The sequence below is a fragment of the Corvus kubaryi genome, unplaced genomic scaffold (assembly GCF_017639235.1).
Source record: "Corvus kubaryi isolate FWS band 111438036 unplaced genomic scaffold, C.kubaryi_AGA036_p1.0 37354, whole genome shotgun sequence".
NCBI classification, from domain to species: domain Eukaryota; kingdom Metazoa; phylum Chordata; class Aves; order Passeriformes; family Corvidae; genus Corvus; species Corvus kubaryi.
In genome coordinates, this window is record NW_024581116.1 from 2,749,248 (window position 1) to 2,889,958 (window position 140,711).

At 42.0% G+C, this 140,711-nt stretch overlaps 8 protein-coding genes across 12 annotated transcripts in view; 6 read left to right on the forward strand and 2 right to left on the reverse strand.

Annotated features, from left to right (window-relative positions):
• Window positions 1–5,956: 5,956 nt before the first annotated feature.
• On the forward strand, window positions 5,957–13,564 carry LOC121666948 (cysteine-rich venom protein-like). Its single transcript, XM_042032970.1, has 8 exons — window positions 5,957–6,018; window positions 8,332–8,393; window positions 9,237–9,368; window positions 10,592–10,682; window positions 11,110–11,255; window positions 11,829–11,923; window positions 12,715–12,803; window positions 12,997–13,564. The coding sequence occupies exons 2-8, from the start codon at window positions 8,334–8,336 to the stop codon at window positions 13,122–13,124; spliced, it is 741 nt and encodes a 246-aa protein (XP_041888904.1). The 5' UTR covers window positions 5,957–6,018; window positions 8,332–8,333; the 3' UTR covers window positions 13,125–13,564.
• An 11,515-nt stretch (window positions 13,565–25,079) lies between these two features.
• On the forward strand, window positions 25,080–40,114 carry RHAG (Rh associated glycoprotein). Its single transcript, XM_042032789.1, has 10 exons — window positions 25,080–25,291; window positions 29,804–29,987; window positions 31,712–31,862; window positions 32,058–32,205; window positions 32,938–33,104; window positions 33,969–34,106; window positions 34,324–34,445; window positions 35,150–35,235; window positions 36,103–36,176; window positions 36,856–40,114. Exons 1-10 carry the CDS (start codon window positions 25,162–25,164, stop codon window positions 36,931–36,933), a joined length of 1,278 nt encoding a protein of 425 aa, XP_041888723.1. The 5' UTR covers window positions 25,080–25,161; the 3' UTR covers window positions 36,934–40,114.
• Window positions 40,115–41,774: 1,660 nt separating this feature from the next.
• LOC121666824 (cytochrome P450 2K1-like) lies at window positions 41,775–50,143 on the forward strand. The gene is made up of 9 exons (XM_042032788.1): window positions 41,775–42,215; window positions 43,729–43,891; window positions 45,012–45,161; window positions 45,628–45,788; window positions 46,449–46,622; window positions 47,206–47,344; window positions 48,033–48,217; window positions 48,302–48,443; window positions 49,836–50,143. Exons 1-9 carry the CDS (start codon window positions 41,961–41,963, stop codon window positions 50,021–50,023), a joined length of 1,557 nt encoding a protein of 518 aa, XP_041888722.1. The 5' UTR covers window positions 41,775–41,960; the 3' UTR covers window positions 50,024–50,143.
• Window positions 50,144–51,765: 1,622 nt separating this feature from the next.
• Window positions 51,766–56,497, reverse strand: CENPQ (centromere protein Q). 5 transcript variants are annotated; one of them, XM_042032792.1, is made up of 10 exons: window positions 56,302–56,497; window positions 55,890–55,945; window positions 55,150–55,305; window positions 54,805–54,859; window positions 54,558–54,672; window positions 54,340–54,408; window positions 53,683–53,812; window positions 53,350–53,469; window positions 53,003–53,080; window positions 51,766–52,380 (listed from the first exon to the last, which is right to left on the reverse strand). In XM_042032792.1, exons 1-10 carry the CDS (start codon window positions 56,480–56,482, stop codon window positions 52,252–52,254), a joined length of 1,089 nt encoding a protein of 362 aa, XP_041888726.1. In that variant the 5' UTR covers window positions 56,483–56,497; the 3' UTR covers window positions 51,766–52,251. The 5 variants fall into 5 exon arrangements, with proteins under 5 accessions (XP_041888726.1, XP_041888725.1, XP_041888729.1 ...); XM_042032791.1 differs by having other exon boundaries at window positions 54,805–54,862; XM_042032795.1 differs by having other exon boundaries at window positions 54,805–54,862; window positions 55,842–55,945; window positions 56,302–56,344.
• MMUT (methylmalonyl-CoA mutase) lies at window positions 56,391–73,733 on the forward strand. The gene is made up of 13 exons (XM_042032787.1): window positions 56,391–56,463; window positions 58,660–59,039; window positions 59,952–60,319; window positions 61,062–61,219; window positions 61,440–61,611; window positions 63,009–63,257; window positions 63,523–63,634; window positions 64,909–65,024; window positions 65,552–65,667; window positions 69,946–70,077; window positions 71,639–71,786; window positions 71,897–72,064; window positions 73,324–73,733. Exons 2-13 carry the CDS (start codon window positions 58,685–58,687, stop codon window positions 73,450–73,452), a joined length of 2,223 nt encoding a protein of 740 aa, XP_041888721.1. The 5' UTR covers window positions 56,391–56,463; window positions 58,660–58,684; the 3' UTR covers window positions 73,453–73,733.
• Window positions 73,734–77,361: 3,628 nt separating this feature from the next.
• On the reverse strand, window positions 77,362–84,142 carry LOC121666826 (opsin-5-like). Its single transcript, XM_042032790.1, has 4 exons — window positions 83,837–84,142; window positions 80,182–80,475; window positions 79,251–79,582; window positions 77,362–77,969 (listed from the first exon to the last, which is right to left on the reverse strand). The coding sequence occupies exons 1-4, from the start codon at window positions 83,907–83,909 to the stop codon at window positions 77,559–77,561; spliced, it is 1,110 nt and encodes a 369-aa protein (XP_041888724.1). The 5' UTR covers window positions 83,910–84,142; the 3' UTR covers window positions 77,362–77,558.
• An 18,347-nt stretch (window positions 84,143–102,489) lies between these two features.
• LOC121666860 (zinc finger protein 493-like) lies at window positions 102,490–108,914 on the forward strand. The gene is made up of 4 exons (XM_042032851.1): window positions 102,490–102,615; window positions 102,831–103,013; window positions 103,101–103,535; window positions 104,188–108,914. The coding sequence occupies exons 1-4, from the start codon at window positions 102,549–102,551 to the stop codon at window positions 106,839–106,841; spliced, it is 3,339 nt and encodes a 1,112-aa protein (XP_041888785.1). The 5' UTR covers window positions 102,490–102,548; the 3' UTR covers window positions 106,842–108,914.
• A 1,498-nt stretch (window positions 108,915–110,412) lies between these two features.
• The window catches only part of CDC5L (cell division cycle 5 like), a 31,799-nt gene continuing 1,500 nt past the window's right edge, over window positions 110,413–140,711 (forward strand). The window contains exons 1-15 of the mRNA XM_042032796.1: window positions 110,413–110,733; window positions 113,657–113,760; window positions 114,585–114,746; window positions 116,238–116,365; window positions 117,200–117,299; window positions 117,383–117,601; window positions 118,749–118,893; window positions 119,017–119,205; window positions 120,570–120,718; window positions 122,366–122,528; window positions 123,586–123,750; window positions 125,324–125,404; window positions 125,737–125,982; window positions 128,724–128,921; window positions 140,428–140,640. Coding sequence (XP_041888730.1) covers window positions 110,689–110,733; window positions 113,657–113,760; window positions 114,585–114,746; window positions 116,238–116,365; window positions 117,200–117,299; window positions 117,383–117,601; window positions 118,749–118,893; window positions 119,017–119,205; window positions 120,570–120,718; window positions 122,366–122,528; window positions 123,586–123,750; window positions 125,324–125,404; window positions 125,737–125,982; window positions 128,724–128,921; window positions 140,428–140,640 — 2,307 coding nt within the window. The 5' untranslated portion in view covers window positions 110,413–110,688. The remainder of the gene's footprint in view (window positions 110,734–113,656; window positions 113,761–114,584; window positions 114,747–116,237; window positions 116,366–117,199; window positions 117,300–117,382; window positions 117,602–118,748; window positions 118,894–119,016; window positions 119,206–120,569; window positions 120,719–122,365; window positions 122,529–123,585; window positions 123,751–125,323; window positions 125,405–125,736; window positions 125,983–128,723; window positions 128,922–140,427; window positions 140,641–140,711) is intronic.

Consider the following 140,711-nt stretch of genomic DNA (forward strand, 5'->3'; position numbering starts at 1 on the left):
TGCCTGCATAGCAGTCAATTAATATTCATAGAATCATAGAATTGCTGAATCACAGAATGGTTTGGGTTGGAAAGGACCTGAAAGATCATCTTGTTCCAGCCCCTGCCATGGGCAGGGACACCTTCCACTATCCCAGGTTGCTCCAAGCCCTGTCCAGCCTGGGCTTGGACACTTCCAGGGATGGGACAACCACAGCTTCTCTGGGCAACCTGTGCCAACTCACAACCCTCTGAGTAAAGAATTTCTTCCCAACATCTAATCTAACCCTGCCCTCAGTCTGTTTGAAGTCATGACCTCTTGTCCTGTCACTCCATGCCTTTGCCAAAAGTCCCTCTCCAGCTCTCTGGGAGCCCCTTTAGGTGCTGAAAGGTGCTCTAAGGTCTCCCTGGAGCCTTCTCTTCTCCAGACTGAACAATCCCAATTCTCTCAGCCTTTCATATTCCCCTAAGTATTTAGCTCAGTTGTGAGTCCACAACTCTCTGACATTCCCCAGTGTATCCTGCCAGGGCTCCAGCTAAAACCTGGAAAGGCTCAAGTTTTCCATATGCACTTTGCAACATCCTTAGCACTGCGAGGGTGTCTTGGAGATCTTGTTTTATATGAGATAGTGCCAAGTGCCTCCTTACAGGCTGCTGCATTTAGACTTAGGTCTCCACTAACCTAGAAGATCTCCCTCCTTCTGATGGGATAACTAACTTAGAAGTAGAAACCTACATTTCAGATACCCTCTTTTAATTAGACAACTGTATAATTCAAGTGTATTTTATGACTTATCTCAAAAGAGTTTATTCATTGATTTATGAAGAACTGCACATATTTGCTTTTCCCTGACTTGACCATAGAAAAGCACTAACGCAAGCATGTGTACTGAGATATCGATAGTCGTGTGGACAACTGGATATTTTCCAGCAGCAGAAAGCTGTAAAAGTTATGTATTGGTTTCAATCATGAAATATTTTTTCCTTAGCAATCATTTTTCCGTGGTTCATTACAGAACAGTGTGTTCTAGGCTCATCTTTCTGGACTGTGTGTGCATTTTCTATCACATCACATGTCTCTAAAAGGAAAAATATTGCAGGATGCAGAAACCGGGAATCTATGTCTGCCTTTGCAGCACTTTTCCTCAGGGCCTTTTCCAGCAAGTAAGTGCTCCCTCTTGCCTTTTTCCCCATCCAGCCATATAGTTCCTTCACGTCAGGCTGTGGAAAGGCTCAGCTTCAGTGAGGTGTGTAGAAAGCCACCTCAGTCAAGATATGCTTTGAACGTGTATTTAAAATACCCTGTAGTTATGCATCTTTTATCAACTTGTTTCCAGCTTCAGACTGTTATCAAATCTATTCCACTACAAAAAAAGGTGAGAAGCCACTCCACAAAGAGGCTTGTCTGTGGTCAAATCAAATTGGTTCAGGAATTATTATGAGTCAAACTGCATTTAATCAGCAATGTCATTTCCAAATGACGCTTCAAGCTGGGATTCTGTGATTTTAAGTGGCCAGTCTATGAATACTTATTTTCACAGCTCCCAATATTTCTCATTTGCTTACTGCAACCAGTCCAATAGAATTCTCCATGTGAGACTCACTGACTTGGAAATCAGATTTTCCTGTTTTCTAATACATTTTAACATAAGTTTCACTCACACAAAGTTCAAGATATTTTTACCAACTGGACACCATCAAAAGAAGACCAACCTTCTGCTTTACTTTTATGTCAAATGCATGAAAAGGCTGAAATGCTCATATATAAGCACTTAAGGAATATAAATATTTTAAGGAATTAATTTTATGCCCATAATTTTGAAAAGGTTTCACAGTAGAAGGCCCCACATTGTCACTACCGCTAAATTACAGAAAATCTTTTTCCAGCAAATACATGTAGGAAACCAAGAGGTATTAATGAAAAACTTCAAATTGTGTAGCCTGTTTTTCTCAAACAAGAATGTCTGAAGTCGTTAACCATGTAAACTGAAGCCAACCCCATAAAACCTGTTTTGTCTATGAGTAAAAAACAAATGCCTCCAGATGATCATTACATTCGAGTTATCTATGATAGCTTGAGTCTGCATTGCTTTGTGTCTTTCACTATTACTTAGAGAGAAAAGGGTGTATTTCTCACTTCCTTTAAAAAACAGTAAAATTAATAAATTGCCTATATCAAAAGTCAGTTTGGATTCTAAGAAAAGTCATTGTGGTTTGTTTGCTCTGTTTCCTGTTGGCCAGGCTTATTTTAAACAAGGGATTTGTTATAAAGGATCAGCTGGGCTTCTGTTTGGTTACACCTGACTCTCACAGAGGAAGACATATCTGAAAAAAATACTGTTGTTCTAATGGTGAAGCTGAAGTGACAATCTCTGTATGCTTAAAAAAGAACAATTATGCATTTTTACACTACTCAGATTTGCCACATTTCAGCAAAGATTGAAAAGAGCATGAGCATGGGCATGTATTGAACTTTGATACGAGAAGTGTATGGTTGTAGTGATTGGATCATTTACTAATCCATTTTGGGCTTCATGAAAATGACTTTCACACACATATGCAAAATTCCTTCTGCAATTTTGTATGTTAGACTTTAAAAGCCTTCTAGAATAGTAGTACTATGAAATAATTATGTTTATCACCCAAGGAAACCATGAAATCTCCTTGCTGTAAACTTTCTAGAAACATATAGAAAAACATCTCTAAGGAACAGCCTATTTTTTTTTACAGATCACTTTCTGGGAGCACAAGAGAAGGACTAGGCCTCTAAAAGTTTCTGGATAACAATATTTTTTTTTCATTATTCCAATATACAGTGCTTATGTGCAGTTACTGTTGGTTCATTTAGGTTTTTTTGTTTATTTTCCTTGGTGATAAATACACAGGCAAAGGTTTCAAGTTTCAAAGTATCACAGAAGGAGACTTACTGCAGTCATAGAATCATAGAATGGTTTGGATTGGAAGGGACCTTAAATAACCTCCATTCCCAACCCCGCTGCCATGGGCAGGGACACCTTCCACTATCCCAGGTTGCTCCAAGCCCTGTCCAACCTGGCCTTGGACACTTCCAGGGATGGGGCAGCCACAGCTTCTCCTCACACTGCCAGCCTCCAGGTCTGCTGTTAGAGGTCACCTGTAGGCAAAGGTCCCTGAAATGTCTCCTTTGAAAGCCAATTTCAACCCTTAAAGACTGTACCTGTGCCACAGAGGGCAGAGACCTGACCAGCACATCCCCTTGGACCGAGAGGTGATGGAGAGAAGCCATGGTGAGGAGCTTGGCTCGCTGAAGACCAAAGGCACACATGGAATGCTGCGTTTTCCTGAGAAGCATGCACTTTCTCTACCTGCTTTTCACCCTGGCTGGGCACACGCCTCCTCCAATTCAAAACCAATGATGTGGGGTTACAAGAGTGCTGCCATCACAATTTCCTATTTGCAAGCCCAACATCTCAACCCTGGTGGTCCAACAGCCTTTGAAGAGACTCCTAACTTCTGCATTTCCATGCCTGGCCTTTGCTTGGGCTGGCTCTTTTGGAGGGGCATCTGCCCGCCTCTGACAGCATCTGTTGGATTGATTGACTCTGTTGCTTCTCTCCCTAATGATAACAATCTGGAGTGGAAGGTGAGTTGGGTTGTGTGGAAGAAATAATGTTCCTTTTTGCCAAATAAAGTCGGGTCTGCAAGGTGTTCTGTACAGCCAAGGAAAAGATCTATGCAAAGTTCTGAACCACACAGAACTGTATGGAATCTAAAGCCCTACTTTAGCTGTCATTAACTTCAGTGGAAACAAAGAATTGAAGAAACTGGATTTTTGTCTTCACAAGGGCAGCAGGAGAACTTCCACAGTCAAATCCTTCGAGCTGATTTTTTTTAAAGAACTTTCCATAGATTTATCTTTAAAAATATTCATACATTTGCAGAAGGCCATGGAATGAATTCTTAATTTATTTTTTTAATTAAATTACCTCACCCCTTCAGATAATCCACATGAGGAAGTAGCAATTGCTACGCTAAATTGTTCTTTGTACCATGGTTCCGGATGTCAGTTTTATTAATCTTTTATTTCTTCCCAATTATTTCACCCACAGACCATGAATTGCAGCATATCTGACAGTCATCCTTTAGAGAACAAATTGTTTTCACTATTCAAACAGGTGGGGCATGCTTTAAAGAAATACTTGCACTAGCATAATTTTGCTTTAACAGCACAAATAAAACTCAGGTGACTGTAATGAATTAATGAAAAATGCTGAGTATGGTAGATGGGGTAAAAGAATGGAAGTATCTCCCAGGACATTGGGAATCTGGAGCTGCTAGACTGCCTCCCCTCACAGTCAATAGAAATGCAGTCTTAATAACTGTGGTAGGTGTCTTATGAGGCTTTCTGATGGTGATAACCCTGGTTTCATCAAAATTGTTACAAGCACTTCAGATAAAAAAGTACCTTTGCCCTTATCTCAGAACATGGAAAGATATGGGAGACCTTATCAGAGGCAACTTCCCCTAAGTGCTGCCCGCTATACAAACAAAGAACAAAGGCAGCTATGTTTTCCAACACAGGGATTATAATACAGTATTAAAATGCTGGCAACAGCAGACAGCTGCAGGAATTCTGCAGAAATCTGGAAACGGTGAGACAATATTTACTTGCACTGTGGGCAGCAACCTTGAGCCAGCATGGTGAAAAGGGTGCTCAGTGTGCAACATACCCCAGCAAAGGCAAGGATGAGGAAGGGAACCAAGAAGGGAATAAGGAGATGTGCAGATGCTTTATGCCTTCTGATAGCCACTAGACTGCATGGAAGGAAGCAAGAAAGGTTGTGTTTCGGCAATGAGGGCCTGTCAAAGCTGCCGTTGTGATATTACCTTTTAAGCAAATGAAAGCAAAGATTCTGCAAAAAGGAAATGTGAACTGAGTGATGCCAGGTTGGACAGGGCTTGGAGCAACCTGGGATAGTGGAAGGTGTCCCTGCCCATGGCAGGGGGTTGGAACTCGAAGGTCTTTAAGGTCCTTTCAACCTGACCATTCTATGCTGCACTAGAGCAGAGCACATGCCACACATCTCTCAACTGAAGAGGGAAAATGTGCAACATCTGCAGCCATTCTGCAGTAAGTTAACCTTGACCAACATGTGGAGTGAGTTATGTGTACAATAATCACAGAATCAGATAATCACAGAATGGTTTAGGTTGGAAGGGACCTTAAAGATCATCTTGTTCCACCCCCTGCCATGGGCAGGGACACCCTCCTCTAGACCAGATTACTCAGAGCTCCATCCAGCCTTGTCTTGAACATTTTCAGGGATGGGGCAGCCACAGCTTCTCTGGGCAACCTCTTCTAGTGTCTCACCACACTCATAGTCATGAATTCTTCCCTAATATCCAATCTAAACCTTCCCCCTTTCAGTTTAGAGCCATTCCCCTTTGTCCTATCAATACATGCCCTGGTAAGAAGTTATGTCCAGTGCCACAGCTGCAGTGAGCTAATAGAATATATTTTATTCAGCAAATGGAAGTTCAGGAACCACTTGAAAGAAAATATCACAGTGTTGCCCACAGTGCAGGTCATTCTGTGCACAGCTAAGAAGTTGCTCACTTATGTATGTGCCTCAAAATATTTTATCCTACTCTTTTGCCAGAGACAGGAAAGACAACTTTGAAACAACAGCCCTGAACTCAAGCTTTTATTTAGTGAACACATTAGCACTGTAGCTTGCTGATCAGACTAGAAGTTGAAGTTCTGCAAAAGGACAGGTCTTCTGTCTTCTCTTTTTCCTTGCCCTGGAGATAAGAAAAAAAAAAAAAAAATCCAGAACAATGCAGCTCTATTGGTTCATTTTCAGTCACCTGTTCCTTAAGAAAAGTTCTTTCTTCCACAACGGGCAGGCCCAAAGCTGATGTCATTTATCAGCAATAAATATTGACAAGGAAAAAAAAAGGGAAAATGTATATATATATATATACATATACAACCCTGCACTGGGGAGAGCCTCACACCCCTGCCACTTCCTCAGATACAGGAGGATTCTGGTGGATGAAGGTAATGTATGCAGAATTGAATTTCAGCCTTAGGGATTTTACCCGTAGAGTCTCTTGGTCAGTATTGATTGGGCATTGTGCTACAAAGGTTAATGCAACTAATAGCTAAGTTGTACCAAATGTGATAATTAAAAGAAAATGTCTGTTTATAGTATCTCAGAGGAAGAACATAAAATAATTTATATCTTCTGCTCTGAAACCACACCTTGCACCTGTAGGGGTGAAAAATGGCTTCACTGGAGTCTAATTCCCATATTTCCTTGGATCAAAATGTAACTCTTGGACCCACTTGCTTCATTCTTGAAATGTGAATATAAATCAATCCATTTTTCAGAGGGTGGTCAGTCATGGGAAATGCTTTTCTAATGTCTTTTGAATTATTTTGATAGGTTGAATTTATTTCACTTGAGTATTGGGATATACAAGTATAGCTCAACTCATAACTTGGTCATCTCTAAATGTTAACTATCTGTCCAAACTTTCATGTATATATGCTGCTAAAATGTCTGATCTATATTACAGTATGTAATAAGCTGATTGCCTTTTCTTAATGCAGAGTGAATTTTTTTTTTTTATGAAATTTAAAGATGTAAATTAAAGAAGGTAGAGGAAAAAGATATTAAAGTAACTGAAAATATTCCCACTCTTCCAAACTTTCAAACCTGCTATGCCCTGAAAGCTGTATCAAATGCCAGGAGAAAGGTTCTGCTGAGGAGTGAAACACCAGGATTAAACATAAGACTGTATTTTTCAAATAGAACTTCTTTTTTTCTAGTTTTGAAGCTATCAGTGTTTATTTTATCTCTTTTTATACCCAATCAAATTTTCATGAAACCTCAGGTTTTCAAGAAGAGCTGCCTGAAAGTGCATTGCTGGCATTTGTTTGTCAGAAGCATAGAAGTGACTTAGTGGATTGAGCACTATTGACAGGGAAGGATAATTGTATCTGGGAACTATCATCTTTTGATTTTGAAAGTAAAGCCCCACACATTTAGTCCAAGAGGCAGATTGGACAGTAGGTCTGGCAGTCGAAGATGTGCGGTAGTATTTAATCAACTTTAACTCTGGATCTAGAAATTGTTTCCAGTGGCAGCACTTAATCCAGGAGGTCCCAAAAAGATTTTGTTTCTGCATGTAAGGGCAAGAAAACTCTTCTGTCTAAAAATATCCTTTCAGTTTAAGAATTTATTCTTCATTAATATCAGTGAGATCCCTGCCTCTACCTCATGCAAATGATTTCCTTATGAAATCACAGGAAGAAGAAAATAAAGACTGAATATCTGAATTACGGGATAGGACAACAGATACTGGTTTTAAACAAAAGGAGGGACAATTTAATTTTTTTTTTTACAATGATAGTTTCCCTATCAAGCAGGATTTCCTAGATTTCTATTGACCTGTACTGCTCACACCGTGGGTTTTTCTGTGAGGCCGCCTCTAAGGCTTTTTATATTTTTTGGGTTTTATTATCTCTATTTCTCTCTTGCCTGTCTGGTTTTAGGTAACCTGCTGAGCTCAAAGCTAGTCTTCTTTGGGATTTTCCACATCTTTACTCTTTAACAACCAAAAAGACATTTTCCCTCATATATTCTCATCAATACAAAGTTATATAACTTTTGCATTTCCTGACATGCAGAAAAATTGTCCTGTGTATATGAGTGGTTTCAGAGTGTCTGTGTACAACTGTATGAGGTGCCTTAGGACTCAGAGTGCAGTAGCCAACATTATTTGTTAATAACATCGTATTTGAAGGTTTTCTTTGTGTCTAGGTGTCAGATGAAACATGAGGGTGATCACCACCGTTTGCCTCAGCCATTATGATGCTGATTTAATGAGGAAATGGGGAGCAGGGAAAGAAATGGAGAAAACAGCCCATGTGTTCAGTGCTCCACTCCAGAACACCAGATCTCACTGTAGATGATGCTTGAGAAGGATTCTGATGTGACAGTACTGAACACATTAATGGGCTTTTTTTTCCACACAAGGAGCCAAACATGAAGGAAATGCTGCAAATTCAAGATGTCTTGAATAAAGGAATCAAAAGGGGACTGAACCATCTGTTTCAAGTAACACACAACTTTATGATATTTAGAGTCCCTGCTTCCATGCAAGGTGGAGTCTTCTCTCTGTAGGAGACCGTGCCCGTGCACAGTTTCAGCACATCCATATTCAGGATCAACTAAAATAAACTTCTTTGTTCAGGCTTGACGTTGCAGCAGTTTTGTATCTTGCTCACATACCACATTGTGCCATAACATTTATGCAACAGAGACTAATTGTTTCTGGGGTTTTGATTTTTTTTTTCCCCCTATAGAAATGGATCTACTAACTGCAATTTTTCTCCTGGCTGCTCTGCTACACCAATTTGATGGACAGGTAAGAACATTCATCTGTACAAAACACCCATATCTAACTCCTTTGTATAGATATCTGGCCTAATGTAGTCTGATCTTTTGATCTCTAGACATTTAGAATTTAGGGGTGCAAGTATTGTTAGTATGTTAATGTAACACATTGAAGACGAACTCTCATTGCGTACAGACTTTGTATAACTATTATTATTATTACTGTTATTATTATTATTATTATTGTTGTTATTATTATTATTATTATTATTATTATTTGTGTGTTGGTTGAGCAACATCCTGGTCTAGTGGAAAGTGTCCATGTATATGACAGGTGGTTTGGAGCTACTGGCTCTTTAAGCTTGCAACCCAAATCATTTGGTGATTCTGCCTACCAAAATATTCTTCCCTTCACAGGACTAATTTTTAAAAGACATTTTTCATAAATAAATAAATAATTTAAGTTTCAGAAATCTGATTCATAAACTTCTTAGAGAGGATTAATCTTGTAAGATGTAGATATCTACTAAGTGGGCACTTGAATGTGAGCTATTTATCTCATTATTTTATTCTTACAAATGAATGGAAAGAAACAAGTACTTTAGGAAAGAAAATTAAAATTTTCTTCAGTAAATATCAGGTGCACCATGTTGTAAGTTGATACTCTCCTTTACCTGAGTATAGATGCAGCCTAAAACAACTGGCTGAGATGTTACTTCTACCACCATAAATGTCTTAAGTTAAACAAAATTTATGACATTAATTCTTGGGGTAGATTCAGTTGACAAACAAAAGTGACAAGAAGCTCATAATTTATCTTGTCTATTAAACTTCTGTTAACTGGGACCTTCACTGTTTTGTTTTTTTTTTCCAGGGTTTTCCATATAAAAAAGTGAACGCTTTCTCCTTTCCTCATTTTAAGCCTCAAGAAGAAAAACAGATCCTTGAGCTACACAATGAAATACGGAGATCTGTAACTCCCACAGCCAGGAACATGCTGAAGATGGTGAGCCATGAATTACAGCTAGTCTGCTTTTCCCTTAAAGGAAATGATAGGACAAGCCCAGCATCAAAAGAGGCTGTGGAACGAAGGGATTAAGAGCAGCCTGATGAGAAGGACTTGGAGGTGTTCATGGATGAGAAGCTCAACATGAGCGAGCAAGATGCTCCAAGGGCTGGAGTACCTCTGCACTGGAGACAGACTGGGAGAGCTGGGGGTGTTCAGCCTGGAGAAGGATCCAGGGAGACCTTAGAGCCCCTTCCAGTACCTACAGGGGGTCTATAAGAATGAGGAAAAACACTTTATCAGGGCCTCTTTCAATAATACAAGGGGTAATGGTTTTCAATTAAAAGCAGGTAGATTAAGATTAAATAAAGAAAGAAGATTTTTATGATTAGGGTGGTGAGGCCCTGGCACAGGTTGCCCAGAGAAGCTGTGGCTGCCCCATCCCTGGAAGTGTCCAAGGCCAGGTTGGACGGGGCTTGGACCCACCTGGTCCAGTTGAAGATGTTCCTGCTCATTGCACAGGGGTTGGACTAGATGATCCTTCACTGCCCATTCCAACCCAAACTATCCATGATTCTCTGATTCTAAAAAGAGAAACACAAGCCCTGAATGAAGGAAAGAGCACGCAAAGTAAAGGGGGAACGGGAGCCCGAGCAGCAGCTTCTGAATCTCACACTGTCAGGAGGGCAAAAGGGATCTAGATCTGCAAAACTTCTCCCATCCCTGTCACCCCTGATATTCCTTGTTATCCCTGTCCCATGAGCAGATGAGCTGGTCAGTGCTTTGTGGCTAAGCCTGCCTAGCAAGGCCTGCAAACATTCCTCAGGTTCAAAGCCCAGCTGATATCAATCGCCACAACTCAGCTGCACCTGGACTGAAAATCAGTTTTATACTTTTTAGTCCAGTGCACCCAGCAGTGTTCACTTGGACACAAAGCTGAAAGAGCTCAGCAGTAAGTTATAAAAACCCCTTTAATCTGCACCATCTGGAGATTGGGACTGTGTGACAGAACTGTGCAGAATAACCTGTTCTGACACCTTTAAGAGTTGAAGAAATGTGGTTCCCGTGCCCCAGGAGAGTAAAACAGCACAACTCCTCCTCTTTCTGTGGAGGGCCACGGGAGCATCTAGTGCTCAACACCCATTCCTGTGTTTTTCTTCCTCTTCTCATGGGCTGCACCAACCTATTTATGACCTGGATACTTCTTCCTTTGTGTCTTTCAGGTGTGGAGTGAGAAAGCTGCCAAAAATGCTCAGAAATGGGCAAGTCAGTGTGGGATGAAAATCAGTCCAAGAGACAAGAGAGTTATTAATGGTACTGACAAAGGTGGAGCCTGAGCTGATGGGTTAATGGCAGTTTGCAGATGACCCCTGTGAATGTGAAAGAGAAATAAGGATGACTTTTAATCTGTTGTAGAATAGCTTTTTAAGATTATTAGAATACCACTTTAGGACCTGGTCTAGTGGAAGATGTCCCTACCCATGGCAACGGGCTTGGAACAAGATGATCTTTAGGTCCCTTCCAACACAAACCACTCTGTGAGTCTGTGATTATGAAACACAAAAACATCATTTTTGTCAGATGAATACTCTGAAAGACAACTTGGAACTCCTTAAAATCACAGGGCAAAGTGGTTGGCATCATAGGCATTTTTTAAAGAATATAGCTACAGCCCCTCTGTCCCACCTCCCGCCCTACAGTTTGCTTCTTTCCTAATGAAATAGATTTACTTCTTCTCCAGGTGTCACCTGTGGTGAGAATGTGTTGCTGTCATCCTACCCAAGAACATGGGCTGATGCAATTCAAGTGTGGTACAGTCAGTCCTCCAACTTCAAGTATGGATATGGAGCAATCTCGAAAAATGTCAATGTTGAGAGCTACACTCAGGTATGGAGACTTGAAACAAACTGCAGGGGTACACCAGAATTATAGGAGTACGCTTAAGGCAGCTGGGAGTTATTTGTAATCAGAAAAAAACTATCAGTGTCATCAAACTATTATCTATCATTCACACTCTCATCCAAAGATGAATTATAAGCTAAAATTCTTTTCCATCTAATTAGGAGGCAATGGAACCAGTATTTTGGAAGAGCTGTTCAAAAGAGAAATATTATTCTGTAGAAAAACCTTTTTTTAGAAATATCTTCAATTCAGAAATAAATATTTTCTGTGCAGGGATTGAAATACATTATTAAGAAGTGTCAAAGCAAAATAGCTGTGATGAAAATATTTGAATTTCAACTTTAGTGTCCTGCCAGACACTGTGTTCAAACACATTTGGTAACTGGAGGAAACTCATTTTTCTATGTATTCTTTCTGACAGCTAAACTTTAAACGTAAAAGCTGACTAGAAAAAATGAAAGAAAAAGTTATTTTCTGGTTCTGTTATTTTCTGAGGTTCTCTAATGAGAATTCAAGAGGGATGACTCTGAAATAATGTGTTTGGTTTTTATCCTACAGCTAATCTGGTACAACAGTTACAAGGTGGGATGTGGAGTTTCCTACTGTCCCACAGGCCCGTACAAGTACTTTTACGTTTGCCAATACTGCCCCGCGTACGTACTGCCTTCTCACTCAGTTGTGATGATTATGGATATGTTTCCAAAACATCCTTGGCTATAGGATAAAACAATTGCAATCTACTTTAACCATTTATACTTTTGAAAATACCAATGTGAATTGCGGGTTTTTAACAGCATGTGGAATATATCAGTATTTATTTTATTGCATGTAGGGAGATTTCAGCAGACAAACAAGGGCTTATCTCTGTCAGAATCAGGGATCAGGCACAAATCATGCTGTAATTTTGACCATAAAGAAGAAAATCAGGTGCAAAGTGAAATCCAAGAGCAAATGAATATTCACAGAGGTAAAGGACTGCATTTCAGAATGGTTTTGCTGAGGTTTGGCGAAACCAGGGATAGTGGAAGGTGTTGAAATGAAGTGATCTCCCAACCCCCCCATGGCAGGGGGTTGGAACTAAGTGATCTCTAAGGTCCCGTCCTACCCAAACCAGTCTGTGATTTGTGATTGTATGGTTACCTCAATCAGTTGAAATCTATTAGAGAAGCAGAGCTAGGAAGCATATAATTTTTTTTTTAACAGATAATGCTATAAAATGCAAATAATCAATTAATCTTGTTTCTCTAAACCTTATTGTCTCTCTTATTTAAAATCAAATTTTTTGTATTGGATGAATATCTGAAACTAAAACATGACAGCCTATGAAAATACTTTTATCCAAAAACTTCTGGATGCCTTTCACTGCAATAAAAAACAAACTCCTGTTAATGGCTCAGAGCTTCATGTTGATCTTGTTTTGTCTCGTAACTCTTTCAAATTTCAGAGGAAATAACCCCATGCAAATAGCTATGCCTTACAGAAGTGGACCAAAGTGTGCTGACTGTCCTGGCCACTGTGACAAAGGACTTTGCAGTAAGTCACTCCATTCTCCTTAAAAAAGGCATTCTGTAATGTTCAAGCCATTTTAACAGCAGAGCAAAAGTACAAAGTTTATACAGACATGAACAACTGGAATTTCTGGAAAATGCAGAAGTATCAAATCAGGGCTTCCAAATAATATTTCATGTGTTTTTTCATGTGTTTGCTCCTCTCTCTTTTATTTTAGCCAACCCTTGTAAGTATCAAGACTTCCTTGGAAACTGCAAAAATCTGAAAATGTTGTTTGGCTGTAGCCACCCACTGGTGAAGAAGGAGTGTCCTGCAAGCTGCAAATGCACCACTCAAATCATCTAAAGTCCTGCTGGATGTCATTACAGCTGCTGTGAGATTATAAGGAAAGAGTAGAACTCCCTGTAAAGTTTATTCACTAAAGAGCATCTGCTCATATTGACCAATAGGTAACAATTTTATCTGAAATCTGACCATTACTTCAGTCCTAAATTAGACTAGTAGCTCAAAATAACCTCTGATGTTATTTTAGGTTTTGTAGAAATCATGCTTAATGTTACTTTGTGGGTTTCCTTGCAGTGGATCTGGCACTGATTTATTTCTTTTTAATGGGAAACCCACTTTTAAAACACTTCAGGTTTTTTTGCATAATTCGTTAAATGCCACTAAACTTTCTTCTGCTAACTTTTTGTTGATTGCCAATGGAATGTCTTCCTGCTCAATAAACACATGATTTACCACCAGTTCACAAACAGAGATTTTAATTAAAGTTATTTATAAATCAAGGGGTGTGGTTTTTCTTTAATTTGGAAAATTCCTTATGGGTATTTTGAGGCTCTTTTATACTTCATGGGAGTGTGGATGAGAAAGGAAAAGAAATACAAATCAAAAAGGGATGTAATTTTTGTAGAGGCAAAATAAGAGGCACATGTTGTATGTTTGACTTTGACCTAATCACAGAGATTCTGCTACATCTGTGCATGCAGGTGATAAATGATAACTTCATTCATGTGGCTCTTTCCCACTAACCTTGCACCCTACTGCGGTGTCCCACCAGACCTCCAGCTGCTCCTCAAAGGGTCCTGGTTTTCCATAGCCCTTGAATCACATAAACCGGCCTTGAGCAGGGCAGAACCCACTTAGCACCTTCCCTTTCTATTTTAGGCCTGTAAAAATAATTTTCTCCACAAGACTGCAATTCTAGATAAAGACACAAGAGGGTGAGCAATACCCAGCCAAGAACCTGCATTTCTATTTCATTTTTCTACCTGTTTAAAGGATATCTCCTTTTATTAGATGTTAAAGTTCTGGGGCTAGTCTGGCCTGATTTTAACACTTGCTTGCACAGAGTTTCTTAGCTAATATTGGCCCAACAAATAATCACTACCTATAGAAACAGTTTGGCAGTGGTTTCCTCCCCTCTATTGTTTCATCCTGTTTCTATTGATCAAATCACCATTATAATAAAGAAATCAAGAGTGTCAAATTAGGGAAATTTATGGTTTCCAGGATATCAATTACTAATTCTGGTAGCCTTGATTTTCTACCTGCCTGAAGCTCAGTTTCACCTTCATGACCACTGCCACTGTGCAAGGTTCCAAGAAAGCTGGAGAGGGACTTTTTACAATGGCATGGAATAACAGGACAAGGGGGAATGCCTTCAAACTGAGAGAGGGCAGGGTTAGATTGGATATTAGGAAGAAATTCTTCCCTGTGAGGGTGCTGAGGCCCTGGTACAGGTTGCTCAGAGAAGCTGTGACTGCCCCATCCCTGGAAGTGTCCAAGGCCAGGTTGGATGTGTCTCTGAGCAGCCTGGTCTAGTGGAAGGGATCCCTGCCCATGGCAGGGGTAGAACAAGATGATCTTTCAGCTCCCTTCCAACTCAAAATGTGATTCTATGATTTGTAGAGAGTGTAGTTCAAACTGAAGCTGGTGAAAATTTCCTAATAAACCTGTGTTTTCCTCAGAAAACACTATTCTATAAAACTCCAACTCAATTATGGGAGGATGCATAATTTTGGCAAAACTCTCAGGTGTTTTCTGGGTTATTTTCTGAGTTTTTTCTCTTTCCTCCCCCTTTATCTGGGCCAATGAACATTCAACAAGGAATTATTTTATTATCAGAGATTTCTGAGGGAGCCTCTTCCCCAGAGAGCCAACTTTCATGCTCTGGATATCCAGCTATGGTGTTTGAGCATGGCAGCAGCAGGAGCTGGAAGGGATCTCCTACAACTTGAGGTGCCACCCTGGAGTGCCAGGCACCCTGCTGGGTTACTGCAGGGTATCCAGGCACAACCTTTGTGCTTTTTCTGGAAATTTCAAGAGATTCTGCTTCCCTACTCATGTGGAATAGAACAAACAGGAGGTGAGATGAAATGCTGCCTGGGTGTTCCTGTTTCTCGGAGCTGACATCAAGGAGTGCTTGGGATAATCCACTTTGTTGTTCATGTCCCTGGGGAAGCTGAGATGCTGCTGAATATGGGTTTATCACACACAGATGAGGTAAAACCAACATGACATTTGCTGAGATCCAGCATGTCAAATGATATTTCTCTCCATTCTTTGCCTGTATTTTCACAAAGTTATTTTTCATACTGATGTCTTGACAGTGGTTTCCTTTTTGATACTAGGAAATGCTGTTTGGTTTGTGCTGAACTGTGCTACCTTTTAGGTGTTAGTCCAGGCAAGAAGCAAATAATACCAGGAATTTCTTACAATTTCTATTCTGGTTCATAGGAAGCACATATGCTGAGAGATGATAAGAGCAACTACTACAGTACAAGCCTAAGCCTTATCTGTGGAGAGGGGTGTAAGAGCTCTTCAGTTGTTAACTCACCTGAAAAGAGCCTTAAACACAGTTTTAAACAAAGGTTATGAAGTAACTTAACAGTCTGAAGTAACTGAGCAGCTTCTGAAGAAAGAATATTTTTGATATTCAAAATCCACCAATGGCAGCACTTTCATTACCAAATTTAACCCCTGGGCTAAACCAAAGGGAAGGTCATCACTTTCAGTATCTCAATGTCTTGCAGAGAGTCATGGGCCTATATCTCCCCTGTTTTTCTCCATCTATGGCTATGTTAGAACAAATCTTCCACAAAACTTGCCTCGCTCTTGTTCTTGACACATCTCATCTACAATAACAAGTTAATGTGAAATTACAGAATCATTAAGGTCAGAAAAGATCTTCACCACTAAACCATGACCTCAAGTGCCACTTCCACATGCCTTTTACACACCTTCTGGGTTGGTGACTTCACCACTTCCCAGAGCAGCCCTTTCCAATGTTTGACAACCCTTTCCATGAAGAACTTTCCCCTAATACCTAATCTAAATCTTCCCTGGTGCAACTTGATGCTACTTCCTCAAGTCCTCATACTAAATAGAAAGCAAGGGTTGGAAACCTTCACATGCCATTAGAAATATGTATTGTCTTAATATCCAATTTATTCTCATAAAATAAAATCATGGCAAGATGTCTGAGCAAGCCCAAGCAGAAAAGGGCCATCAGAGCAGGGACAGGATGAGGATGTTCCCCGTCCCTGGGCTGCTCCCAGCTTTCTAGGCCAGGCTGCCAAAAATGGGATTCCTCTAAAGGTAAAGGCCATGGTTAAACTGTGAATCACAGGAGATGGACTCTCTGATTAAGAACTTTCTTGACAGCTCCTGTCTCTGCTCTGCGCTGTGAGCAAGACATTTAACCCCTGAGCAAGACATTTGACCTGCGAGCTTCAGCCTCACTGACTGCAAGGCAGAGATAAACCCACACAGCCAGGGCAAGGAAGATTGATTAGTGAACGCTGAGAAGGAGCCCACAAAGCACTAGGTCCTGTAAATTATAATATCACATTTGATAGCCACGCTTCCAGCATAATTATATCTCAGTTTAACCACAAGTCAAAGGGGACAGGGGGCCGCAGGAGATACAAGTGAGGATGAGACACTCCCTCCCGACCCACCAGTGATGTCTGAGGGTTCAGGGGCTGGTCACTGGGCTCAGCCCCCTGCTCTGGGGTCTGTGAAACACCACCCTCAGACTGGTCCCCAGGACTAACAGATACTCTGACACCAGCATCAATAACAACTCTGAGAAAAAGCAATTTTTAGGAAAAGTTGAGGTAGCAAACTGGCATGGAAAAGGCCCATGTTAACTATTCATTTAGCCACTGATGGACAGCCCAGGGCTCAACACATGTATAACTGGAAGCTACACTTTAAAATCATTATCAGCAGATTCTTGGGGTTTTTCTCCACAGAAATCACCATTTCAAGTCAAATGATATTTTTTGCTTGTTGTTTTGTATCATTAACACTCCTCTGCTTTTTTCTCTTCCCCCACTGCTCCATGACGTGGTGGAAGTAAAGGAAGAAAGCCCTGGATGCCACACAAAAATCAAATAATGGCTTTTATTTATTTTGTTGAATGAACCACAAGATATTTTATTTCATTCTTTGACTTTAAACCGCCAGGGGTTTTTCAGGGTGTGCAAAACCGTTCACCTATCTTCTTTAAAAAGTCTTTTCCCAATGTAAACAAATTCCAGAAAACTACACTAGAGATAACAAATGAAGCAAATATTAAACATGTTATTTTATTTAGTGATGTACAGCATTCTTTGTGCAGGCACATATGAAAATTTTCCCACAAAGTGATTGCTAAGGGTCAAAATAAGTTTATTTCAGCAAAAATTGTACTGTAGTCCTTGTGATTTTTGCACAGGGCTGAAACACTGAGGAGTCAGGGATAGTTTCTGAGTACTACTGCTTCTGACGCACAGAAATTACGCCATTTCTGTAAAATCAAAGCAAGAATGGATTCACCTCTTATGCAAATGCAGCTGTGCAACTCTGGTCAGATAATGGAGGTGATTTTCCACCCTCATCCAACAACGTATCAGAAAACGTCTCCTGATTTTTTGAAAGAAACTCTTAAGTTGATGCTTGTTTTTAGGACAGGGTCCTGTGCAGGTGTCACTATTTCTTATGGCAGGAGATTTTTCTCAACATCTTGGGTTTTATTCTTTATTTTCAGCACAAAAGAGAGAGATATTTATACACTCCATTAATAAATTACTGGGAAAAAATCAGTTTCTAAGCATTAAAACTGGAAGGGTCAGCAGCAGCCTTCCAACTGAATGAAGAAGGACATAAAAATTTACAAACAGAGGGCAAAATATTTATTGAAGGTATTTTGTGATAACCTACCTACAATTGAAGGAAACATCCACAATGACGTAAAAATTCCATGTACCTAAAGAGACAAATGCTGGGTGATTGAAGAGGTAAAAAATGTCAGTCCCAATAAATTAGGTGTTGGGAGCAGTGATCATGCTTCTTCCACAGATTGCAGTGGCTCAGTGTGCATGAGGAAATCGGGTTATAGATGGGAAAAGAGAAAAATGACAAGGGAAAAGAAATGTGTAAAGAACCTGGAGGGGAAAGGTGAAACAAAAATTGTAGAATGTGAAGGCAGGGAGACAAACCTCGTGATAAGGGAGAAGCCATTCAAAGATGTGGAAATCTGCTGGGCAAGCAAAAATAACCAGAAATATCAACAACCATCTGAGCCTAGTATTTAATAAAGAGCATCGAGGAGATTTTAGCTTCCCTTGAATCTCCCACCACCTGCCCATGGCCCAGGAGCCCTGTTTTGGCTCAGTCTGTCTCTAGTCTTGTTTTCTGCCCTGCCTCCTGGATGAGCCTCGGATCATCCTTTCTGTAATCAATAAACATAAGGATGGAAACATTGTGCATTGGAAACACAAAAACAATCCAGACCATTTTGACATAATATTGACTATAACATGTCATAAGCCAAGCTTAAGTCTTTGGATCTTAGGTTATTCCAGTAGCCTTGCACTAAGAGTGATTGCAGATCTAGACAGCTCAGTTGAACAAACCAATATAAAGATTTTTATCCAGCCCTACATGAGTTATTTAACACTGTGCATGTTTTAGAGGTAAATAGGAAGTATCTAAGGAGAACGCAGCATCTGATGAACACTGGCACAAAAACTTGTACCTTTCACAGCTTGGTATGGACATTTCAGAGACTGGATTTTTCCACTGAGGTAATTTTTCCTTCCATACTCATATTTATTTGCTCCCAATTCATTGTAGTACCTCCAGTGTTGGCTTGTTCCGGAAGGGGTGTTGTATTTTAGATAGTAAGTTGAGTTGTAGTTGTTCATTGAACTTGTCCTTGGCCCATTGTGAAGAAATAATAAATTCATCTTGTCAGTTCAATACCACAGGACTACTTCAGGATATTCAGTGATTTAGCACCTACTTCCTGTCAACTTAAAACAGTAATGTAAATTAATTATGAAGGTCAAAAATCATGTGTTCCATCAGGTCAGCATTCAAGCTGCAAACAAAGAAGTCCCCACTTGCCTAATATTCAGCCAGCTGGAGGAGATGTTAGTTGTACACAGGAAAAACAAATAATATGGGAGTTTCTTATAGGAATTTGTTATGTACTAATTGTTCTACCCATATTTACAGCTTGTGCCAAGGTCAAAATGATTAGAACTTGTGGGTCAGTGTGAATACAGGTATGAAATGCGGAGTTTATACTGGGGTTTAACTTGTGGTGTGGCTCAGAGTTTACAGCACTCAGTGACTCATAGAAATTTGATATTTACTGTCTCTCTCTGGCTTGACAAATCCTCATGTGGATTAGACCAAAAATTTCATGCTACCACCTAACTGCACCCTGATGGTGTACCACTGAGAAGATCACAGCTCAGCCTCCAGAGACTGATGTTTACATAAACAGTGGAAGAGCCACACTTAGCAGGAGGTTTTCTGGGATTGCTCAGATTGACCTGTGCTTGTGTCTGCTGAATCAAGTAAGGAATGCATCATGAAAGGTTAGTGAGCAACAAAAGATTTCTGGAATCATAGAACTACAGAATGGTGTGGATTGGGAGGGACCTTAAATAACACCCATTTCCAACACCCTGCCATGGGCAGGGACATCTTCTACTAGACCAGGTTGCTCCAAGCCCTGTCCAGCCTTGGACACTTCCAGGGATGGGGCAGCCACAGCTTCTCTGGGCACCCTGTGCCAGGGCCTCACCACCCTCACAGAGAAGAATCTCTTCCTAATATCCAAAACTCAATGCAATTCTCTTCAACTTCCTTTACAAGTGTCCTTTGCCAGTGCTTTTCTGGCATGATGCAAAGAGTGAACACAAATCCAGGTGTTCTCACAGCTACAGAGTGGATTTTGAAACCTAGAGGCAGCCAGTCCTCTGTAAGGAAAGACAACCGAGATGATTCACTGCCATGTCTGAAGTCATCTCCTTGTGCTTTTTCAGAAGCTTAAGACCAGCTTGCCTTTAGAAGCAGACTCTGTAAGCGATTTCACACAGGCAGGAACAGCCACATCAAGTGCCCCTTTACAAGTAAGACAGGGAACTGATGGGGAGCAAGAGAAACACATTAACATAAGAAAAGTCAATAAACATACATGATTCATCACTCACACCATCTGAGACTTAAACATAGACATCTAATTGTTACTATTTCTTTTAGGTGCAGGCAATGCATCCAACTTAGCTGAGGTAGGTCCTTTTTATCACAAGAGCAGTTCAGACAGGCCCACTAGCTCTTGTGGAAGGGGGAAGGACCCTGTTATCTCTAGCGAACAGCTTTCCTGTGACTTTGGGATACACCTCAACCAAATGTTTCAGTTTTAACCCCTGCATTTAACCCCTGTTTTGCAACACTCATGCAATAAAAGCAGAAATAGAAGAGTGAAGTTTTTAAGTGAAACATGTTCCTGTTCAAGAAGTCACACTTTAGCTGATCACAGCCTAAATGGATGTAATTATTTGGCCTATTCTATCTAGAGGAAAGAAAAAAAGCTAATTCATTCTAGTGTTGCCTTCTTTGTGTACTGGAAAGATTAAAAATGCTGTCTAGTAATCAAGCAAGGTCTTAGAGAACAAAGTCTGTGAGATTTCAAATGGAAAAATAAAACACATTTATTTTAGCAAGAGACACTGCAATATCAACCCACATTTACAAGAAAACAGCTAAGAGGACGGTGGGGATGATTTGGATCCAGTCAAGACAAAGAGGAAACAGGCAGAAACTGATGCCCAGGAAATTCCACCTGAACATGAGGAAGAACTTCTTTCCAGTGCAGTGACCGAGCACTGAACAGAGACCAGAGAGGGTGTGGAGTCTCCCTCACTGGAGATATTCCAGAACTGTCTGGACACAATCCTGTGCCATGTGCTCTGGGATGACCCTGCTTGAGGAAGGAGGTGGGACCAGATGATCAACTGTGGTTTCTTCCAGCCTGACCCATTCTGTGATCTTACTGTTGTTGCCTAAGGACTCGGAAAATACACTTACTTCCCTCTTTAGGGTGAAGGAGGCTATTTAAGGACTGCATGGACAAACTGCATTTACTTGTCTGAGCTTTCAACTTGAAGAGACTTAGGGGTCTGCTGACTCAAAGAACTGAAGTTAATGTTTAATGAAAAAAATGCTTCTACTGTGACACCACAGAAATAGGATAAATGTTAATGTTCTCAAAAAAACTTAGCTCAAAATCCAGAAGATCTAAGAAATGTTTCTGTCCTGCTATGGAGGCAAGATGCACCTTATCCCACTTCTCTGGTCTCCATAGCTATATCCACAAGAACAGCACACATCAAGAAGTAAATTGAAGATTGGTGTGCACCCAAGTTATGCTCTGTAAGTCCACATCACTGACTGAGGGATTCTCGTAGCTCAGACTTCAGTGAACTTATCTCAGAGTCTTAAATCACATCAGGCTCTTCTAGGAGACATCCTGAACCTGACTTGAACCTGTGTCAGCCAAGAAACACAATCAAAAAGGGCACTTCCATTCATGTGGCCTATTTATCCAGGTATTTTAGGTAACTTTGTTTACCTAAAACTTCCTTTACCATGAAGACAATTGCTCTGGGAAGTTTCTATTTCTTCTGGAAAATAAATAGAAAAAACATGTAGATGTGGTGCTGAGGGACATAGTTTAGTGGCGAACCTGACAGTGCTGGGTTAGTGGTTGGACTTCATGATCTCAGAGGTCTTTTCCAACCTTAACAATTCCATGAGTCCATGATTTAATAGGGAAACACTGCAGGTTAGATCAGGTACAGAAATGCACAGAGAGTATCTGGTCAGTTGAATGCCACTTGTAATGATACTTGAGGGCATTCTATAAGAAGATTATTAAATGCACATTCTTTCTCATTCTTTAGGTAAGATACTGTTCAATCAACTCCTTTATTTCTTACTTTTATCCTTCTGGAAGCTTGAAACCCTGCCATAACTGTTCACATTTATTTACATAAAGTTTGTGATATGTCACCCATGTCCTGTTTAGATGGAAAGCTGGATTAAAAAAAATCCAACAGCTACTTAAATGACAAATACCTAAAGTTACTTCATAGATCCAGGTGTGCAAAAATATTTATCAAAGAACACCTTCACTCCTTCCCTTGCATTTATAGCCACCAGGACTGGGATGAAGATAATAAGGAGACCTGAGGGAATTCCCTAAAGAGAAGCAGTTCAAGATGTGTCCATTTTGATTGCCCTATGCAGCAGCTGGATGGACACATAAAGGCTGCTGGCCTTTGAAATGAGGTGTTGGAAGTGGCTGTTTCCCATCACCTGAACAGCCTGTGTCAGGAACAAGGCAGTCAGGAAAAAAATGGGAATGACAGACAGCCATTGAGATGGCAGTTGCTTCCATTGGGAAATACATCAGCCCAAAATGCAGGAGCTACTGATTTTCTCCAAAGTTTGCACTGCGTTGTAGGGCTGAAAGATCCAGACCTTGTTTTCATGATTGAACACGGTAAACATTCCGTGCTCTCCACAGATGGTATGGCTGGGTATGTGTGTACCCAGGGTATAGCTATTCACCCTTCTTCCCTTGGAGAGGCTTGATGAGAGTACCCAAAGCACCTGCCATTTCCTGAAGCAGTGCCCAGACCCAAACATGACATGAGTCAAAGACCATCTCCACAAGCAAAAACTGAGGCAGTGAGTCAGGCCAAACTGTGTTTTCCCAAAAAGTCCAGTGACCAAAATAGTCCAGCTCCACCCCTGGGATAAAGCATCTTCTTCCTGGCAGATTGTGATGTCAGTCCTTTTAGCTTAAAGTTGGCAATATCTGAAGTTAATTTGTGACAGATTCAGCCTTGTTAGTGGTGAGAGAGAAATGCTTCATTTATTTAGGAGAATGAATATTAGGGTGCATAAATATTGGAATATAATTTCTTCAGCATCCCTATTTGTATGTAAATTGCCTGTACAAGTCTAGGGGGCATTCTGTGGCTGCTGGGCATTAGTTCACCTCACTGGGAAGATAGCTAAATTATTCTTCCTGGCCTAGAAAAAAGAAAAAAGACAAGGATGAATATTCTTCCAAGACAGACTTTGTGTCTCTGTGTGTGTATGTACCTGCATAAGATTTAAGAAAAGAAATAATAACCTCAGAGGAAGTCCTGATTGAATGGACTTGACCCATTTCAAATTTTAAACACTATTAAATGGCACTTTACCTGATAAGATTTCATCAAGGATCCTTTTCTGCAGCCCTGAAAGATCTTAACATAAGGATTGCACATACGCCATGTGAGACCTTCACTAGGAAAAACTTTATGCAATGAATACACAAGATATTCAAGGCTGAGCTATGGGTAAGAAAACCTTTGCTCATGAGTTTGTTCTTTTTTAATGACCTCCTGAGCAAATGTAGGAGCTCACAGGTCCTCACAATCAAACCTGGCTGTGTGTCCTATCCTGTGGTGCAGTAAGAATGAGTGATAGCTTTTTAACAAAGCTCTGTTTCCTCTCTTTGACCTGTTCAAATGAAATACAGTTGCTATGAAAGAAAAAAATACATATGTGCTTATTTTAGCTTTGCCACTTGCAGGCTTGATTATGTGATAGATGAGTGTTTTCTTGCTAAATACTTTGGTTCCCCTTCCAAATGCACAAACTCATTTTCAAGGAGAAAAAGCTGGGATTAATTTAAACGTAGTTTGGATAATGGTTTAATACGTTATAAATACATTATAAAGGTCTAATACCTTTATATTAGAGAACTGTAAATTTGCCTTAGGAACAGAGAAAAAGTCATGTCACTGCCCTGTACATCAAAATAGAGGTATCTTAAAAAATAACTGGGTTTTTAAATCTCATAGCATGGGAGCAGTTTTCCAGCAGTATCTCACCAGGACAGCAGCCCAACTCAGCATCATCTCCCAACATCTCTATATTAAGGTGATTTTTATATCCAAGAATTGACACAGCATTTTATGCTGTCAATTTAGTCAATTACTAAAATATCATCTCTCTTTTTAAAGATACAATTTTTCATGAAATAAAAACTCCTGCCATACAATTTTGCTCTGTTTTCTGACTACTGGACTGAGAGAGGTGAATTTACTCTATCAATACAATATTTTATCCACAAAATTTTAAGGACCCAAGAAAAATTTTGACAAGCAATGTGACTCTCAAGAGCCAGAGATCATCCAACAGTAAACTAAGTGAAATTTAATTTTATCCTCCATATGTGAGAAAGTTTACAAACTAAGCTTTTTAAACCATGTAGAAGATTTGGTCTCCGACCTGTTTTCATTGTCGGAGCTAAGGGGAATATGAAAGAAAAGCAATAATTCAAAATGAAAAATGGAGCTGTTTACTTCAAATTCCTCTTTTTAGTAATTACAGCTTTCTTTTTTAACAACTATTAATAACCTTCTTACATATAAAGAAGTACAATCATTTCCTTTTTAAATAACAGTTTTCAGTGAGGACTTGTGCTCTGAGAATGAGAACTTCACTGTGAAATAAAAAAAAGTATGTCTTCAGACTGTTGAAAGAGATTCTCTTTGCTTATCACAGCCTATATGAAGAAAGGTGATTTTCCATGTTTTATTAACAATGCAAAATTATTTACTTTTTGGATGAAGAGCTACAACTTGAAAATATTATTGACTACAGGAAGCAAATCGAGAGTCACTGTTCCTTAATGCATGCAGCAAACCAGGCTGTGTGAGATTTTCTTGAAGGCTATTTCCTTTTTAAAATACATATAAGGCAGTGAAAAGTACAACTGTGGCTGAATGAGCTGGTTTGTATTACAAACTGGAAAAAAAAAAAAAGCACATGCAAGCCAGCATTTCACACACAGAAGTGCCCTGGGGAATCGAAATCATTATATTGACCTGTACTTTTTCCCTCCCATGGTGGGTGTGACGGTGTATTCACGTCTATGTTTCTTTTTTTTTTTTTCCTATATCACCCAGACCCACGGAATTAGTCAGCTCCTCTGAAGGCAAACACCCATTATCAAGCTCTCACAGCCACCTGCTCTCCAGCAATGCCTCCAGACACCAACATGAGGTTCAAGTTCTCGATCCTGGCACTTCTTCTTGAAGTGATCATCATTGTTTTGTTTGGGATATTTGTGGATTATGACACAGCTCCTCTTCATGAACATTTATATCCATGTAAGTATTTCTGTTTAAGATTTATAGTAGCTGGAATTTCTTTAAACTGATCCTAAGTAAGATTTCTGAATCACTTATGAGACCTACCTATTGATAAATTTGGAAAAGAAAATTGTGTTTTGGGGCAAACAAATTTTTCTGAGGTATGAAAGCAGCGGACTTCAAAGACAAATCCAAGCTGAGGACATATAAAATTCTGCAAGTACCTCACGGCTGAAAAGTTTACTGTTCTGTGAGAGAAGAGCCTGGGAAATAGTTCTAGTGTTTGCACAGCAAGTTAAAACTTGGAGAACTATGTATTGCTTTGAAAGATTCCAGCATTTTCCAGAGACAGATAGGGGTGTTTCTTGCCAGACCTTCTATCCTGATTACTGTATTAAATAATTAAAATTAATAGAATGTTTCGTTACTAGCATCCAGGTTTTGAAAGGCTGTCCTATGAGAACACGGAAATTGGGCTACATATGCATCACTGTTATAAAATGTTTGTAGAAGCTGGACTCCAGAAAGCGCCATAGTTTTTTTGACGAGGTGGATAACCTCCTGCTATCTTCCAAAGCAGTGTCTCTGTTAAGCAGTAATGGTTTAGCCTGAAAATGTTTCTGTTGAATTGTTGCTCTGAAATACTTGTTGAAGGTTGGAAAAAGCTTTTGGCCTGAGAAGTAGTTACTCACTTCTCTCACCCCCTCTTCCTCATGCAAAGAATAGACTATTGTGAATAAATAGAAAACCAAGTTTGCAGAGATGCAAACTGTGTTTTCCTGGCAGTACTGAAGGTTTGTTTTTCGTTTTCTTGGCTCTGAGGCCTCAAAGACTTGTAGCCGTGACTGCAGTGCGCTTATGAGGATGACAGGATACAGAATTCCCTGCCTGTAGGTAGCACCTGTGTAATTTTGAATGTATCCCTCTTTTTCTGTCATTCTAACTGTCCTTTCAGTGGCTGTTACAGGAGAATGTGATCTCAGGGTCGAGTAGTCTTGTGTATTCTCACAGAGAGCATTGTCTGGGTCAGAGAACAGCAAAGGCAGGGCATTGTTCAGCTCCAGATGGAAGCCAGCTGATTAACCTCAGGGGCTAATTACTCACATTTAGGTTAGCTTCACTGAGGTGTGGCAGTATCCCTGAGATATGGTAACTTAGGCTGTGCCAGAGCCCACTCTCTTTGTGACACAGCTTAGCCATGTCAATGATGTTCATAGAGCCGAAGGAAAGTTTGGGTTGGAAGGGACCTTAAAGGTCACCTCTTTCCAAACCCCTGCCTTGGGCAGGAATGCCTTCCAATAGACCAGGATGCTCCAAGCCATGTCCAAACTGGCCTTAAAAACTTTCAGGGGTGGGGCAGCCACAGCTTCTCTGGGCAGCCTCAGCAGATTACCAGAACCTCAGCCCTCTCACAGCAAAGAATTTATTCTTAATATTCAATCTAAATCTCTCATTTTTTAAATTTAAAACTGCTCCCTCTTGTCCTATCATTATCTGCCCATTCAATAAGTCACTCTTCCACTTTTTTATAAGCCCCCTTTAAGTGCTAGAAGGCGCTTTAAGGTCTCCCCAGGCTGAACAAATGCAGCTCTCTTAGCTGGTATCATATTAAACCATCCCAATTGTATTGAACTATCCAAGTTCCTAAATTAGGTCCCCTTATCTAGACAGTGTATTGGGAATTACTCTTGGTTCACTATCACCCAGGATGTGATAGTTTGGTCTAGACAAAAGCTGTGCAAAAAAACCCACACTAATAACTTGGCAGCACAGAAAATTGTACTAACACTACAATATAGATCTTTAAATGTAACTTACCCAGTTAGAGATCACCTATGCTTATTTCTTCACTATTATCAGTGTCTAAAAAGTGTTGGAGGAGTTTCCTGTTGTCTCCCATGCCTCCTGCACAGGCAGTGTATGACTCTGTTATTCCTGCACACTTGTCCCTCAACTGCCCACACTATTGACCTCTGAGCAACCTTCTAGAATGCTTTGGGCTCATGCAAACTAGCCCCTTGACCTCCTCCTAGGCAGGGCTCCAGGCATAGCATGGATAAGGGACTGCTCTTAAGGTGGGAACAGTGTTTTAAGAGAGAAGAACTTGTACTTCTTTAGGCCAGGCTGCTCAGATTACCAGTAGAGACATGAATTAAGTCAACACCGATATCATGCTGAACTTTTAGATGCTGATCTGACAGAGGTCATTCCCAATAAAGAATGGGAATAAAAGCAGATTTTCACAATACCTGTATTTTCCCTTTTAGGACCCCTTACTCTCAAATTTACCTGTACGAAGTGCAACAAAAGCACAGTTTGCCTAAGGACTTGGCAGAAATTTAATGCTGTGGTTGTATAGGTGTATTAGTAAATATCTTGAGCCAGGACTCCCCGAGTCCCCAAAATTATGGGTTCAAACTGCTTCCCACGCTATGCTTTAGGATGTTAACCCATCTCTACCTCAGAGATTTAGTTGTTTCATCTAAGAGCTAATTTATATTCTCAGGACTGCAGTGCAGGGCCTGATTTTGTATGCCTTAGACACCTCAGCACCATGACTGCAAGCTGCTTCAGTGGTTTTGAACAGAAGAGAAATTAAAATAATAGTGGAGGATCAGCATAGCTTTGCACTCAGGTAAGGAAGGCTAAGCTGACATCATTCCCAAAGCATAGCTTTGCATTACATCTCTTTCTGGTGATGCCAGTACAGGCACGGCAAATTGGATGGACAATTTCAGGTGTGTTGTGCCACTGTAATGGGAGAACAAGGGGGTGTGATGGTTCCTAGAGCACTACAAGAGGATTTCTTTAGTATTGCCATCCTGTGTGCATTGTCCTGTGAGCATCCACGACTCATGGCTTAGGAAAACTTATGCATCCCTCTCAGGGTTCTGTGGTCTACAACTTTAGACCATGCAAAATCAGTCTTAGTGTGTGCCACAAGCATCTTTGTGTCAGACTAACCACCTTGCAGTGGGCCAGCCTTGCAGAATTCTGGGCAGTGGCTTTGTTCAGGATCCACTGGCACGTTTTTCCCAGTCCTTCTTTTCCTGTCTCACAGAATAGAAATGCTATGCTTTGTCAAAAACAGCTGGTTATTGAACCAGTTCCGTTCAAATCATGCTGTTTTCTTCCTCATTTAGAGCCATTCCAGACCTAGTCTTCTTTAAAGTAATGCATGAGAGGTAGTTGGAGGTCAAGGTACAGGCTAAACTAGAAGGAATTTGTCCTCAACACCCACGAATTAACATAGTTTTAACCAGGACATTTAATCATTTGTGTAAATAAGTCCAGAGAGCTTTAAAAAGTCCAGCCTGAAGAGGAAGCAAAAAGGTTGGAGATGTTTGTGAACCACCTGCATTTCTGTAGAATCGTAGAACGGTCTGGGTTGGAAGGGACCTTAAAGTTTTTCATCTCATTCCAAGCCAACCAACGATGCTGTTTCTTAAATGCAAAGTAAAGGCTTTTACTGCATATTTCAGTGCTAGGTCAGGGCTGGAAGATGACACTGCAAGTATAAAACAGTTTATTAGGAATCCCCAGTAACTTCTTAGACTTCTGGGCCCTCTTTTGGCTAAGCCTGGTAATGCAAAACTGAGGAATGCTTCAAGTAATGGGAACTGTAACTTCAAGTCAAATATTATACTAACCAGCTCAAGTTTTTCCAACTTATTGGCATGAAATATTTTTTTAATGGTGTCATTGTACTGGAGGTTCTTAATAACAGTAGAATTGGACAAAAAGTTGCAACTACAGGACTGAAACCTGTCTGGTTTAGAGTCAATTAAATCACATAAGGCTTAAAAGTAAAAAATATATTTTAAAATATCAAGTATCCATGTTATGGTGACAGATTCAGTTTGGATTAAAAGAATTAAAAAGAAAATTAAAAGTAATAACTTAAAAAAGTAGAAAAAGAACTCGCCATATTTTAACAAAATTCATATTTCGAAAAACAATCAAATATTTGAATGAAGACTAATTGTATGCTGATTATTTATATTAATTTTTTAGTTTAAACTTTGTCTTAAAATTAATTTTTCTTTTATCCATGTACAAAGATCAATGTCTTGTACAGTAATTTTTAGGGATGACAAGCATTCCTTTGCACTGGGACACCTAACACTCACCCAAACAAATCCCATGTACAATTTCTGAGTTAGCCAGAACACACTGGCTCCAACCACCTTTATTGAAAAGGAAACATAACTTTTCTGTAAGGATGTGAAGCTGTGGGCATGTTCCAGGCAGCTTCACAAAGAGAGTTCAGTGCCAGACACATTAAATTTATGAGTATAGAGATCCAGTGGTTTTCCATAATGATATAGGCATCAATATAATCAATAATTAGTGTGGCATTTTCCAGACACTCAAGTCTTCAACTGGTAGACTGGTCATGAAGTGGGAAGAATGGATCACATCCATGACTGGAGTTTGGAACTCTTTTCTATTCACTCCTCCTTTGTCCCTGGCTTTTTACCCTTCACAGTCTCTCTTCATAGTCACTACATAGATGTGTTTTCCCTTCAGACTTTCAGGATGTCCATGTGATGATATTTGTTGGATTTGGTTTCCTGATGACCTTTCTGAAGAAATATGGATTCAGTAGTGTTGGTTTCAACATGCTCATTGCTGCCTTTGGTCTCCAGTGGGGAATTTTGATGCAAGGATTTTGGCACATGAATGAAGGGAAGATTATTGTTGACATCAAAAGGTATATGTGAATTTACAAAACTTGATATTTCTATGCCTAAAGATATCAGGAGAAGCCATAAGCCACAACATCTATGGGGTCAGACTTTACCTAAGTTTTATTAAGCCTTATTGTCCACCTCTCCACATCCTTCTGCCCTTCACCTCTGAAGGGGCCACTCCTGGTGCACTGGGCCAAGGCAACCAAAGCTTGTGATGAAATGTGAGGTGCTATATTATGTGTGGGAGGTGTGGGTCCTGTAGAGAGATTGCTTTGAATCTCTGAAGCTGTGGAAGCTGGAAGATTTCCAGCAGTAGCACAGCACGTCCTGCATCCAGCAGGCACGGAAGGATCTCTTTCTGTGACACATGGGAGCACAGATGAAAGGCTGGAGAAGCATGTCTATCCACTCATGAGGTTTTCTTTTACTTCTTGAGGAATGATTTTCATGAGCGTCATACTCCAGCAGGGTCTGAACACCGATCACAGAATAAGAGACCTCATGGGAAATGTCTCTAAGCACATTTAATGCCCCTCCTATTCACCCGTCCTGCCTCTACCAAGGTCTCAGAATGTTTTCCACATCTGCAGTTCTGTTTTCCAAGACAACTTGTAGGCAATTTTGAAAGGAACAGCATCCAAACATTACTGAGGGGAAAGCAGGAGCAATATAAGTAGCTCCCTAATGGTTACAGGCAGGCATGTGTAGAGGGACCCACAGGTTAGTGCCTCTCTGTGCTCCACGTTTTTGATGAATTTGAGGTTTTATTTACCTTTGCTATTCCCCAAAATATACTAACACTGCTCCTGCCTGACAGCTCACGCAAAGATGATGCACAGAGACAGAAACTTGTGCACGGCTTCCAGGATTACATAAAGCATCTGACCAAAGAGCTCGCTGTCATCTTTGAAGCCTAGGTGGCAGTCAGGGAGGGAAACTGAGGGGCTGGAGCATGTCCAGAGAAGGACAAAGGAGATGGGGAAGGGTCTGGGGCACAAGTCTGATGAGGAGCAGCTGAGGGAGCTGGAGGGGCTCAGCCTGGAGAAAGGGGGGGTCAAGGGGGACCTTCTGGCTCTGTACAACTCCCTGACAGGAGCGTGCAGCCAGATAGGGGTTGGGCTCTGCTCCCAAAAAGCAAGCAACAGGACAAGAAGAAATGGCCTGAAGGGACAAGAAGAAATCACACCAGGGGAGGTTTAGATTGGATATTAGGAAAAATGTCTTCACAGAAAGAGTGGTCAAGCATTGGAACAGGCTGCCCAGAGAAGCTGTGGAGTCACCATCCCTGGAAGTGATTAAAAAAACATGCAGATATGGCACTGGGGGTCATGGTTTAGTGGTGGATTTGGCAGTGCTGGGTGAACAGTTGGATTCAATGGTCTTAGAGATCTTTTCCAACCTAAGTGATTCTGTGATTCCATGACATCCCTGCATGTCCCACCATACTTCTCATCTGCCTTTTCACTATAATTTCAACCAGTTAAACACATGGATGGTATAAGTGGGAGGAAACCTTCTACACTTACTCTTCAGTAGCCGGTAAGATCCCTACAAGATCTGTCTGGAAAGCTTTGATTTAATTTTTATCCACAAAGAGGAGATTGATAATTTTGTATCTGAAGAGTTAAAGCTCTATTATTTTAATGATATCATTTTAATGGCACATTGGATATTACAGCTTTCAAACTAATTTTGGTTTTGTTCATGTGTTTTGTTTTGGTTTTTTTCTTTTTCTTAACTTCAGCATGATAAATGCAGACTTCAGTACAGCAACTGCTTTGATTTCATTTGGAGCACTCCTGGGGAAAACAAGTCCCGTTCAGATGCTGATCCTGACACTTCTGGAGATCACCATCTTTGCATGCAATGAACATCTAGTTACTGAAGTATTAGAGGTACAACTATTTAGCAATCACTGTTTTCTCTTTATAACAAATGCTTTCACTTTGTAATACTTCCAGTTTGCATATGCTAAGCTCTAGGTTCTACCATAGAAAATAAACCATTAAATCCTCCAGACTTCTTGTTCATCAGACCCCTGTCTTTCTGCTGTATAAAATCTGTGGCATGATTTTGGGTCCCTATTGCAGGCCACAGATGTTGGAGCTTCGATGACTATCCATGCTTTTGGAGCTTATTTTGGTCTGGCTGCAGCTTTCATCTTGTACCGTCCTGGTCTGACAAGAAAACATGAAAATGATGAATCCACCTATCATTCAGACATGTTTTCCATGATTGGTAAGTGAAGTAATATCGAGTGCTGATCAGCTGTTCATCCCTCTTCCATCTCTATTTTTTACTGATTACCTATTATTATGCTACATCCATTTTCCTAAGTACACTTCTGCAGGCAAATTCCTTTTAGTCTGATGCATGCACCATGTTTTCAGTGGCATACATATTTTTACAGTTTTTCCGTGGTTCAAAGAAAAGAAGCATCAAATTAAAGATGTGTTTTCTTTGTGCATTAGTGCTGACTTTCTTTCTGTTAAATCTTCTGCCTTTCTGCAAATTTCCAAAGGAATTTGCCATAATTAAAAGGATTGAGCTGTGCCTGTCATGGTAATGAATGTTGGAAACTATATATCTACCTGTCCATGAGAACTGTTCATAGACCAATTCACCAGCTAAAACTTTCAGTTTTATTGATAGATGATAAAGGATTTGCATGTGAACTGTGTTGCCTATGCCTCCTATTCGGGCTGGGGTTTCAGAGTGGTGGTGGGCTCTGTCAGTCAGTCAGGCATGACAAGGGGTCATTAAAGCCTTCTAGCAAAATTTGACAGAGACCATGTGTCAAAATCCCAGCTGCCACTGTCAAAAACTTCTGCATATTCTATTATTTCTTCCAGAATTTTGGCTATTCCCTGTTTCTTATTAATCATTGCCCTCATTTCTTGTAGCTCACTCTGTTGTGTTGGCACTTGTAACTAAACAGCTTTTGCTTTGTTTTGACTTCTATTCATCCAGGTACCCTGTTCCTTTGGCTTTTTTGGCCCAGTTTCAACTCTGCCATTGCAACTGGCGTGAAAGCCCGGACAACAGCCATTATCAACACTTACTACTCCTTGGCTGCCTGTACCATCGTAACATTTGCCCTCTCCAGCTTGGTGGATAAAAGAGGCAAATTCAGTATGGTAAGAATCACATCTTAACCCCTGTTAAATTGAGCCAACCCTCTGTAATAAGGATGACTAGGCAGATTCCCAGTGTCCATCTATCCGTCCAGGCTATCTGGAGCCTTTGCTCATACTAGAGCTATTACACTTGTAAAAGCTATAGAGTCTGATGAGATGTGGCTGAGGGAGCTGGGGGGACTCAGTCTGGAGAAAAGGAGGCTCCGGAAGGATCTTCTCACTCTCTAAAACTCCCTGAGTGAGGAGGATGGAACCAGTGGGGGTTGTTCCCTTCTTCAAATAACAAGTGGCAGGATGAGAGAAAACAGCCTCAAGTTGCATCAGGGCAGGTTTAGACTGGATATTAGGAGAAATTTCTTCACAGAAAGGGTTGGAAAGCAGTGTAGTAGACTGTCCAGGGAACATGGTGGTGATGCTGGTTTGATGGTTGGACTTACTAATCTTAAAGGTCTCTTCCAGCCTTAGTGATTCTGTGATGATTCTCTCTTGTCCACAGAACCTGCTGGACCATAGCAACATTAGTCCAGTGTTCAGGCGGACTTTTGGATCTTATTCCAAAGGTGGACCCACGTGAGCTTCCTTATTACAAGAGCCAAAATAGGTCTCTCAAGGCAATGACTTGTTCCCTGGCAATCTCACAGTGCAGCTGCACAGCAGGCAAAACCAAACCAGCTTGGGGCTGCCAGGCTGACAACCTTCCACCTCCTTGCCCTCAAATCCAGCCCTGTTTTCACCCACTTCTTTCCAGCTGCTGCAGTCATTTGTCTGAGCCCAGCATGTGCAAGAGAGCCTTCAGATGCACTCAGCCCTAAAACAAACATCTGTTCCTCATGTGTCACCTCCTCCTCCATGTCCCCTTTGTAGGTTCTCGTTCAAAATGCCACCCTGGCAGGAGGAGTAGCAGTGGGTACCTGTGCTGACCTGGAAATCCACCCTTTTTCTGCCATGTTCATTGGGGTCATTGCTGGAATTGTATCTGTCCTTGGATTCCAGTTCCTGACTGTAAGTATTGGGGACCCAGCTCTGCTCCCATTTCTTGTTTCTCTCTGGCTTTCCTGGAGCTCCCTTGGTTTGCTACAAAGGGAGGATAGATACAGTAAACTCCAGGTAATGGTGACTTTTAATAATCATTTGATTCTTGTACTTCTGCGCTTTCTCAATCTAGAGGTCATGAAAGACTATAAACTCACTATAAACTTCCTATTTCCCCTCATTGTAGCCTGTGTTGGCATCCAAGCTGAAAATTCAGGACACTTGTGGAGTTCATAATTTACATGGTTTACCTGGAATTCTGGGAGGTATTGCTGGCATCATAGTAACTGCGGCAAAAAGGGAAATTAGGTGAGTTATATAGAGAAGAGAGAGAGAAGTTTTTTTTATTTTTGGAATGTCTATCCTAATTTCCTACCTTCTTTGGATCTAATTATGATCTTTTTTCAGAAATGCATCTTTGATTTGATGTCAGGCATTGTTTTCTCATTTAATTTGGATTCTTCTGGATCTCCTGCCTTTAACACACTGTTTAAATGACAAGCTTCTTACAGATTAAAAGCTCAACTAAAAATAAATAAATTAAAACATCATAAAGAAGCAGTACACTGGACCATTCAAACATAGAAAAATCTTTATTACGACTCTACAATTACACTGCTGGTAATTGTAAGAATTCCAAAAAAAAAAGCAAAGTGGTTTTTTTCCACTATCTCATAAAACTCCAAAAAGATGAAATGCTGGTCTTTTTGACAACAGGGAGTATTCTCTAATGGCTTGCGGGACGTTAATAACCTTCTCAAAGAACTTCTTTTCATCTGTAGCCTAAAACAAAGCTAAATTAAAGTCATGAGTTCTGCCTTGTACGTAGCAATGGCAGGATTTGTTGGACTCGATGATCTAGGAGATCTTTTCCAACCTTAAAGACTCTAGGATATTTTCCTATGAGTCACCTTGTCCAGCATGCAGCAAGTACTACGTCATAAGACTGATCATCAGTCTCAAAGTGTAACAGTTTTTTGATAGGCAATGTTTTGGTTTTCTACCCTTTTCAGGAATGGTCACTTGCTTACTCCTAGCATGCAGGCTGCTGCCCTGGGCAGTACACTTGGAATTGCACTGGTGGGAGGAGCACTGACAGGTCAGTATGATGCATATAGTGACTAAAAACACCTGTGAATTTAGAGGTTTCTCCATGAAGAACTTAAATGTATCAACAATTTCATGTGAATAATACAAAATTGAAATAATGGGTGATGGCATGATGGCAGAAACTCAAATATGGAAAAGTAGTTTTCCAATGTTTTTGTCTTCAAATGAAGTTCAGGTTCATCAGGAAGAATTTCTTCATTGAAAGGGTTGTCAGGCGCTGGAAGAGGCTTCCCAGGGAGGTGGTGGAGTCCCCATCCCTGGAGGTGTCCAAGGAACGACTGGATGTGGCACTCAGTGCTCTGGTCAGGTTGACAAGATGGTGCTTGGTCTAGGATTGGACTTAATGATCTTGGAGGTCTTTTCCAACCTACATGTTTCCATGATTCTGTGATTCTAGATATTTTACTGAACGCATGCTCCAAAGATGCTGAGTTTTATATTTATAGGAATAATAAGGCGTTGTTCTGGATGAAATTCTTCTCTAGATTCCGACACTTAAAATTCTGAACAGAAAATAGCTTGAGATCAAGACATACTCGATGAGGTGTCACATGTTTCCATGTGTTTGTGAATACTTACAAACAAACAAACAAAAAAATCAGGCTGAAATAGAAAATTTTGGTCTGAAGTCTGGTCAATTAAAAACAAGCTCTTATTTATGCTCTTATTTATGTTTATATGAAGAAATCTGCATCACCTCTCAGAATGAATGACCTAAGGCCCCAGAATGGTTGGGCATTTCTGTAGATGAGGAAATGAATTAGAAAACTTAGCTGGCTGCCCAGGGAACATCTGAGGGACATTTATTTGGTCATTTTCTTCATTTTTTTGACCTCTGATGCTGGTTTTCCTGCAGGTGCTATTCTAAAGCTGCCCTTCTTGGGACAAGTATCTGACCAGAACTGCTTTGATGACTCTGTTTATTGGGAGGTAAGACACAACCTCAGTTCATTTTCGTTATGTTGGAGAATGTACAGACACTGCAGCCCCACTCTCCTGGCCTTTGTGGTTTGCACACATGAGTCAGAAAATCTGCCTCTTCAAAATTCAAAAATGCTGCTCTACCTCAGGCTGTGAATTTATCAAGGCCACCTCCAGGATCTTTTTTGGACTTCTTAGGTAATCATGCCTTTTTCATTGGACTCACCTTGAACAAAAAGCAGAAAGAGAGACAACAAATTGGTATCACAGTAGAGGCCTTTGTCTCTCTCTTACATGCTCACTGTATCAGGTATCCTCTTCCTTATCAGAGACTGATGACATATTCCTAATTTAGGCAACCTGAATTTTATCCTTTATGCCAGAACAAACCCAAAAAACAAGGCAAGAAGCCTATATGATATACACTCCTTGTAAATAAAATGTGAAGTCAAAAGGAAATTTTATTAGTTTATTTAATGAATTAAACTCCTTCTTCTATGAATAAAATCCTGAGCTCATCCCTCAGTATCCAGAATTGATGGTCCATGTCAGGCTGTGTCCATGATAATAAACAGATATATAATATATATGCAAATAGAATTACATTCTCAGCACATTTTAGTCTACTTTTATGGCAAAAGCAAGTCTACATCTCCTTAACTGAACTCTTCTTTGTTTTTCATGGCAGGTTCCAGAGGAGGAGACAGCACCCGAAATTCACTCCAGCCACCATGACGAGCAGAGCAGACTTGAAGTTGCCATGTAGAAAAATAGTTAATCTGCAATATTTCCTAATGATGCTCTTTCATGTTTCTAATGCTAAGAAACAATGAAAAAACACCCAAGTATTGTCCCAACCACACCAGGTTTTTAAGATAGGGCTATAGATAGCTATATTTTTGTAAGAGAAAACAAGCTTGATTTTAAACTGCTTAGTCATTATGCCAAGCTCAGGTGAATAAATTAGGTCCTTCTAATATATTTGTTCATCAGAAAAAGACACCCCAAACTGCTCTTTGAAATTATATATATTTTATCTTTTGTTGTCACTGACAACAATATAGTTGTTGTAATAAACTTTGGATTTCAAGGTTATTACAGGATAATATACTTCATTGCAAGATTTCTGAGTTACATCCTTCAGCTGTATAGGGGTAATCAAGAAGAAATGAATTGATATTTCTTATTTGGACTTGAACAAACTTTTCACCAGAGCATCCCAGATTAACTTTTTTAGAAAGCGTGTTGTCTTGTTCTCTGACAGAGGAGAAAATGTGCTGGATTTTGAAGTCTGATTATAACAGGAAGCAAAATGCTGAAATAATTCTCATGGAAAAACACAGAATACAGTGACTGATAAGGCAATATGAGAGGCAATATGAGTATCAAGACTCATTGTTAACATGTTTATTGAAAGGGAGAAGAAAGTGAAATTGTAAAAAAACTTCATTATTGCTATAGATCTATTTATTTATTCTCATAGATTCAGTTAGTTTCAAGGACACAATAAGGGAACTGAGTAGGAGCTATGAAAACCAGGTGATTGCATAATAGGTCTTATTCTATTCAACAGTAATAAGTGGATTGCAGCAGTGTTAATGTCAATAAATAGAACCTGAACTAAAACCAACTCCAGAAAAACACGGATTGTTTGGAACTGATTGGAAAGAAACTACATTCAACCTACAAAAGACTCGGCAGAGAACTTCCATGGGGTGAGTCACTGACTCTGAAGTCACTGTCTCCTAGAAGAAATGAAAGCAGAAGGAAGAAAATTGTAGCTAAAGTAAATTAACTCTACCTAAGAAGTGATGTCAGTGGCTGCTCCGTTCAGAGACAAAAATTGAAATAGCTGAAGGAACTCCATGAGGTGCCTTCATGCATGGGATATTCCACTGAGAGACAATGGATGGAAAGTGGAAATCAAACGGAACATGGAGCCTCAATCCATCATTCACAGAAAAGCTACTGCTGATGTCAGACCAAAGTGGGTGAACTTTCAAGATTTTTTCTATTTTAGGATCTTATTTCAAGCCTTACTTATCAGACTTAAGGGGGAAACTCCTCTCATATAAAATAGCACATATTTTCAGTTCTGCTGCAGTATTTTTCCTTGAAAATCTTTAGAAAGATACTAGGCAGGGATGTCCCATATGTTATACCCACTGTATACTGCTACATATGTCAGACTTCTATCCATGAATAAAAATACATTTGTTGTATCACACTTTAGTTCAGATAAGCTCTTTTGCAGATGTGCAATGACTGACTCTCTTCTACCTTGTTGGCTGTAAGACGTCCTTTATCCTCTCAAAGCTTTCACACATTCATTTTTGTAAAAACTGAGGAGACATTTAACAATGTAAATATCACATTTGTAAAGATTTTAGAAGTATTTTGTGCATGATTTACAAAGTGTTGAAGTACTTGAAAAAGATTCCATCTGTGGACAGCCTGTAAAAATCTTATCCTCAATACATGAATTTCACCCCTCAAATTCCTACTTGGAGATTCAGGCAGTCTTTCATTCACCTTGAATGGGTGAGGTAATTTCACTAGTTTTGCATGCTGACCACAGAGGAATACTTGAGTGAGGAAGTACAACTCACTGTCAGTAAATCTTTCAGAATTGTAGAATCCTTAAGGTTGGAAAATACTCCCAAAATCATCAAGTCCGACCTTGGATGGATTATCATCATGGCCAGTAAACCACATTGAGAAGTGCTGTGTCTACTCACTTCTTGAACACTTCCAGGGATGGTGACTCCCCTGCTTCCCTGGGGGAATTATTCCAATGTTTAACCACTCTTCCAGTGAAGAATTTTTTCCTAACATCCAACCTGAACCTTCCCTGGTGAATGATAACTTCAATAATTACATTTAGAGTTGTTTTTTTTTTTAATCAAAAAGGGAAAAAATGAACTATACAGTTTTTTTCTCCAGTTCTGCTTATAATCTTTCCATAGTAAGTCATACCCTCATCCTCCAAGTACCCATTATTGGCTTCTTTTTTAGCAGATTCCTCCCCCAGAGAAATCAGTCCCTTAGGTTCACTCAAAATACAGAGTAGGGAGATGAATACTTTTGTTTAATCAGAGCTTTACATGTTACTTTCTTTTCCATGTGACTGTGCCCTTGAAGTGTACGATTTGTTTTTCCAAAAGTATTTTACCCTAATTGCTCACCTCCACATTGCAAATGCCAGTGGCATTTGGTTCGCTGGCTTAGGGTATTGTCTCTGGTTGGTTATCTCCCAATTAATCAAAGTTTTGAATACCTTGAATCAGCAGAGCTTCACTAGTAATTAGTTACCATTTCTGTGTAATATATGACTGGACACTTAAAAGACTTAAGCTTAAAATATTTTACTAAGTCTTTTGTTCCATGAGGAAGCCTTACGCTGGCGGGAAAGGAAAGAAAGGAGTTAAGCAAGACACAGAGGGGAGGATGAGCTTAGAGGATGGGACTGAAAAGTAAACAAAAGTTAAAGTACAACTATTCTAAATTTGAGGTTCAAGGTCATCAGCATTTCTTTTCTGTCTCATAAAAAACTGGCAATGTTTTATCCCTTCCAATAATTGCTCAACACTGTTTCTGTCTTACCTTTGTTCTCACTTTGACTTGTTTCTACATTAAAAAAGCTTAAATAAGGTATTGTGGTTTGTTGGGGTTTATTTAAATGGATAAAAACTTTAATGATATCTTCTTTAACTAACCAAAGGTCAAGCTTACTGTCAGCCCTTTTCAGAACACCAGCGGGTGACCATAGCTTTGAAGGCTGTCTTACAGTTCTTCAGTCCTACCTCTGTCAGAGCAGTATCTTTGTATTTCATTACTGAAAAGAAAATTTATTTGAAAGCCATTGGCTCAATATTTGCTTACAAAATTCCTTTTAACATTTGTGTTCAAATCTGCTACTGAATAAATGCATAAATTGAATGACCAAATGACCAACTGGATTTGTTTGACATTTCTTGGGGATGTCTTCTTTCTCTCCTACTGGGATCAACCTTTTCAAAAAGTATGTTAGCAAACTATGTCTCCTCTTGCCAATGGAGAGCTCTTCCTGTTCATCTCAAGCCTGCTGCAAAATGTTCACCTTTCAGCCTCCTCTCAGTTCCTTGCTATTAGTTAAATTCCAGATATATGTGGAAAACTCGACATTTTCAGTGCCTTTTTACCCACTCTGGGAAGGTGAAGTAGAATCAGGCCAACTGGAACATAGTTGGACACTGGCCCTGGACTTTTCCCAGGACACTTTCCAGGTAGGTGAAATGTCCTGGTCCCTCCTTCAGAGCCCCTGGGGACAGCAGCAGGCTCACAGTGAGCCAATCCAAGAGCAGCTTGGAGCCCCCCCTCCCAGGCTCCCAGCCATGTGCCAGGGCTCTTTTTCTCTAGATCTCTGCACCCCCATTCCCTGGGGAATTCCCCCATTCCCTCCTCTCCTCTGCCTCTGGTCACATCTCTGCAGGGATCCTGACACTTTTGGGAGAGAAGGACAAGGGGCTCAGCCTTGAGGCATTTCACACAACCTTCAGGTTCTGGCCTCAAGGCCACATGCAATTTAGTGTTCTAGATTTCTACTAGAAAACTCTTCCAAACACTGTTCTGTGGGCTGTGACTCAACTTTTCTGTTCAGCCTTCCCCTTGGCTTCTTCTTTCAATACCTCCTTCTCTGCTGTTCACTCTCTGAGACACCTGAGTCAGGCTTTACCTCAGCCCCCTATCCTCAGCCAACAGAGGACATCTTTTCCCAGTGCTGTGTCCAGTTCCGGCATGCCCAGTACCAAAGAGATATGGACAGACTGGAGAGATATGGACAGACTGGAGCAAAGGGCCACAGAGATTCTGGAGGGACTGAACATCTCTTATATGAGGAAACACAGAGAGGTGGGAGTTTAGCCTAGAGGAGAGAAGGCTCAGGGGGATCTTACCAGTATAAACACCTGGGGGAAGGATCAAATAAGCCACAGCCAGACTCTTCTCAGTGTGGGCCAAGTGCCAGGACCAGAGGCCATGGACACACACTGAAACACAGGAGGTTCTCTCTGAACATCAGGAAAGACCTCTACTGTGAGAGTGACTAAGCACTGGGACAGGTTGCCCAGGAGTGTGTGGAGTCTTCCTCCTTAGGATCATATAATTATTTAGGTCCTTGGAGATACTCAAAACCTGTCTGGGCACAGTCTAGGGCAACTGCCTCTTGGTGGCCCAGCTTGAGCAGAAGGCTGGACCAGATGAATTCCAGAGACCCCTCCAAACTCAATCATTCCGTGATTCTGTGACTTGAAATTCCCAATGAATTCAATGGAATCAAAGCTATGGCACCCCTAAACACTTAAAAAAAAATTAAATCTGTGTGCAGTACTCCCCTGGGCAATGGAATTTTGATTTCTCAAGCGTATCAAGGATATCTGTACTAATGACAAAAACATGATTAATCAGTAACCAGGACAGTGTGCAGAATTTATGGCTTTCATAGCAAATGTCAGGTTGATGACCTGAAATTATTTACGTTCTTGGACTTTCACACTTGCCCTGTCACCTACACTCCCACCCAGTCACACACTGGTTAGCAAATATTTATCTGCTCCTGTACCCTTCTGAGGATTCATTAGGAAGGACAGGGGAAGAGAACAAGTCACCAACTGCAAGTAAAACATACCCTTCACTAGAAAAGAGGTTTATGGACTAACACAAGGGTGTCTCGAGCGAAATTCTTGCAGGAGGACAGAGACCCAGAGTCCACATTTTCTCTTCTCTCTTCTGTGGCAAATACTTGGCTGAATAGAGATGGACTGGAAGAGCAGCAATTCCATTGGTTTTGTGTTCATCCTGGCTCTTCTATCCATTTTTAAAACAGCAGGTTTGTGGAACAGCAGCACTTCCACCGTTTTAGTGCTGATCCTGGCTTTTCTATCCATTTTGAAAACAGCAGGTTTCTGGAACAACCAAGGACAGAATTTCCCTCCAGGACCAAGACCATTACCTATAATTGGAAATATTCTTTTGTTTGATTTGAAGAGACCCTACAGGACTTATCTACAGGTACTCGTTTTCTTTTCTATTGGTTCTGTCACTGAGCCCCATAGTCCAAGATGTCAGAGAGTTTCTCCTATTGCACCTGATGTATTTTATCCATGGATGAGCCTTTAGCAAGGGACAGGAGATGGTTATTTGAGCAGAAAATGTTGAATGCAGCATGTTTTTTTTGCTGTAATACTTTCTCAATGCATCTAGGTTTCAGCCTTCAACGACTCTCAAATTAATAGCAAGTGCCCACCTTATTTTTGCGGTAATTCTGAGAAAAAGGCAACTGAAGAGGGAACAATTTTGATAGGTGGTCGAAGTCCTGCCTTCCACTGATTGATGCGCCTGGAGCTGTGACTAAAGCATCTTGCCTGCACTGATTTATCTACGTTCTCATCTCTCTTTCCTCTTTTCTTCCCAAAAGCTGAAGATATAACTATATACTCTTAATATTCACAGCCAATCTTTGCCAAAATAATAAATCTTTCTCTTTACTTCTTGTGCTTTGAGTCAGAAGAATTCTATGAACCTGCTCCTTCCTTAGTGTTTCTTCTGCTTAGACATTAAAATTACACATCCTCCTTGCTGATGATTTTGAAAGGGACATTTGCACCTGTATGGATGCTGCATCCACAAATCAAAAGATTGCTTAGATGAAATATCTGGAATATCACCAACACAGCCCAATCACGTTGACAAAAGCAAGTTCCACTTGTTTTCAGGCCAACAGAACCAACATATGTCTGCTCTAATTCAGTGATTCCACCCTAATGCTGGAGGTCGATTCTCTGATTTGAGCATAATTCAGATATGGGTCACTGCTCCTGTTATTTCAGCTGGCTGTACTTGCTTACCACTTGGTGAACATTTGGCATCTTGATGCTAAACATAGTTGCCTTCTGTTTCTCTCTGCAAACGGACTAGAAAATAAGTGCAGTCAGGAAAACCCCTGCCAGTTGTCAGGAGAATCAGGAACACTGAGTTGCACAAAAATAAATCTACCTGTACCAGCTAAAAAGGTACCACATTGTCTCTGAGACAGATTCATGCTGGATGTAGTCATGTATAAAAAGTTTGAATTTACCTAATGCTGAATCCTAGCCCGGAAACAAACTGGGTTTCTTTTATACATTAATGATAGCAGAGGTTTGAACAGGTTTAGCCTGTAAACAAAAGGAACACAATAGTATAGAGGTAAGTGTGAAGACATGAGTCAAAAATTGAATTTACAAGGGTTTCTGAGGGAAGACAGAGCTGTCAGTGCAATCTTTTGCTGACTTGGTGTTTCAGCTGATGTCACTTCTGCTCAGTTTAGCACAAGCGGACTCCTCTCCCAGCTGTACCATTTAGTCATCCATCACAATGTGCACATTACCATTGTTTAAATCAAGTGTCTTTCCCTGTAGTCAGGAAAATATCTAATATGTTAGTAACCCAGAGGCAGGACTGGAAAACAAGCAGCACTGGAAAGGGTGATGAATTTCTTTGTAAGCTGTAAAAGTTGTACATCACTGTTCTCTTCTCCTAATAGCTGTCCAAAAAATACGGTCCAGTCTTCAGTGTTCAGATGGGACACAGGAAAATTGTAGTGATTTCTGGGTATGAGACAGTGAAGGAAGCTCTCGTAAACCAGGCAGATGCATTTGCAGAGAGACCTAAAGTCCCAATCTTTGAAGATTTGACCAAGGGAAACGGTAAGTTGGTCTTATTTTTCCTTATCAGCTTGACCTACTCAGTTTTTTTCCTGTAGACAAAGCAGGAGCTGGGACAATACTTTGGATCAGAGATCACAAAAAGCATTGGAAATAGGGAGACATTTCATTGATTTCAGCACGTTTATTCAACTTTGAAACTACTGACAGTGGCAACAAGACAACCATAACTCTAAGAATAACCACAGGAACAGATAATGGATAGTGACACACTTCCAGGATGTACAACAGGGCATCCATGCCAGAGAAGCATTTCTAGGTCTCATGATATGGCTCTGGACTTGCGGTTTTTCAGCTTATCATAGAACCACCCTTTCTGAAATTATTATTCTACTGTTGTTCATCATTTCAAGTGGTGAATAGTGCTTTTAAACTCAGAATGTGGCAACAGATAGCATGTAACACATAGAGAACTGGGGATTTATTTTTAAAAGGGAAATACTGTCTACTGAGCTGGGTTTCAAAATAAGAATTTCAGACCCAAACCTCATTCTAATTTAGCATGAGAGTTTCATATTTATATCTCTAAAGATCCTTGGACAAATTCAGGAATAATTCTGTGAAAAATGTTAACAGCTGTATCTTTTGATCATATTATTGCATAGAAGCTTACTTTTCATTGTAGTTTTTTATTTGAAAAAAAAACCCCATAGCTGAAGTCATCTGTTAAATGGTATCACAATTTCAGTAAAAAAAAGGTGATAGTGGAGGTTTTAAGACTTCATATAAATTTTAAAGACATTTGTGCCTACTTAAGTTTTTCCTGCAGTCATCAGAGATCTCTGTTCAATTCCACTTCCAAGCTATGGTGACCAGCGGTCCAAACTTGAATTTCCAATGCCCACTTTCTTTCAGTGACAAGTGTCTTTTAGGATATATATTCTTCTTAAGATTTGATTAAATAAATCTTAGATAGGTTATCCTTTGCTTGTGTAATAACCCTATTTCTGAGGATTAAAAGTACTTAAGGCACAGTGGTGTTTTTCCTCATCCAGATGCAATTTAACTTGTTTTAATAGTGACTGCTACTAAACAGCTCCATTCTATGCCTACAAAATTATTTAAAATCTTCTGCCACCCTGAAATGTTCTCTTGGTCTCAGGGGTTATTTTTGCTCGTGGTGAAAACTGGAAGGTGATGAGAAGATTTACCCTCACCACCTTACGAGACTTTGGGATGGGCAAAAAGGTCATTGAGGATCGAATCGTGGAGGAGTATGGGCACCTGGCGGACACCATCGCCTCACAGGAAGGTGGGTGGATTATTCCTTCTTCAAGCCTGTAGAATCACAGAATGGTTTGGGTTGGAAGAGACCTTAAAGACCTTCTCATTCCAACCCCTTCCCATGGCCAGGGACACCGTCCCATAGACCAGGATGCTCCAAGCCCTGTCCAACCTGGCCTTGGACATTTCCTGGGATGGGGCAGCCACAGCTTCTCTGGGCAACCTGTGCCAGGGCCTCACTACCTTTAAGGTTTTGTCCAAATACGCAGAGGTTTTTTGAGCCTTCTCAAGTTCCGACCTTTTTACAAAATTTACTTCAGTTTGACGGATTTGGCTCCTCTGGCATTTCTGTGTCTTGGTATGGTATTCTAACATTGGAAAATAATAACAGCAGTCAATCATAACAAAAAAAAAATCAATATTTAATATTAAATTTACATTTACAAATTACACCTCTTGCCACAATGTAATATATTCTCTTGTTCTTTGTCTAGGAAAGCCCTTCGATGCCAGCAAAATAATTAATGCAGCAGTTGCTAATATAATTGTGGCAATGTTGCTTGGAAAACGATTTGACTATAAAGACTCCAGATTTGTGAGACTTCTACATCTGACCAATGAAAGCATGAGGCTTGCTGGGAAACCTTTGGTTACGGTAATGATTCACATGTTTATGTTGCTGCTCCACTGGATGCCACAGGAAAAGAGCAATACTGGTAGTCAGTTTCTTTTATTAAACAGGAAAATCTGAGACTTCGAGGGATAATAGGTTGACAAAGCACTTTCTTGGACAAAAAAAGCTTGAGAGACAGTCTGGGAATCATGAAGTCAACAATCAAACCCCCAGTCTCTCAAAAACATATTTATGATATAGTTTGAAGAGTGATAATGAGTAAAAAATACCTCCTGATACTTGTACGCAATGCTGTCACACATTGGATTGATTTATGTTCCTCTAGGCTTTGAAAAAAAAAAGAAAAAATGTTAGTGGAAGAGCTGACTAAAACAATCATAAAAGTTGCTGGCCAACATTTCCATCTCCCTGGTGGCAACTTGAAGCTGTTTGAACCTGACACCTACACTACTCCTGAAAAATAGTAATTTGGGGTGGGGTTTTTAAATCTATTCAGTGGTCCTTGATGAATTTTCTACCATGAATTCATCCAGTCACTTTTTCATGTTCTATAGAACAAAATATGAATCTTAAGTTTTTGACTTTGTATCTGCAAAATAGACCAAATGTTGCTAATTTGTTTCTGTAGTATTTTCAGAGCTCTGGCTGATAAATTCTCTCTCATAACTTCCACTCTTGTAGATGTACAATATCTTCCCATACCTTGGATTCTTCCTAAGGGCTAACAAGCCTCTCCTCCGAAACAGAGATGAATTCCAGGCTTATGTACGAGTTACTTTTGTAGAACATCTCAAAAACCTGGACAAAAATGACCAAAGAAGTTTAATTGACGCTTTCCTGGTTAAACAGCAGGAGGTAACTGAATCTTTTCTTGTTGATTCCAAATTTTATGGCTCTATGAAGACATTTACAATTACCTTTCAGTTCTTACAGCTAAATTTCTTTAGGGAAGCTGTCTTTGAGAAAACACATATAACAAATTGGCAGAGTTGAACAGATACTTCATGCTGTTGAAGTTCCAACCTCTTTTAATCAGCAAACATTTATCCTTATTTATTTTCTTCAGACTATATCAATATATTTACCAAGGCTTTTTATCTTCTCTCTCTGTTGTCCAAGCCCTTCTGGCTCTTTTGAAAACATAATGCATTACAGAACAAAATCACTACCTGGGCTTTATTGGGACTCTTATTTGGGGTCTCTGATATGTCTGGGTGACCTTCCCCATGGGGAAAGCAGCTCTCTTTGCAGCTGGCCGCAGTAAATACAGAGAGATGTCAGCACTCTTCTCCAGGCACAAGCCCACAGCTTTTCCTTGTCTTTCACACTTTTTTAAAATATAGGATTTATTTCTTAGCAAATGTTTATCTACTTAAATTTCATTTTCACATGGAAAGCTTTAAGTTTTCATCCTTTTATATCAAACACTTTTTTTCAGAAATCCACTATCAGTGGGTATTTCCATAATGACAACTTGCTAAGCTTGGTGAGCAATTTGTTTACTGCTGGTCTTGAGACAATTTCCACCACACTAAACTGGGGCTTGCTGCTGATGCTGAAGTACCCTGAAATCCAGAGTAAGTGGTTTTATGGTAGATACTGTTAGGGCATTAGGGACCAAACAGGAACCTGGAGGATCAACATACCTGTTAATAGGCCAAGTTACAAAAACCTGAGATTTCCAGCCAATTACTGTCTCTGTGCCCTGTGGTTCAGACCCAGTGAGGGTCACACTGGTCAGCCAGGAGCACAACACAGAGTTGATACAGGCCAGGCCCTTTGCTCAGGCAAATCTCATTAATTAATAAGAAAAGAGCTGTCCTGTGTTGGTCAGTGAAATTGTCCCAGGTTCCCGTCAGAAACTGTTGATAAACCAAAGGCCTGTGCAGATGTTAAATGAGTTGTACTGAGGCTTTACGGACCTGAGAAGATTCAGGGAATTGCCCTTTGCCTGGCATCTCCATTCCAGATGATGGTACAGGGTTGTTCAGAGTCTAATGGGGGTTTTGAGACAACCCTTGGGCAGAACAAGATCTTTAGATAGAAGAGAGGGCAGAAAAAAAGTCTTTATGTTTTTTGTTGGTAAAGAATCAATCAAACACTGTAGTCCTGTTCACCTCCCATTATTTCTGAAAGGAAAAAAAAAAAAGATTTTTGGAGAATTTATGATTTGCACTCCAGATCTATTATACTTTCCATTACTAAAGCACAGTGTGTCTCAGGGGCAAATGAATCCTTTTATCTTAGAGTTGATTCTTTCTTCAGAAAAGGTTCAAGAAGAGATAGAGCAAGTGATAGGGTCCAACCCCCCACGGATCGAGCACCGAGCTCAGATGCCATACACAGATGCTGTCATCCATGAAATTCAGAGGTTTGCCAATATCCTGCCCCTGGATTTGCCTCATGAGACTGCTGCAGATGTCACCCTCAAAGGCTATTTCATTCCCAAGGTGAGATGCCTACAAGATTGTTTCTTTTAATATTTCCTCTTTCTGAATTTGTCCAGGGATTCACTCCTCTGTCCCATTTCGCAGGGAACCTACATCATCCCTTTACTGACTTCCGTCCTGAAAGACCAGTCGCAGTGGGAGAAACCAGACATGTTCTACCCTGAGCACTTCCTTGATGCCAGTGGGAAATTTGTGAAGAAAGATGCTTTCATGCCTTTTTCAGCAGGTGCTTTCTCTTTTACATTTACACAAAACGCACAGCAAAAGGTGCTTCTCTGCATTTCCTGCTTCATTTTTCCATGCCCCTTTTAAAAAGTCACAAATAATGTCAGCTGGGTCAAGATTTCATAAAGTGTAACAACAAGGAGGAGTTGTCATATAAACCCTGTGTAAAATCATATAAATTCTGTGTAAAATCAAGAGACAGAAGGGGATTGCCCTTTGAGGCTTCCCCAGAGTGTGGCCTTACCTGAGTTTACACACCTGCACCATTTGCCAAAGCATGGCAGATTCCAACCCTGCTCCTTCTCTGGCATTTTTCCTGCTCTGCAGGCTCTGCAATTGCTCTTTTTAAGTTCTCATACATCACTCTCTGGCTAACTTCTCGATCATATCCGCAACACTCTCCATTTTTTTTATTGATCCTATTTGTATATTTTCAATTCTGCATGATATTTGAATCAGATTTTTTCTTGTCATACTCAGCATCCAGTACACAGTAATTTTGGGGGGGGTTTGTTTGTTTTAGGGGTTTTTTTTGCAGGGTGTTTTTTTGTTGAAGAATGTATGATACTTCCAGTTCCCAGGCCTTCTTTTCCAGATTTAAGTCTACATGTCCCAGCTGAAAACGCATCCAAAGAGTGTCAGGTCTGGGCTTTCCCTGGAGGGCTCATTTTGTATAACAGCCATGCAACAGCTCTTCATTTCCCACTTTCTGTCACACAGGGGAGTTCAAACAAAATTTTAGTTCAGGTTTTTGTTAGTTCTGGCCTTGAATCCTCATGCTATGCATAAGGCAGTTTACAAGCTGCTGGATTTGACAAAACTGAGAAGTATTTATATTTACAGCACTTTTGAATATCCATAGAATATCTCCCCCACCTTCCTTCTCAGTCCCACTCCAGCCAGCATTTGTGAGTCTTCAAGGAATTTGCTGACAAATTTTCATATAAAAAATTGCCTATGAGTAGACACATAGACCCAAAGTCTAGACTAAACCAGCTGGTCTAGGATGCAAAAATTGAGCCAAGTAGAGCAAAAATATGAAGAAAAAATTCAGATTTTATTGAATACTGGAGTTAAGGAATTCAGAATACATTTGCATACATTTATCTCCAAATGCAAGCATTTAGACAAAGGAAAAGAAAAAACCATCACCAGCTGCCTTTGGTATGATGCCTCTAAGGATCAAAATTCCTCTCTTTATGATAACTTGTACCCAACAGACTTTTAAAAAATCTACTGTGTTATTTATTCATACCTAGGATATGGCATTCAAAGGTTCTGGATTCCCATGGACCTTTTTCAGAGTAAGAGCTGATAAAAGGGTATTTTTCTTCCAATACTGAAGAAGCAGCTCTCACTGGTTTTCTTGTGGTCGTTCTGCATTTCCTTCCAGGGCGGAGGATCTGTGCTGGAGAGACTCTTGCCAAAATGGAGCTCTTCCTCTTCTTCACCAGTCTCCTGCAGAGGTTCAACTTCCACCCTCCACCTGGAGTTTCCAACTCAGACCTGGACCTCAGCCCTGCCATTTCATTTAATATCATCCCCAAACCCTATGAAATATGTGCCACAGCACGTTCCTAGAGCTCCAATCAGCATCCACTGTGTTTGAAAAATCTTTAATTTACTTTTCGATTAGATCTGTCTTCTTAATTCTTTCACCAAAATAATCCGTATTTCAATGAAGGTTTCCAGTACTTCAAAGTGTTGTTGTTTTTTTATTTATTGGGGAGGGCAGAAATGGACCAGAAGTGTGAACTAATTGATGGCTCATGGATTAATCTCTTAGATCACCTAATCTTGGCTAAATAACAGACCCTCAGCTTTCTTATTCTTGCTGCCATTTTCACTTGGCAATGAGTGTTTGTTGAAAACATATCCCAAAAAATGCTGTCCAGGTTTTTCCCAAAGGACATTTGGACCACGAAGCTGTGCTTAGGTTGTACTAGGAGATAAATGTGGGATGTTCAGAGCTTCAGGTTGTCAGAACAGAACAGCTGTTTGACCTTGGCCGTCAGATGGGGTTGAAGCTGCTCTGGATATCCTGATATTCCCCAATGGCTCCAGCGCAGCTTCTTCCCTTGGCTCTTCTCCTGACTCCTTCCATTTCCATACGCAAAGAAATCAGAGTTCTGTACTTGCTGTAGATCACTTCTGAGGTAAAACCCTAAGCCAAGTTGACCTGAGTCCAGAGGTTCATTAAGATTTTCCTGGGTATTCTTTAAATGGATAAACTCAGTAAATAAAGCATACACACATACCTACTTAAAGCCAAGGTTTGTGAAATTGAAGTTCCAGGTGCTCCCAGGTCAAATCACACACAGTCACAGCTCCACATACACTGATCAACAGTGAACCTTCTGGAAGAGGCCTCAAATCTCATCAAAACCAACAATCTAATTCTACAACTCTGTCCAAGAGTATCCACCATCAAGACAAGCTAAGGCCACCTCCTAAATGTCTGGATTTATGTTCCCTGGCTCACGTTGCCCTGGTTATGTGTGCATGACAGCCCCAAAGTAACAACCCCCGCAGCCAGCCTACCATAAATCACCCAGTGCTGAGGGAAGAAAATGTAATTAATTATGGTGTGCCTCTGTAACTCTCCAGCCCTGTAGTGCAGAAGCTCATTCTTCAGTTACTGCTGTTTCAACTTCCTTGTGTGGAAGCTGTATCTGACTCCTACCCACTGCCCTTCTCCACACCTTCTTTCCAAAATAAAAGATTTTTAAAAAGGAAAAGGTCTCGCTGTGGTTCAAGAAGTTCAAAACCCACACAGTAAATCACCCTTAATGAAAGCAAAGGAGTATATCTTTACTTAACCTTTTCCTGGCATGCAGGAAGATCTTTAACCCATGTTCTGGCTTAAATGGTTTTGGGGTAATGGTTGTATCAGTAAATGCTCCCTTTTCCAAGTGATCACAAATTTGAGAAATATTTCTAAATATATTCCTTTCCATGTGATTCAGGATGAAGCAAGTACTTAACCTGGTTTTCCTCATCCTGTATGGTTTAGGTAATCCTGCGAGGAGCAGAGAGAGCTGGGACTCAGAGATCCTTACGGGTTCCTTCCAACTTGAGATATTCCATGATTCTAACTACAGAGAGGCTTTCAATCCCTTATAGAACAGAAATAATTAGCTCTTGCCTCATTAAGAGTACCAGCAACTTGTAAACAGAAGAACAACAGTTTATGTGGCAAGTCAGTGTAAAGAGCACTGCTGGCTTCCAGCAGGTAATTTGACCTGAAAAAGTACTTTACGTTGTTTAATGTTGGGTTTTTTTATTAAGTAATGAAGATGTAAAAACAATTTTGTACATTTCATAAAAATTATTTCATTTCCTGCCATTGAGGATTTTTTATTAAAAAATAGTAAGAAAGTTCAACAGGGAATTTACAACTGAGTATTAGATAAGCTTATTTTTACTACCTGTTTCAGGTTTAAAGATTAGAGTCCCAAAGAAAAGCTAGTTTGGTAAAACACACTTCATTGATTTACAGATATAGATATAGAAGGGCAAATACAATGGAATAGTTCCCTTATCTGTAAAAACACTCAACCCAGAATCCATTTCCTTCCCTTCTCCTAAGGGAGGATATATCACCATTAGAAGTCATCCCAAGTCAGAAAATCCCACCAAAAACCTTGACAGATGACTTAAATTACTTGAGTCCCAGAATATATCTACAGATTTACATGCCACTATTAATAGAAAATGGTTTAACAGAAATTCAGCAGTTGCAACAGGAAGGCCATTAGGAAGAAAGCAGTTTCCAAGCTAAGCATGGAGACTCCACATATTTGAACTTCTCAAAGCAAATCTACCTTCTCATAGGTCTTTTCAATGAGGTTTAACAAGTTCTTCAAGTCAGCTGACTGCTGAATAGCATTCATATCCTTCAAAAGGCCCTTCTGGTTCTTTACCTTCAAAATTTCCTCCTAAAGAAGGAAAGAATGATAGATAACAAATGAAAAAACAGCTTTTGTCGAGTGCAATAGGAATTTCACCTTCATGCAGCCCAGCTACAGCTAAATCAAAAAAGATCCAAAGTCGCAGAAGGAGTCTTCCCTCCAGCAGTTATAGATATATTTCAGAAATTACAAGTTCCCACAGGGAACACAGGGCTGCAGGGTTTCTAGGAAAAGACATGTAATGTTTTAAATCATAAGATCACAGAATGGTTTGGGTTGGAAGGGATCTTAAAGCTCATCTTGTTCCAACCCCCTGCCATGGGCAGGGACACCTTCCACAAGGTTCCACTAGACCAGGTTTCTCAGAGCCCCATCCAACCTGGCCTTGAACACCTCCAGGCATAAGGAGGGTTTTTAGGGTTTTGTCCTGGTTTTAAAACATAAGCAGATAAGTTCTTAAAAACATAAGCAGATAGTTCTTAACAAAAAAAAAAAAACCAACAAAAAAACCCAACCTATTCAAATCAAATTTTCTGAATTTTCAGAACTGCCTCCTCTGGCAGAGGTTAAGGGATAGAAGCACATTCTGTTGCCTTCCTCCTCATAACCTAAGTGTCTCTGAAACTATAAATATATATTACACACTCACCTGCAAAGTAGGTGCCTGAAAACTGCGCTTCGGGAGCTCTGGGAGGTGGAGTGCTCCATTACCATTTTCCTGGAATACCTAGAAAGGGAAGAAGAGAAAGAAAAAGCAATCCAAAAATCCAAATATCAGGCACACAAGTAAGAAAATAAGCTGTCTGTTATTATCCCACTTCTGAAACAAAATTTCTTAATTCTGCAACTGAAGTTGGAAAGATCCTGATCCATTCACAAAGGCAAATGAGGCCTTCCTTAAATGACACTGCCTGAGAAACAGTTTGTTTGGGACAGCTCTGGAAGTCAGCCCATTCCTCTAGGTTATAGGAGTACACAACTATTTATGAGAAATACCTTCCTGGCCTCTTTTTCGTCTTCCTCTAACTGGTTCTTGAGCACCTGGATTTTGTACTGCAGCTGCTGTACACTTTCCTCAATGCGATCCGCTGACCGCTCCGCATCAGTTATTTCTTCCTAAAACAAAACAGACACAAAACCGGAACAAAATTTACTGTAGAGATGATGAGTCTTTCCCACAGAACCATTGAGTCACTGAAAAACATCCAACAAGAGACACAGCTTTACAGCAATGGTGGAGGACAGTGAACACTGGACACTCCTCCACAACAGCACAGGCACAGCCAGCAGTCTGGTAAGGTAATTTCTTCCCTTCTTTGCTTTTCATACCTGCAACTGTACCAAAGACTCCTCATTTGTCTCAAGCATTTGTTTCTCTGCCATTTGAAGGCTCAGGATGTTCTTCAGGTTGCCCAGCTTCCCTGGAGGGACTTTTAAAGTCTTGAAACTTCTCAGCACCCTTTAATTACAGGAAAAGGAAAGCATGACTTGTTTGGAGCTCTTTGCAAAGCAAAAAGAAAATTCTGGGGAAAAACTAATCACTTTAGTTTTAAGTTCATTTGCTGTTAATGAAGTAAAAGGATGAAGAAGGGAATAAAAACTGTCTTGAATTGTTTTCCAAAATCACATGGGGTAGGTGTCGAAGGAAGGAACCAGGAACAAGAAATCCCAATAGTCTCATGTTCGCTATTGCACTGACCTTGTGTGGTTTATATTCCATTGGCCTCTACATTCCCTGACTATAAACTGACATTAATCAATATTTTCCCAGTTCTGACCCTTCTGCTTTTCAAATTACGTTCTAAAAGGAGGATTTTTAACTGCTTCCAAATAATGACCATTTTAGTAAAACCAGGAAATGCTTTTATGAAACACGATATATAGCTTTATGTCAGAGTGAGAGTTTCAGCTTGCCTTCAAAGTACAAAACAACTGGGTAAAAGAAATCTCTTCTCTCCCTCTTTTTTTTAATTTATAATTTCTTACCTTTCTTTCAGTACATTGAGGTGCTTCTGAACATCATCTTTTCTCTCCCTCTGTTGGGACAAAACAGATCTGGAAAGAAAATAAAGGCAGAATTTCCATCACAAAGCCAGCAACCACAGAGAACACATCAAAAGACAAATTGACTTCAATTAACACTATGATTTTTATTTTATTCCTCATGGAAACAAAGAAGAACCACCAGGATATTCGGCACTTACAGTACTACTGAATCCACTACATTTTCCAGGAAAAGCCTGCTGTTCTCTGAGAGAGGCTGCCAAGATCCTATTGTAGCACTGGACAGCTTCACCTTTTTTGAAGAACCATTTTCTCCTGTTACCACAAAGGAAAAAAGGGAAAGGTATGACTTGTCAAACCTGGATAGACAGCTTTGTGACTCAGTTCAGTCAGACTGGAGTCAAAGGTGTAACAGTTCAGATTTAACAGGGAAGAAGAGGACCCGACCTGCAGGGGAATTGTCCTTCAGTTCCTTAACTTCCCTTCTGGCTATCTGAGGGACCTGCTGAAGAGAAAAATTTACAGCAAACGTGGCAATTTTGAGACATCCTCTGCTGTGCATTCATCTTCTTCTATGAACACACTAAGTCAGTGCCTGACAGAAGTCTTTGGCCACAAAAAAGGCTGCTCAAAAGAGCTCGTCACACTGGGCATTTCCTCGAGAGGACTACGCTAGTTAATGAATTATTCTCTAAAAATTCCAATTAAAAAATGGGGAAAAAAAAACCCTCTTTCCCTCTCCCCCCCACTTTGGTTACTTTTCTACTTTGTTTGATCCAAAATAATGAATACCTGTCTTTTTTGACCTTGTTTTCTTCCTTGTTCATTTGCTCCCTTTTGTTTGCTGGAAGGCCCTTGTTGATTTTGTGATTTAAAAGGACTTTTTGATGATCTCCCACCAGTTGATTTCCCCATTTTATTGGAAGATGTGTGGCGGGGTTTCATTATCTGTAAACCAACAGGAACAGGAGGAAACAAAGACAAAATTAAAACCCAGCAATTAGAACCCATACAGTACAAACCATACTTTAAAAAGCAAAATGATGGAAATTGTACTCAACCCAATAAGCCCCAAATGAGCCTAAATGAGATTAAATGTTTGCATATTTTCTAACCTAGAGCCTATATCCTGTAAATTTACCTAAATGTAGGACCACTAAAAAAACATCCCCATTTGGAAGGTATCTCTGCCCATGGCAGAGGGTTGGAAATAAAAGATCTTTAACATGTCTTCCAACCCAAACCATTCTATGATTCTATGATTTATCTTCCTAATGTTCAGAGCAGTCATCCAATTACCAGAACTTTTTACCTTAGCACCTAAGCACAGTGGTCCCTGCTACAGTTTGAACCTACAGCTTCTTTTCTTACTTACTATAGAGACAGAGGGAAAAGCAGTCACACAGAAGGGAGTAGCCAGAAATCCCGCCACCCTTCTCGTCTCTAAAGCACCACGACTCAAACTTATTCAGCTTTTCCCTCACCCCTTCAGGCCACTTTTTCCCCCTCACTCAGGTCCTGTTACTTCTCACCAGGAGACTGCCGAAATTGACACCAGACAAATAAGCCCCGGGCGGGTAAGTGAGGCCTATAACAGGTAAATAAACCATATACCAGGTAAATATACGCCAAATAAGCTCCACACAAGCTAAATAAGTCCTAAACCATGCCTCTCCCCTCCTCCGTAACTACCGATATTGTGGGATAGCTTTCGCAGCCCACTGCAGATAAAGCATGCACTACAACTCCCGGCATGCATCGCTCCTCGCCACACCTAGGACACTTACCCTTCCATCGCAGTGCACGTTGGGAGTTGTAGTCCTTCCCACCCATACTCCCTCACATCCCTAAATGCCCGCTCCCCCGGTGCTGCCGGATAGCATCGCGGATAACACCTCCAAAAACCCTTCCTCTCCTCCCAGATCATCCCGCCCCAAGCCTCACCTCCCCGACGCTGCCTCCCCCTCCTCAGCGCTGCCGCCGCTCCCGCCTCAGCCCGCTGGGACGTTACAAAACAAACCCGCGCTCCCCGCGGCGCACGCGCAACGCCGCTCCCGCCCACCGCGCGTGCGCGGGGCTGCGCGCTGACGGAGGGTCCGGTGGCAGGTAACGGGGCGGATCCCATCCCTGTCCTGTTCCTGATCCCTTCCCATGTCCCTGTCCATGTCCGGAGCCCCAAGCCCTGTCCTTGTCCTAATCCCCTACCGCAGCTCTCGTCCCTGCCCCCCGTCCCTATTGGCCGCAGGAGGGGCGTGTTGTGGGCGGGCGGCGGCGGCGGGCGCTGCACCGGGACGGAGAGCGGAGCGTTCCTGTGCGGCTGTGGCTGCTGAGGAGGGAGAGGTGCGGATAGGGGCTGACAGCGCGGCTCTGGGGTTCCCTCGTGGTGCGGGGCTGGGAGATGGGCAGAGAAGAATTGTCTGAAACTGAGCAAGGGTAAATGCAGCGTCCAGCACCGGGGGAGGAATAATCCCACGGTGCGTTAGGAAGAGCATTGCCAGCAGGAACGTGATCCTGCCCCTCAACCCTGCTTGAGGCCATCTGGAGTGCCGTGTCCAGTTCTGGGCTCCCCAGGACAAGAGAGGCATGGGGTTCCTGGAGCGTGTCCAGGGCAGGGTGACAAAGATGATGGAGGGGCTGGAGCATCTCCCTGACAAGGAAAGGCTGAGGGAGCTGGGGCTGTTCAGCCTCGAGAGGAGACACAGCTGAGAGGGGCCCTCATCCCTGTCTGTTCCTGTCTGCAGGGAGGGCTCAGGGCAGGGCCCAGGCTCTGCTCCGTGGGACCCAGCAATGGCACCAGAGGAACGGGCAGGGACTGATGCCCAGCAAGTTCCACCTGGACATGGGGCAGAACTTCTGTCCTGGGCAGTGACTGAGCCCTGAACAGATTGTCCAGAGAGGCTGTGGAGTCTCCCTCACTGGAGATATTCCAGAACTGTCTGGACACAGTCCCGTTCCCGGTGCTCTGGGATGGCCCTGCTTGAGCAGGGAGGTGGGAGTAGATGATCCACTGTGGTCCCTTCCAACCTGACCCATCCTGTGACCTGATGCATGGTATGGGCACAGGTTACCTTCCATCCTGGCTGCAGCATCACATCCCCGCAGGGAATGAGCGCTCTTCAGGTGCTCCTCTGCGCTCATCAGGTTATAGGCATCCCACACTTAGCATATATATTATTAAAGCATGTGTTTGGAGGGTGTTGCTGCAGTGATACAGGTGCTTTCCAGTTTTATGAAGGATTTCTCATAAAGGTACAGGGAAGTGCATGTTTCTTGGGAGTTGTGAAAGAGATAAGGCAGTGAGGGGGTGACTGACCCTTGGAGACAAGCTGTAAAGGTTTTGTTTTTGTAAGGAAGTGCAAGGAGAGCAGAAGCAAAGAAGCTTACAGCTTTTAGGAATTACTGAACTCACAGACTGGTTTGGGTTGGAAAGGACCTTAAAGATCATCTCATTCCAACCCCTGCCATGGGCAGGGACACCTTCCACTATCCCAGGTTGCTCCAAGTCGTGTCCAACCTGGCCTTGGACACCCCCAAGGATGAGGCATCCACAGCTTCTCTGGGCAACCTGTGCCAGGGCCTGACCAACCTCACAGGGAAAGTTCAGGTTACCCCCATATCAGTTATGCATGGTGGAACAAGCTCTGCAGCTTGTATTGTCCCTGTGTTCTCACATACCACTTTTTTTTTCCTCCTTTCTTTTTCAGCCCATCTCTAGTTTCCATCCAGCCCAAGCCACCTTTTCCTAAGTGTATGATATATCAGCAATTCTCTGACAGTGCCCTTCCTGCAGAGTGCCTCCTTGACGGTGGATACTGGGAAGAAACTCTTCCCTGTGAGGGTGGTGAGGCACTGGCACAGGTTGCCCAGAGAAGCTGAAGCTGCCCCATCCCTGGAAAAGCATCCCTCTTTGACATTAAGGAATTCCTAGATGAGAGAGATGTGAAGGTGAGAGGGTAGCTGGGCATGCCATCTTCATGCCTCACACTGGCTTTTCAGTGACTGATTAATGACGGTGATGCTGAGGGACTGAAATAAGTTACACATCTCAGATGTGGACGTAGATAAGTTGTGGGTATGTTTTCCTTGGCTAGAGGAAAATGTAGGATTTTTCCTGAACTCTGTCTTATATGTTGTCTGGTTGAAAGGCACGAGGAACAGCTGTCTGTCAAACCAGTGCATGACTAAACCCACTTTGTTTTTCTCCTGAGGGATTGTTCTGGCTTTAGCTTGGCCTCTCCATCCTCACTTCTCCTATGTCAGATGCATATGATAATGCAAAATATGTGTTTTTATTTTGTCTAGCTTGCCCCATACTGCGAGGAGAGCCATGCTGAGGGCCAGCGATGCTGTCCTGCGGCTGCGGCCGTGCCGCTGCGCGCTCCTGGCCTGGCGCTCCCTGCATAGGCAGCCGCTGCACCCCGAGTGGGCTGCTCTGGCTCAGAAGCAGCTGAAAGGCAAGAACCCAAAGGATTTAATTTGGCACACCCCAGAGGGGATCGACATCAAGCCTTTATACTCCAAAAGGGACACGGAGGACTTCCCTGAGGAGCTGCCAGGGGTGAAGCCTTTCACTCGAGGGCCCTACCCCACCATGTACACGTACAGGCCGTGGACCATCCGCCAGTATGCTGGGTTCAGTACAGTGGAGGAGAGCAACAAGTTCTACAAGGACAACATCAAAGGTAGGGCAGCTGGTCTGGGAAACAACACTGCTGTGTGAAGCAAGGGGAGCATGAATTCAGTCAGTTACATGACAAGTGGGATTATTCTGCCTTGTGAGTTTGGGTTTCTGATAAGATCTTCCCAGTGGCACCGTGGTTCTTTATTACTGGGAAATCAGACCATTTCTGGAAGTGCCTTTGCTTCATTTTGCTATGGAAAATGAATGTATTAAATGCTGGTTTTAGTTATTGCACCTTAACACATAGACATAATTTGGCTCCATCCCAGGGTTCAAGCAGCTGAGATCATGGAGCTGAAGCAGAAGTGGTAACTTGAGTTAGCTGGTAGCACAGCTCAGTCACTGGTCAGAGGGTGAATGCCTGGGAACAGCAGAGTTTTGGGTTCTGCTTTCAGGTTGCAGCAACAAGAGCTCTGGCTGTTCTGTTCCCTGCTTTATATGAATAATTTTCTCTTACTGCGGATTTACAAATAACAATGTGTGTCAGTAGAGCCAGGGAACAGTCTGTGTGTGTTTAGTTTGTGATAAAGAGGAGATAACGTGGCAGTTTATGACACTTCTGCTCCCAGCTAAGCTAAGCTGAGTTTCTATGTATAAGCTCTTATACTTCCTGTCTACACACATTTATAACTTAGGTGAGCTGCTATTCAGCAATTTTTTAAGTGCAGTAAGGAGTACTTTTTTTTCTTAATTGAAAGTTTTTTCATGTAAAATTTAAGACTACTAGAGCTTGGACAGGTTTGGGGAGGGAACAAGTGTTTAATATCATATGTTAGTTTGCCATCCATGACTGATGTAATCATGTAAAATAGAGTTAATAAATTTAGATCCCATCCTAATGCAAGTCTGTTCAACACTTCTAACTATCTCTCTTTGTTGTTTTTTGGGGGTTTTTTCTTTCTTTTTCATGTAGCTGGCCAGCAGGGATTATCTGTTGCTTTTGATTTAGCCACCCACCGTGGTTATGATTCAGACAATCCCCGAGTTCGCGGAGATGTTGGAATGGCTGGAGTTGCCATCGACACAGTGGAAGACACCAAAATCCTTTTTGATGGAATTCCTTTGGAGAAGATGTCCGTTTCCATGACAATGAACGGGGCAGTCATTCCTGTGCTGGCTACATTCATTGTGACTGGGGAAGAGCAGGGAGTGCCTCAGGCCAAGCTGACAGGGACAATCCAAAATGACATCCTGAAGGAGTTCATGGTCAGAAATACCTACATTTTCCCCCCCGAACCATCCATGCGGATCATTGCTGACATCTTCCAGTACACCTCAAAGGTATTCATGGTTTAAATATATTACTTCTATTATTAGGTTAACTGCTTATGAGCCACTTTGGAGGACAAGGGAAAGATGGGAAGAGCTGTCATAGTGAACATTAATGTGGTTGTGGAAACGGCCAGCAGGAGAAGTTAAGATCCAACATCACTTACAATATAAATTTGAAGTTCAAGTCAGACCAGATCTGTAAACACCACTTTGTAGAGATAGGTTCTATTTGCAGTCAACAAGGAATTAAAAAAATGGGCTGGAGCACCCTGCCCTGGAGACAGGCTGAGAGAGCTGGGGATGTTCAGCCTGGAGGAGAGAAGGCTCCAGGGTGACTTCATGGCAGCTTTTCAGTACCTAAGGAGGGTTTATAAAATAGATTGAGAGCAACTTTTTACACCAGCAGATAGTGACAGGACAAGGGGGAACATTTTTAAACTAAAAGAGGAGAGATTCAGATTAGATGTTAAGAAGAAATTCTTCCCTGTGAGGGTGGTGTGCCAGGGGCACAGGCTGCCCAGAGAAGCTGTGGCTGCCCCGTCCCTGGAAGTGTCCAAGGCCAGGTTGGATGGGTCTCTGAGCAACCTGGGATAGTGGAAGATGTCCCTGCCCATGGCAGGGGGCTGGCACTAGATGACCTTTAATTCCCTTCCAACCCAAACCATTCTGTGTGAATGTTGATAGAACAAGTATTCAATCCCCCCCTCTGCTGTTATACCCTGTTTTATCTTTCTTTTTTTTGTTGTTCTAGTATATGCCAAAATTTAATTCCATTTCCATCAGTGGGTACCACATGCAAGAGGCAGGAGCTGACACCATCCTGGAATTAGCTTATACCATAGCAGATGGCTTGGAGTACTGCAGAACTGGGCTTAAAGCTGGCCTCACTATTGATGAATTTGCACCAAGGTGAGCTCAAGGAATTTGCAAGGATAAAACTCACTTTTGGTAAAATATCTATAGAGTTTACTATCAAATTCAGTATTTTTGCACATACAAGCAATAGGAACATTCCCATTATCTGTGAAAGTACATTAATTAGAGACCTTGCTGTAGGGCTTCTCAATTACTGATCCAGAGTTATTAGAGTGATTCAATGTTATATGCTGTTTATGTGATATTATTACAGGCTCTCCTTCTTCTGGGGAATTGGCATGAACTTCTATATGGAAATAGCAAAGCTGAGAGCTGGGAGGCGGCTGTGGGCTCACTTGATTGAGAAAATGTTTAAGCCCAAGGATCCCAAGTCTCTTCTGCTGAGAGCTCATTGTCAAACTTCGGGCTGGTCACTCACTGAGCAGGTTAGAAATTGGACTCTTATCAACTTCCTCACTTAAAGGTGTTCTTGTGGTGTGCATCTTAAAGGGGGCTGGTGGTATTACTCACAAAGGTGCAGCAGCTGGCCTGTCAGTCTGAAATGCACACAACCGGCACTGGAAACACCTTTATGTCAATTCAGGACTCAGAGGATGAAGCTCTCTCTTGGATTTGTCCTGTGAGTTACCCTTTCAAAATGCAGCTGAGTGAGGAAGCAGAGGCATTTGAGGCATTGTTTTCTCAGGATCACTGGCTTGAGAATTCACTTGAGCAGCCAAGGGAGTCATTCAGTGCTGAAGAGGGAAGTAATGCTTACAGCTCATCTGCTCCTTTGAAACTGGGTTCATTCTCTGCTCTTCCTGCTCAGTTACATTACAGCAAGGAAATAAATCTTTGGAGTGCATACAGTCTCCCAGGTGAGGTCAGAGCTGGGTTCCAGAGCTCTGATCCCAAGGCCTGCTCCTCAACCAAAGCCATGCAATAGGAGTTACTTTTAGGTTGTGATTGCAACCATTGTTGACTTCTGTGCCTTGGATTTTTTTGTTAGTTAGTTGTTTTTTTTTTTTCTGAAGTAAATGTATTGTTTACTTACATTACAACAACACAGTAAAATGAAAACAATGGAATTTTCTGAACAGTGGCCTCTGTGGGTCCTCCAATTAAAAGTACAGTGTGAGTACAAAAATGTTATTATTACCAAAACTATATTCAACTGTCTTCCAGTGTCCAGTGTAAATATATTTCTGGCTAGATTGTACTCTTTCTTTTTTTCTAAACATTGTGGTTTATCTTAATATAGCTTCTCAGTGTGCAGTATTTTCTCCTTATAGGTTTCAGAGGGCAAATACACTTAACATGCCTTTAGATAGGTATCTACTAATAAATTATGTTTTACATTCTTACCTATCCAAATCAGTTTTCTATAATTATCTTATGCGATGCTGTCATTAAAGAAAATATTAAAACACATTTAGTTCCAAAACACATCTTGACTAGTAATTTGTCTGACACATGTGCTGTTCACTGCTCCAAGAATTCAGTATTTGGAGGATGGAAGACATCAGGCCTGCTGTTCCATCCTCTCTGATCTGGATTCACTAAGTTCTTTGAAACACCACTAAATATAAATTGGGCTTTGATTTGTTATTGTGACCAGTTTACTCACACAGTGATCATTTTGGCTTTCTTTATGGATTAATCTTTTTTAAGATCTCAACAAATGATAAATCAGTTTGATTTGATGCCTGGGTTTTTTTCAGCTTTTGTTCTGGTTACAGTGCTTCAGTGGGGAATTTTGCATTTGTTTCTTTGCAATAATGACTAACCTGCCTCAGCCCCATGGCAAAACCACTGAGCTTCAGAGCTCCGCTTTTCTTTCCAGGATCCCTTCAACAACGTCATCCGCACCACCATCGAAGCCATGGCTGCAGTGTTTGGAGGGACACAGTCTTTGCACACAAATTCCTTTGATGAAGCCCTGGGGCTGCCTACAGTGAAGAGTGCTCGCATTGCCCGGAACACACAGATCATAATCCAGGAGGAATCAGGGATTCCCAAAGTGGCAGATCCCTGGGGGGGATCTTACCTCATGGAGTGCCTCACCAACGATGTCTATGAAGCTGCTTTAAAGGTCAGCTTGCAAAACCTTCTCTGGGAAAATTTTAGGGAGAGGAGTTTTGAGAAATGTCCTGTTTGATAAATTGGTAACTTCTAATCAAGGAATTATTTTACACTTCTGATTCAGTGATGTCTTTGTAAATAAACTTTACAAATCTCAGTTTAGAGCACAAAACTGTATAAAAAAGGTTTAATAAAAATTTGGGTGGTAGCACAGGTACAAAGCTCGATTTTTAACCTTGCTACTACTCACTTTCTCAATCCTCTTCATGTCTCAGCTTATTGAGGAGATAGAAGAAATGGGTGGAATGGCCAAAGCTGTTGCTGAGGGGATCCCCAAACTTCGTATTGAAGAATGTGCAGCCCGGAGACAAGCCAGGATTGACTCTGGTAGGAGCAGGGGGGTTAAAGAAGGGAAAATTGCCAATAAAATACTTCAGTATAAAGGTTTTTTACACACTTGCTCATTGTGGTTTTTTATTTCTTAGTTTAGGCATATCAGATTGTGAGTGATAAAACAAATGGTGATGGTTTTATGTCAGTGAAAGCTTCTGGAAAGAGACAGCATGTACAAGATACAGCACCAGTGTGAAAGGTCTTGCTTGACATGTTAAAGACTAGATTAGACAAAGCAGTAGAAAGAGCATTTTAAAGGAGTGTTTGGAGCCTTCAATAGTGAATAGCTTGATTCCTGATAGGAGCTTTAAGCTGTGATTCCTGAGTTTAAAAGCAGGAATGCCACCAGATGGCGACACTCACCGTAGCTGGCCAAATTCCTGGGTTTTCTGGAGAACTGCCTGTTTTTCCTGAATGGTCAGATCACATCAGAGGATGATACAGTTCCTTGTTTGCTATATATATGTATACGTACTCATAGAGTATTTGTGGAGATATTTATACATGTGTGCTTGAAACTCTATCCCACTTTTTGTAATCTGCATTCCAGTAGTAATCCAGGAACAGAAACTAGGGATAACTCAGACGTGAAAGAAGTTATATGGACTTCTTTGTACGGAGAATAAATTTGAAGCAGGTCTTAATTAAGACCAGTAAAGAATAATCAGTGAAGTTCTGTGTTTTCTCTTCCAAGGTAAATTATTTCATGTTGCTTCAAAGAGTATATTAATGTTATCAGGCACTGCAAATAAAAAAAAGTTGATAAGTCTGTACTGACTGAAACATAAAATATAATTTACCAACATGATAAATGAATTTTTATGCACATGGAGTAGTTTTAGATAGGAACTTCACTTTCTTATTTATCTACTAAATCAGAAAAGTAAATGCAGGAGACCAGCACTTTTGCTTGGTTCTCTCAGATTCACTTATGTAAGCTTAAAAAGAGAAAAATAGCCAATGTATTTTAGGGACTCATTACTAAATCAGTTTTCAAGATAAATACTGTTATATTTTATTGGTTTTTTTCTGGTTCAGTATTCACTGAATTGAATGTTCATGCATCTAATCATCTCTCATCATAAAATCTGGAAAATACAGAGTTAAATCCTTTCTACAAGAGCAAATTTTACGTATTTGAAATGTATATGGTTATAAAGCAAAGCAATGCCTTATAATGCTCAAAATCTTCTTGTCCTGTTAACATTGTGTCTTTTCACAGTAGTTGCAAATGTGTTCTCAGTTTCTGGTGTTTCCACTGGAAATAGGGTCTGAAGTAATCGTTGGAGTGAACAAGCACCAGCTAGAGAAAGAGGAGACAGTGGAAGTTCTGGCCATTGATAACTCTGCAGTCCGTGCCAAGCAGATCGAGAAGATCAACAAGGTGGGAACAGCCTTCTTGAAAATGAAACTTCTTGTAATTGCAGACAGAGATTGAGTGAAGGCAGCTTGCCAGAAGTTTGACCTTCCAATTTCTGAGAGTCCACTCTGGTCGTTAGTGGAGAAACTAGAATATATATGTCCAACCTTTAATAATTGAGAGCTTTACATGTTCTAAAAATAAGATAGAAACCAGCTATGCAATATTTTGCTCTAAAAGCTTGTAATATTGCTTAATCACTTACTGATGGGTGCTTCTTGTCAAGTGCCTACTGAGGGTTACAGAACCAGAAAACAACATCCACTTTCATAATCAATAAAAATGTAGATAAAACTGGTTTAGAGTTATGTTATGGACTTGTACACATTTCAAGGTCCGAGATCCTTCTGACTTCCAATCCTGTTGAAATATGAAGTAGACACTGACAATTCCACACATCCAGAATTAATATTTGAAATTAGACAGTCTTCCACACTTCCCATTTCACTTTGTGGTTTGTTTGACCTGAATGTCTCTCTCCTGCACTTTAGGTGAAGGCCAGCAGAGACCAAGCAGCAGCCCAGCAGTGTCTGGCTGCTCTCACACAGTGTGCTGCCACTGGGGACGGCAACTTACTTGCTCTGGCAGTGGAAGCAGCACGTGCCAGGTACTGGGGGTCGGGTTGAACAGTCAATTCTTGCTTAAAAATCCATGGTTCATTTTCACCTTTTAATTTTTCTGGAGTGTGGTGTCAGCGAGGTTGGAGTTTTGGGGTTTTTCTTTAGAAGTGGAAATAAATAATGGCTGCAATGTCACATTGTAAGATATACTGTTATTACATTTTACAGCATCTTAAGCTGTAAATACAAATACAGACTGATAAAAATATAATGTTTTGATTTCTCACAAGGAACACTACAGATATAAAGAATCTCATATGAAATGAGGCTGTTCATACATTCTGGTGTTCACAATTCATATTCTTACCAGTTCAAGGATGTAACCGGGTTTCTCTATCACTCGGCTGTTTCATGGGTCAAGGAGCTTAAGGAGCATCTGAGATGTGAAAATGGATATTCACAGTCTTATCATGCTCTGTTGCTTCATCTTTCCTTGCACCACAGATTGGTGTGAAAACATTTTTTGGCTGAAGGAGAAATCCGTTTGCTTAGTCAGACAGAGCTGTAAGAAATGTTCTTGAGCAGTGTGAGGCATCCTTAAGAGTCCAGTGGAACAGTTACTTTTTTCAACCAAGATGCTTTTGAAGCTATTTTCTTTCCTGTTTCAAGGTCAGCATCAGTCTCTAGAATGGATCCTGTCTGTCTGTTCCTTAATTAACTAAATGCCCCAAATATGAGCAAACCAAATTCACTCCTTATTGGGGTGCTGCCCTGTTTTTACTGTCACATCTCAAATTCCTTCATTCCCATTCCTAGAACACTTAATAACTGTATTTTAAATACATTTAACTACAGCCTGTCAGGAATCTCCAGTAGTATGTCTACATTTGTCTTTGAACTGGGAAGGTCCCAGGAGGGCAGTTGGATTTACAAGGGATTCATATCTTCTGTACCAAAACTGACCAGTTAACTCCTAGTTTCTCTCCTTGGTGACCTTGTTTTTATTAATTGTAAAAGCATTAATGGACTGCAGCAGATCCACTTTGTAAGTTGCAAACACAAAGTTAATTCTGCCCCAAAACTATGTATGGAGTGTGACCACAGAAAGAAACTGTCCTGGCATCTGATACAGAGTGTTTGAAGGAGGGTTGTGAGCTCTGGGAACATGTTCAGGGAGCCTTCCTATTGGAGGCAACATTGGGGGAGATTTCAAAATTAACACATTCGCCCTTCACAAGCAATAGACAAGAGGGCCAGTATCACCAGCATGAGAGGGACAGATGCCTCTTTCCTGCTAAATGGGAAATGATGGATTTTGAGCATGATGTAATATAATTTCACTTGGAATAAAATGAGTAGCACAGAGTTGTCAGTGCTGAACTATGGAAAAGATTCCATGGACTAGTACAGAGATTTCAGTGCTGACAAGCACGAGTAGAAAAGTTAATGTTGTTACTCTAACCCAAGAAATAAGGCAGGTCTAAAGTTATGGGGAATGAGAGCAGTATCTCCCTTCTGTGCCTCATTTCTCATTAGAAGCCCTGTTACAGGAAAATGGGACAGGTTATGCCAAGTTCCTTCTCTCTTCCCTCACCTGCTGTGCTGTTTTTGTGTCCCTCTCCAGACTTGCAGTTCAGCCATGGAATGGGAAGGCAGAAGTGCAGTGTAGCTTCTCGTACTGCTGCTTTGTCTGCCCAGTCTGGGTCCTTGCAGTACTTCCTCACCTGATTTCACACTGCTACCTCTGCTTACAGGGAAAATGCAGAGCATCAGCAGCAGCTGAGGCTGAGCAGACACAGGGTGACAGCTCTAGCAGGCACATTATGGTCACTGACTTTCTCCAAAGTGGTGTTTAGGCTCTGCAGCTGGTTGTGAACCACTGGGAGAGAGTCATACACAAATACAGACTGATAAAACCTATTCTGTTAAGAGAAGAGGCTGTATTCCTGGCTCCAGCGACAGCTGTTCCATTGTGGATGCCTATGTGGCAGAGATTAAAAAAAAAAGTTTACTGGTAAACAGAAGGAAAGTATTCATGAGCAGTTTAAAAGCAAAACTCCTGTTATTACTTTAAAAACTTTAGACTTAAAGGGTTGCAGAAATTTGGGGCACCATTTTCAAAACACAGGGATATCAGAAGCAGTGTTCATAGAAGAAAGAAGTGTGTTTCATTTTTGTACAGTGGACAAAAACAACTTCATTTCCCAGCCACCAGGTTAGGCCTCATTTATTTTTCATTTGTAACATGAGAATTTCATTCAGATTTTTATGTCGTAAGAACAGAAGAGCACACCACAGTTCTAGCTACACGTGCTAGGCTTTATTTAATACTGAAGTATACTCAGATACTGCTTCTGCAGAAGAGGAGGAGAAAGATTTATCTAAGCTTAGTTTTCTCTAGAAGAAAATATGTGTTTTATGCTAGTGTAGCCCTTCACCACACTGCCAGGAGTAAGCCCTCAGTGTTTATGCATGGGATGTATTTATTTGGGTTGCAATCTGTGATGTCTGGCACTCTGAAAGGGAGTCAGTATTTATAGACACTTTTTAAGTCTGCTGCAAACTTGCTTTTTAGCCTTGGGGAAGTCACCTTACCTAATGCACTTTTGCAGTTTACTTTTCATTCGTTGTTAGTAAACAGAAAGCAGTAATATTAATAAGATTATTTAGATGTCCTGAAAATCAAAACCCAATGATATGAGTGAGTAACAGTGAGTTAAACGGGATTCCAGAAAGCCATGGGAGGGGAAATAACAAAAATGGCCAAGACAGTGTCAATAACATGAGTTAAAAATGTGTGTTCCAGTGTGATGCTGTCTTTAGGCAAAGCAGGCTGACTGTGAAAAGTGATACCAGAGATAAGAGGCCACTTCAGATGTCTTGAGTTGTACAGATCTTGCCTATGTGATCAGGATTGGATTTCTGACATTTTACCTTTGCATAGTTTAAGTTTGCTGAGTATGAGCCAGCAAAAGAGCAAATTAATTGGGGGTCACAGGGAGTAAAATATCTCTCTGAAATTTACTGAAGGATTCAGGGAATGCAGCAGAAATCCATGTTCTGTTAGTTTGGGGGTGTGTGGGGCAGACTGCACATGTAGGAATCAGTAGCTGCTGAAACTGCAAACAGCAGAAGGAAAACTGAGCACAGCTCACTTAGCTGTCTATCTCCTTGTAGAGGTGTGTGGACAAGAAGGTGCATCTTGTCCCGTCTTTCCTGAGCATTTTATATAAAACCTTTAGAGAATGCTTAAGTTAATTTTGCATCAGAGTAGCTTATAGTTAAATCATAGAATCATTTAGGTTGGAAAATTCCTGTAAGATCATTGTGTCCAACCATTCCCCCAGCACTGCTAATCCAGTACTAACCCGTGTCCCACTGGTTAGTACTGGATCCACATCCACACATCTTTTAAATCCCTCCAAGGATGGTGATTCCACCACTGCCCTGGGCAGCCTCTCCCCAGTGCCTGACAGCAGTTTCAGTGAAGAAATTTTTCCTAACATCCAACCTAAACCTCCCCTGGTGCAACTTAGGGCCATTTCCTTTTGTCCTGTCACTTGTTACCTGGGAGAAGAGACCTGACTCCTACCTGGCTCCACCCTCCTTTCAGGGAGTTTTAGAGAACAAATATAATATGGCAGGAGAAAATATGAATTCCAGAGGTTTGAAATGGGCTTAGCACTAGCCTAATTAATTGGTTTGGTGTCTGTATTTGTAAGCACACTTCTAAAGTGTTTTAGAAGAGTAGTATTTTTCTTTCCTTTGACAAAGTTTGCAGCGAGTTGTATTCAGCACAGATTTTTAATTGCTTTGGAATAGAGGCTGTTATTGCTGATGTTTGTACAAGAAGACAGCACAGCCTAGTTAGCTTTTCTCACTTGTGTTATGACAGGAAAGCATGTATTATTTAAAACATGCACAGTGTTAATTATTTCAAATGTGCACAGTGTGTCCAGTACCAAACAAAATTTGTAACTTCAATGGAAATAAATTTCCCAGATCTTTCTGCATTTCAGTGGGTAAAGGAGCTATGTCAGGAGTAGAGCATTTTGCCATTCAGTGATCCCCATTGCCTTGCCAGCTGTAAATCAATTCTCACATCAGCAATAAACTATTTTCTTAAAAATACCTTTGCATGTTCTGTCAGTGGGTGGCAGTGGGGTGAGTCAGATGTTCAGGATTGCAGCACTGAAAGGGAAATGAATGTAAAATGAATTTGTCCTGCAGCAAGGCAAATATGGTGGGGCTAGTGCCAGTGATGTCTGTGTTCTGTTTTCATTTCAGCCTGCTGACAATATGAATGATTTTTGTCTGTGTCTCAGGTGCACCGTGGGGGAGATCACAGATGCCATGAAGGAGGTGTTTGGGGAGCATAAAGCCAGCGACCGCATGGTGAGCGGGGCCTATCGCCAGGAGTTCGGCGAGAGTGACGAAATCCTCCATGCCATCAAGAGGTGAGAACTCTTCCCAGGTAGCCAAACGTGTAATAGCCTCACATTTAGTCCAGGAGGTATTTAATCCACGTGCTACTGACAGCGCCCTAAAACATAATTTCCCAAACCTGGGTGACATCCCTGGGGAAAACAATGACCTGCAAAAGGACTCTCATAAGCAGGGAAGTAGAAGGACAAGGATTAAGTACAATAAGACAATAGTCAAAACTTAATTGAAGTTGTATTTGCTTGCAAACAAAATTCACTGAGGTGAAGTTATGATCTGAGGGTTTTGTTTAAATAACCTAAGCAGCCACAGGATTAAGAAGCTGAGAACCACTGCCTGAAATCCCTGTACATTGGGTTGTTTCTTTTAAAAGCTGTGTAATAGTCATCTCTAAAATATTTCCAGCAGTTAATACTACAAAGCCTCGTTTTAATCTACGCATAAATTGTTCCTGCAATTTCACTCTTACTGTTGCTAAAACTTGCTAAAATCTGTCTGGATATCCACATACAACCTCCAGTTTTTGGGTCTTACTCATATCCCGATGGATAAAGCATCCGAAGATGTTGGTATGTGTGAAAACAGTTGCCTGTTTGTGCCTTTTCTCAGCTTGGGCCTTCACTGCTGCCCTCAGGGGTAAAGAGCCTGAATTGCTGGTGTGGGAGGTGTTGTAACACAAATCGATTCTCATCAGTCCCTGCAGTGTTGGGGTTTACCCGTTAAAGAGTTCAGGCTCTCCTGATAGGGAAGTGGAGATGATTAGATTGACTTGAAAGTAGTTGTGCTGGGGAATGTCACCATTGTTCTTTTAACTATTTAAATTTAGCTATTTGTAATTATGCTTTTATGTGAAAGAGAACTGAACTAACCCCTTGAAAATCAAGATGTAGCTCCCTTTCTTACATAGAATCACAGAATCATATAGGTTGAAAAAGACTTTTAAGATCAGTCCAACCAACAGACTGGTACTATTCAAGTACCAGGTGGTACTTGAATAATGAGCAGTAAGATGACAGTGTAATTTCTGAGGCTGTGGTTACACAGTAGCATCAATACAACAGAAATAGGAACTGCCACTATCCAAAAAAAGAGGGGCAGTGGAATGAGTGGACAGAATAGGAGAGACAATAATCCTTCCTTGGACAGATTTTTGCCCAGTGGAATGATGATGCACAATATGATGGCCAGGACCCATCTGTGTGTGAGTACTTTGGAAATAATCTGTCATATATTATTCTTAAACACTAAAACTTGTGTTTTAGTGAGTTGTAATTCAGCCCATCAAGCCCTCAGAGAATTCAGGATTTTATCTGTTAAAAAGCAGAAGAGTAGTGGAGGAGTTTTTTTAAATTAATATTTTATTTTTGAGGCTGATAAATACAAGAAGTGAATTAGTAATAGCATAACATGAATATTACCAGTGTGCAGACTGCACAGCCAAGCCATGACTTAGCAGATCTTTTTATCTGACATACAGAAATTACGCTACACTTGCAGCAAGTTTTTTGTTATGTGTAGGAATACTTCCAACGGTTCTCAGTGATTTACACTGATAGAATGTGTGTTTTCAACCAGAGTTAACAAGTTCATGGACCGTGAGGGCCGCAGGCCTCGAATCCTCGTTGCCAAGATGGGTCAGGATGGGCACGACAGAGGAGCCAAAGTCATCGCTACCGGATTCGCAGACATCGGCTTTGATGTGGACATAGGTCCCCTCTTCCAGGTAGGACTGAGCGGCACCCAGAGCATTCCCGATGCATTCCTTCTCCCTGGAATGTGTGCTTAGCCCCCGGGCTGGGGCTGTGCCGTGTCCCACGCCCTGTTTGCCTGCAGACCCCTCGGGAGGTGGCGCAGCAGGCGGTGGATGCAGACGTGCACTGTGTCGGGGTGAGCACGCTCGCCGCGGGGCACAAAACCCTGGTGCCTGAACTCATCAAGGAGCTCAACGCCCTGGGCCGCCCAGACATCCTGGTCATGTGTGGAGGAGTCATCCCCCCTCAGGTATGAGGCAGCATCATTTCCATCGAGCTAAGAGACTGATTTATCTCTGTCTGTGCTGTTTGAGCTGTTTCCTCTATTCTGTAATGTCAGAGCGCTGAAGGCTCGTCTCTGCAGTCACCGGCCAGCACAGATCTGCAAGGTGGGGTCCCCCTATCTGATTTTCTGTACACCATGCCCTGATTTAACTTAGAGTGTTTGTGGGATGGAGTATGCAGCTGTGTTGTGAAATGATGAGCCTCAGGGAGATGTTTTTCATGCTCTGTTGTTTCCCATCATGAGTCTTTACATATCACTAGTACAGGCTGGCTTCTGTCTTAAGACACTTTATGACTTCCAGCAATAGCTGGGAAGAGGCACAGCCAGAGACTAAGGCCCCTGGCAGGTCCCATCACCTGTAGGCTGCAGATCTCACTCCCTGTTGAGCCTTTCCTCACCTTCCTCATCGTCAGGCAGGTGTTGCCTCTTATTCCCTCTGCTTTCTCCTAAACTGTTGAGCAGTTTGTTGGATTCCCTTGCAGTCAGATCTGTGCTTTCATCTTTAAATTTTCCTTAACTCATCCATAGTTTGCCTGTCTGTGTCACCTTTAGGGTCATCCTCTGTCTTGAATGGTTTGAATTGATTTTGCACATAATCTCCTGTTATTCCCTTTTTCCACATCTCTCCCTTTTCTAGGCAGTTAAGTAAATACTCAAGAATGACAGACTTCTAAATTGAAAAAGCAAAACCCATAGTATTCTAGAATTTGTCTTCTGCCCAGTATCTCTCAATGGGATGCTACTACCCTGTGGTTGGAAAAGGTGTAATATGTCCTATATAGAGGAAAGAGAATACAGAACTGCTTTCTAGTCTTTTTGAAATTTCAGGACAGTCATAAAATTAGATTAACTCTAGATTGCAAGAGACCTCTGGCAGTCATCTGCTCCAAGCCGTTGTTTAAAGTAGTATTTTCAAAATTGTTAGATCAAATTTAGATTAGGTTATTCAGAGTCACATTCAGTTGACTTTTGAATACTTTCCAAAGATTGACATTAGTCTGACTCTAAAGAAATAAACCGTTTCCTATGGATATTTTTTAGTATTTCTTTTCTACCTCCTAACTTCCACACTTTTCCCATTTCCTTGAAGCTGTGCTGCCTGTCTCTGGGACTTGTTGCTTTCTCAGGCCCAGCATAGAGGACAGAGCATGCACCAGTTATTAATCAATTATTAATTGTCCGTTTCACTATTAACTGTAGATCTTAAATCTCTTTTCCAACAGGATTATGACTTCCTGTATGAAGCCGGTGTTGCCAATGTATTTGGGCCAGGGACTCGTATTCCGAAAGCAGCTGTGCAAGTGTTGGAGGATATTGAGAAGTGCCTGGAGAAGAGGCAGCAATCCATGTGACCCTGAAATGTCACCACTCAGCAGCCTTACACTGACCACTTGATTGTCAGCAAGAGATGGCCAACCACAAACCTCTGCTCCCACTGCCCCTGGCCTCGTGATTTGTGCTTTCTAAGAAAGTTCTAAACTCTCTGCTTGTTCTATTTGAGGATTATTTATATAGGTACCCACAAGAAAATTTTATCTCTAGAACTATGACTTCAGGAAGTGAAGGGAATTCAAATAAGTGTGGTTTTTTTTCCAGATATACTGATAAATAAAATAACTGCTGCAGCTCTTTGGTTGGTCTCTTTTGCCTGATCTCTTTTGCATGCAGAGACCTAGAAGTCTTCAGGCAAGATCACTTGTTCAGCAGAGATGTGATTGAATCCAGCAGCACTTTGATTTGAGAAATGGTGGCTCATCAGGGAAGGGCAGTGATGGGTACAGAGCACAGTTGCTCCTATACAGCTACTGCCATGTACAGCATTTGTATCTTATTAAGATACGAAATTCAAAAATTATGGTTTATCTACCTATAGGTTTATGAAGAGAGTTAAGTTGTGGCTGCGCCATCCCTGGAAGTGTCCAAGGTCAGGTTGGACAGGGCTTGGAGCAACCTGGGATAGTGGAAGGTGTCCCTGCCTGTGGCAGGAGGCTGGAACGAGATGGTCTTTAATGCCCCTTCCAACCCAAACCACTGTATGATTCTGTGTTTCTGTGATTCTGTGAAGTTGTTCATCAAACAGTTTGTTTTACATTCATGCGCAGCAAAACTGTCTCTGTTATGTGCATGAGAGAAGAACCCAAGACAAAGTTTAAATTATTTTTCCAGTTGCACAGTATTACTGGCAAAGTAATGGGGTGGAATCCAAGCCTTTGCAGTGTTATCCTCATGCTCCAAGTTCTGGAATAATGACCTCTCAAATAATTGATCTTTGTTCTAGAGTGAGTCACATTTAATTTTACAGATGGAAAATTGACCATTAACAGAAATTTTCTATAAAAATTCTGTAAGTTATACTTATCCCTTAATAGGCAGAAACTGCCTAGAAGCTTTTTCAAAGTAAGGCATTGAATTCCAATTTCTTTTAGTACAAATCAGAGTTTTAGTTGTGTTATCTAACTTTATATGATATCATCCAGGTAGGAAGCTCCATTCATCCTCAATGGAAAGAAAGAAGCCAAAGCTTGCTCAGGTTGGGTGTCTGCATTGTAAACTTCCTCAGTGTGATGAGAAAACTCCTGATATGTGAGAGGTCTGATTTGTTGGAGTTTTTAGATTAAATATGTCTGTATTGAGGTGGTTGCACTGGTGATTGCCAACATCAGGTGCCCAGACTCACTCCTGAACTCAGTACTTGCATCCTGCTTCCATCTCTGAAAAGATAGCACAGTCCAGGGCTGGGTAGGAAATACCATGGAATTAAAATCATAATTTGACCATAAATTACCTTCTCAAAACTTAAAAAAAACAACCAAACATACTAGTTCCCTGATAGTAATGCTATATTTGCTTTCCTGGTTCTTTGGTCAAGGGCAGCCCTGCCTTTTAAATTTGCCATAAATAACATAAAACCATCTAAAATTCAGAGTTTTCTACTGGGAAAGTTAAGATTTGCTTCTTACTGAATATGAAAAATGAAAAATAAATTTAAACCATACTTGATACATAAACACTTCAATTTTTAAAAACTAAGTACATAAACAGTTATTAATAAATCAGGCTATTAAAGCATTGTACTTAAACATGAACAGTAAACATCTTTGGGGTTTACAGAGATTTTTCTGTTGTAGAGTGGCATATTTTTCATGTCACATACATTTTAAAAGCATTTACAAATGGATGTGGACCTGTTCTGTTCCTAAATTTCTCACAGTGGAAGCTTCAATTGCATTACATTTTTAACATGCATGCCACTGTTCCAGTCACTGGTCTGCAAGCAGCAGATGGGACTATTTATTTTACTCTTTATTTTACACACCAAGCAATTGAGCAAGTAAAAGCAAAAACTCTGACGAGGTTATTGAAATACAGCTTCATTTTCCTGTCAGGTTATTTTTTAAAAGTGAAGAAATACTGATAGCCAACTTTTACAGTAAGAAACTTCCCACACTTCCATAAAGCTCTTCTGCCTCTTCCCTACTTCCCATATCTTTTCCTTCAGCTTCCACATGCTCCCCTCTCTGTTACTGGTGTTTCCTCCTGCTCCCCCTCTTCCTCTTCCCTTTCCTGATTTTCCAGTCCATGGGATATTTTTTCCCAGAGGATGCTTCACCTTACCACACTTGGGAGAGGAGGCTGACCTCATTCCATATGGACCATCCATGAGTGACAACCCAGGACAAGATACTGTCCTGGAGGCCAACTTACTTTAGGAATTTTTCACAAATTTTTACAAATCTAGCTAGTTTAATCTAGTGGAAGATTTATGAGACTTGGCAATACTGTCAGTGTAGGATTTCATGGGATTTCCTTATTGTTTCCTAACCCCCAATTTAGGAATTAATTTGAGCCTTAATCTATGTTGCAGCTCCTGCCTCATTTTCTGTTCTTTTTTTATCCAGACTCTGCTGTAACTGGAATTCTCAGAGCCACAGAAGTCTTTAAACCTATTTGTAACCTCCCCTTAGCCGTAATTTATAAAATTAAAATAATTATTCGGGTTTGAGGGTGACAAAAGTTTTCAAGAGCTCAGAGTTCGTTTGCTGTTGGTTTAGGTTGTTTAAAATCTGGGCCAAATCTGCCGGTGCCTTAAGTCTTCTTGTCTTGACTAAGCCTAATGCTAAGGTTTGGTGAAGATTCCATTGGAAGGTGTCCCTGCCCATGGTAGGGGGGTGGGACTGGATGAGCTTCAAGTACCTCCCAACCCAAACCATCCTGTGATTCTATGTGGTCAGGGGCAGCCAGAACTGCTGCAGCTGCCAAGCCATATTTTGTACAACATTTCAAATCCTAAATATAGGGGTTTATGTCCTTTAAAATCACAAACAGTAAGTCAGAGAGAGAGATCTTTAAGGTGTAGGAGCTCATCATTCCCACCTCAGAACCTCTTTGATTAAACCTGGTGTTATGGTGGTACTGAATCAGCAAACTCTGTTCTCAGTTAAAGTCATGTCAGTGCCCCAGCCAGGGGGGAATCTGGGATCTCAGGAGCTTCCCATAGAAGCCATGAGAGCCAGGAGGACTGCAGCTGCAGGGTGACAATGCTAGGAAGGCTTCCTGGGGAATTCTTTGTGTCATCCTATGCAGAAAAAGGGTGGTAAAGCACTGAGAGAGGCTGCCCAGGGAAGTGATGGAGTCACCATCCCTGGAAGCGTTCAGAAAATGTGTGGATGTGGCACTTGAGGACGTGGTTTTGTGGTGAACATGGTGGTGGTGCTGGCCTGATGGTTGGACTTGATTTTAAAGGTCTTTTCCAACCTTAACAATTACGATCCTAAAATGCTCCAACAGCTTCTGCAGCAGAAGAGCTTTTGTACATTAGCCAGCAAACAGCCCAAGTGCAGAGTTCCTCCTGCTGAGAGCTTCCTTGCCTTCCCACTGTGCCATTTGGGATACACAGAAGGCATCCTTCACTGACTGCCACATTCCCACCAAACCTCATCCAACCAAGGCTGCTCAGCTCCTTGGACTTGTTTGGAGGAGTTGGAGCTGCACCTCTGAAAGAGCAAGGAACCAGAGAGCTCTACATCCTCTTGGGAGCAGTCACATTCTCACGTTTTCCTGGCAGTGAACATTTCTTGCTGCCCATATGGTTTTCAGTCTGTATTGCTGGAAAACTACACACTCAGCTGTGTTTATTTGGTAACACTGTGTGCAACCTATGGTTTTCTCTGATGGCTGTTTTACTGGTAGAGCCAAGAGCTGGCAGATAGATTGTGTTAGAAATCAAAAGTATAGGAAAAAAATCCCACAAAAATAATAAATCTCCTTTTACCTGAAAATAAGTTTAATTTACATGATTTCATGATTGGTACATAAATCTATTTCCTCTCAAGTGGAATTTCTTGGGGAAAAAATAGATTTTTTTTTTTTTGCTGCGAGGCTTAAGGACAATATTTGAGAGTTGCTTAAAAATATATACTTGAACCTCTGTATTGCCATAAGATATGCAATGACAACCTCATTTGCTGCACCCCTGTTCCTTTGGACCTGGGAGTGAGGCCAGGTTTGACCTGTGCTGTGAAGCCCTGGCTGCAGCTCCCGGGTTCTCCGCCTTGGCCGCCGCAGACAGACGGACGTTGTCCCTGCCGCTCCACATGGTGGACACGGGATGCTCCGTGGAGTTGTCGGAGCTGAAGTAGTGAACCCTCCAGCCACAGCAGCACTGCAGCTTCTTAACCTCGCAGCGGAAGGTCTTGCTGAAGACGTAGTAAATGAAAGGGTTGTAGGCTGTGGAGGACTTGGCAAACAGGCAGGGCAGCAGCGTCACCACAGGCTGCAGGGAGTCGCTGGAGTTAAAGATGGACCAGAAGCTGGCAGCTGCATAGGGAGTCCAGGAGCTCAGGAACCCCACTGAGATGAGCACGGCCATCTGCAAGGGAACACAGGGCGGCTGTTGGCAGCTGGCATGGACAGGGTTGGATATTCTGGCACATGAGGTGTGGGTGGGACCACACCTGAACCCGCAACACCTGAAGCTGTGCTTGCTGGGCCCTCATGACAAGAGAGACATTGAGGGGCTGGAACATGTCCAGAGAAAGGAATGGAGCTGGGGAAGGGTCTGGAGCACAAGTCTAATGTGGAGCAGCTGAGGGAGGTGGGGGTGCTCAGCCTGGAGAGAAGGAGGCTCAGGGGGAACCTTTGGCTCTGCACAGCTCCCGGACAGGAGGGTGCAGCCAGGTGGGGGTCGGGCTCTGCTCCCAGTTAAAAAATGAAAGGACGAGAGGAAATGTCTTCAGGTTGCACTGGGGATGCCTGAGATGGCCACCTAAAAACAGAGACTAGACAAGAATAAGGGAATAAAGGTAGGAATTTATTTGAAGGGCCTTCAAAGGTATGCCTTAGACAGGCCAAAGGCTACACCCAAGATGGATCCCAGGTCATGAGTTCTTCACACTTTTATAAGTTTGGTTCGTTTGCATATCAGGGTTAATTGTCCAATTATAACTTCAGTTCATGTTGGAATTACCCCAAGTTTGCCCCCCTCTCAGAGGCTTTTAGTTTACACATTTTGGGGCCTGGTGTCCTTGAGGTGGAAACCTAGAGAGGTTTGTTATGTTTAACCAGCATAAGAGAACAGCAAGCCACAAGAAACTTCAGAGTTACACACTAGGGAGTACAGGATTTGAAAAATATAAAAGTTAAAACCTAAGGAATCACCAGGGGATGTTTAGATTGGTTATTAGGAAGCATTTCTTCACTGGAAGGGTTGTCAGTCATTGGGACAGGCTGCCCAGGGCAGTGGTGGAGTCACCATCCCTAGTAGTATTAAAAAATGTGTAGCTGTGGTGCTTAGGGTGATGGTTAAGTGGTGGACCTCTCAGTGCTGAATTAATGGTTGGACTTGACATCTTAAAGGCCTTTTCTAACCTTAATGATTCAGTGAGTCTAGGACTGGCCTCTAGAAAGCTTGGATCAATTCTGCTTTTCCACAAGAAATGCACACCTGAAGTGCATATTTGAAAAAAAAAAGTTAATAAAAATAATAGTAATAATAATAATAAAAAATAATATTTAATATTAATATATTGAAATCCTGTTTCCATACAGAATTTCTGTGTAGCTCTCTGTTCTGTGAGCTGTGCATGAGCAGAGCCAGCTCTCTGCCAGCTCCTGATTACTGCACTCTCTTCCCATCACGGGGATAACTCACCAGGGTCAGCTTCTTCTCCAGCTTGGCTGCATTAGGGATCCTGTCAATATTCTGGATCTCTTGGTATGCTTTATGAACCTTCCAGGCAATCCCCAAGTAACAGGCAATGATGGTCAGTGCAGGCAGGACTGTGCACAGGAGGAACATGCTCAGGATGAACGAGAAACCATTGGGGGAGTTGTGGAACTTGCTCCAGGCTATGGTACAAGAGATGCCAAAGGGCTCAGGGCCGTAGTAGCCCCAGCCCAGCAAGGGCAGGATGGCCCAGAGCAAGGAGTAGAGCCAGATGAAAGTGATCAGGATGCAGACGGTGTTTTTGGTGATTTTGTTACCTGCAAGAAAGAGGAAGAGCAAGCGTAGATGGATCCCATCCCAGCCACGGGGGGTTTTGCCATAACTTCTCCTCAACCAGAAGGATGGTGGCTACAGATACACCTGGGCTGCTGCTGCAGTTCCCTAACCTTTGGGCTTCTAGAGAAACAGTGTCAGTGTGTTGGGTGAGACCTGAATACAGCCCTCAATGCTCATCTAGAGCTTAGTAACGCAGGGAGCTTTACAAGATCAATTTCACCTCAAATGTGCTGTGGTCCCAGCCCAGGAATGCCAGAAGAATATTCCTTCCTTTCAAATTCCAGTGTTATCTGCTTGGATACAAGTAGAAAGGGAAGGCAGTCTGGTCCAGGAAAACATTTGTGTTCTCTATTCTCAGGTAGTTTCACTTGGCAAAACTGAGAAGTGGAAAACCTCACTGTTTAACAAAGAATTTAATCAAATCCTTCTGGGAACACCAGGATTTGATAATGCACTAAAAATTGAGGCTTTTTCTGCTGCTACTGACCTGATATTCCATGCCATATTCCACAAAGCGCCTCCCTGAGCAGCCCAGCCCCAACACAGCACCACCAGGTGACCAGAGCGGCGATTCACTCACCATTGGATTTGGATGAGTTGGTGACGAGGAATCGGATCACGGCCATGGCACACAGGGTCATCATGCTGCAGACCCCGAACAGGAAACCCATCAGGGCATAGTAAACACAGGAGGCATCTCCCCCCAGCCAGGCGTGGTTCCAGGCGGAGGCGATGGCCAGCGGGTACATGCTGAGGGCCATCCCAATGTCTGCCACTGCCAGGTTCACTGTGAGCAGCTCTGGTGACTTCAGCAGGGAAGAGCGTTTCACAGCCGTGGCAAGGACAGCTGAATTCCCAAGGATCGTCAGGATGGCTGAAAAGGAAGGATCAGCACAGACAAGAGTATCACACAGTTAACACACCTGTGAAATCCATCAGAAGTATGTGAAGTGCCTGAGAGGGACTCCAAGAAAGCTGAGGAGGGACTTCTTGCAAGGTTATGTAGTGATAGGACGAGGGGGAATGGCTTCAAACTGAAGGAGAGCAGGTTTACATTAGATATGAAGGAGAAATTCTCTCTGAGGGTGGTGAGGCCCTGGCACAGGGTACCCAGAGAAGCTGTGGCTGCCCTAGGCCTGGAAGTGTCCAAGGCTGGGTTGGACAGGGCTTGGAGCAATCTGGGATGGTGGAAGATGTCCCTGTCTATGGCAGGGTTTGGAATGTCCTGTCTCTGTCTGCCTGTGTAAAAAGTCACTTTCTGTCTTTTTTATAAGCCACCTTTAAGTACTGGAAGGACAAAATGAGGTCTCCCTGTAGCCTTTTCCAGGGAGAACTCCCCAGCTCTCCCAGCCTGTCTCCGGAGCAAAGTGGCTGCAGCCCTCAGAGTGTCTTTGTGGCCTCCTCTGGACCCACTCTAGCAGGTCCACGTATTTCTTGTGCTGAGAAAAAATATCCTTATTTCTCCTTCTTGGTGAAGTACTCCAGGTGTCCCACCTGCCTGTCCCCTCCTCTCACCTGGTGTCCTGCACTTCCCAAAGCCTCTCCTCTGTGTGACTTCTCTCATCTCGCACTGGAGCCCCAGCACTGACTCTCAGCTGCCTCAGTGCCCGGCATGTGCTGGCTGGGCAGCTCAGGATCCTTGCTGATCCCTGGGAAATAGTGTGACTGTTCTGGTGGTCTCTGAGAGCAGTAGGACCTTGAGAATTGTTTAGGCAGGGGCGTGCAACAAGACCCAGAGCTTGCTTTGCAAAAGGACCTGTCAGACATATATTACTCAGGTGTGCCACAGGATTTCAAAGTGCTGGTGACAGCAGTGTCAGAAGTACATGCACCAAACAACTCATTTTCTCTCTTCTTTCAAGTGAACATGGTGCTGGAGCAGCATTTTTGATCAAAAAATTTTGATTTTCCTGAGAAGGTGTCCTCTAAAGTGAGATGTGAAAGAGGGAGACAAAAAAAGATTCTGTCATGTTCCCTTGTGGCTGTGAGTGCAGGAAGGCTGCATTTGCTCACAGGTACCACTTGAAGTGCCCACAGAGGGGTTAACAGAGGCACGTGCAGCAAAATGGAATAAATATATCGGCAAAAGTACAAAAACCACAGAGGTGTCAAGAGAAGGCTTAACCAAAATGGGGACACAAATCTGAGACCCCACATCCCTCATTCATTCACTTTCTAACCACACACGTTCACTTGCCACCTCTGGATGCACTGGAAGAGCTCCCTGAGCTCTCAGGATCTCTGTGCCTGCACACACAGGATGATGCCCACGGGGGCTTGGCCATGTGCTCACAGAGCAACCTGTGGCTTGGTGGGCAGAGCACTCTCCACAGGCTGGGACAGGGAATCATGGAATCATAGAATCATTTGGGTTGGAAAAGACCCCTAAGATCATCAGGTCCAACCATTCCCCAGCACTGACCAGGCTGCCTCTAAACCATGTCCTCAAGTGCCACACCACACAGCTTTTAAATCCTCCCAGGGGTGGTGACTCCACCACTGCTCTGGGCAGCCTGTTCCAATGCATCACAATCCCTTCCATGAAGGAATGTTTCCTAACATCCGGTATAAACCTGCCCTGGTGCAACTTGAAGCCATTTCTTCTTGTCCTGTTACTTGTTATTTGGGAGCAGAGCCCGATCCCCCCCTGGCTGCACCCTCCTGTCAGGGAGTTGTGCAGAGCCAGAAGGTTCCCCCTGAGCCTCCTTTTCTCCAGGCTGAGCCCCCCCCCATCTCCCTCAGCTGCTCCTCACCAGACTTGTGCTCCAGCCCCTTTCCCAGCTCCGTTCCCTTCTCTGGACTCACTCCAGCCCCTCATTCTGTTTCTTGCAGTGAGGTTCCCAAAATGGAACATCCTCAGGCTTCAGGAGCAAAATGAATCCAGTTCACTTTCTTCTGTAAGAGCCCAACCCCTAAACAAGAGGTAGGAAGCAGCTCTGCCATCAGGTGACATCCAGGCCCAGCCCCTTTTTTACCATGACAGAAGCTCTTCCCCTCCATCCCACAGGACAGAATTGTAACTGTGGGCCAGTAATCAAATAGCTGGTGGGGAGTGCTGCAGCCCATGCCCTGGCCTTGTTCCTAACAAAAACATCATTTCAGGGCACAAACCTGCAGCCCCAGTGAGGTGGCAGAGCTATGGATAAATACAACACCTGTTCCCAATTCAGCTCACTGCTTTATTTCTGAGAGTCCCTGCAGGATGCAGTGAACCTGGCTGCCACACAGGGCTCTGGATCCAATGCTGGAAGCTGTGCCTGGAGTTCCAGTGCCTAAAAGTGCTTTAGGAGAGGTGTGAGACTGCAGCATGCTGGCACACGAGCAAGGTCAGCAAGTAGAGCCCCAGCCTCCAGCCCTTTTTTGCTGCCCCTTCCCATTGCCTCAACTGCATCTATGTATTTACATTTCTCAGAGAAGGGACCTGGCACCCTGACTTGAAAAAGCCCTTGGTTGTTTTGTAAACAGGGATTTTCTCACCCTGAGTTGTGCTCTGCTGTGCAGAACAAGGGGAAATTTGAAGTGCTAAAGCCCAGCACTGCTGCCCAGAGCCTCGGTATTAAAACTTCAAAATATAGGCTTGTCCTTGTTATCTCAGCCAGGGTTTGGGTTTGCAAGTGAGCTGAAGGAAGGAATCTTAGCAAAAATTCAGGTGGGAAGCATGCCTAAACAAGTTCCACTCCTCTCCAAATCCACGAGAGTAGAAAACAAATGCCTGTGTACATGCAAGAAAGAGACAAGGAAGAAAACACTTAACTGAAGCCATGGGCTGGTAGCTATCCCCACTTGTATTTCATTTTCAATCTGCCTGCAGCAGGGCAAACAGGCTGCTACAAAACCCAGAACTGCTATCTAGAAACACTTTGCTGTTCTGCAGCAGTTCATCCTCGTGAGACACAGCAGGACAACACCTCCCCCCACCAAGGGTCAGCCCAGAGCTGCTTTCCCCTGAGCTGCCCTGGTTCAGTCATGGAAAGTGACTGACAGCTTATTTCAAATACTTGTGATGCCACAGAGGCAAACTTGTGCTGGCCATTCTTCAGCATTAAAACAAAAGATTCCAGATCCAAGAGTGGAGATTAATCCTGGCTGCCAACCAACTCCAAGGCACAATGCAGGGGAACCTGTGGGGAAACGTTCGCTGTCATTTCCCTCCAGGTTCCTCTGCCTGACCACAGCACAGACAGGGAATCCCTGTATCCCTCTTCCCTGGCTCCAAGCAAATGAGCTGAACTCACCTATGATTAGAAGAAAGACCCCAGCTCCATAATCCACGACTGGGTGGAGTTTGGAAATGTACTGCTCCTCCATGGTCCCTTGTGGAGGTGGGTGAAGGTTTTCAGTCAAAGGTGAAGATGCTGCAGGAGCAAAGAGCTCGTCCTCATGGTTTGCCTGCTGCAGGTGTGAGCTGGTGTTGGGTACTGGCAGTGCAGGGACCCTTCTGCTGCCTCCTTGTCCTGCCTCTGGTGTGGCAGGGGAGAAGCCTGGAGTGAGAGGAAGGATTTCCCCCAGGGAGGCAGAGTGAAAGCCAGGCAGAGCTGCTGCCAAAGCGATCCTGCCTGCCTGGCTGGCACAGCATCTCTCCTCCCATCCCTCCTCTCCCACCCTTCTGTTGCTTGGCTTGTCAGGAAGCTTCACAATGCAACTCCCCTCAGATGAGCAAAACCAGTTGTTGTTCAACCATCAGCAGCCTTGGGAAATAAAGCCAGGCTGAGGGGGGCAGGCAAGGCAAGGAAGATTGGGAGTGTTGTTTTCCAGCTTTATGGCTGAATATGGGAGACACAAGGCTGGGGCAGGGGTCTCTGAGTTGAGGCGTCAGAGGAAAGCTGTTTGCTGCAGGGGCTCAGCAGGGTCAAAGTCACACCACTGAAGACAGGACTGTCAGAGCTGCTCCAGTGCAGAACTAGAGGATGCTCGGTCCAGTGTAGTGCACCAGGGGAGAAGCAACTCTGAGGTCACTCTGTGACACTCCAGAGTTCTGACCTGGCAAGCAGTCACAGCAGTGCCTCAGCTCTGTGTTTTCCTTCTCCTTATAGTATCTGAGCCTAAAATCACCATAATGAGCAATCCCATTCAGTGGGTAGCATCCCTGCCCATGGCAGGGGGCTGGAACTAGATGGTCTTTAAGGTCCCTTCCAATCCAAACCATCCTGTGATTCTATGATAGGGAATTCTAAAATTCACAAGAGCATGGAGGCATCTCAAATGCAATCTAGGTGGAATTCAGGTGCTCAAGTATAACAGCCTAAACTGTGAAAAACTTAGGAATCTGGGAGACTTTAAAAGCCTTTAGTTTCAGCAGGGTTTTGTGTATCTCCAAGCATGGAGACTCCACAACAGTTGCTCCAGTGCCTGTTTGTTCAAAGTCTCACCCAGATTTGGAATAAAGACACCACCTAACTCCTGAAATCCAGCACCTGCTCATGAGATGTTCAGTGCAGGTGTCCTTCACTGAACGTTCCTCAGCAGCAGAGATTCAGCTGAATGAATGTGGGTAGTTGTTGCAATGCTCTCAAGCCATGGGTGTATGAGCAAGACTCATTTTAGCATAGGAAGGCAGGATATATACAGTATTAATTATAAAAGGAACTTCTTTTACCAGAATAGAATAAAAAAGTACAGAGGTGATGCCTCAAAAACATGCCCAGTACTGAGAGTTTCAAACAGCTTGGTGAATTCAGTGTGGTCTGTGCAAGGAAGAGAGGCTACCATTTCATCCCATTGTGGGGGAGTGTCCTGATTCTGGTCAGGACAGGATTAATTTTTGGAGTAGCCACGAGGAGCATGACCAGGACCCGGAGGAGATTCTATAGCATCTGGGCAGAACTAGTACAGGGAGAAATGTCTGCTAGAGTAGCATAAGACACAAATCCTTTGGCAAGAAGTAGAAAATTGCCACATTCTGACACTTAATCCAGTACAGTACACACAAAACCATTGTATTGGTAAATTAAACAATGCCAGATCACCACAAAGAGGCTGGAACCTGACTGCTCACCTTGTTAAATTTGCAGAGCAGTTCCTGACACTGATTTGGGCTGGGCCAGCTGGCACTGTCCTGTCATTCCCAGGCACAGGTTGCCTAAAACGAGCCCAGGATTGTTCCCAGCAAGCAGGAACACCATCTGCTTTGAAAACGAAGTGTTTTGTTTTCTGGTGCAGATGTTGCCCCTGGGTTTTGCTCTTATCCTGAGTTCAAACATTTAGGTGACAAATAGATTCTCAAGGTGCAGCCATTGGATGAGAATTGTCTGCTTTAAAGTTCTCAGATAGATCTTATAATTCTGATAAAATACTTTCTGATAAAATTCCTGGCCTGTACTATGCAATCATCTCACAATATTTCTTTTTTGGCCTTTCTTGGTGAAACCATGGCAGAAGGCTCAGTTCAAGGACCCTGGTGTCACCCAATCCCAGCCAGATCTGCTGCTTTCACACTTGTTGTACAGTCCATGCTCTCTCTACTGAAATAAAACTGCATTTCTTCAGGCAAGCAAGGAGACCGAGGGCAAGATTAAAACGTTTTGCTGAGAATTTAATTGCTAATTATTATTTAATTACTGGAGACTCCACTGGCTACATCAGGAGCCAGTCCTCTGCCAGCTCTTGTGGGCACCTTAGACTACACTGTGTGGCTCTTTCATGCTGGTTTAGACAGCATTTCATTTATTGTGAAACCCTCAACTTGGCATTCACATGGGGTAGGATTACATCAGCAGTCCAGTTACGAAATGGGAGAAAAGAAAATGAATGATTAAAACCAGAAGAGTTGACTGATCCCAAACCCAGTGCATTATTCATCTGTTGTTTAACAATAGCAAGCTGTGCTCATCACCACCTTCCTGCGCATCAGATCAATCCAGACAATCTGTTTACAACACCCGAGTTTATACATCTTGACACACCCAGATTTGGGGGGGGGGGGGGAGAGGTTGGGCAGGGAGCAAGGTGCGTGTAAGGTGTGTGTGTTCATATTTTAGAATTGTTTTGTGAAACTTATTTTCAATTCAATAAAGTACTCTTAAAACGAGATGGAAGAATGAAGTTGCTACCTACTCATTTCTGAAAGGTTATGTGAAACTTCAAGCAAAAAATGAACTCACCATGAAACTATTATACATATTTGATGTAAATACGGACATATATATAAACAAGTTCCCACTGTTGGCATAAAACAGGGTATGAGTTGAGGAATTACTTCATGCTACCAAGTGAGAATGTCCTACAACTTTATTTTTACTTTCCACAGGGAAAAAAAATAAAAAGATTATTCTGAATGCATAGGAACAATGGAATTACTATGAATTACCAGTTTTCCACTATGTAGTGGTTCATTTTGTAGAGATAAAATGTCTCAATGCTTAGAGCTGTTTGGGACATGAATACTGGGTTGTGTTTGGTACCATGTATCAAAATCACTGGTATCTCCTGATATGTGGGGAGGGCTAAGAATCTGGGTCCTTATCAGAAACGTCTATCAAAAATAGTTGTGTATGATTTAGAAGACGACATGACTTTGTTATTCCTGTTCATCTCTGGCTGCTCTGTCCAGATCTTCTCTTTGTGAAGACTCTGAGATCTCAAGTGAGCAGAGTGTGTGCAACAGTCTGTGGGGACAGTTCCTTTGGGTGCCCTCTCCTTGCTGCAAAACACCTCTGCCACGATGCACAATTCAAGCTTTTTCATTAAAAAATGCCACCTTTTCCAAACTCCTTGCAGGAGGCTACTTCGTAATATTCTCCAAGAATTCCTACAACTTACTTCCTTTTAAATATTCGTTTATTTCTGCAGTTTTACTTTTGGAAGCTCATCTTTGAGTTGAGACCTCTAGCTGAGCTTCTCTAGCTTTCACCTCTATTTATGAAAACCAGAACAAGCATTTAAGTGGAATTCTCAGAGTCTGCTCATGGAGTTGTATGTTTTCAACAGCTAAGTCTTGTTTAAGCTGGTATTTGTTACCTCAAGCACAGTAATTTTTAAATTGTTTTCTTCTGGATTCCGGCACTGACTTGCATGTTATTGCCTGAGGGGTTATTTACAAAGTCTAAATTCAGTCTAGGGACACCAAACTCCCTAACTTCCCTTGGCAGGAATTGAAGAATTCAGTTGGATCAATACATTTTGCTCTTTCACTACAACCAACTTGGCTGTTAGTTAACTCAGTCCAAGCGAGTAAGGTCACAACAACCCCTGCAGTGCTGCATGCTGGGGAAAGAGTGGCTGGAAAGCTGCAAAGGGACCTGAGGGTGCTGGTGAGAGCGGCTGAACATGAGCCAGGTGTGCCCAGGTGGCCAGGAATGCCAGTGGCACCTGGGCTGTACCAGCAATAGTGTGGCCAGCAGGACCAGGGCAGTGATGTCCCCCTGTGCTGGGCACTGCAGAGGCCATACCTCAAATCCTGGGTTCAGTTTTGGGCCCCTCATGACAAAAAAGACATTGAGGGGCTGGAGCGTATCCAGGGAAGGGAACAGGGCTGGGGAAAGGCTGTGGAACTGAAGCCAGAAGCTCACATTTATTAAACAAAGTCATTATTTGTTGTAACCATTAAATTCATGCTGCACTGGTGAAAAAAAACAGGTACAGCAGTGAGGAAAGTCACATGTGGAGTAAAGATGTCTCTGACACAACAAGCCAGCTCTTTTCAACTGGGCAATAGGCTGCCCTCTCAGGGACAATTTTTAAGTTTTTTTTTTTCCCCAAATATGTAATGAAAGGCTCTAATGTGAGAAAACAAGGCAAAGGAGAAACACAGCAGGAGGTGGGAAGGGAGAGATTAGAATGAGATATGCAAAGGTTAATTCAACGTGCAAGTACGATGCATACTGCAGCTATTTCAGAGGCGTGAGAAGACAGACTCTAATACTCTAAGAACGGAAAGGAAATGGCTCCAAAGGTGGTAAAATAAAATGAAAGCTACTATTGTGTCAAGAAAAGAGAAAAATAAAATGTATTGCCCATGGCATGGAATTTGACATTGCAAACCTGCTCATATTTAATAGGGTGACAGTGCTCCCAGATCTCAGTTTAACAGTGGTATGAACAGCACTAACTCTCTCATTTTCAAGGGCTCAAAGACAAAAACATGCCCTGTTATGCTGGATATTGCACAAATAATCACACAGGGACACTTTCTTACAGCTGAAGTATTTTTTCAACCTTTTATCGACATGTAGGTTTTGGTAGCAAGCTCCACTGACTTTTCTTTCGTATTTCAGTCCTGCACTCCATTTATTCACAATTCATTTGTGTCATTCAGACAGCAAGAAAAAATCCCACGATTTGTAGAATGGAGCAGCCAGGACGCAGCGACCACAGGAATATTGCTGTGCAGCAGCTCTGTCTCATCATCCTCTGCATACCTCTAGGGTGAGCACACCTCTGGGCAAGGAGGAGTGTGGCTACAGAGAAAGGTGACCTGGGAAGCAATACATTCCAGCCCCTTGGAATCTTGTCTTGGGAGATAAGATATCAGGGTGTTTATACAACTGCTGGGGACAGAGCTGATTATATACTGATAATCTTTACCCAAACGGTGTAACCCAGTTGTGCTGACACCGTGGGGGCTGTGAACACTGTCTGGGTGCACCCACTTCTCTTCCCTGTTCCAGTTTCTCCACCAGGGCAGGAATAGAGCAGCCCAGGGATGTGATCCCAGAGCAGGCATGGCTGTGTATCCCACACGGACAACAGGGCAGGGTTCAAGGGTGCAATCCTGTGGCACTACGGATGAACTCGCTGGCACTGCCCTGGCTCTGCTGCTGCCGACTGTGTGACACTCCTCAAGTCACTTCCTTCCTCTTGCTGCCTCTGACTGACCCGCTGAGATTGTACATTTTTCAAGGTCTGACCAATCTCCAGCTATTTCTGTCCAGTGCCTGGTAACAAAGCAGTGCCGTTGTTGGCTTGTGCCTCTCAGCACCATTGTGACACAACAATAGCTTAAAGAGGCCAATTTTCTTTCATATTAGAATTACTCTTACTAATTTCTAAATAGACCCACGCTGGGAATTCAAAAATGGCAGGATTACAACTTATTATTTAGAGAAAAGAAAAATAGCTGAGACTGAATCCTGTAAAAATATAGAGGCAGATAAGAGTGGAAATTCATGGAGATGTTTCTCTTGGGTGGAAAAGAACAGGTTTCCTTGTTCAATCTGGAACACGAGGTTTAATGGAGAAATAAAAAAGAAACAAAGGCACAACAGAGGCTTGATGATAACAAATCTCTTATAGGTAGAATGGGGAAGACAAAACTTCTGCTCTGCAATAAACTGGTGGCAGCACCAGCACTTTGACAATGACCCTGTTAAGAACAGCACTGAGCAGAGCTGCCTGACCGACACCTATCAGAACAACCCATTGCTAAGGCAAATTCCCTGGATTTTAACATCCAGTGAAAGATATTGCTTGGAGTTTAAGGGTCCCTGGAAGCAGGGAGAGCACCAGAAGCCTCATGTCACAACCCTCTGTCACTTTAGTTCATCAAATTATGTTCAGGTCTCTTTTCCAGCCTTCAGATTATAATCATATGAGTGAGAAAAGTCACAGCTATTCTGTCTTGACTTCCTTTCTGAGGTCTTTTGACCCTTTAAGCCAAGTAGTGTTTAATTCCCCTCATACAAAATTGCCAGTTCAAGACGGCTGTAAATATGGCACAGAGTAGGACTGTGAGGGAAAGAAGAAAAACTACTTTCTCAAAATTATTATTTGTTAGTCACCAGCATTTTAATTACTTGAGTTTTCAAGGTTAACTGAGCTACAGCAACATGTTGCTTTCAGAGAGCATTTTCCACACCTTGGAAAGCACTTTAGGTTTTACTTCTTTGCACTTCACTCTTTTGCAGTGGTGTGAAATGCCCTTTGCAAGGATATAAGAGACTAAATTTGCAAAAAAGATTAATTCCACAAGTCTTATTGACTTGCAGCCAGGTCCTCTGCTCATTGCTCTTGATACTTGACAGGAAACAAAACTGGGAGTAAGTTAAATATTTAGTGGATATTCCCTGTATGTGCACAGAGAAACTTCCAGCTCTTTCCCCCACGTTTACACAGTGCTCAGTTTGTTTTGCTAATAATGTGTCATCTCTCTGCTTGCCTTCCACAGGCCACTCTACAGTGAAAAACTCAAAAGATGAGGAAGGGCCTCAGAAAAGCATCACTGCAGCCTCCTGCCTCTCAGGTAGGGATATCAGTTCCTCTGCTGCTCAGGTAACCTGCTGTACATCAGAAAAGTACTTTCTTGCTTCTAAGAGGCTGGTTCAAATTATTCTCTAATAGACCATGCTCAAAAACAGCATCAGCGACTGTGAATACTTCCTGCACTCAATTACACTGGAACAGAGATGAACCCACCTCAGAAAAAAAAAAAAATCTTGTGGTGAGGGCCCTGGGGCATGCTAGGTTCAGATCTTTGCTTTGCCACAGTCTTCCTGTCACTGCTTTTTGGCCAGTGATTAAATCTTTCTGTGCCTTAATGCCCCAGAACTGAACTATGGATGCAAATAAAAGCTTTCTTCTTTATACCTTTAAATCGCTGTCACACTTTTACAGAAACCAAATGGTTTGGGTTGGATGGGACCTTGAAGCTCATCTCATTTCAGCCCCTGCCATAGGCAGGGACAGCTTCCACTATCCCAGGTTGTTTGAAGCCCTGCCCAACCTGGCCTTGAACAATTCCAGGGATGGGGCAGCCACAGCTTCTCTGGGCAACCTGTGCCAGGGCCTCACCACCCTCACAGGGAAGAATTTCTTCCTCATATTTAACCTAAATATACCCCTTGTCAGTTTGAAGCCATTTCCCCCTGTCCTGTCACTACATACCCTTGTAAAAAATTCCTTTTTGGCTTTTTTGGAAGCCCCCTTTAGGCATAGAATGGGGCTCTAAGGTCTTCTAGAGCCCTCTATCCTCCAGATGAACATCCCCAGCTCTCCCAGCCTGGCTCCAGAGCAGAGGGGCTCCAGCCCTTGGAGCATCTTTGTGGCCTCCTATAGGTTTGCTCCAATATGTCCATGTCCTTCTTGTGGTGGTGCTCCCACAGCTGGATGCAGCACTCCAGGTGGGATATCACAGGAGCAAAGCAGAGAAAGAGAATCACCTCCCTTGACCTGCTGCCCAGGCTGGTTTTGATGCAGCCCAGGACGCAGCTCCCTTTTGGGGCTGCTAGTGCAAGAAATGACCAGTCATTGCCAAGTCATGCCCAGCTTTTCATTCACCAGCACCCCCTCGTCAGGGCTGCTCCCAGTTCATTCTCTGGGTTGATACCAGCGGTTTTCCTGAGGTGCAGCATCTTGCACTTGGCCTCACTGAATTTCATGAGGTTCACACTGGTTTGGTGCTGGGGGCTTGTTGAACTCAGATCAGGACATGGGGACAAAGGTTCCCACGGCTCACTTGGGCTTATCTGGAAGTGGAGATGCATTTTCTATTCAGTCTGCATTGCAAACATTGTTTCTTTGTTTGTAGACTCCATGTCCTCATCAGGAGAGAATCTCTGTATTCAATCAGAAGGGGAAATTCTAGGCCATCTATATCCATTATGGTTATTTAGAAAAACTCTGACAGCATGAATACGACAGGCGCAAAAACCAAGAGGCAAATGAAGAGCCATAATTATGACCCTTTTTTCACTCATTGCTGTGATACTGACTGGTGACCATTTTAAATGCATGGAGTTGACAGAGTAATATCAATCTATTTTTGCCTGTACCTGAATATATTAAAATATTTTCCTGTCACATGTGTTGAAATGGTTTTGATAACCTGAACATTTGAAGCAAACATTTATTAGCTTGTAACTGAATATATTAAAATCTGTCACATGTACTTAAACAGATTTTATAGCCCTAACTTCACCACAGAATGTATTTCAGCTAAATAAAACCATTTAAAAGTTTCAGATCTGGTTGAAACTGGTCATCCAGACTTCTCCTGGGTAAATGGTGGAAGATCATAGAAGTGAAAGGCACTCTTGGTGGAGAAATACACACCTTTTCTACATGAGATCAGTTGTTATTTGGAAGTGTCTATTTGCATTAAAGTTAATAATAGAAATAATAGCAATAACAGCAATAATAATGATAATGATGATAACAACAACAACAAAACAATAACAAGAATAACAACAATAATAATACCATCATTATTATGATTCATTGTGAGGGTGCTGAGGGCACTGGCACAGGCTGCCCAGAGAAGCTGTAGCTGCCCCATCCCTGGAAATGTTCAAGACCAGGTTGGATGGACTTGAAGCAACCTGGGATAGTGGAAGATGTCCCTGCCCATGGCAGGGGGTGGCATAAGATGATTTTTAAGGTCCCATCCAACCCAAACCATTCTGTGATTACAGAGAACCCAGAGAGGTGTCTTAAATAAGCCACTCAGTTTGAGGGGGCTAAATTTGTTTGATCTGAATCCTGTTCTGACAGACATTCTAAGCAACACAAGAAACCTGTAAGAAAGGATGAACTGGAACATATGCTCTCAAATCTTGAGTTTAGGCTTTCAACTTTGTTTATATTCCCCTTGTTTCCATTACTACCAAAACTGAAACTTCTCAGAGCATGCAGTAGTCACGAAGCCTGCTTGCTATTTAAAACAAAACAAAGTATTTTAGCTGTCCAACTTTAATGCTATTTTCCCAAAGGTTTTTAATTACCAGTTCCTTCCTGTAGAAACATGACCAGGATAATAATGTTATTAGTATTTGAATGATCCTGGTTTGACTGTGAAAGTCACATCACACTGACCTGAACAACACACGGAACATGGGTTTATCCCTTTTTTGATGCAGAAAATTGTTGGTACCCATAAGGCTCTTCTAGTAAGGCAGTAGCGTGTTCTCTAAAGCATTCTGTGGGCTCTAAAAGAATAATCTTTCCCAGATACTGAAAAGGATGTTTGGGGAATTGGGGTGAGTAAAAGTATAAGTATTGCAAAAGCACCCACAATGTCACAAAAATAAGACAAATCCTTAAACCCTTCTATTTTCTCTCCAAAGTGTTCACTTGCCCCAAAAGCTACAATATCCTTTCAAGTTATTAAATTGTTAATTAATGAAGCTTCAAGCTTCAGTTATACAATCAATACTGAATTTTCTCTTAATAGTTTTCCTTCAAATAAGCAACAGCTCTGCCTGCCTGACAGAAAGGAAAAACACCCAGTTTTTACCCCAAATTTTTTGTCTACCTTGAATTCTTATCAAAGGTTCTTTCAGTCCCCTCTTTACCAGAGGTGATTTGTTTAATCCACAGACTTTCTACTGAGATGCACTTTCAAGGTGGTAAAAGGCTGAAAGGACAGAGATCGTCTGTCAGGGAGTGGCGATTGGATGGGGAGGCTGTTCTTTGTAAACCAGAGACCACTGGCAGCCTTGGAGGAGACAGACAAAGGGATTAGGTATGGATTACTGAGATAATGAAGACTGGGCTAGATCAACCAAAGTAGAAGAGACTCAGGTACTAAGTGAAAGAATATCCTGTTAGGACAGGACAGCACATGCACAGCCTTTATGACCGAGTGAATCCTTGTATTAGTCTGTGACTCACTTTGTCCTGCCAGCTCGGCTGTAAGAATGCTGTCCTTTGTCACAACATTGATAATAAAGACAATAATAATGCTGTTACCCTAAATTGTGGCCCCCAGCTGCTAAATTAATGTATGCTGAAACCCTGGGGTTTGCAAAGCCCACTGAAGCCAGTGGAAAGATTCCTGTTGACCTCAGTGCGAATCATTCTCAAATGGAAATGGAGCTCCAGTTCCAGTGGCTGGTCTCATCTCCATGCAGACTAGTCCTGGGAGAGATCCATATCGGCCATGGCATTTGCTGGGTTATAAAGCTATTGCTGATAAGGCCAAACATTGTACCCTGAAGTGGGGATGGGATGAGTTTATCCAATCCCATCAGTCACCTGCATCTAAACTAATCCCCCTCTGCTCCTCTGGTACTCAAAGGGGAGAAATCAGCATTTCATCTGCAATTCACCACTCCAAAATGGACATCTAAAATAGGTCAGATGACTCACACTATTCCCATCAACAATAAAGCCTGAAGTAATTTTCTCAGATTCAAACATGTGGTTGGAAGAACATCACTCTAAGTATCTTCATTAGACTGGCTTCCAAAATGTTGTCTTTTATAGCTGATTGCTAAATCAAACAGTAAAGTCAACACAAGATTCTAATGGAGACAGGTTCAGATAAACCCAGTTGGTTTTGAGTTGTCTTGCATGAACTACAGAGCTTTGCCTGAGTAGGATTTTATATTAACAATTTAAAAATATTCCAGTGACAAGACAGCCTTTAAGGTACCCTGCTCTGGTTACATGTTCTGGATCACAGGCCCAAAATGATCTCAGGCATATTAGAAAGGTAATAACAATAAATGGACAAGAGGCTTCAAGTTATTGCCTCTAATTAGTTCTCAGAAGGTTCTCATCCCACTGGTGAACAGAATAGGAGGAAATTTAGCACCAAATTCAAACCTAAATGGACATGTCTACAACAGAGTCTAGACTCCCATTATGCTCAGTGGAGAGTGACTCAATACAGGCAACAGAGACAGGAAATCACTTGTCTAAATGTAGGTATCTGATTTAAGACTGACTTGGATTACATTCTGTTGGCTGTAGAAAATCCGTTTCCAAATCAGGAATTTGGCTACCAGCTCCAATGCAGTCATGACACAAAAAAAACCTGCCTAAAATTAGGTAATTGCTGATGAATCTCATCCACTAGAAATTGCCACGTGGTTGCCCAGCAATAGCATCCTTATCTAGTTGTTATCCTGACAGGACACAGTGTGATGAGATGTGCCATGTCCTGAACCATTACGACTGTTGTGTCAGGAGAGAATCATTGAATCACAGAATCGTTTAGGGTGGGAAAAACCTCTAAGATCATTGAGTGCAATCATTAACCCAGCACTGCCAAGCCCATCACTAAACCCTGTCCCCAAGTGCCACATCTACATATTTTTTAAATTCTTCCAGGGATGGTGACTCTACCACTGCCCTGGGCAGCCTGTCCCAATAACTGATGACCTATTTAATAAAGAATTTTTTTTCTAATATCCAGTATAAACCTCCCCGGGTCCAACTTGAGGCCGTTTCCTCTTGTCCAACCACTTGTTCCTTGGGAGCAGAGCCCGACCCCCACCTGGCTGCACCCTCTTGTCAGGGAGTTGTAGAGAGAGAAGGTCCCTCCTGAGCCTCCTTTTCTCCAGGCTGAGCCCTCCCAGCTCCCTCAGTTGCTCCTCATCAGACTTGTGCTCCAGACCCTTCCCCAGCTCTGTTGTCCTTCTTCAGATATGCACCAGCATCTCATACTAAGATTAAAACCCAAACAAAATAAGCTTTGAACTAGTAATTTAATTTTTAAGTGAAGTTTCTCTATACATATTTATTCTTTGTTTAAAGCAACACTTTTCTAAATGGTCAGGAAAGGTTTTATACTTGTGGGTTTGTTCATACTGAGAATGAAAACATACTGAAACTTCGACATTTGCCGTGAAATGGAAATGCTGAGTTTCACACAGCTCAAGAAAATTCAGCAAAGCCCTGCAGAGTGTTCAACATCTTTAGCACGACCAAACCCATAAACTGACTCCACAAGGGCACATGTGAGTACCACTGCCAGTCCTTGTTGTGACAGTCTGATCCCCTTCCACCAGATGTTTCTGGGATGACAGTCCAGACAAATTACCTCAAACATAATAGAGCCCTGAAGTATTTGAAAAACTCTATTCAGAATCACAGCTTCTAACTTGGCACTTACCTCAAAATATTCCTGACTGTCAGCAGCTACTAAAAACAAGAATAACAATGGCTATTTCCATAATAGCTGTATTTTGAAATCTCAGAGCACTTTGTGAACTTAACAGACATATCTGAGATGTATGGATGTGTATCTTCTATCAGGGAATGCAGATCTGTTTGGGGCAAGAACAGCGTTTTTGGTTTTAAATGTTCTATAAGGAAATACAGATAAGGAATGAATACAGATAAGGAATGAGATTCCTGAAGGTAGGAACACCTTCCACTATCCCAGGTTGCTCCAAGCCCCATCCAACCTGGCCTTGAACAATTCCAGGGATAGGGCAGCCACAGCTTCTCTGGGCAACCCGTGCCAGGGCCTCACCAGCTTCACAGTAAAAACATAAATATAATGCCTTTAGACTGCTCAGTCTCCCTAGTAATGATCCTACTCTAATGAGAAATCCATACTACTTGGTGAATGTCTCAATCACTTTAAACATGATGTGTAACTGCCACTTATGCGAGGCAAAATTACAGAAAAAAACAAGTGTTTTGCACTTGCTAAAAGTGCAAAAAGTACCTAAAATATTTTAAGATGCAATCATCTAAGCTGGAAGGAAAATACAAAAATCGGCTAGGAGGGACCTGACATGTTTAGCTGAGGAAAAGGTTGCCAACACAAAAAGCTTTGGCTTCTCCTTTTCCATAATTTTTCATCATTTTCAGGCTTGTCAGCACGAATAATATTGTTGGTTTTTGCTGTGATTTAGAAGCAGCTGCAGAATACAAAACAAAGTTGAAAATCAGCTGAAAGACCATTCATCTATTTTGCTTGTAGTTGAAACACTCCTCAGAGCTGCAGACAAGTTACCAGGCTGACTATAATTCCATAAACTACATCTGATCAGCATATAGTTCAGGTTTGGGGGGGGATTTTTAAAGGAATCTTTTGAAACCCACTACCAAAACGTTACTTACATGTTACAGCAAACATCTGTCTAGATGGCATCACACGTGCCAGAGGTTCTTGTCTGATTTCGTACAGGCATCAATCTTCTCTGCTCATTCCTTCTGTTTATTTCTGTTCTGGGAAACTAGCCCTGGCCCATGCTAACTCCTAAACTGCACCTGGAAATTGTGTAGGAGAACTGTAGTTTGCCTGGATCCAAGCCAGAGTAATCTGGCTAGTGCAAGGTGTCCCTAATCACCCAGTTTGGGAAGGTAACAGGAATTCACAATAGGGCACGACCAGATCACAGCAAAAGGCCTCCAAACCAGAAGAAAAGCCCTGCCACATAAAATCACAGATTCATAAATTGTTTGGGTTGAAAGAGACCTTAAAGATCATCTCGTTTCAGCCCCTGCCATGGGCAGGGACACCTTCCACTATCCCAGGTTGCTCCAAGCCCCATCCAACCTGGCCTTGGACACTTTCAGGGATGAGGCAGCCACAGCTTCTCTGTGCCAGGGCCTCACCACCCTCACAGGGAAGAATTTAATGCAAAAGCTATGTGAAAAAACAGCTAAACAATAAAATAATATCCAGTTAAAAGCAAATAGAACATTCTCTGTTTTGAGTGAGGCACCTTTGCCTTGTTCTATTAAATAAAAAAAAAAAAAAAGTTTATCATGTTTTCAGGTTGGCCTCCAAACCTTGTGCCTAGGAAGCAGCTTTTCCACAAACTAATTATGGTATTTTATCTTATCTGGTGTGGACGTGATATTTTAAGTTATTTTAAGTCCATTAAGGATACAGCAAAACTAATAAGGGAAACTAACAAGGGAATTCTTTATTGTTATTCATATTCAGACAAATGAATTAAGCTTGCAGCCAATACTATCAATGGAGTCTAGAGAGAGATTAGCTGGTCAAGTGGAGCAGGTAGACTGCATTGCCTAAATAAAAGTCTTACACACTCCATTGAAGAAAACTTCACCCAGATGGTGAATCATTTAATTCCTGCCACTACACAAATGCAGTTCCATTCACCTGTGGGTTGCCCAGTAACTGGCAATTTAGCAGCAATGCACTTATTTTTATGATTAACCTTGTCAATCCACAGGCACTTGTTTTTCCAAAGAGCTGACCTTTTCCAACAATATTATTTTTGACAAGCGATGGCTCATTACCCTCTGTTACTGCCAGTATTTTAATATTCAGTTTTCTAATTATCATAGAAGGTGGAGGCACCAACACCCTCTATTAAGATTTTCTCACACTTTCCACAATGAGGTCTTGCTATGCTGGAACTTTCAAGCTGAAATTTTCTTTGCCACGTTTGTTTCTCCCTCAAACTGCAACAAACTCCATAATTCAGTTTTGGGCTAACTTTGTTCAGATCAGTGTGGCTTCATAAAAATCAATCATTTTTGCTGTCCTTGCTGGCAGACAATCTCTGTCTTTCACATCAGAAAGGCACGAGAGAACTGCCCCATCCCTGGAAGCGTTTAAGGCCAGGTTGGACGGTGCTTGGAGCAACCTGGGATAGTGGAAAGCATCCCTGTCCACGGCAGTGGGGCTGGATTCAATGACCTTTAAAAGGTCCTCCCATCTTAAACTATTCCATGATTCTATGAAGAGAAAAAGAGCAAACTCGGTAGAATGTACTAACACTGTCCCTCCCGGCCCCGTGGGGTCCCGCGTGCCCCCACAGACGCACGGGTGGGTTCAGTGTTACAGTCGGTAGCAAAGAGTCGCGAAGGGCATTTGCGTTCCGCCAGGAGCATTTACTCCTTCTACACTGTCGAAGGTTCCAGAAGCAAATACGAACATGATCCCAAAGCTCACGGTTTTATCCGGGGGCGGGAAAAGGCGGGAGCAGGGAACGGGGACCAGTGGGGAGCTCTGGGGGAGTGAGGAGGGGTAGAGGCCGACAGCCAACCTGGGAATCCAAACTGGGACAGATTAACACAACAGAACAAGCATCCTGGGAGAAGTCTTTCTTGGCCACCCTAACATGATGTGGTTCTTGTGGGTACTAGGGACTCGTCTTACTGAAAACTCTCTGTCCCATGTAATGTAGGTTCACCGGCCACCACAATGTATCATGCTCCATTTTCCAGAAAAAAAGGCTCTGTATTTCCAGGTTTTCCCGAGTTCTAGCTTGGATATATTTGTCTCCCAATTTAGGGAAATGCTGTGTATGGCAATAAATCAAACTCTACTTCCAATGCTGAGAGCTGAAAACACATAAGAGCACTGCTCTGTTCTCTTAAAGCAATGTGAAGAGCTCGAAACACTCTGCAAACAATTGGGATTTTCACAAACCTGCAGAAAAACCAGAAATGGAAATCAAACTTTCTGGCTCCTGTGCCCTAACCATAAGACTGATTTTTTTTCCTAGTCTTGCAGTTTCCACAGGTTCAAGGTGAACTGAGTGATAAGCAGATCTGCTTGGGGCAGAAGGTATGGGAAAGCAGAGTGTGCTGGGATTTTGTGTGACTCAATCCTCAGCTGCATCTCTCCGTGGGCGTTTGGTGTGAGAAGGCTCTGTCCCTAAGTGCTGCTCAGCTCTTTGTCCTCACTGATGTGTTTTCTTCTCTTCCCTCTGGAACAGACTTCAGTGGAGCTGTTTTCAAAAAGGGACCAAAAAAAAAAAAAAAAAAAAAGAGTCAATGGGAGTGTGAGAAAGATAAAAGCAACCCAGCAGGTTTTACAGCAAAAGAAGCCATTTAGTTACTAAGTCATGGTTTGTTACTGTAATATCTGGGCTGTTAAAAAGCTCCCAGTACCTGTAGTTCACAATCCTAATACAGCTGAAATTGGGCTGAGCAACCCTTCTGGAGATACTTCCCTCTTTACATTAGCTGATATTGATTAATAACTTCATTTACAACTTATCCAGCCTCTTTTCTATGCTTTTCTAGCTGGATTTGTATTCAGCTACCACTTCTGCTCTTACTGCCAAACCATAACTGAAGTTATGTTAATTTCCCAGGAACAGTTCTCTGACTCTCCTTGGTCTAAAAGTGACATTATCCCTCGACTTCCAGGCTTTTTGCTCAACTAAGATATTTCCAGCTGAATTTTTTGTCGTGTGCCCTGGCTGGCAAAGTGAGAGATATTGATGTGAGACCTTATGAAATTACTGTCACAGGCCCTTCCAAACTACAGCATTAAATGCACAAGGATAAAATCCACTTGCTCTAGAAGCAGCCTAAGGTGACTACACTCTCAAGTTTCACCTCTTAGGTCAATGTCTTATGTTAGCTGAGGTAAGTCTGTGCCACCGTTCTGCCCACAAAGATGTCAAAAATCCATGCTTCAATTCATCACAATTTATTGGGATTGCTTCAATTTTTCATAGTATCCCTTACGTCACAGAGTCACTGAATGGTTTGGGTTGGAAGAAACCTTAAGGATCATCTCGTTCCAACCCCCTGCCATGGGCAGGGACACCTTTCTCTATCCCAGGTTGCTCTAAGCCCCATCCAACCCGGCCTGGAACATTTCCAGGGATAGGGCAGCCACAGCTTCTCTGGGCAACTTGTGCCAGGGCCCCACCACACTCACAGGAAAGAATTTCTTCCTAATGCCCATTCAGCTTAAAGCCACTTCCCCCCTATTCCTTACAAGAAACTTTCCACAACTCTTTTCATGCTGGAGTGTGGGCGCAAGCACAGTTGCAAGCAGGTTCTGATCACTCAATTGCAAGCTGAATTTGCAGGAGGTAATTTTTGCAATGGACTTGTAAGGACAGATGCAGCCTTCCCCAGACTCATCAGATTTATTCCTCAGCCATGTCATGGTCACTTTATTCACTGGATGATGGCATCATGAAATCCTAGGTTGACAGAGTTTCTTCCTTTAAGAAAAAGTGGAAATAGCCACTTTTGCGGAAAAAGGCTTGGCATTAACATCTTTGTAAAGCTTTCACAGAATTTTGCAGGTTTTCTAGTGAGGGAGATATTTTTCAAAGAAGCTGGTTTTAAAGTTAATGCTTTAAAACAAAGAAATAACCTGTATTTACAGATTCTCCCCTTGCAGAGCCTGTGGCTGCAGAGCCATCTTGTGGGGGAGACTCAGATGGTTCTACCAGGAGGAGACTTTTGAATTACTTTTATTTTTTCACATGCTGTGGCTTGCTGAGGCAGCAAAATGTCTAGGCTGAGCATCCTGCTCAGCCCAGCATCTGTTTCACTCACCTTGGAGTATCAACAAGTCTTCTCACTCTGTAGAGATTCCCAAACTCCCTGAGAGCTGAAACTCAGAAGCCAATATTCCTCTCATCTTTGCCTAATACTCCCAGTTAAGAGGATTTTGGAAATGTTTCTGCCTCGAGGTTTCATCACATCTATTTGAAAATAAGATGCCATCTAAGTTTCACAAACTGAACAAATGTTTCTACAAATGAGTGCACCTCCATGTACAAGGACAAGGCTCTGAAATTAAGACAGATAATTGATTCCTTATGTGCTTTTTATTGGGGGAAGAAGACAGGGAATAGGGAAAATTCCTCTCATCGGAGTGGCTAAATGTTCCATCCTCTTCTGGAGGCACCACTACAGAGTGCTGAGCCTGGAAAATGAGAACTGGGAATCCTCTAGCAGTGCAGGATGTGGGATCACAGCTGCAGGTGGAGAAAAAGCACTGTCAGGAACAGGGTGCTGGGAGCCAGGCAGGAGGACAAGGAGGTACTAGAGAAGATCCAGGGAAGGCCACAAAGATCATGAGGCATCTGGAGCATCTCTCTTATGAGGAGAGACTGCAGGAGCTGATGAAACTCATGGTGCTGGTTTGTGTTTCCATAAATTTTGTGACTTCTGCCTGCGATTATTCTGTGATTCTGTCTGTCCCCAGAGAGGGAGGGCTTTACTGTTGCCACAATTCCGATCTTAAAGAGTCTGATCGGTATTAGCTGAGATCTCATTTTACAGAAGAATTAACAACCAATCAAAATTGCTTGAACAGGGAATAGGTTTCGCAGAGCATTCGAACAATTCCGCCCAGGACTGGGGACACCCTGGCCCAGCCGGGTGATTAAAAGGAGTTTTTAAACCACTTAAAAGCAGGTTTAAAACCGAGTTTTAACCCACATCAGACGGCCTCACAGCGCGGCGCCCGCCCCACACGCTCCGCAGGCCGCGCCCCCGCCTCTCCCCTAAATCAGGCGGGGCCGGGAGCACCGCCCCCGCCCCGCTGCGCAGGCGCGCAGGGCCGCTGGTTCGAGTCCGGAGCGGGGACGGACGGGTCGGGAGATGCCGACGGAGTCGGGAATGCCGCAGCCGGCCGGGGAGGGAATGCCGCAGCCGGCCGCAGACAGCGGTAAGTGCCTGCTGTCCTCGGCGGGGACGCAGCGCGGCTCCCGCGGGAGCGGCGGTGCCCGAGTGACCGCGGGAACGGCGGGAAGCGGGCGAATCTGCGAGGCCGCCGGGGTGTGCGCATGCGCACTGGGGATCTGTGGAGGTTATGGTGGACGTGGTGCCTTAGGGTTTTTTTTTGGGGGAATTGCGATAATTTGTGTCTGTTTCTGTTCGCAGAGCCGGAGGTGTTTGAGACTGTGCTGCCAATCACTGTCTTTGTGCTGAGCGATGAAGATTTTCTCCAGGATGATGATAAGAACCAGGAAATGTCCATTCCCGAGGTGGAGCAGGAGTTTAAATTAAACAACAGCCTTTGCCTAAAAAATAAAGTCGAACATTCAAACGACAGTACCAGTGTAGGCAATTGGGATGCAAACAGGACTGTTTCAAATGAAGACAATTGTATCAAATACTCTGAGGATAAATGTTTTGCTGAGAGCAGTGTAGGCAATTGGGATGCAAACAGGACTGTTTCAAATGAAGACAATTGTATCAAATACTCTGAGGATAAATGTTTTGCTGAGAGTGTGTGTAATACATCAAAATTATCTTCAAGTGATGGGTGTGATGCGGGCATGGATAAATACGGTCAAAATTGCATGTTACCTACATCATCTTGCAAAACAGAGCTTCCAGAGATCATCAAATACAGCGATGGAGAATATTGTGGTGGTAATGATGGCTTTCAGAAGATTCCTCCTCTCCTGTCCTCTGCTGGCAGCGACAGAGCTGACACTGTCGAGACGAGCAGATTGTGTACGTTGGTAGTGGTACCCAAACATGAAGAGGAACCTGTCAATGTTGCAACTGTTCCTTTTGATGGCTCTCCACAGAAACAACCAGAAATCCACAAGGAATTTGAGATAATTGTTAAAATGGAAGGTAATGTATTAATAAGATTAGTGCAAGTATTTAAGAAATACAGTAAATATCGAGGTTTTGAAATAAGAAATTGTATAGAAATGCTATGAAACCAATTTATTTTAGAGTAAACATTTCAAGTTAGATTAATAAATGCAGCAGAAGGAAAATATTGCCTGGAGTGTGCTCAGTTCTTTCACAGACTCCTGTGAAAGGTAGTGAAACTACAAGAAGTTGGTACTTTTTTCATTTTCCTGCAGTGAGCAAAGGGGTGGCCTTTCATCAGGGAAATACTCTCAAAATAACGCAGAAAAAGCATTGTGTTTGTGAGAATGGAGCATTAGCAAAGTTTGGTGTCAGTACTTTGGTAGGAATTCTGGCATAAAGCTGTTCTGTTAAAAACTGGATCCAGTGTTCTGTGAAATTCAGAGCCTTGAGTGAAAATAGACAGTGGGAAGGAAGGAGGCTTCTAACTAGGAACAGCATTTAAATGTTGGGGGCAGAGGGTGGCATGAAGAGAGGCATTAGGGGAAAAAAGTGGAGAGAGGGAAATAATAAGGGAGCAGAAGTAATGAAGAGCAAGCAAGTCATTAGGCAATTTGAGATTATTACTATCAATTAATCATTAATATTTGTGATTGTATGAAATGTGACTTTTTCTATCTGCTTGTAGATCCTGATGCCCCAAAGAATGGAGATAATGAAATTGATAACAGGAAAATAAGCAAATTTGAAGATGAAACTCTGAGTTCTCTTTCAGAACACGGCTTGAAAGAAGAGAAATTTACCTATAATTGTTCTGATCCATTTCTTAATGGATGTTCTCCTACTTTTAAAGAACTTCTAGAAGATGTAGGGAAACCTGAGATGAATGCTTTCACTTCTGCTGAATCAAATACTACTGGAGAGCATATTTACAAGATGTTAACACCATTCCCTAAGAAAAGATACCAGCAACAAAAAGTTGTTTCTTCTCATGCAAGCCTAAAAGAGTTCCAGAGCCAGCAAGAAGGTTTAACGTGGCTGAATGGTAGTGTGACCATCACACCTCTTCCTAAAACATCTTCTTCTACAAAGGAGAATGAAAGATGGAGTTTCAAGTGCAGGTTTTGTAGTTCTGTGTATAAATGCAGTGTGCACCTGAAGAAACATATTTATTCAGCTCATAAAGATAAAAGAATACATAAGTGCTGCTTTTGTAAAAGAACTTTTTTCTTTTCTTTCAATCTTAAGAATCACCTTAAATTTCATAAGAAGATTGCTAGGTTGCAAAAGGCAAGAAAAAATAGAATAAATGCAAGAAAAGGGAGGCAGAAAGGATCTGAAGAACAAGAATCTGAGACCAAGAAAAAAGAAAGTAAATACAAGAAATTTTTCATTAAAATTGAAAGGGACTGTACACGTCTGGATGTGCCAGTTAGCTTTACCTGCAGAATTTGTTTCTTTGCTTCATCAAATCCTAGGAGTTTTATTCATCATATGAAGGGACACAAGGAGAGACCACCTTACCAGTGTCCTCAGTGTGATTACTCCTGCAGCAGCTTATCCTACCTGTTAAATCACATGTACTGGCATGCTGGCTACAAGCTCTACCAGTGCAGGTTCTGCACCTTTTTTTCATTGTATTTTGCAAGCATGGTGAGGCACAGCCATGTCCACACAGGGGATAAACCATATTCCTGTGAGCTCTGCCAGGCAGCATTCACCAGCACCTCAGGGTTGGAGAGACACAGGAGGATACATGCAGGGACAGAAACATGCCGAGGACAGCAACCCAACTGCCTGAGTGGGAGAAAGAGAACTGAAAGACCTCTAAAGAACTACACATGTGATGAATGTAACCTGGTGTTCTACACTAAAGGACATCTCAGCTTTCACAAGAAATTTCATGAACAGTTAAAGGCTAATGGTTATACAAGTCAGAGCAATAAGTACTGTAAAAGCAAAATATGCAAAGCTGATAGTGATTCTCAGTGCCACGTTTCTCACTCTCTTTTTGGTAGAGAAAATGATTGTCTGGGTGGGGGAATCCTGGATTCAGAAGTAGAGTTTGAGCAAGGAGGTGATGTGTGGGTCAATAAGAAAATATGCCCTGGAAAGAAATTCCTTGAAAACAGCCATGGAGGCAACAGCCTGGCTGTTACAAGGAATAGATCAGAAGTTCCTCGGACTTCTTACCAAATGGATGCTGCCACTTACAAAGAGGAACCTTTCTTCAAATCAGAAGCCTCTCAAGGCTTCTCTGCCAGAGATGTGCAAGATGATCATTCATATCATAACTTTGTGGAAAACTTGGATGCCTGTCCTTCCAGTTTAAATCCATTCCAAACATACAGGTGCCAGCACTGCAGTTATGTTACTGCTGTTCCTAACAACTTCAGGCTGCACTTAAAGTTACATACAGATGAAAGACCATTTGTGTGTAAAGAGTGCAATGAGGCATTTAAAACTTCAAACCATTTGCAGAAACACAGCCTTCTTCATGTGAAAAATGGACAGGAGTTTGGAAGTTGCCTCTTTGTTGAGAGGTGTTTAGAGAATCTTGAATTGCATCGTGAAATCCACGGAGGCACATATCCAGAAACGGATTTTGATTCCTGCAGAGGCTCAAACAGCTCCTTGCTTGGTTCAGAAGTCTGTGGAGTTCAGCGAGGTGTTCAGAGGGGCACAGCAAACGATGTGCAAGCACAAATTCAGCCACCATTCTATCAGTGTGCAGAGTGCAACTACGCTACTAGCATTTTAAGCAACCTGGAACTCCACATCAGAACTCACACAGGTGAGAAGCCCTACAGCTGCACCGTTTGTCAGAAGAAGTTCCGTACTTCCAGTCACCTGAAAAGGCACAGACTCACACATTTGAACACGGGGCATTTCAAGTGCACAGGCTGTGACTACTCAACCAACAAATGGCTGTCCTTGAAACGGCACCTGGCTTCACACACCGGGGAGGGAAGCACCTCTCCTGGCTGCTTCTATGAGCACAAGGAGCTGCCTGTCAAGACATACAGGTGTGAGGAGTGTGGCTATTGCACAGCCCACAACGGGAACCTGAAGCTCCACCTGAGGATCCACACGGGAGAGAAGCCGTTCCAGTGCGGGCAGTGCTCCCTGGCCTTCCGCACCTCCAGCCACCTCAAGCGCCACTTGCTGACTCACCTCAAGCTGCAGTGCAGGAAGTGCAGATACTCCACGGTGGATAAACACGCTTTCCAAAAGCACATAAAAACGCACAAAAAGAAGTATAAGTGTGCAAAGTGTAATGTGGTGCTGCCCACCAAAAAACTGCTGGAGAAGCATAAGCGGCAGCATGAGGTTGGAATGTGAGGTTGAGAATTGGAAGTTGGTGCTTGGTTCTGGAGGGGTTTGCATGTCCTGGCGTTCTTCATGACTTTACGTTCCTTTACTGTGCCCAGAACGATGGCTGGTAATGGATGCCACCAGCATTTTGGTCTAGAGAGTAAAACTTGGTTTTACTGCAGGTGTTTTGCTGCAGGTGTTTCTGAGGACATCAGTTCTAGCACAGGCTGTGCTGAAGATCTTGGAGACACTTCTCATTCTCCTGAGTAACTGCTTCAATAGAGGTCAGTTAGGATTTGGCCAGTGTTCATCTGTGTTTAAACAGTTATTCTGCACCACTTACTTTCTTGTAAAAATTTAATAAGAAAAAATCTCTTTTCTAACTGAAAGAATGTTTAAAGGGAGGGAAGGAAAGGCATGTTATATTTTATAGTAGTAACTTTTCATATAAAAATTACCAGTGTATTTGGAGGCTTAATGCTACCTCCCATCTGCTGAAAGTTGCCTCCTTTACTCCCAGGTGCTTTTGCAATACTTGTAAGAGAAAAAAATAGTATCTCACAAAATTACAGAAACAAAATATGTATGTCATCACTGGGTAATTGTGACATAAAAATGTTTTCCATATGTCTGTATGTATAAGATACTAAGCAGTTACTTTGTATGTAGTTTTGATAATTTTTTGAGTAGTCTGATGGAAATGGTAATGTCCCAAAACATATATTTTATGATACTGAGAATCTTTAAATCTTGAATTTTATGTGAATGTCCAATGTTGATCTAGTATGAAATGCCTTACCTTTTCTCAGGTTGGTAGTTACTGTGTTGTTTGTTAAAATAGATGACACACTTTTCAAATAACTTCTGTTAATAACCTGCTGGTAATTGTGAATGCTCTTTAGTTACATTGAAAATCTTAGCAGTATCTGAAACTGCTTATTTTGTTTAATAACTTTACTGTTAGTCTAAAATACCACGTGTAAGAACTACTGTACTATGCAGCAGTTGGTGCAGGGTATGGTGAACCCAGATAGATGCTGCTTCCAATTTGTATTCAAATCTAGACACATCTTTTGTTTGTTTTACTGTTTCACAGTGCTAGGAACTGTGGTAAGTGGTTTTGGTAAGTGTGTTATCCCCTTGTGTGAGGAAAGACAACAGCGAAGGGCTGGTGCAAACTGAGCTACAGCTCACTCCATGGAGCAGCAGAACAAACCTGTGGTTTAATTTAGAGAATGTAAATGTGGAACTCAGTGGTTTTTTTACTGCTCCTGGATGTGTGCCCTTCTGTAGGAACGCAGATAATGTCTTTTAGAGCTTTCTGGTATCGTCAGAGACAGGTTGGGAAGGGCTGCCCATGGAGGGAATGGAGTTCCCCTCTTTGGGGATATTTAAAAGCCATCTGCATGTGATCCTGAAGAATGAGCTCTGGGTGGCCCTGCCTGAGCAGGGGCTTGTCTTCCGGAACTCCTGTGGCCATTCTGCCATTTGGAACACAATTTTCCAAGAATGTATTGAAACTCATGGATGTATTTAAGGCCAGATCACCAAAGATATTCAAGTGATCCAGTTCTTCACAGCTTCAGTAAAGTCACTTCAGTAAAGTAAATATCTGTGTCTGAACTATGACGGTTAGAGGTGGGTGATTCAGCTCTTGAAGCCACCTGATCCCATTGTGAGAAAGAAGGATGTTAGCCTGTATGAAGAAAGAAAAGCATTTCTGGTAAATATTAATGGTTACTCAAGCTTGGAGGAGTTTTTCCCTGCGTTACTGTACAATTCTGGTAATTTTTTTGAAAAGAACAGGTACAAAGAGGAAACAAAAATTAAAGAATTGTAAGCCTCTATATCAGATGAGACTAGTAAGGCTAAATATGATAGAGAACAGTTGTTTAAAAATATGGTGTACAATGATGATGAAGGGAGCCTGGTTTAGAGGGAGAAATAAACTGCAGTAAATTTTTGAGTTTGTAAATATAAGTTTCTTCAAGTTGTAAGTAAGAACAAGAAGGTATTTTCAGTTGGAGCTTGATGATTTTGTAAAAATAGTTATTACTGGTCACTGCCTCTAATAAAAATAAACAGTTTAATGACTCCTGATGTTGCTCTCTGTTTCTTATGCACTGCACTGGACTTTTGGGATTTCAAAGGTATTCTCAGTCTACTAAGTTGGTGAAAATTAAAGGTAGAGGCATATTCAGTTTCAAGTAAGACATGAGCTGTTGTTGGTATTTTTTTCTGGTAGCTAAAAGTGTAATATTTTTTATTTCTGCATACTTCAAACAAGAATCAAAGCCTTTTCTGAATCATAATCATGAACCTGAAGTTTCCTATTTAAACCAAAAATGTTTGCGTAATTTTCTTCACGAACATATCATGACTTTGGACAAAACAGGGAAATGTAATGAGACAAATTGAGCAAAAGGCTGTCATTTTACCTGCGTGCATCTGCTAAATAAGGAAATAAAAGTTAATCAAGAGGTGACATAAATGAATAATAGTGAGTCAGACCTGTATGGTGTGGGTGCATCCTCCTGTTTGGGGTACACTGTGGTCTCAGAAATGCTTGTTAGGCCTTGGCCTTGATGAGCTGGGCTGAGTTCATCTTGAGCTTATCAAAAGCACTATCTGCTCCCAGGAACTAGTGCTGGCTAAGCAGCCCTGGTTTTTAACAGCCTTGGGAACTTATTTTTCTTACCTGAATAACCACCCAGGTGGAACAACGTTTTTGGTTTTGAACTTTCAAAGAAAGTTAGTGACCTGAATTGCAGCCAGGGTGGAAGATTGCTATGAACAAAGCCAAGTCAGTTGTGACTCTCTAAGCAGTGGTACTTAGACCCTCTAAGCTCTCCAGACTGCAGTGGGCTGAGACCAGCACCCTGCCTCTGAGTGGGGCCTCTCTGAGCCACGCAACTCCTGGGTTGGATATACCTGGGGGACCACAGCCGAATGACAATGACAGTTCCAGGGCTGATCTCCCCACTCCTTGAGACTCAACCCTTCACCTGTTAAGAAGGTGCAAAGGCATCTGACGTGATTACTTTCCTGTGAAAGTTTCCCAAATTCAGGTATGTACCTGGTACACACTGCTTTAGTGTGTGTGTGAGTGTGAATATACAAATGCACTATGAATGTTGCCCTCTTGTAGAATCATAAAATAGTTCTGCGTTTGAACCTTAAAGATTATCTTGTTCCACCCCCTGCTGTGGGCAGAGACACCTTCCACTAGACCAGGTTGCTCCAAGTCCTGTCCAACTTGGCCTTGGACACTTGCAGGGATCCAGGGGCAGCCACAGCTTCTCTGGGCACCCTGTGCCAGTGCCTCAGCACCCTCACAGCCAAGAACTGATTCTGTACATAAACGCACGGATTTTTTTTCCTGAAATTAACAAAATACCCTCTAAACCTAACCCTGGGGAGATGTGATTTCCTTCCGCTGTCCCTTTCCTCCTTTATTTGCGTCCTTTGGGGAAATTTGAAGGAGTTCAATGAAAGCCCAGTTCCTCTGCTCGGTGCCGGCCGGGCCCCTCCGCCGTGCGCTCCTCCGGCCGGTAGGTGGCGCCAGCGCGGAGCGCCGTCTCAGGACGCGCGGGGGGCTGCGCATGCGCGGAGCGGCCGGACCCGCTTCCCTGGAGGAGCCGCGGCCTCGCTTCCCTTAGAAAAGCCGCCGGTCCCGCTTCCCTGGGAAAGCAGCCGGACCCGCTTCCCGCTTTTCTGGCAGAGCAGCCGGACCCGCTTCCCTCGCCCTCGGCACCTGCCGCCGCTGAGGGCGACCGTGCGCGGTCTCGGCCGGCCCCGCTAAGGCGAGCGGCGCTTCCGTCCCCTCTCCACTCTCTCGCTCCAGGGGTTCGACCCCCCTCCCTTTGCCGCCAAGATGCCGCGGATTATGATTAAAGGCGGCGTGTGGCGGAACACTGAGGTAGGACTCGGCCGGGTTTGAGCCCTCGTCCTCCCTTCGGGGGGGGGGGCCCCCCCCGGGGCCCCGGGCCGGGGGGGGGGGGGGGGTGTCGTGGAGCGCCTGCGCGGGGGGCTCCGGTTTTGGGGTATCCCGGGGCAGGTTCGGCTCTGCTGGAGCCCCTGTGCCGGGACATCCAGAGGGGTGGGGGGCTGCGGGAGCGAGTGCAGGGAAGGACAGCCAGCTGGGGAAGGGTCTGGAGCAGAAGCCTGATGAGGAGCGACTGATGGAGCTGGGGAGGCTGAGCCTGAGGAAAAGGACGCTCGGGGGGACCTTCTCACTCTCCCCAACTCCCGGACAGGAGGGTGCAGCCAGGTGGGGGTCAGGCTCTGCTCCCAAGCAGCAAGCGACAGGACAAGAGAACATAGCCTCAAACTGCGCCAGGAGAGGTTTGGGTTGGACATCGGGAAGAATTTTTTTACGGAAAAGGGTGGCTGAGTATTGGAACGGGCTGCCCGGGGAGCTGATGGAGTCACCATCCCTGCAAGTGTTTAAGGAAAGACTGGACGTGGCGCTGAGTGCCATGGTTTCATTGATGTGGTGATCAGACATAGGTTAAACTCAATGATCTGAGAGGCCTTTTCCAACTGATTCTGTGTTTCCTTGGCTATCTGTTGGGTTGCATTCCCCATTAGCCTGTGCCTTCCTTCTTCCTGCTGCCTCAGTGGGCAAAGGTCATATTTGTGTTGTTTTTCCCTCAGGCTGCAGGTTGGGAAGCTCGGCCATGTGCGTGTCATGTCCTACTGTCCCGGAGAAACTGTTCCCACTGCCACTGGAGTGGAAGCATGGGCTGTGCTGTGCTAGGAGATGTCTCTCTCACAGGCTGGAGTGTGACTTGTACTTCATAGGCAGGTTTCCTTTCACTCTAGGGGAATGAGGCAGCAGGAATCTCTTGCACTTGAAGATCTTTCCAAATGTCAAAATGGCAAAGGCAGAGTCTTAGAATTTTTAGGATTGGAAAAGACTTAAGATCACTAAGTGTTCAGCCATCAACACAGCACCACCACCATGTTCACCATTTAACCATGTCTTTAAGTGCCATATCCACCTGGTTTTTTTAACACTTCCAGGAATGGTGGCTCCACTACTGCCCTGATCAACCTGTACCAATGCCTTACAACCCTTTCCATGAAAAAAATTTCCTAATAACTAATCTAAACCTCCACTGGTTCAACTTCAGTCTTTTTCCTCTTGTCCTGTCGATGGGTGTGGGCTCTTCATCTGTAGCACCAAGAGTCGTGTACACAGGAATTGTTGTTCCAAAAAAGAGCAATCCCCTCCAATTTTGCTGCCACAAGCTTTCAGAACCACAAGTGGTCACGAAAAAGAAAATATGATAAATCAAAGATGTCAGTTTTATTAGATACATGCAGAAGGATGTACCTGGCACTGTAAAATCCAGACCTCTGTCACTGCATAATGTGAACACCAGGCATGTACACGGTTCCAGAAAGCAGTGAGGAAAAAGTAATAGAAGGTAAAATGTGCTCTGTGTGCTCTTAAGCACTTGTCGTATATCAGTGATGTTCCAGGAAACAGCTAGATTTGGGGTCAGCAGAGGATAGGAAAACCCACAGTGTCTTCATCTCATTCTTAGGGTCTTCCATAACTGGTAAATTTTGGTGACTGTTAAAGAGAAAGAGCAGTGCAGTAAATGGAATCACAGAATATCCTGGATGGGAAGGGGCCCACAGGGGTCATCAAGTCCAACTCCTGGCCTTGCACAGAACACCCCCAAGAATCCCACCCTGTGCATGAGAGCATTGTCCAAATGCTGCTTGAGGTCTGGCCACTGCCCTGGGGAGCCTGTTCCCGTGCCCAAATAGGTTACTGGCCCACCAGTTTTTGTGTACCAGAGGTAAAATAGGTGTTGGATTTTTTTAATTAAAATTTTGATTATACATACAGCTTTAAAAACGGAGGAAGTGGAATTAGGTGATTCATAAAATGACCAGTTACAGACAAAAAAAGCCTGTTAATGTCACCAGTACAGCTCCTGTGTGCCATAGAGCACCAAGTAAGTTAAAAAACACACAAGAGAGGTTTTATTATTCATTTCAGAACAGTAATTACATTAATTGTTGCCTGTAGCAGCTCAAGCCAGAGCTGATCACGAGCCCACAGTTAAAGCTGCTGTGCTCTGAGCAGTGTCTGTGTGAGACAGTGTCAGACTTGCTGAACACTCCCTGGGTACAGGAGAGGGATATCTGTGGTTGACAGGGCTGCAAGAGTAGCTTAAATGCATTTAAATTACCACTTCCTCTGAATAAACCAGAAATAATGAGCCCATCTATCTGGGAGGAAGGGAGAGAGGGATTGATGGATTGACAGACAGTTGAGAAGACTTCTGGCTTTTGATCGAATCTCAGTGCACGCTTTGTTGTATGTGAACAACCTGGCTCCCAAGCTGAACCCATTGCATTTTTATTCTAATTGCATTAAATTATGAAAAAAAGATAATTTTATGGTATTATTTAAAACAAGGCAGCCAGTGGTATCTGCCAATTCTACTTTTTTTCCAATTGTGATGTCATTACCAGACAAACACTTCCCTACCTCTTTATTGCTGTCCTTCAAGGGAGACTTAAAGAGCCTTTAAACACTAGTGCATTAGAGAGCATTGAAAGTAGTCATTTGGCAAGTTCTGTTGGATATGTGACGTTTGGAACAATAATCGTGTCTTTTTCATTTAATCTTTATTGACTTCATTGGCCTTTGAAATACAAATCCTCATTCATCTTGAGAATAAAATGGAAAAGAAGTAGCAGTTCTGTGCTGTTTCCTCTGGGTCAGCCTGTGAAATTCACCATGTTCTCCTTTGCTTGAGATCAGACTTTCTGTTTTGCAAGTTTTTGTGATCCATAAGGATATTTATGTTTTTTTGAAGGATGAAATTCTGAAAGCAGCTGTTATGAAATATGGCAAAAACCAGTGGTCTCGTATTGCCTCATTATTGCATAGGAAATCAGCAAAGCAGTGCAAAGCCAGATGGTAAGTGAGAGGTGCTGTGCCTGGGTATATGAGGTCATAATTAGTGGAAATTTAGGAAAAAGTGTTACCACAGACTTATTTATGTCCACAAAGTAACAACAGTTTTAACATTGTTTGATTTTATCATGGAAATTTTGAATTCTTATTGCTCAAAAGTGGTTGAACAAAAGTAGCCAGATGTTCTGTTTGCCAGTGACTGCAGTGTTAGCAAATGCAGGATCACCTAAAATGATATACATTAGTTTTTCCCTTTATTTAAACATTTTTTAATCTGTGGATATTGCCAAGGAAGTAAAATTGTAAGAATAGTAATCTCTCTTACATATAATTTTCTAATTTCATGTAGTGGGAGTTTGGCTTGAGAGTAAATGTTTAGAAATTGTGCTGTGAAATTTAATTTTTTACAAAAAATAGAAGCTTTAAACTGATGCAAATACTGATGCAGTATGAATGTATTTGAGAATCAGACTTAGTTTCTCGAGTACTGAACTGCACATATTTAATAGAATACTTCTTGTAGAGGTAACCGTACTGGCATAGTTGAGGATTAGTAAGATAATTGTTGAAGGCTCCAGACCAAACAACTCTACCATTTCTCTATCTTTGATTGTTGCAATTTTTACTTTTCTTTTTCAGGATTAATTCTGTGAGTCTTTACTTTGCCAGAATAGAGATGGGAAAAGGAAGAAGAGGCAGTATCTGTATGAAAAGTGCTGATAAATAATACATTTTAAAGTTCAAATACATATGTCATAAAAATATTCTTGAAGACAGATCAATTAATAACTTGGATCTGTCATCCTTAATTTTTTCAATAATTACAGGTACGAATGGCTGGATCCGAGCATCAAAAAGACAGAGTGGTCTCGGGAGGAGGAGGAGAAACTGTTGCACCTGGCCAAGCTGATGCCAACTCAGTGGAGAACCATTGCCCCCATCATTGGGAGAACTGCTGCACAGTGCTTGGAACACTATGAATTTCTGCTGTGAGTTTCTGCTTGCCTAGAGAAAAATCGAGCCAGGACTACCAGGGAAATCCGTGGAGTTTGTTGTAGCAATGTGTCATTCCCTTCTTCCATGGTGGTTGTTCCAGTTTGGGCAAATTTAGAAATATATCCTCTGAGAGAAGGCACAACCACCCCTCCCCCACCAGGTTCGGGAAAAAATAAATTTTCCTCGAAGGAAAGTGAAGAAGATAAAACTATTTATTTAACAAGCACATGGGAAGGAAAATAGTGTTAGATGGTAAAATCTTTCGCGGTAGAGGAAAAAACCTGGGAAAGTGTTCGAGTCCTCCCTTTGGTCTCCTCAGAGCTGGGGCTTGGGCCGGGGCCAGGCCCTCTGTGCCCGGTGGAAAGTCCTCCCGATGTGCTCTGATGTTACAGCAATCAAGCAGTCCAGTAGAAAAGGGGAAAAATCCGGAATTCCAGAGAAGGAAATCCAAAGTCCAACTCTCAGTCTCTCTCCGGAGAACAAGAAGAAGAAAAACTGGCCAAAAACTGACTGGAAAAAAACAAGCCGGGTGCTTCCTCCCTCCCCTGCCCCAGCTAGGGAAAAAAAAAAACCTGCTATCTTTTTGTAACCTTGAACGAGCTGCAAACTGCTTTGAGAAAGTTTTGCTCAGTTTTTTCCTTCCCCCTTTCAGGCTCAGTTTAGAGGCATAGAAAGGCACAAAAATTAATTTCTGGGCATAGGCAGCGATATGGGATACACATCATAAGGTCACCCCAAGACAGTGGTAAATTAGGGTGGTTTCAAGTTGACTGAGTCTTTTTGTAAGCAAATCTTTAAAGATTGTTTTCAGGCACTGCGTCTGGCTTGAAGGAAGCTCCTGGAACCTGGAGACGAGCTTTAATAGAGATAGGTGTATCTTTTCTTGCTCCTGGTCATTCTGGCTAAGGGACTGTCAAGATTTATGCTTTTGTTAGGCCGTTTGGGCATTTTTTGAGTGGTTGATCAGCAGGAGTGGGAGGGTAAGAGAGAAAAGAGACATAAAACACATGTTGAAGTGGCTGGATGTGCAGATACCATCTCTCTGTGCTACAAAGAGTTTCTTTAGGCCACAAGAAGAAAAGGAATGTGCCATTTTCCCTTGTGAGCTTTCTTAATTCTGGTGCTATTGGTTGACTAGAAAAATATACTGGAAAACTTGATTTTTTATTTTGTCACACTGCTTGAATTCTTGTTTTTATTGTTAAAGATTACCTGAGGAGATTTCTTTACTACTAGCTGTATCAGTATTGTGTTTTATATAATATTTTATTGTTGTAATGTAATACTGTGTTGGTTTCTTTCTCTTGTCTTGTTTAAGATTATGGAACTGTACCACGCTTGTGGATTGTATAACAAATTTAATGTATTGTACAGAGTACAAAGTTACTGCTTTATGATCAGTCTTTGGAGACATATAAGGGATGGTTGTTACGAATCTGGGGGAAAACAAAGAGCTGGTGGTGACACCTACAATGTGTTTTTAGGGACAAAGCTGCTCAGAGAGACAATGAGGAAGAAACTGCTGATGATCCTCGGAAACTGAAACCTGGAGAAATCGATCCAAATCCAGAAACCAAACCTGCCAGGCCAGATCCCATTGACATGGATGAAGGTGAGTTAGGAGTGTGTTTACCATTTTTGACAGAAATCTGATCTGTTTGGTTTTTCTGTTTACACAGCCACCTTGGTTTTCTTCTTTTTCTCCACTACCCCCTGATCATTAATTTTCATACAGATTTTATCTTATTTCTGTATCTGGCCAGTCAGTTACACTTTTCCAGTTTTCCATTTCTTGGTGTGTTTTTTTCCTCCTTATCTGTCATCTTCATCTGTTACCATGACTGGCTGTTATTTGCTTTGACAACTGCTCTGCTTGTTTGCATTCTTAGTGCTGTATCTTCATCATTTTCCACCAGCTCACACCTCTCAAGACGGATCCATTCTGAAGCACAGAAGGACTGCTGGATTTCTTTTGTTTTTTCCTTGCACAAAGCAACATTATAAACTGAAAAATGAACATTGTTAAAATTCCATGAATGGACCAGTAGTGGTTTTGAACAGTCACAGGTTCACAAAAACAGTGCTCTCAACTCTGGAAGTAAATGCAATTAACAAGTTCTCAAGATAATACTCTGGGATAAAGATGTAAATAAAGTTTTACTTCCATTAATGTGGTCAGTTTGCCTCTTTATGTAAAAGTTTTGATTTGTTGTTGATACTATTTGAATTATTTTCAACATTAGGCTTTTTTCTAAAAGTCTTCATTTCATCTGGCCAATGATTCAGTAAATACATTGGGACAACTTGGAGATTAGTGATGACACAGAATGCCTGTGATTGATTGACTCAGCTTTTAAAGACAGTTTTCTGATGTTAATGTCACTTCTTTCCTTACTCCCATCTTCTAAGTGCAGATTCATAGCTCTGTTTATCTGTACTATTGTAGATGAGCTTGAAATGCTGTCTGAGGCTCGAGCACGTCTGGCTAATACACAGGGAAAGAAGGCCAAGAGGAAAGCCAGGGAGAAGCAGCTGGAAGAAGCTCGGTAAACTTACATTTGGTTTCATATCCTGGGACTGCTTTTCTTTATTCTGCACTTTAAATCATGTGGTGTTGCTCTTTCTTCAGACGTCTTGCTGCTCTCCAGAAGAGACGAGAACTTCGCGCTGCTGGAATTGAGATCCAGAAGAAAAGAAAAAAAAAGAGAGGTGTGGATTACAATGCAGAAATTCCATTTGAAAAGAAGCCTGCCCCTGGTTTTTATGATACATCGGAGGAAAATTACCAGTCCCTGGATGCAGATTTCAGGAGACTACGTCAGCAAGACCTGGATGGAGAACTACGATCGTAAGTGTGTGTTGTAATACGGAGGGAACAGTGTATTGGAAAAAAAAAGCAACCCATATATATGTGTTTTAAGTCTTGCAAGTATGATGTGGGTGGGAAATGTATTTTCAGTGGGACAGATACGAGTGCAAGTGGCCTCTGCCTTTTCAGTTTTCTGTGTTTTTATCTTTCCAAAAGGTCTAGTTCACTTTTTTGTCTATGATAACCTTTTTTCTTTCCTCTGCTTCACCTTTTATCTATCAGAATAAAGTTTCTGATGCGTGTTCTTGCTCTTTAAGTCGAAATGTTAATTTTCTTGAGATTTGTTTTCTATTAGTAGTTAATTTGCTTTTGTATTTAGTGTCCTTTTTTTAAGTAATAATCTTAATAAGATTGCTCATAGAAGTAGATTTTACCTGTAGTATTACTTTGATGGAGTTATTCTTGATGTCCTTAAATGCTTAATTTCTCCCCATCCACCCAAAAAATCCCAGAAAGCGCAGTTGAGTAGTTAAATGCCAGTCTTGGGTACATATTTAATTGTACAGTTGCATTTCCCCCACTACTTCTGCCAAAACTGCTTTTAATTACTGAGCGAGTCAGTCCAATGCCATGTACAATTTGGTTTGTAACTTGGGTTCTAACTGATTTTTTTGCATGGCTGTTTGTTCAGAGGGTCGGGCAGGAGCTTCAAACTGAAGCTTACTATTTCACTGACTGCCTCCATTGCTGTTTGAAGGAAATACCATGTTCATTAAAAGAGAAGAGAAATTGGTTCCCACTTCCCGTAAAACAAAATGTTCGTCTTCCTTTAGCAGCTTCTGGAAAAAAAGGGACTGTTCCCATTCTCTTGTTTCACTAAGGGAAATTCTTGGCCTGACATTTTTTTTCTTGATCCAGTGTTGATTGCAGCTGAAGCAGCCCAAAAGCTGAATCTGTTGGCTAATTCCATAACTTAAAAGCATTACTTACACTGCCGTGTAGTAGGTTCTGCTGCAGGATCTGCAGATCACATCTAATCACCCACAAGGTGCTCCACTCTTCCTGTAATGTTTTAGTTCAGCTTATCTGCCTTTTGCTAAGGGCATAGCCTTTTTGCTCATCTTGTTTGCTTTGCTTTGTAGCTGCTCTATGTGTTCCGAAATAATTCTGTTTTCCATAACAACAGTGAAAGGGAAGGAAGAGAGCGCAAAAAGGACAAGCAACACATGAAACGGAAAAAAGAGTCAGACTTGCCCTCAGCTATTCTGCAGACCAGTGGAGTGTCAGAATTTACCAAGAAAAGGAGTAAACTGGTGCTTCCAGCTCCTCAGGTGAGGTGTTCATTGATGATAAACAATTTATAAGCCCGATACCAAACAGTGCTTTCTGTTCTATCGAGTGGCTCTTGTGGTTGTATTGGATCTTACTGTGCCTTGGTATTTTGTCTTTTACAGATATCTGATACAGAACTTGAAGAAGTTGTAAAAGTCGGCCAGGCAAGTGAGATTGCACGGCAGACTGCTGAGGAATCTGGAATCACAAACTCAGCTTCCAGCACTCTTCTCTCTGAGTATAATGTAACCAACAACAGCATAGCGCTAAGGACTCCCAAAACTCCAGCAGCCCAGGACAGGATCCTGCAGGTAGAGTATAAATGTACAGAATGGGTTTTAAGTTTTGGGGCAGGGGTCAACTGAGTAGAAGGTGTAAATACCAGAGAAACACTCCTTAGATTATGTGCAGTACTGGGATTTGAAGCAATTCCAATGTTCAGGAGACACCAAAGGGCATAGAAGCAGATCTATTTCTATTTGATCAATTGCCACTATGTTTCAAAACATTCTGATTCTTTTTCCTTTAATCATATATTGTGTGAAGTTTTTAACTAATTCTCCTAGTGTCTTGTATAATTTCCCCTTGGGTGTCTCTCAGTGTTGAAGATGTATGAGTTCATCTCCTTAAAACAGTTTATGTTGTCCATCTTTTAGTACAATTAACAAGTAGCAATTAACTGCAACAATGCAGGAATATTTTCCTAGCACTTTATTGGCCTAAGATTTAGGTTATTCAAAACCTGCCTTTGCAACTTCTGATTGCCTGGATTTTTCCAAAGACTGGTAATGTTGAGTAGTGTTTTATTGAGTATCTGAAAATGGGTAAATTAAATCAGTGCAGCTAGTGTGTAGGACAAAACAAGACCCCAAAAATTCCACTCCAAAACAAAAAAAACTCAACCCTCTGAATTGACAATGAGCTGTTATTTCAGCAGCTCCATGGTAAGAGAAAAGAGTTCCTGGTTCTGTAGATCATGACCTAAGTCTGTGCAGTGTTTGCAGGAATGGTCAGGCTCACCTTCAAATGGAGTACTCTGACATTTTAAGTGTTACGATATTAGGCATATACAGAGTTTTCTAGGTGGATTAGTGATCTTCTGGGAGTAAAATTGCTATTTGCAGTAGTATAATTAGCTCATTTTCAGAGAGACTTAATTCTTCACTGTAATAAGGAAAAACGAAATTAAAAAGGGGGCTGTTCATAAAAGCCCCAATTGAGTCATGGACCAAAAATCTGGATAGTGACCATCTCTTCTGGAACATTCTCTTTGAAGTGCAGTTTGGCTAAACTTCATCGAATTTGGGTTTCAGAGTTCAAGTGTGCTCTTCCCCCTTAAAATCAGGATTCTTAGGATTACTTGGATGTTCAGTCACTAACAAATCTTGCAGATTTATGGAGTCTGGCAAACTGAAAGAAGTTGAAACAGTAAGTAACTCACTCATTTTTGCAATGCCAGTTTATAACATATTTTACTGGAAATGAAGATTGAAATGCCTTTCAGTGGAACAGTAGGGTTTATAAATACCAGTGTATGGGTGTTAAATATAAGAAAATTTGAACACTTTCCACAAACTGATATTCAAATAACTCTTCAGCTGTTATTACTGCCACTGAATTTGTTAAACGTGACTGTGAATGTCTTGGTGAAGCACTGCTTGTTTTTGTTACGCAGGAGGCCCAGAATCTGATGGCTCTCACAAATGTGGATACTCCCCTGAAAGGAGGTCTTAATACTCCCTTGCATGAAAGTGACTTTTCAGGGGTAACACCACAGAAACAGGTTGTTCAGACTCCAAATACTGTGCTTTCCACACCTTTCAGGTAAACAGACTCCTTTTCTGATGGGTGCCTGTGTGGGCATGTATCTGTTTGGAGGTGGGTGGACAGAGCAGATTTTGATGTGTGAAGTATCTCATGATTAGAGTTCAAAACAAATTTTAACTCACTTTTATTTCAAGCCCTTGTTGTACAAATTTCTCTGTGTCTTTAGAAGGCTCAGCCATGTCCTCTTCATCTGTATTCATACAGTGTATGGCTCACTGGAGTTTTGATCCAAAATGTGGCCTTCTGTGGTCTGGAGCAATATAAATTATTCTGGAGTAATGCAGGAATATAAATAGTAAGCTGCAGTGTCATTCTGTATGTGGATCCTGGCCTTTCCAAAGTATTACCTTGGAGTCGAAGATGTGGGAGGTCTCGTAGCCAAACCCACACTGAATTTTTGAAAAGCTGGAGTAAATATTTTATAAGCCATATATGTCCAAAATTAAATATTTCTTATATTGCCAATCTAAACAGTACAGAATTGCTGGTTTAACTCTTAGAGTGAACAAATATATATCCCACAAATGCCAAACACCATACAGCTAAAACATGTTACAATTGGTACGTTTTGTGTGTCAGGTTTTTCCACTTAGCTTCTAATTTTACTTGTGTCATGCTAGTAGGAAAAGTGGAGAATGAAATAAAAAGGACCTTTATGGCAGCTTTTCCAAAGCAGATTTGTTTTGTTTAGAAGCTGTGTGCAAAAGTCCTGCTCTTTTAATTAAAAGAGCAGCTCCAGCAATGCATGGTTTTTTTGAAGATCTGTTGGAGTCAGTGTGGTGCAAAATGAATGTAGAATCTGGCCTGGAGTGATCTGGCTGTTGATTTGGGTTGGTTTATATTTTAAACAGTAGAGATACTCTAATTTTGTTGTTTGAGATTTTTTTTGTGGTGTTTTTTTAGCTTCTGAAGGTCAGATTCGTACATGTAAATGCAGTACCTGTGTATCAGTTTGGCTTGCTTGCAGAAATACTCTATCAGTGGGAAAATCCAAATTCTTGAGCAGAGGGAAAAAATAATCCATCTGTGAAGTAGCACCTCATTCATGTAATAGGTTATTGGGATAGAGAACAATATTCCTTCCCAGAGGAGAAGCAACTGGGGCCCACCAAATCTAAGACTTAATCCATCTTGCCAACCACAGGTGCTTAAAGATAATTATTGTAGTGTAATTACTTCTTGAATAGTCAGTGAAAGCAAAGAGGCATTTTCAGGATGATTCACTTAGTTGCAAGGTGGGACAGCTGTTGAGCCAGATGATTGCAGAGTGAATGACTTGCCCAGGTGGTGAGGAAATCAGAGCTTACAATTCAGTCCTGATTACTGTATCCCAGAATAATGCCTGGTGACTGGATAAGCTCTTCTCTCAAAAGCAGCAGTGGGAGTTTGTGTTGGTGGAGTTCTGAAGCTTCTGTTAAAATGATGATGTGCTTAGATTTCAGCTTGACAGGGCCTTGGTTACACCTTGACAGGTTTAAACAATTTATTTTTAGGATTCTTGTAGTTGCACTTTACAGTTTCACTGCCTCCCAAGAAAAAATTCTAGATTGAATGTATAGACCGTGTGTGTGTAAATTTTCCCAATATTCAGATTTAAAGTAGAACTCTTTAGTAAAAAACTAATGGCTAACTGCACTTCACTAGAACACCCTCTCAGGGATCAGAGAGCTTAACTCCTCGAGGAGGACTGACACCCAAACCTGCACTTGGCACAACTCCTGGGAGAACTCCACTGCGGGATAAACTGAACATCAACCCAGAAGAAGGAATGGCAGATTACAGTGACCCATCCTATGCAAAACAAATGGTAAGCAGTATTTAAGAAGTGGAAATCAGTGCTCAATTTCCAGGGGTTTTAATTCTCATCTGTTAAAAAGAATTTTATAATAAAAACAGATGTTATTTCTTCCACCTGCCGACAGGTCTGTCCTCATCACACCATAAAATACAGTCTGTCTTTAAAAGAACAGAAATCTTGCCCCTTAGAATGGTTTTCAGTACGCTCAGTAAACACACTCTAGAACTGTTTGTCAGAGAAGACATAGTTAAGTTTCCATCCTATTTCTAGCTTTGAAGCTGAGCAGGAAATTCATCTTGAGCAAAGATTCATTTTTCTTGCAATCCTATGCAATCCTCAAATCCCTTGTCATCTTGGCTTCCTGATTTACCTACAGGACCTTTTCATCAGTCTGTCATGTTGACAACACCAAGCTAAAGGAGTGTAATTTTTGCCATTAGGAGCACTTGGGTTTGAGATGTCCAGAAATCTGAGTCCCATCCAGACTCTTTCGTCACCTTTGGCAACAGATGTTTCCATTTTTGGAGATCAGCCAGATGGACCCTGCCAATTAGACATGGTATAAAAGGGCATATACCTAATAGGTAGCACCTTAGGAGCTCCTTTCATGTGGCTGTTCTGCAGCCTCGACTGTGGCTTTGAATATCTCCCACCTGAGCTATTGACGGGGTTTTTTTTTGCCTAGCTAAGGATATCCACTCCGAGTGCTTGGTCTGTTCTCACAAAAATAACTCTTCAAGTTCAAAATTCCAGAGCTCCTCTTAGCTTGAAGGAGAAGGTTTATTTGATGTACTTATACTTTGGTTCTGTCTTAGTCTTTTTATAGTAAAAAGACTTTTTGCTACTAGAAGGGAAACTGGGGCTTCAAATTCCTGGTGGACTCCACTGGTTTGCAGATCTGGTGCTTTCTGGCTTTGCAGCAGACTGAAGTGGCCAGGGGATAATTAGTGTGTTGTTCCTGTCTGTTAATGCAGATGAATGGAGTTTGGTTGTGTTGCACTCAGGGTATTGTGCTACATTCAGTGTATGAATCCAGAAGCATCACATCTCACTGCCCTTCCCACAGGAGAGGGAGTCTCGGGAGCACCTGCGCATGGGGCTCATGGCCCTCCCTGCTCCAAAGAACGACTTTGAGATTGTTCTGCCTGAAAACGCAGAAAAAGAACTTGAAGAACATGAAGTCGATGAAACCTTTGTAGAAGATGCTGCTGATGTAGAAGCCCGCAAGCAGGTCAGTGTGTGAGATGTGTTTAAAATAAAATGCATTCCTTGTATGGTTCTCATCGTTTCACACCTGTTTAATGGAAGTGGTACAGCTTCTTCTACAGGATAACAAAATAAAATGTTTTCTTTGCTGCTCTCAGAGTATACACACAGAGGCCAAATCAGTTGTCTCTCTAAATCATTTTCTTAATTTGTTGATGTTACATATCACATAATTTTCTGCCATGAAGTCCTTAAGAGTGTCTGTGTCCTACCTCCTGCGTTTGTCCCTCAGAAGATAAAAATATAATTCAGAGCTTTTTTCTACAGTGGCACATGCGTGATTTTAATCACGTGAGAATTGTGCTTTTTTTCAGTTTCAGGTTATTCTCTCAAGGTTAAAAGTTGCTGTTTGTGAAAGGTTAGACAGGTATATACAAATTCAGGCAGGTAGCACACAGATAAAAATCTGCCCTGTGGGGAACTGGTACCCTTGGCTGGTACCAGAGGATTAGCCAGACAGCCAAGTTGTGAGTGGGGTCCCTGTTGTTTTGTTTTGGTTTAGAGTCAAGGAAGGCTAGATAAAGTACAAGCCTAAATTCTGCCAGTTAAATGGCTGTACTGGCCAGTAACCAGAGACACTTCAAGTCTTTTTAATAACAGTCCCTTTTCTATTTATTGCTTATCCTAAGTCTTGTGTTGCAAATCTCATTTTGTTATATACCTTACATAAATATAAATGTTTTTTATAAAAATAAATGGGATTTTTGAGTCCAGAGAAGTTTTTGCCAATAGCTGTGCTTTGACAAGTGAACAAAATATTTTTAAAAATCCAGTGCTTTGCTATCTTTAAATGGGAAAAGCATTTCCCAGAATTTGATTCCTAGTGTGTTCCATTTGGGGAGGCACATGTTCTGTACATGTATGTCTTGTGCATACTTACCCTAATAAAAAGTCTGAACAAATACAACTAATATATGTGTTTAGAACAGAGGAAAGAATTTGAGTTGTACCATCATACAAGAAAAGAGCATCCTGCCTCCAAGTGAAGATGTGACATGCTGGGATTAGAGCATGGAAGACGTTGGTCAGTGTTCCTGAAGTTCCTGACAATACTGGCTTTTCATGTTATTTATTGTTTAAAAGTGTATTGTAAAGAGGACTCTCATGTTTTTACACTTTCACAAGTATTGTTTTAGTAATATATGTACTATAAGTCATTGAAGATGACAAATAGAATCTTGGCTGCTAATTTAAGAGTCTTCCTGGTGGATTTGATGTCTGAAGAGTTAGAGCAGTTGTCACATGTGGAGAAATGTGTAAAGAATGAAAGCTGGAGTTGAGACTGAAGGAGAATTTGATGCTTGGAAATGACTTTCGAAGTTGTCTCTTCTCTTAGTCTGCTGTGCTCTTCCCATGTACTTTAGAGGCAGTAAATTATGTTGTCATCACATTACTTAGCTCTGGCTTAGTAACATGAAGTCTTTATACTGGGAGGAATCTTTACTGCAATAATCAGTTAGTTTTTATATCATATACATTCCTAGGCAGCATCTAACTGTGTTACAGTGGCTGGAGTAACACTTGCCTTGTTTGTTTAGGCTCTCCGAGAAGCGGAGCGTGCCAAAGAACTGAAGAGAATGCACAAAGCTGTGCAGAAGAATCTACCACGGCCCTCAGAAGTAAGCAGAAATGAAATTCATTGTTAAAGAACAAAAATTAAAAATAAAGGCTTTAACCATTATAGGAGAAAATAGTCTAAGGAGATCATGAGAGAGTGAAATCTTTGTTTGACTATGCTGATTTACAGGAAACTTCCCCAGCAAAGTTGTCATGAGGTATTTCATCTGCACAAATGCTGAGATTGCTGCATGTGTCACACCACAAGGGATTTTGGCACCTGTTCTGCGGGGTTTAGCTGATACATAAAATTCATACTTTAGAGGAGATTGATTAATTTAATACTGTCTTTGGTGTATATGATATTTACAAACGTCTTTTTATTCCTGGGCAGGTTAATGAAACAATACTGAGACCCTTAAATGTGGAACCACCTCTAACAGACTTGCAGAAAAGTGAAGAACTCATAAAGAAAGAGATGATCACAATGCTTCATTTTGATCTTTTACACCATCCGTTTGGAGAACAGTTTACTGGTAAGAAAGGGAAAGGCCCAGGATTTGGAAGCAACAATGCAGAGCATATGGCTTACTTGGAACAAAATCCTTATGAGAAGTTCTCCAAAGAGGATCTCAAGAAGGTGAGAATTGTGTGGCCTAAGAAGACCTAAAGTCTCCTTAAACCATGGTTCTGTAATCTCGGGGAAAGAAGGTGGGTCCAAGCCTGCACAGAATTCAGTTGGGAGGTCTCCAGAGGGTTGTATGAAGATCTGTAATCATGGAGTTATTGAGGTTGAAAAAAGACCTCTAAGATAATCAGGTTTGATCATTAACTCAGCACTGCCAAGCATTAAGGATAAGTTAATAAGTAAGGATGATTTACATTCACATTCTTCTTTCTATGAGCTGATGTTAATCTGGGCACTCAGCAGAATGATGAGGATTCTGTACTTGCCCATAGGTACTGTCATTTACATACAAATTTGAATGTGTTGTGGTTGCTTATAGTTTTAAATAAGGATAAGAGCAATAATACCCCAACAGTTACCAAATTCTACTTCACTATTTCTGTAAACTGGTGCTAAATCATTGAGGCATTAACCAGGTGTGACACTCATCTGAATTTCCTTAGTCCAGAATTACGAAGCATTTTCTTCAAAGCAGTGCAGACTAAATAGGACAGTGGTAGTCAGCTTATAACATGGAGCAGCAAATCAAGTTGTTTAATTATGCTTGACAAGCTTGATACAGGTGATCTGTGCTGGTGCAGAGCCTGCTGGGCTGTGGCAGCTGATCTTACAGCCATACTTGGTCCAGAAGTGCTGAACAGGCAGATTGGGTCATGGCTGGCTGCAGTGAGTGGGCGGCCTGGGCACCGTGTCCTGTTTTGCATTGTAATCCCAAGTTAAGCAGCAGCCCTGGACCAGGGTTCCAGTTCAGGGTGTTCATTTATTTAAGCAGCTACAGATGTTGCCTTTTGCTGCCAAGTGACAGATAGGCAATTCTGTGGTTTCGCTCTTTCAAAGAGCTTCACCTGTGAAGCTGTGCCAGTAACCTTTGACCAAATGCCTACAGAAATAAAAATTGAGTGAAGAGGACAAAATCACATGCCACCAGGTTGTCTGTCTCTCTAGACTTGTCCTCTGACAATACCTGTTGTATCTCTACACCTAAATCCCATATTCCTTTAAGGTGACTCTAAAGATATACAAGCAGATTTAAAATCCATGTCCTTGACCGTATCTGACCAGTGAATAGAGAGCCTAAAAGGAGAAACACTGAACAGTATGTACTTCCAATTTGTTGTTAAATGAAAAATTATACTTAAAGGTTTCTTACCAGGAGAAGTTAAAGATGGAAAATAGAGTTAGATCCTGAATTTCACTGCCCTGCCAGTGTCAGATTGTTCCCTTAGGAATGTTCTCTGAGTGCTTTGTCTGGTTGTTTTGAAGTGCAGTGAGAATCAGGTTTGCTATCACTTCCCTTAGAGACTATTACAGTCCAGTAGGTTTTGTCTGGAAACTTTCTTCAGAATCCCTGGAAATTTTGTCTCCTAACTGATAGGCAGAAGTTTTTTTTGCATCCCTGCTCCTGCTTGCTCACTAACATTCAGCACAGTATTCCCTCTTTGTCTAAAATCCAGTTCAAACCAGGAAATTTTCCTGTATCTGTGATCTCATCTGGGGCTTGTTTATTTTGCTTTACTTCATTTGTTTTTAGAACATCTTCTCCTAAAACCATTTCATAAAATACTCCTTTCTTTTCCTGATGTGTAGTTCTCTTTTGGGAAGGATTAGCAGTGATAGCAGTGGTGCTGGGCATGGTGTGCTGAGCTCCTGGAGCTGGGGAACACTTCTGGTGCCACAACTAAATAGCCTCAAGTAGTTCTTCACAGTGTACTAATCTCGGCTAATTGAAATGTGTAAGATTTAGCTTTGTCACGTGTGGTTGGGTTACTCCTGTTTTACCTGTCTTGACCATCAAAAACAGGTAATTAATTTTCCTTTCCCCAGTATCTGTGGAATCATCTAATCTGGTGATACCTGAATTTCTACCTGGTCCGTGTGCAGTTACAAAACATAACATCTGCTCACAGTAAGATACCTACTGCTCATAGGGAAGTTTGTGCTGCACCTGTAGCTCCTGTTGAAAGAGAGGACATGGACATGCTCTTATAACCAATGAAGTCCAGATTGGCAAAGACATTTTACTTTTTTAGTTATTAATAAAATTGGAAGGACCCAGGTGCCTGTAATTTTGCAAGCCACGTTCTTTGTCAGAAATGTTAAGAGTTGTGAGACCAACAAGAATCTTTCCAGTTCTTTGTAAACTTTGTAAACTAAACTGGAAGCAGCAGAGTGCTCATATCTCACCAGTTCTTCAGCCACAGAACGTGTTACTTACAGTCAGAGTTGTATTTCCTACAGCGGAGCTTATGCAGCTCACCCGGGAATGTTTAGACTTGACTTTCCAGGTTGTGTTGAGAAGGGCAAGCAAAAGGAAAAGTGATTTTTGTTTCATAGAACAGCTGCTTCTGTCTGTACAGTTCTCCCTCCCCTCAAGGTCCCTGCTTTTATCTCTGTTGTTCTGCCGCAAGAAGTATCTCGCTGTGCCACAGCTTTCATTAGCCATGCCAGAGTGATGTCAGGTTTGGCCAAATTATATAAAATGGGGGATAGTTGTGCTGTGAAGAGCCTTCTAGCCTGGGTTTCATTTATAATCCACAGCATCTGTGTTCGATTTCATAGTTAGCTTGACCTGATGGTAAGCTTTGAGTTTGAAAAGCTGCCCCCATGAATTGCACACTGAAGGTTTGAAAAGAAGAGGAATTTCCTTGTATCCTGTGTATTGTAACTGCAGTTTCTCTCATCCTTTCCAACAGGCACAGGATCTACTGGCACAAGAGATGGAGGTGGTAAAGCAAGGAATGGGGCATGGGGAGCTGTCAAGTGAAGCTTATAACCAGGTGTGGGAAGAATGTTACAGCCAAGTGTTGTACCTGCCTGGACAGAGCCGCTACACAAGGGCTAACTTGGCCAGCAAAAAGGACAGGATAGAGTCACTTGAAAAGAGACTTGAGGTCAGTGTCACTTTTTTCTGCCTTCTGCACCTCCTTATTTCTTGAGTTTCCTTGTGTTTTGGGTTTTTTTCTCTGTAGGAGTTCAGTTAAGTCTTTTAAAGGGATTAATTTGAAAAGGTTGTTGAGGAATTCTAGGGAGTTCATAGATGTTTTTGAGATACTTAAACCAACTTCTCTCATCTTCCTCCTCAAAATATCCCCACACAGAATACTCCCACGTACAGTTTCTCTCTGCACTATTAGCTGGGATACAGCTCATCCACTTTATTCTCAGCTGGAGAGAAGGTCAAGTTCTGCTGTCTCTTAATTGCATGTGGATTTTTTGTTGTTTTCCTAATCTCTGCTGTGAGTGGATCAGATCTTTCTCATATTGTACGTTGTCCTTGATTGTGGCCAGTATGAGGAGAAACTTCAGAGAAAGATGCTTAAAAGAACCATCTCTGTCCCAAAGCTCCTCTCAAGTTCTCTTTCCAACTTAAGATTTGGTTTCTGACTGACTATTACATACATGAAGGTTTAGATAGTCCTGAATTCCTGCCAGGCTGGCATCTTCTGCCAATTTCAGTGATTCCCTGCAAATAAGAACAATGGATGTTTGTGCTTCCATTCCACTTTATCAGACCCTTTGACACTGATTTCCCTTGCCCAGTCACCTCTCTAGATTTTCACCCAAACAAAAAAAACCCATACAAAACCCTCAAAACAGACAATATTAATGATAACATGTAAGCTTGTTTGAAATGGTTTCTTCCCACAGAATATGTTTGTTTTGACTTGCAGTAAGTCATTAAATGTTTTCTAAAGTACCATTTTAGCCTAAAAGTCTCTCTAAATTATGCAGGCATCAGATTATTTTTTTCCATGGTAAAAGGAAACTTTTTTGGTAAAGTTTTTCTGTATTTGACATCAACATAGCTACTGTTGCTAGAAGTAAACCTCCCCAAACAGCTGCTACCCCAGAAATAGCATGAGAGGCCAGAAAGGCTGAATTTCATTTGGTTCTTACACATGAAATACAACGTGAGTGTGTGTTTTGTAAGAGTCTATCAGTCAAGAGCATTGTCCAAGTACAGATCCTGCAGTTGTTAGCCAAGCTCTTGGGCTGGGAGCAGTTCACCTGCGTGTAGTCTAGTAGTAAGGGTTGAGTATGAGCTGCAGAGCCCTTGTCGTGCTGCTGCTCACCCAGCAGAGAGCACCATTGCCCTGTCCAGCTCTGCCTGACAAGCTCTCACTTGATCTGCTTTGCCAAACCCGTGTGAGAGCTCAGCAGCAGCCTGGCCATGCATGGCAGCAGGGCCGGGCGGGCAGTGTGCCAGCAGTCAGAGGGCTGCACCTAATTTGTGTACAAATGCTTTTGAAATTTAAATATCTTAGGCCCAAAACGACATTAGAAGGGCATTATTAAAGTTGCAAAGTCAAACAGTCCAAGTTAGGTAATGCACGAACAGCCTTAATTTGCCTATGCATATGCTTTTTGAGACAGTCTTTAATTTCATGATTACAGCCTAGTTTTTCCACAGACTCATTTACTGCACAGGGTGGATGGTACTTGCTTAATGAGTAGCTCTTGAATATTTTGTTTTCTCTTAATTGTTTGGTGTGTGGCCCTGTGCCTTTATCCCATGCACTGTTTCTGCAGTCTAAATTGGTTACTTCTGTGTGGGCTTTTTTGTGCTGTTGATTTCTGTCCTTCTCTTCGCAATATTTGAATGAGTAGTTGGTGGTGGAATGCTTATTAAGGATACTGAAGCAAAGTAAGGTCAAGTTTATCATTCATCAAACTCATGTGTGTTTGTTCGAAGCGCTTGTTGCTCTGCAGTCACAAGACAGTCACCCAGAAAGCAAAATGTGAATCAGAGGTCTTGCAAAAAGAAAAAATTGGGTTTCATTTGCTGCCAACATTGCATGGGACTCTGTGAAAGGCACCTAACAAAATCCTGTTAGCTGTGTCCCATCAGGCTGAGGAGGATGATCCTGCCCCTCTTCTCAGCCCTGCTGAGGCACATCTGGAGTGCCATGTCCAGTTCTGGGCTCCTCAGGACGAGACAGACATGGAGCTCCTGAAGCACGTCCAGCGCAGGGTGACAAAGATGATGGAGGGACTGGAGCATCTCCCTGACAAGGAAAGGCTGAGGGAGCTGGGGCTGTTCAGCCTCAAGAGGAGACACAGCTGAGAGGGGCCCTCATCCCTGTCTGTTCCTGTCTGCAGGGAGGGCTCAGGGCAGGGCCCAGGCTCTGCTCCGTGGGACCCAGAAATGGCACCAGAGGAACGGGCAGGAACTGATGCCCAGCAAGTTCCACCTGGACATGAGGCAGAACTTCTGTCCTGGGCAGTGACTGAGCCCTGAACAGATTGCCCAGAGAGGCTGTGGAGTCTCCCTCACTGGAGATATTCCAGAACTGTCTGGACACAGTCCCATTCCCTGTGCTCTGGGTAATTCTGTTTGAGCAGAGAGGAGGGACCAGATGAGCCACTGTTATGCCTTCCAACCTGACCCATTCTGTGCTGTGATCAGTCACTGCAGCTGTGAGACTCTGGCTAATACAGCTACATACCCTGGGACCTCAGAGTGCTGCTGGATGAGGCTGATGGCTTGGTGCACTTCCACACACAATCCTGCTCTCCCATTTTCCTGTGTTCCGAAATACCACCCCTCAGTCCAGGCAGGCGCTGGGGTCAGCAGAGCCCCATGACTGCAGGTGCAGCGAGCACTGTGCTGCCTCTCACAGCTCACTGTTGTTGAGTGCAGGTGGACTCTGCAAAGTTAAATTTGACCTGAAAATCTCTCCCAAGTGTGTGCAAAATGCAGTTTAGTGCAGCTCTGTGGCCTGACCCTAAAAGGTCCTTCCTAAAAGCAAGATCTACATCTACAGGTTTTTTAAGCATGGGTCACCTGCTGAATCACTTTTTAAACAACAAATAAAAAGCATAGTAGTTTAATGAACAAATGAATATGCAATGAAAAAAGCAGTGATTTTTTTTCCTAACCCATTCTCAGCAATGAAAAAAACCCACCTTCATTTTAATGTTTTTCCAAGGAAAATTGTCTGAAAGCAATACGAGTTGAAACAGATATTTTAATGGGAAGTATCAGACAAGCTTAATGAAAAGCAGGGATATTAGCTCAGCTTTCAGTATCCCAAGACACTTGCTTGTACTGTTAACTTTCTTTAAGAGAAGAGTAGAAACTGTAAAACAGAGTTTGCCAGCAACAGCAACTTATGTTGGTCAGTTTTGGGGGCTGCTTCTTCCCCTTTATAGTGCACTAAGATCATTAGCGAAAAAACCCACAAGAGTGTAGTGATATCTGGCACAGCTGCACATGGGGAAGCCACTGTCTATAGTTCCATATGGGACTGCTGACACGCTGCAGATCGTGTGCAGAAAAATCAAGCTATTTCTGAGCCTGTCTTTGTCGCTCAGAGATTCCTGGCTGGATTGATGGTGTGGACACACAGTCATTTCCCTCTAATTGTCCTGTTCTCACATTCTGAGTGGTTTAGTCGTGGCAGCCTTTGTTGACATGACATTTATCTTTCTCAAATGGATTCTGATATCACAAACAGATTTGTGTTGTTATTGATGAACTTGAGGAGGCAAAGTGGAGCCATTGTGGAGAGCTTCTGTTTGGCTGGGTATCCTGTCCAGGCATCATCAGTAATGCACAGCTCAGCTGTAGTTCTGATGTTGGAGTGTACTGCTGTGTATTAGTAATACTTTTCATTTCTTTGTTTCGAGGGGTTTGGACTCTTTGAATGTGTTGCTTAATGTGGTTTAGGAGTGCTACAAGATTAGTATGTGAATTTTCTTGCATTACAGATAGGGAATTTGAGGTCCATGTGAGTGAATCCCTGTGACCTCAGTATGTGTCTGTGGTACACTTCTAGATTTGTGGAATTTTCTGATCTTTCCAATAGTTTCTAGAAATCCAGAATATTTTTTCAAGGCTAGGCTACTCTGCAGAGCAAGTGATTTCAGAAATTGGAGTTTTCTGATGCATGCAGTGGTGTTCAGTAACTGCTTCAGTTCTCTGCAATATCTTTTGCTCCTTTCTCTTCCAAACAATATATTTATAAAGAAAAGCATTCCTACTAACATATGTTAACTAGGTTTATTTATTTCATTATAAGATGAAATGAGACAGTAAAGGCATCTATTTAACAACCTAGTTGCTTCCCTTTGTAGTTCACAACATAGAAACTTCCTGTCATCTTTATTTTTCCTTTGAAGGTGGTTAATTGTCTTGGGTGACTTGGCAAGTTGGCTTGCAGAATACAAATACTTTTGCTAACATTGTGGTAGTTAACATTATCATTTCAGTTGATACTAAATTATAAACACTGTTGGAAGCCTACAGGGGAAACGTTCAAGATAAACTGTATATGCAAAATATAGTAAATTATCTAATTTTGCAGTATCCAAGATACATCAGGGTGGTGATTTACCAAAGTGTTGATTTTTGCTTTTGATTGCAGCCCAAGTGCTCTGAATTAGTTCAGATTAAAAACAACTCATTTAGCTGGAGTTTTATGGGTTACATGGTACACTCTGCTGCAGGGTGTATCCCTTAGTTTATTGGAGATTGTATTTTAATTTCTCTCTAGTTTATGTGCTTCTAAAGTTTGTGGTTTCTTTTGCATTTTCAGGTGTGCTGATACTAAGAAAGCACCTGGAGAAAATAAGGGATTATTTAGGACTAGGAATAGAGAAATTACTCACAAAACTAAAATATGGTGAAAATCCTGAGTCGCATTGCTTTTATGGTCACATATTATTTTGTGCTAATGTCTTGCCTTTGTAGAATACACTTTTTTTAATAAGATCTGTTGGGAATATAGTTGGCAGAGGATCACAGCAGAAAGTTATCAGGGGTCTTCACTGTCAAATTGTTCAGAATCTGGTAACTTAGCGTGCTTAGAAATAAAGTTCAGCATTGACAAAGTTCTCATTGCAAAGGCCTTTGCACTCCCTCACTGTTCAGAATTGACTGCTGCAGGATCATTGTGGGGCTTCTGCTGGGATTGAGAGCAAACCAGGCTCTTTGCCAGCTCCTTTATTGCCTGGGCTTCCACAACATTGTCAGCCTCTGGAAGAGGCCGGTGCAGGCACTGTGGGTGTGCAGGGGCAGTGTTTGAAGGTAATTACACTCTGCTGGATGCCCTGTGACCTCACCAGACACAGCAGTAACCCATGTTTGCTTATGGTTAATCAAAGCTCTTGGCATTGGGTGGCTGTTGCTGTGTGTGACCTTAATGCAAGGTTTTTCTTTCCCAGTGAGTGGTAGAGAGTTTCCCAAAAAGTTTAGTAAAAATAATCAGTTTTTCATCATAAACTACTCTTCTAGACATGTTTCTGCTGTGATTGAGATAGGATCATAGAATCATTAAGATTGGAAAAGACCTCTAAGGTCATCAACCTTATACCACCACCTTGTTCACCTCTAAACCATGTCCTCAAGTGCCATAGCCACACATTTTTTGAACACTTTCAGGGATGGTGACTTTACCACTTCCCTGTGCAGCCTGTTCCAATGCTTGGCAATCCTTTCCATAACAATTTTTTTTCCCTAATATCCAGTGTAAACTACCCCGATGCAATTTGAAGCCATGTCCTCTCATCCTGTCACTTGTTACCTGGGAGAAGAGACTGACAGCCACCTCAGTACAATCTCCTTTCTTTGTAGAGATCATATATGGGTATCACTCATAAAATTGCTGGTCTTAGAAGCAGTTCCCAAATAAAAATGTTCAAAGTGGACTTTAATGTCATTGCTGTAGATCAGCAGTGACTGCTGACTTACACAGTAACTTTTCTAGATTATTCTAGTTTTAGGTAGTTGATGCTGTGAACTTCTGTGGCAACACTTGCTTTTCATATACCGTGTTGTCTTTACTCAACAGTCACACCAACTCATGTTATGACGTTTGAAGACAAGTCATTATAATTTCTGGAACATACTTCAGGGAGCATGCTCTTGAGTCATTAGATTTGTCTGTGAGTAGAGAGAATAGCATTCTTCAGATATCAGAAAGTCATAATGCTATAATGATCCACATGGCTAAATACAATATAGGAGTTTACCTGGGGCTTCCCTGTTAAATTGGGAAAAGGCAGCTGGTCTAGTTTCAGTTGTGAAGTTGTGGTTGCTTACCAGCAGTGCCTTAAATTGAGGATTTTTTTAAGTGAAAAACTTTGTGTGAACCCAGTCAACTAGAATTCATTTCTTGCTTTTTCATGTCTTAACAGCCACATGTTCAGTCCCTCTTTGCCTACTCTGATCCTGATCAACACCTTTTCATGATCCTCATTCTCTCTCATACATTAAGTAAAGCACCTTACTGGTGAGGCCAGATTGGGCTTGGATTTGGGCTTGGAGCAACCTGGTCTAGTGGAAGGTGTCCCTGCCCATGGCTGAACAGTTGGAATCTTGATCTTTCAGGTCCCTTCCAAACAGCCCAACCCATTTTCTGATTCTGTGATCTTCAGTGTCACTGCAGAAATGTGAAATTGTGTCAAGCCCATGGAGTGGTTTCAGTCAATGAGCTGAGCTAATGTTTAATAGATTGAGGCCATATTGTTCTACACTGGACATGCAATTTTGGTTTGATACTAACTCCAAGCCTCAGTTTCTAGCAGAGTTGACTTACCTTTTACTAAATTAAGGGTAACTAAGGCAGGGCTCTATGGAGAATTTTGCCTGGTCAAACTCTAGACAGATGAAACAGTGTCAAGCCAAAAATAGAGAATTCTGTCCAAGAGCTTGGAACTGAAAAGGTATTTTTAAGTAGAGAAATTAGTGACTTTTTTTAAAAAAAACAGGTAATTGTTGAGTGCACCATAAGCTTGTAAAGGCAGGTGACCCCAGCATGGCCAGAGGATTCTGTAGTGTTGGGGTCCTCATTGTGCCTGGGGTGGTTGGAAATGTCTGGCTTGGAGTACGAGCTGCTGTCGAGCTGAGCACGCTCTCACCCCAGCCACTGCAGCTGAGCCAGCACGAGCCAAGCTCACAGACCTGCCATTCCAATTAAGTTAATCCATCTCCTGCCAGCAGAACTGAAATGGGGAGGGCCACATGTGGGTCTGAGGTGAGGAAGGAAGTTAAGTAACATTTAGAGTAGTCCTATGTATGTTCCAAGAGTACCCTGCTCAGCCGGCGTAGCTGAAGCTGGCAGAGGATTGCCCTGCACAAGTGAGGCAGCTTTGTGATGATGTTGATTCTCCAAGGTCATGGAACAGGTTGGTTTACTTTGACTGTGGCTCTGCTCTGAACATGCAGCAGTTTTTCTTCCATGTTTGTTTAATCCATCCAGCATGATTAGGAAGATCAATTAAAAGACAAGAGAGCTTAATGCCGTTCAGGGATTACCAGAAGCTCCACATTAAATGGAAGGAAAACAAACCAGTCAGTACAGGGAAAAAGCCCTTGGAACTGGGAAGGGGTGTCCTCAGTAGACCTGGTGAGATGAGAACTCTGAAAATGCAGTTTTTAAGGCACTTGAGCTCTTCCTTCTTCAGGGTCAGTTTTTCTTAAATCTTTCCCAGTGAATGTTTGTTCTTATAAGGAGTCCTTCCCTGTCCTTCGTTGTCCTTAGTTAAACCTTACAGCTAACCTCCTGTCTAAAATTTCCTTCCCAAATTTAAGTCACTCTTACTTTCTCAGGGGCCGTAAGAACAGATTAATTTTTCACAATGAGCTTCGTGATATTTAAAGCAGGGTGTTGTGTCTTTCTTCTTTTTCTCTATTTTTGTTAGGCAGAGGAAAAGCAAACAAAAAAACCCTGGTTTTCCAGTCAGTCTCCCTTTTCTAGATTATGTTTTATAAACCTCTGGTTATGTCTGTTGCTCTTTTGGCTCTTTTGTCTGCTGCTTGTTTTGGTTTCTCTTCCTTGGTTCTCTAGTGCAGTACTGAAAACTGAACACCACTTTACGAGTCATGAGGGAAGGCTTTTACATCAGAGATTTGGGATGGGATGAGGCTCCCACACTTGCCTTAACATCATATATCATCTTACCCTGTGTCTGTACATGCTGTTCTCATTTTGCTGTAGCTGATATAAAAGTCAGCAGAACCAAAGCTGGCCAAGGAGCAGTACAAAATAAATAAGTGGAGAAATCTTTCAAATGTCTTTACTCTTTCTGTTAGGTTCAGGGGGAAATGGTTGTCAGATTTTACTCAAATCTATTTCTTTGCTTTAAGCAAATAATGTAGACTACTGTTTAAACACACCTCTTCATAACTGCTTGGAATTTTTAGTTTGGTATCTGAGCCTTAAAATTTTATGAAGCTTGAACTGAAATTTTATGCAGTTGTTGGCACTAATGCAGCAGTCAGCAATTTTTAATAAATAGTATTTGTTACAAAAGCTGAGGACCTCCTTTTGACCTTTTCATAGTAGGTCCTAAAATTCTGTAGTTGGGAGGGAGGGGAAAAGGTGGTGAGTGTTCACATTTCTCCATAAGCAGAGAAGGAAGAAAAGGCTGTTATTTCTGGTTTTAGATACTTTTCTTTTTCCCCCTTTTCTTACTTCTTTTTTTTTTTTTTACAGCAGTGAGGCCTATGATAATCCAAGATGGACAAGGAGCTGAGTAGAAAAGCAGTATAGCAGCCTGTAACATTAGGAGCTCTAGTAGTTAAGAGTCCAGTATCCAGATGAACTCAGAAATACTAAGTCCAATTCTCATTGTCTAAAAATTTCAATAGTGCTTAAATAATCCAGATCTGACACTATAACAAGTGTTAGACTTGAACTGGCTTTGTTAAAAGCTTTAAATTTAAAAAGGCTGTATTATATCTAATACCTTAAGACAGTACACACTTAGGGTGAGATTGAACTACCTGGTCTTGGATAGCAGTGTCTGTACAAACAGGTTGTGCTCCCATCACAGTCGGTGAAGAGCCTTTCAGTGGGATGTTTAATCTTGTCCCAAGGCCCTGGATCAGATGAGCCATACCCTGGAGTTGCCAGTTTCTCTCCTGATAACAGAAAGACCTCCTGTGACAAGGTCAATGTTGGTGTCTAAAGCCAAGCAAAGTGAATCCCAGCTGAAGAGTGTGAAAGTGTGAGACCAAGCCAGTACTGCCACTGCTGTTGGTGCTACTTGGAACATGGGGGCAATTCAGGTCTTGTGACCACAGTACCCTGATCCAGTCCTTTTCTGTATGGTGGGGATAGAGCTGATAACTGTATTTATGTCCTCATGTACTCAGTGTTTAACATTTCATTAGAAAATGAGGTTGTTGAGAGATCATAGAATCACAGAATGGTTTGGCTTGAAGGGGTCTTAAAGCTCAAGCTTCTTCCATCCCCTTGCCATGGGCAGGGACACCTTCCACTATTCCAGGTTGCCCAGAGCTCCATCCAGCCTGGCATTGGACACTTCCAGGGATAGGACAGCCCCAGCTTCTCTGGGCAACCTATGCCAGGGCCTCACCACCGTCACAGTAAAGACTAAGATCTTCACTCAGAACGACAGAACCCTGGAATTTCTCTAAATGGTCTTTTTTAGCCTGCTCTGAAGGATGACATTGTGATGGGAGTTTCATTCCACACCAGCCGTACTCTACGTTGTCTGTAATGCTGGGAGCAACATGGACAATTGAACTTTGTTACATTAGGCCTCTGTTGCAAACAAAATTCTGTTTTCCTGTGCATCCATCTATTCCATGATCTCTAAATGTCAGTGGCCCTCAGCACACATTTTTCATCCAAGAAACTCTTAGGGTGGAAAATAGTTCATTGGCTGCACAGCTGTATTTGTTGTTGCAGTAATAGCATATTATTTACCAGTGAAGACATTTAAAGCTTTCATACTTTTCCATCAGAGAGTATCCTCACAAATCCCTAATCTATTTATTTAATTTTCTCTAGATTTATATAAATATTGAAAATGAGGCGCCTTTCTGTATGCTTAAAGCACCTTGGGCATAGCTTAAGTCTACATTGCAAACAGAGTTTGAAAAGCGTAGCAGTCTGCATCTCTCTCCCCAGGAGCAAACTAGACAGCTCAGAAAGTCAAATTTCTCTTTCACTCACCCATTAACAGTTTGCTCCCTTGACCATTCACTTTGTTTATCTCTGCACCACCAACTAAAACTGTTCTAAATGAGTGAATAAATTGTTAAGGAGTAGGAGGACATGTTACAGAAGCCTGCAGCTGTGTAACAGAGGGTACTTCAGTACAGCTGGAGGGCTGGAAGGTTGATGAAATGCACTTCGCAGTAGTTTGGTGTGTAAGACTGATGGCTGGGGGTGTCTGGCTGACTGTAGTTACCACTGTGAAGGGCAGATCCCTTTGCAGTAGTTCCTTACCAAAGGAGTTCAGCTTCACTGGTAATAAGTGATATAATATATTGGGTAATTGTAGCAATGAAAAGGTTCTGCTTTTTGGTTGATCGTTGGTAATTTCGTTGTATGTGAGAATGTTCACCAGCAAAGCTTTGATTTTTAAAGAAATGAGGCAAGGGTTGGTGACTGAGACACTGTGGTTCCAAGTTAGCCTTTTATATTTTAACACTTGAGATACTTTCATATTTTATTTCATGTCCTGCACTAATATATCATTAAGTGTGGCAAAAATCAAAATCTGAGACGTCTGATTCCTTTTTTCTTGAGCTTGGCGTTGTTCACACAATCCTTTCTGAAAAAAAGGGTTTTGTTTTGGGTTTGTTTTTTTTTTCAAGGAAGAAAGTAGCATTAAGAAAGCCTCAGCAAGGAACCTTATATCCCTGTTTAGAGATGTGAGCTGCTGCACCCCTCCACAGTTGTGCTCAGTGCTGGAGGCCTGTGTTCTGTCTTGGTTTCATAGGATCATAGAATGGCCTGGGCTGGAAGGGACCATAGGGCAGGGACACCTTCCACTAGCCCAGGTTGCTCCAAGCCCCATCCAACCTGGCCTTGGACACTTCCAGGGATCCAGGGGCAGCCACAGCTTCTCTGGGCAACCTGTGCCAGGGCCTCCCCACCCTCACAGGGAAGGATTTCTTCCAAATATTTAATGTAATATAATCTTCATCTTTAGGCCGTTTGTGATTGGGATTCAGTGGTAAAGATTTCTTTGATGCCTTCTTCCAAGCTTTAAAAATTCTGATGGCTATTTCATACTTTCAGTGGTCATTTAATTTTGCCCCAGGTGTAAAAATACACAAAGGCTTCTGTTACCTTTGCTATTTATAAATGTTTTATATAGCATTTATAATATATTAGCATGAATATCTTCAGTTATTGGCATTGTGTCCCAGTTGGCAGAATTTGGTAATTTATGTCACTTTTCTGTTTATGGTTTTTGTCTGGATTACAGTTTTAGAGATGTATTATGACTATTATAAAGGTTTTAATCCAGAAGTCTGGGTTGTTGTAAAATGTGCAGTATGATTTTTTTAATAGAAATCAAAGAACTTGATCAGCTCAACACAATTCCACAGTTATATTTTTACTACTTTTTTTTTTTTCCTCTTGACTTTTGAGTTCTGGCTAACTAAAGCAACTCTTGGGTTCCTTCTGGCAGATCAACAGAGGGCACATGACCACTGAAGCCAAGAGGGCTGCCAAGATGGAGAAGAAGCTGAAGATCCTTCTTGGTGGTTACCAGTCTCGAGCAATGGGGCTCATCAAGCAGCTGAATGATTTGTGGGACCAGATCGAGCAGGCCCACCTGGAGCTGCGCACCTTTGAGGAGCTGAAGAAACACGAGGATGCTGCGATCCCTCGGAGACTGGAGGTGAGATTCCAAAATCCAGTACCTGAGGTCAGATACAGGCACCTCATGGAAAAGATGTTTTTACAAGGCAC

What these genes read in the sequence shown, in the direction of transcription:
- LOC121666948 (XM_042032970.1), top strand. Translation starts at nt 8,334, where the DNA reads ATGGATCTACTAACTGCAATTTTTCTCCTGGCTGCTCTGCTACACCAA. An exon ending in TACACCAATTTGATGGACAG is followed by an intron (nt 8,394 to 9,236) that starts GTAAGAACATTC and finishes TTTTTTTTCCAG; the next exon opens with GGTTTTCCATATAAAAAAGT. An exon ending in CTGTGACAAAGGACTTTGCA is followed by an intron (nt 12,804 to 12,996) that starts GTAAGTCACTCC and finishes CTTTTATTTTAG; the next exon opens with CCAACCCTTGTAAGTATCAA.
- RHAG (XM_042032789.1), top strand. Translation starts at nt 25,162, where the DNA reads ATGCCTCCAGACACCAACATGAGGTTCAAGTTCTCGATCCTGGCACTT. An exon ending in TTGGATTCCAGTTCCTGACT is followed by an intron (nt 34,107 to 34,323) that starts GTAAGTATTGGG and finishes CCCTCATTGTAG; the next exon opens with CCTGTGTTGGCATCCAAGCT. An exon ending in GCGGCAAAAAGGGAAATTAG is followed by an intron (nt 34,446 to 35,149) that starts GTGAGTTATATA and finishes TACCCTTTTCAG; the next exon opens with GAATGGTCACTTGCTTACTC.
- LOC121666824 (XM_042032788.1), top strand. Translation starts at nt 41,961, where the DNA reads ATGGACTGGAAGAGCAGCAATTCCATTGGTTTTGTGTTCATCCTGGCT. An exon ending in TCCTGGTTAAACAGCAGGAG is followed by an intron (nt 46,623 to 47,205) that starts GTAACTGAATCT and finishes ACTTTTTTTCAG; the next exon opens with AAATCCACTATCAGTGGGTA. An exon ending in AAGGCTATTTCATTCCCAAG is followed by an intron (nt 48,218 to 48,301) that starts GTGAGATGCCTA and finishes CCCATTTCGCAG; the next exon opens with GGAACCTACATCATCCCTTT.
- CENPQ (XM_042032791.1), bottom strand. Translation starts at nt 56,482, where the DNA reads ATGGGATCCGCCCCGTTACCTGCCACCGGACCCTCCGTCAGCGCGCAG. An exon ending in GAAGGACAATTCCCCTGCAG is followed by an intron (nt 54,673 to 54,804) that starts GTCGGGTCCTCT and finishes TTGTGGTAACAG; the next exon opens with GAGAAAATGGTTCTTCAAAA. An exon ending in GTAGTGGATTCAGTAGTACT is followed by an intron (nt 54,409 to 54,557) that starts GTAAGTGCCGAA and finishes TTTTCTTTCCAG; the next exon opens with ATCTGTTTTGTCCCAACAGA.
- MMUT (XM_042032787.1), top strand. Translation starts at nt 58,685, where the DNA reads ATGCTGAGGGCCAGCGATGCTGTCCTGCGGCTGCGGCCGTGCCGCTGC. An exon ending in AGATCGAGAAGATCAACAAG is followed by an intron (nt 65,025 to 65,551) that starts GTGGGAACAGCC and finishes CCTGCACTTTAG; the next exon opens with GTGAAGGCCAGCAGAGACCA. An exon ending in GTGGAAGCAGCACGTGCCAG is followed by an intron (nt 65,668 to 69,945) that starts GTACTGGGGGTC and finishes TCTGTGTCTCAG; the next exon opens with GTGCACCGTGGGGGAGATCA.
- LOC121666826 (XM_042032790.1), bottom strand. Translation starts at nt 83,909, where the DNA reads ATGGAGGAGCAGTACATTTCCAAACTCCACCCAGTCGTGGATTATGGA. An exon ending in GGTCTTTCTTCTAATCATAG is followed by an intron (nt 80,476 to 83,836) that starts GTGAGTTCAGCT and finishes CTTCCTTTTCAG; the next exon opens with CCATCCTGACGATCCTTGGG. An exon ending in CAACTCATCCAAATCCAATG is followed by an intron (nt 79,583 to 80,181) that starts GTGAGTGAATCG and finishes TCTTTCTTGCAG; the next exon opens with GTAACAAAATCACCAAAAAC.
- LOC121666860 (XM_042032851.1), top strand. Translation starts at nt 102,549, where the DNA reads ATGCCGACGGAGTCGGGAATGCCGCAGCCGGCCGGGGAGGGAATGCCG. An exon ending in AAACGACAGTACCAGTGTAG is followed by an intron (nt 103,014 to 103,100) that starts GCAATTGGGATG and finishes AGAGCAGTGTAG; the next exon opens with GCAATTGGGATGCAAACAGG. An exon ending in GATAATTGTTAAAATGGAAG is followed by an intron (nt 103,536 to 104,187) that starts GTAATGTATTAA and finishes ATCTGCTTGTAG; the next exon opens with ATCCTGATGCCCCAAAGAAT.